Source organism: Mustela lutreola, chromosome 6, assembly GCF_030435805.1.
Source record: "Mustela lutreola isolate mMusLut2 chromosome 6, mMusLut2.pri, whole genome shotgun sequence".
Taxonomy (NCBI): domain Eukaryota; kingdom Metazoa; phylum Chordata; class Mammalia; order Carnivora; family Mustelidae; genus Mustela; species Mustela lutreola.
Genome location: NC_081295.1, coordinates 156,646,920 through 156,768,815, shown reverse-complemented (window position 1 = coordinate 156,768,815; position 121,896 = coordinate 156,646,920). Strand labels below are relative to the sequence as shown.

General features: G+C 45.6%; 1 protein-coding gene and 13 non-coding genes across 17 annotated transcripts; 7 read left to right on the top strand and 7 right to left on the bottom strand.

Moving 5' to 3' along the window:
* Positions 1-3,463: 3,463 nt before the first annotated feature.
* On the bottom strand, positions 3,464-3,552 carry TRNAR-UCU (transfer RNA arginine (anticodon UCU)). Its single transcript is given in 2 exon segments — positions 3,464-3,499; positions 3,516-3,552. It is a non-coding gene; the product is annotated as a tRNA-Arg (tRNA).
* Positions 3,553-9,510: 5,958 nt separating this feature from the next.
* On the top strand, positions 9,511-9,592 carry TRNAS-AGA (transfer RNA serine (anticodon AGA)). The gene has a single exon. It is a non-coding gene; the product is annotated as a tRNA-Ser (tRNA).
* Positions 9,593-16,102: 6,510 nt separating this feature from the next.
* TRNAQ-CUG (transfer RNA glutamine (anticodon CUG)) lies at positions 16,103-16,174 on the top strand. The gene has a single exon. It is a non-coding gene; the product is annotated as a tRNA-Gln (tRNA).
* A 6,687-nt stretch (positions 16,175-22,861) lies between these two features.
* TRNAS-UGA (transfer RNA serine (anticodon UGA)) lies at positions 22,862-22,943 on the bottom strand. Its single transcript has one exon. It is a non-coding gene; the product is annotated as a tRNA-Ser (tRNA).
* A 1,754-nt stretch (positions 22,944-24,697) lies between these two features.
* On the top strand, positions 24,698-24,779 carry TRNAS-AGA (transfer RNA serine (anticodon AGA)). The gene has a single exon. It is a non-coding gene; the product is annotated as a tRNA-Ser (tRNA).
* A 4,328-nt stretch (positions 24,780-29,107) lies between these two features.
* On the top strand, positions 29,108-29,189 carry TRNAS-AGA (transfer RNA serine (anticodon AGA)). Its single transcript has one exon. It is a non-coding gene; the product is annotated as a tRNA-Ser (tRNA).
* A 5,398-nt stretch (positions 29,190-34,587) lies between these two features.
* TRNAM-CAU (transfer RNA methionine (anticodon CAU)) lies at positions 34,588-34,659 on the top strand. Its single transcript has one exon. It is a non-coding gene; the product is annotated as a tRNA-Met (tRNA).
* A 1,629-nt stretch (positions 34,660-36,288) lies between these two features.
* Positions 36,289-36,370, bottom strand: TRNAS-AGA (transfer RNA serine (anticodon AGA)). Its single transcript has one exon. It is a non-coding gene; the product is annotated as a tRNA-Ser (tRNA).
* A 7,428-nt stretch (positions 36,371-43,798) lies between these two features.
* TRNAQ-CUG (transfer RNA glutamine (anticodon CUG)) lies at positions 43,799-43,870 on the bottom strand. The gene has a single exon. It is a non-coding gene; the product is annotated as a tRNA-Gln (tRNA).
* Positions 43,871-51,110: 7,240 nt separating this feature from the next.
* TRNAS-UGA (transfer RNA serine (anticodon UGA)) lies at positions 51,111-51,192 on the top strand. Its single transcript has one exon. It is a non-coding gene; the product is annotated as a tRNA-Ser (tRNA).
* Positions 51,193-54,783: 3,591 nt separating this feature from the next.
* TRNAD-GUC (transfer RNA aspartic acid (anticodon GUC)) lies at positions 54,784-54,855 on the bottom strand. Its single transcript has one exon. It is a non-coding gene; the product is annotated as a tRNA-Asp (tRNA).
* Positions 54,856-55,262: 407 nt separating this feature from the next.
* On the bottom strand, positions 55,263-55,344 carry TRNAS-AGA (transfer RNA serine (anticodon AGA)). The gene has a single exon. It is a non-coding gene; the product is annotated as a tRNA-Ser (tRNA).
* Positions 55,345-83,720: 28,376 nt separating this feature from the next.
* TRNAS-AGA (transfer RNA serine (anticodon AGA)) lies at positions 83,721-83,802 on the bottom strand. Its single transcript has one exon. It is a non-coding gene; the product is annotated as a tRNA-Ser (tRNA).
* Positions 83,803-87,304: 3,502 nt separating this feature from the next.
* Positions 87,305-110,525, top strand: ZNF184 (zinc finger protein 184). Of its 4 annotated transcripts, none has more exons than XM_059176150.1 (6): positions 87,305-87,623; positions 88,079-88,281; positions 97,477-97,544; positions 104,641-104,767; positions 105,079-105,174; positions 108,143-110,525. In XM_059176150.1, the coding sequence occupies exons 2-6, from the start codon at positions 88,275-88,277 to the stop codon at positions 110,080-110,082; spliced, it is 2,238 nt and encodes a 745-aa protein (XP_059032133.1). In that variant the 5' UTR covers positions 87,305-87,623; positions 88,079-88,274; the 3' UTR covers positions 110,083-110,525. The 4 variants fall into 4 exon arrangements, with proteins under 4 accessions (XP_059032133.1, XP_059032131.1, XP_059032132.1 ...); XM_059176148.1 differs by having other exon boundaries at positions 87,306-87,623; positions 88,155-88,281; XM_059176149.1 differs by lacking the exon at positions 87,305-87,623 and adding an exon at positions 87,671-87,867 and having other exon boundaries at positions 88,155-88,281.
* The last annotated feature ends 11,371 nt before the right edge of the window (positions 110,526-121,896 follow it).

Here is a 121,896-nt window from a genome sequence, read left to right as displayed (position 1 = left end):
AAGAGCGGACTATGTGTTGCTATCCTAGTGCAGAAGCCAGGCCATCCCACTGCATGGGAGTGGGCTCCCATGCACTTACCTCACCCTCTCCTGCAGGGAAGTATCACCAACCCCTTCTGGCCATCCTCACTTTTCCTCATAATTTCAGCTTTCAACAGTGTGCACGGAAGTGGTGTATAAAGTTAGGGCCCAGAACTGTGGCATTAATGGGACCAACTCCCCCAAACGAAGCCAAGCCATTTTTTCTCTCTGTGTGACAGAGCAGGTTTCTTACGGCTGTCGGCTGTCGGCTCTGTGGCTGCGTATCTTTAGACCCGATGTGCAGGGCGCTTCCATGTCCACCTTGTGAGGGCATTCTTGTGAGCACCAGCTTGCCCTGTCTAGCCACCGACCCATCTGCAACTGCTTAAAAGCTCTGAGCCAGAAGTCCGGAGTCCAGTAGCAGCTCTGTGTACATAATGGAGGGCTGAGGGTGACAGCTTCCAACCTGGAGAGTGAGAATCGACTTCTACCCCCACAGGTTTCCAAGGATAATTTAAGTCCCAATTCTCCCTGATATCTGGCTTTCTGATTCTCCTTCACCTGCTACCATCTAAAGAGTCAAGGTACTCGTCCTACAGAGAAACCCCAAGCCTTCTTTTGTCGGTCTAACTGCTTGGCAAAGCCAAGAAGGTGGCCATGTTTGCTCCATGGTGGTTTGTGGAATGGAGTTTATCTACACACATTAACCTAGACTGGTCAAAATTGGATTTCATTCCAGTAAGGTCAGGGAAATTGGACTGAAAAGCAACTTGAGGAAAGAGTTTTTCCCATCCCCTGCATTATTTCCTCCACTCTTTCACACATGAACCCTGGAAGGACTCTCCCCATTTGTCAAGCGGAGAGCTGCCTGTCAGGGGCCTTTCAGAGGAAGGCAGTTCTCAGCAAGTGCGCAGCACTGAGCTGGGGACCTTCTGGACAGATCTTCTGTAGTAATTTATAAGTTCAAAGGGCCAATGTTCTTGCATTAAAAAGGTAATAGAGATGGTAAGGAAACACAGAGAGACATGATGACAGAAAGGTGGATTTCCTCTCTCTTTCTGTGAAAGAAAGAAAGGAAGATGAATTTCCAGCTGTGCATCTAGGCAGTGGCTTTGGGTCTAGTTTCTGTCACAACTAAGAAGTTGTCTTATTTTGATGTTAGCAGTTGAACATGAGCAAAGTAGCCTTTGGTACTCTTATCAGGTCTGAAAATAAAAAATGCTATCACTAAATCACAGGGCAATTATTTGAGACTGATAAGGTATCCATGCATAGAATGGCCTGTAAACCTTCAATTAAAAACAGCAGATGCAATTAGAGAGCAGGCAGTCAAGGTTAACAGTTTACAGGAAAGAATTAACAACCTTGGAACCAGGAAGAGCTCAGAGTCAATGATTATACAAGAGATTCAAACTCGATGGGGCATCACTTTACAACTTAGACTGTGAGGCAGTATTAATGCCGCAGATAGGTTTTTGTGGCTACTCAGTTTTGTTGAAAAGGCTGGATCCGTCCGAGATAGCAATCTGGCACCAATCAGCGCAATCAAAATACAGGCATAACAGGTTCTCTAACCTCTGTGCCTCCCCGGGGTATGTCCAAATCCATAAAGGGATGTGTATGAGGGTGTTTGGGCAGAGTTACCTGTAGTGTCAGGAGCTAAGAGGGCCCCTTCTTGGAAGCAATAAAAAAGATAAATTATGGTAGATGCGTTGGTAATGATCAGCATTTAAATGACATATAAATAAGATAAGATAATGACGGTTATGGAAAAAGAAGTAGAAAGCTATGTATACAAAGTATAATTTCTGTAATATAAAAAGGATGTGCACGAAATACTATGACATATTCTGTAAGAAAGCATGTCATGTTTTAATATAACAAAAATGTAGACACTTAATACATTAAAATGGTTCCCTATGAAGAAAAATACAGGTAATAGAATATGTAGATAAAAAGTCAACAATCATTTGATTAAGAGTGTACTTAAACAGACCCATGGATTGATCAGATAATCTAAAAATATAACAAAAGTACTATGGAATGTTGAAAATAATCTGTGGTCCCTTATTTTTATTAATGAAATTTCTACTTCCACCCATCAAGGATTAACAGCTAGGAGAGTTGTCCTCTGGCTATACAAAAATTAGAAAACCAGAAAAAAAGGGTATGAAATAACCATTAGAAAACAGAGTTTAGGAAACAGGCAGTGCAGGATTGTGATCCTGGAGGGAAGATAATCAGAAAAGGTGAGTCTGGGATTGCACCAGTCAGGAGAATTTCGAAGAAGAAAAAGATAGTTGTATTTATCATACTAGGTGTCAAGCCTTACTAGAAAACTCACCTAAAGAAGAACATGCATTGGTGCAGGTGTAAACAAAACATGCAAGGGCATAGAGAGTTCAGAAATCATGCACACGTGTGTAAATTTAGTATTAGACAAAAGTGGCATTGCAGCTATAGTGAGACATTGTAATTTCCTGAGAAATCTATGCAGGAATAAATAGGGGTCCCTTTGCCTGACCTGCTAGACATGGGATGTGCATGGTAGGAGGAGTAGGAGGAGTGTGTAGTGGGCGATATTCTACAGAAGGTTAGTCATTACACTAGCGGATCACAGGGAAGGGGTGCATCATTGCCAGATTGTGGTACCAGTCCAGGAGGAGAAAACCCACCATACCACGTGATAGGGTTTAAGAAGAAGGCTTTATTGAAACATTCATAAACCCATGCTCCACATGCAAAGGTCAAGCAATTCTCCCTTTAGGGAACGGTGCCAGATGCAGGCGCTGCTGGAAATACACTGGGTCTGTCGTCCTTCTGTTTCTTTCCCTCATGGGGAACGCATCTATACATACAGAATTTCTGAAAGGATACTTGAAACTAGGCACCAGCGGACAGAATTAAGGAAGTGGTGTTCTTTAAGTGGGAATAATCTTTACTGATCTCATCCACCATTCATTTAAAAACAAATTAAACTTTAGTTAAGTTTGCGGAGCAAACCTCTGCACCACCCGTGAGCGCTTGCAGGGCGGAGCGGGGAGGGTCTGAGCAGACTTGGGCTGAGCAGCACGTGCGGGAAGACCTTGGGGGTTTCCAGTGGCCGCTGCACCATGGGGTTTCCAGTGGCCGCTGCACCGTGTGGAACGCCTGACTGCGGGCCTCCAGCCAAGACCAGGAAAATAGCGAGCTGGAAATTGTTTCTCATGACGAAGAAATAAGTACTAGTATTTATTTCCACACTTCACCTTCGCTGGGCGCGTCCACTTCTCTCCCTCTATTTGGTCATTGACCGCCCCGCCCCCCCCACCAAGACACAGGTGGAATTGTTTATGAAGCCGAAATACACTGAAGTGAGAAAGCTGACTGTGGGCAAAACGTCCAGATCTTACAGGAACCGAGAAATGTTTGGGAGGGAATCCACTCGATGACAAAATGCTTGTGACTCTGGCGGGACTCGAACCCGCAACCTTTGAATCTCTTTCTATCAACGCTAGAAGTCCAATGCGCTATCCATTGCGCCACAGAGCCTGTGGATTGCAGCGTTAGCGCCGGAGCCCTAAGGTCGTTGATTATTTATTTGGCTCTCACTATAATACATTTCTGGAAACACTCTGCTGCAGTCACCGCTAAAGTTCAAGAAGCACAGAAACAAGGCAATGCAAGGGACACACAATACCCGACGCAGGGAGTTTCTGATCCTTCCAGCGACCATTGTCATTTGTCTCTGCAAGATAAGGAAGAGTTTGATCAAGGATCAAAAACCATATCTCATTGCATCCGGCCAATGCACCGACACGCTGGGGGCCGTGGGCTTCGCGAAAATGGAATCTGGGGGAGCTCCCAGTAAGCGGCCTTGGAAGATGTTCCTAACAGGTCGCCGGGTCCCCCTCCCTCCACTCCGGCTCTGTGCGGGGTTCTCCCTCGCGGAAGGGAGGCCCTTCCCGTTCCCACCCGTGTTGTTTTTGGAAAGGGGGCTTCCTTGTGTGCTTTGCTCAGAGCAAACGACGACTCTGCGACCCACGGATTTTTGGATGCGTCCAAGCATCTTTGGAAATATTCCAGGTTTCCCAGCTCGGGCGTTTTCTTTGCGACCTCTCTTCTGTGGGACCGTGCGCTCCAGCCACCCGGCTCCTTCAGCGGCCATCGGTCGAGGTCCTGTGGACAGAGAGGGCCAGGTGGCAGGGGCGGTCACTGAGGAGGGACTCCCTAGGACGCAGAGTCCTGGATCTGCCCACGGCTTGCAAACCTGCAGTGCAGAAAGGACACATGTTTACCGGAGCCGAAGCCTGAGCTGGCTGAGAAGTTCTCGAAGCCCCAGAGCCCCGGGGCCAGAGGCGAGCGCGGCTTTGTCCTATTTCCTGGATGTCACGTCTACGCCCACGTATCCGCTTTCCAGATGGAAGTCTTCCTCCCTCCCTCCCTCCTTTCTTTCCTTCCTTCCTTCCGACGAGGTGTCTGAGATCCTCACAAAGCACAAGTCAGAGGGGCAGATCAGATCGCAATCCACAGAAATAACTAAGGATACTATAAACTACTTTACTGAGATAATTACGCCCACATATTGTTTTCGGAGGATTCGGAAAGCTTTCAAGGGAAAGGAAGTCGTTTGGGGCCGACAGTGGTAAAACGTATTTCTCATTAGTTTATGTCTGCAATTTTAAAAAGTTCACTTGAAAGGGGTCCTTAGCAAAAAATAAGATGCCTTAGACTATAGAGTAGTTAATTATTTCAAGCACTTGTTACTGTATCTGTAACAAACCCCCGAATTAGTGTCCTTGGAATGAAATCTTCCTCTGTTCCTTATTCCCTCTTCTCTCACTAATATTAAAAACTCATCTGAGAACATGTTTTCCAATAAAGAATTTGATGCAGAGATGATACATAAACATTTTTATTCTACAGTCCTCGGGACCATTTCTCCATCGTGGGCTACTCTAACGATGCAGCCACATTCTCAAAATACTGTGTAGACTTTTCTAGTACAGAGCATGTGAATCCAAAGTTTGCTGTAGCATTTGTTTATCCACACTGCTGTGACTCTCTGTCCCCACATCTTCTAGACTGTGCTGTCCAACTAACTGGATTAACTGCTTTGGTTTCCTGAGAACCCAGATCTCTCAGACCATAGACTTGTGGGAAAGCATAGTTTGCTTTTTTTCCAACAATCCCCTCTCTTCCGGTTCCTGAGGCTCTAAATTGTGCCTGTTGGCCCACCTCTGTGTCGCTGATAACACGTTTCACACTGAGGAGGGTCCTGGGTCTGGACCAGCACCACATCCCTAGTCATCCTCGTTCACAGGAAAGGATATTCTTTTTTGGTGGCTCAGAAAATTGGGTTGCTGTTTCCCGACTGCTATGACAACTGACTGAATGACGATGGACATCTTTAAGAGTGAAGTTTGTCCCCCCCACCCTTGGTATACACACACTTTATGGGCACCTCTGTTCTTGTAGACATTATCAGCAATCAGTGTCCACCCTCTCCAATCTGAGCTTCTCGAAGGGCTGATGCCATTGGTCATATGGATGGTACACCTTTATTTGCTACACCTTTATTCGAAGACCTTCCTGACAGCAGATCATGTATTAACTTTCCTAAATAATTGATTCTTCTCTCTAAATAAACATCTTTGATTAAACTAAATGTCTCCTTGGCTTGCCCCTTAGCAACAAGTCAGCAGGGCTGGGACCTCTGCAGGCAAACCCCAGAGAATTTCTAATCCTTTAACCACCCTACAGGCCCCTCCCACCGAATGTTCACTCACTAGTGGTGGGGAGGAGGAGACGGAGAGAAAGACTCTTAAGCAGGCTCCTTGCCGAGTGAGCTCCATGCGAGCTTAATCCCCCAATCCTGAGATCATGACCTCAAAACCCCGAGATCATGAGCCAAAATCAAGAGCTGGATGCTTAAGCGACTGAGCACAGCCCCACCCCCGCCATTCTCGCTCCCCCAGAATGTTAACTCTTGATGAAAGGGTGGGGTGGGCGAGCCGCGGTCCACGTGGGCTAACGTGAGATACTAGTGAGTGTGACAGGTGGCTGGTGTGTGGAGCGTCTGCACACATTTAGTTTTGCAAGAAAGAATTTCATGGCTTTTCCAAGGGTTCTTGGATTCAAGAACGAACCCCTAGTAAATCCAGAGCCGAATGAGGATGGTGAGCTTCGAGCTTCCTTGACCTTAGTCCATTCTCCAGGCACTGATCTGCGAGGACATGTGCGTTCAGCTCTAAGTCCAGGGAACCCCAGAAAGGCGGGCTGGAACCCAGCGGCGCCTCGGGCAGCCCCTGACTTGCAAAAGCTGGTGGGAGAGGAGCCGGCCTGAAGGGCGCTCACCGGCGTTCCTTCCACCGGGGCATTCGCAGCTGGGACTCGTTAGCTGGCGTTCAACGGGGTTGCTCCGCCCCGACCTCGGGCCCCCCGCCCCGCGCCCCAAGGACATCCCAGAGAACGAATTTTCCAGAGCCGGACCTAGCGACCTTCTGTCTCTCACGTAGCGGAAAGGACAAGTAGAAACGGTTAAGTACCAGGCAAAGTTGAGCCGTTTTGTAAATAGGGTTGCTTCTGGGCTTAGCGAGCCCGCGCTTCCGAGCGGGAGGACGGGTGCCGTGCCGAGCCGGCTTCCTCCGAAGGGCTGAAAACACAAGCCCCTCTAAGGGAACACAAAGAGATCCGTCAAATGTTCAGTTTACAAGGGAAACGTTTCCTCAAGCCGTTGTCCGCAAAACTCTCTCGTTTGCAATTAAATGTCACCGCCTTCCTCGTGGGAACAGGAATAATATTTCCTTCTTCACATTCTCACAAGAAGTTCTTTGTTCCTGCAACCTTTGCACCTCACACACAGCTCATATGGAGCTTGAAAACAGTCAAATCGGTAATTCATTTTGCAAAACACTGTCTTACGGAATTAATCCTAACTACAGAAAAGCGTTTTGTGCACAAAGCAGTTACAGTATTTAAAAAAGGGTAAGAAGAGCAGAGCACAAATAACATAGAAGTCCAGCAGGGGGAACTATTTGCTTGATTCCGACTTCACCTGAGTATGGGAACATTAGAAAGCCACTAAAATGACACTTGAGAAGTGCCTAGGGAAAAAAAGTGTTGGTGATATAACACGCAATTAAATTAGTAAAATACAAAATTGAGACAGAGAAAAGCAGCTTCCGCCACATGGGGGCTGACCTGGTGTTCTCAGCAAGACCTTGATGTTCTTTTGTTTAACATAAGCAATTTCACAGACCCCAGATGTCAGGCCAGGCCCTTCAAGTGACCATCTATGGATTAAGATGGAAATAAGATCACACTGCTATCCTGTCTGAACACAAACACAAACGTGAAACACACACAGAACAGACCCAGAGACACCAGTATTGTCAAGCCACAAAAATGACCCAGCGTCTCCTCTTCTTGTCCAATATGAGGGATGACAGCTTCTTGACCAATCCTAGTTTTAGCACTGCTCTGGTCTTCTTTCCTTCAGGATAGGATTTATTAAGCTATCCAATCCTAGAATGGCTCCCCCCTTCCATACAGCATCCGGTCCAGAGAAGCCCTGATTCTTTAAACCCCCCAAATCACCTAACACAAGATTAAACCCTCTTACTAAGATGCACCCATCAACCTCTTCTGTATTCCTGATGGTTTTTGTCTGGAAGATATTGGCACAATTTATGTTTTGTGTGACTTCAACCACCCCCCACTTTTTTTGCACTCAAAATACGGGGGCAAGGGGGAGGAGAGAAAAAAAAGATACACCCAAGTGCTGGAATTGCTAGCTTCCAGGAGGTAGGAGTGTGGGTTGTTTTTTCCACCCCCCTTCATCCCAGTATGAGACAGTCCTCATTACCCAAGATTCTTCTAGTCATGAAGGAGAAACATCTATTTCATTCGGCACAAGAAAAATGAATTCTCCACTTGTGGACACCAGGACTTTGATGTTGAGTGTTCCTCAATAGCCCTTGCTGATCAACTGTCTTTCTCAGTACCCTTCACAAATACATGGCTCTTGAGTTTGTTTCCTGACTAGTGGATGCCAGTTAGAGGTTTGCAGAATTCCTGGAGTCTTCTCTGCGTCTCTAACCTCCTGACATTTAATTAGACCTTAAGAATTATTTTGCATGCATACTTTGATGAAGAACTCTTATGCGGTTATTATGTTAATATCAAAAAGTTACAACTTAAAAAAATGTTTTAGGAAGGCTCAAGACAAATGTCTGCCCCCAATATTCCAATGGAGAGAGGCAGAAAATAAAGATTTAAAACAATTTTTAAAGCAAAGAGTGGGGAATTTTCCAAAGATTCCCAGTGAGACATCCTTACTTTCCATAAACACATTCCTTCTCTTCATAAGTGATGGTGTGATTTATCTTTTCCCTACCTAAATAAAAGGAAAATACTTTATCTTTAATGAGATCTAGCCCCTCCCTCCCCATTCCCAGTGATGTCTGAATTGAATAGAGCTCTATTTAAAGGACACTTTGTTACTTCTGGCTAAATATAATGTAACAAATCCAAGCAGTTACCTCTATTTCCTCAAGAGACATCATATCCATCAGCTCTCACCTCTTGCCCGTTGACACTTTGCTGGGCATGAAATGTTCTCCAGCATCCACACTCAACCATTTTGCTCTGAGTGGTTCCGGATCCCGTAGAGCCTCTGGAAATTCTGCCAAAGGAAGCTGAGTTACAAACGTTAAAAAGGAGAACAGGAAACGTGCTGTGTTGGTGACAATTGAAGGAAAATGGGCTCTTGCATTGACAAAAACAAAACAAACCCAAACCAGGTAATCCATTTTTTCAGGAAGCAGCTAAGAACTCAGGGGAAATGAAACTTCTGGACCATCTCTACCTACAGGTTTCTTCTAACCCATATGGAAAGCGAAAACGCGTTGGTGTTTGGCAAGCACTTTTCCAAATGCAATGAGATGAATATTCGGGGTGTGAGCTTTGGAGCCTGGGGACACGAAGAAGGGAGGGGACCCAGAGCGGTTCTCAGCAAATTGTCGCTCTCCCCGCACCGGGGACACAAATCAGCGACAGTATCTCCTTCCCTCCTTCCCTGCAACTATCTCTCTCCGAGTGTCATCCAGAGCACCCGGCCTTCGAGTTCTGGAAGAAGGTTGCTCCCTTCCAGGTCTAAAACTGTGCTTACCCTGACCCCGCCCCCCGCCCCTCCGGGCCGAGGAAATTTGCTCCCAGTTTCGGAGACTCCAGCACCAACACTCTCCCAGGTTCCCCGCAAGGGAAGCAGGCGGTAGTTTATGAATCGACTTCAACTTCATTGGAAACGAAGATGCTTGTAGGGAGCAGCCTCGTCCTCTTGCTCCTAAACGTCGGGGGCCACCGGGGGCGTTCGACTTCCTCCCCAGGGCTTCGTTGAATCAGCGGGTCTTTGTCCGTCTCACTGAACACACTTTTGTCCGCCCCAGAATCTTGCCGCTAACTCGCCTACATTTCCTTCTGTACTTCTGGGAAGCCCAGTGTGCGCCAGTAGTCGTGGCCGAGTGGTTAAGGCGATGGACTAGAAATCCATTGGGGTTTCCCCGCGCAGGTTCGAATCCTGCCGACTACGTCACTTTTACCCAGTTTGTCTCGAGGAGAGGACCCCTTTAGGTCTCCCCGCAACCTGATCCTGTCACAGCGGTATAGGGGGAGGGGCTTGTGTCTGGGGTCTCCCTGTGTTTCCCAGAAAAAAACGGAGTGAGTACAATCCTGCTCTCAAGAAGGAGTAGAGCTGCGCCCAGCGTTGTGCAGAATTTAAGGATGTCTCTGTCTGTTTTCTCTCCCCAAAACCCCGCTCTAAGGAAGCTATTTCCAAAACGGACAATTTGGTGAAAATGTCCCTCAGATAAATTGTAGAGGGTATTTCTGCCACAAAATGAAAGCTATTTTTATTTTAATTTAGAAGATAATAGTACAGTAAAATTAACTTTTTGAAAGAAGATGCATATTTTTGTATAACCGCCTGCCTTAATCAGGACAAGAACAGTTTTGTCAGTCCTAAACCTGAGTTACCCTTCATAGCCACTTCCCAACCCCACGAGCAACTGCTGGTGGCCACCTATGTTTCCCGTCCCTACAGTCTGACCTTTTTTGAAACTGTTCTTGAAATGGAATACAATCGTTCTATGGGTGGGAATGGAAAATGGCACAGCCTTTCTGGAAAATAGTTTGGCCATCTCTTACAAAATAAAACATGAAAATACTGTATGATTCATGGGCTGCACTCTTCATTTCCAGCAAAATGCAAACTTATGCGTATGCAAAAGCCTGGATATGATCGTTCATAGCAGCCTTACTTGTGATAGCCCAGACTGAACACAGCCCAAATGTCCTTCAGCAGGTGAGTGAGGACACAGACAGCAGCATGTCTTCGGGAGCTCTAGTCAGCATGAAAGAGGACACTGAGGATGAATCAGCAGTTTGGAAGCACATCAAGGGCACTAATGCTGAGAGGAGGAAGTCAATCTCGTGGGTCACATACTGTATATTCTAATTACATGAGCTTATCAGAATGACACAATTATAGAGATTGGAACAAATGAGCAGTTGCCAGGCATTTAGGGATGGTGGGCAGAGGGTGTGGGCATGACCCTAAGGGGAGGCGGTGGGAGACTGCTGCCGTGATGTTCTGTTACTGGTTACATGAACCTGCATAGTAGGTGACCTTTGGGGATTAGCTTCTTTCACTTGAGATAGAATTATACACGAACACAGAGCCAACATTAATTTCCTGCTTTTGATATTGTGCTCTGGTTATGTAAGAAGTAACCCACCGGGGAAGTGCGTGAAGGGTACATGAAACCCCTCTGCACTATTTTTGCAACTTGCTATGAATCTGTAACTATTAAAAACAAGTTTTTCTGTTTTAATTTTTTATTTAAATTCAATTAAATTAACATGTAGCATTTTATTAGTCCAGTGATTCATCAATTGTGTATAACACCCGGTTCTCATTATTTTTCATGTCCTCTTTAGGGCCCATCCCCAGTTACCCCATCTCCCCCGCCCCCCCACCAGCAACCATGTTTGTTTCCTAGAGTTAAGAGTCTCTTATGGTTTGTCTCCCTCTCTGTTTTCCTCTTATTTTTCCTTCCCTTCCCCTATGTCATCGGTTTTGTTTCTTGAATCCCACAAAGGAATGAGATTATATGGTATTTGTCTTTCTCTGACTGACGTATTTCACTTAGCATAATACCCTCCAGTTCCATCCACGGTGTTGTAAATGGCAAGATTTTGTTCTTTTTGATAGCTGAGTAATATTTCATTATATGCCTATACTTAATCTTTAGCCATGCATCCCTCAGTGTACATCTGGGCTCTTTCCCTAGTTGGCTATTGTAGACATTGCTGCTGTAAACATTGGTGTGCATGTGCCCCCTTGGAATCACTATTTTTGTATCCTTTGGGTAAATACCTAGAAAACAGAAGTCTTTTTAAGTTAAAAATATGAATAGAAAATTTCATTTATTTATTTATTTGAGAGAGAGAGAAACAGAGCACAAGCAGGGAAGAGAAGGAGAAACAGGCTCTCTCTGTGTGTCTGTGGTTGGCATGATTTTGTCTTACGGCTATTTTCCCATTTACATAAATGTAAATTTAGTTTTTACTATTAGTTTTTCAGAGAAGTATGTTGGGTGAAAATGTCCCACTATGGTTGTGGTTTTATCTGTGTCTCTTCTTACTTCCGTCACTACCTGGAATTTTTTTCTCCATTTCTTAGTCTTCCAGAAGCAAGAAATTCTGAATAAAACATGGTAGCTGAGCAGCTCCCCGCTGGGCTTGATCCCAGGATGACCTGAGCCAGAGGTGGATGCTTAACTCACTGACCCACCCAGATGCCCTTGGAAACTGTATTTTACCAAATATTTTCTATATGCGTATTTTGATTATCACATAATTATTCTTTTACTTATTAATGTTATACATTAAAAAGGTGTATTTTGATGGATTGAGTTTTGAATGTTAAATCACATTGCATTTCTGGAATAGACCACGCACACACACAAAATTGAAACTATGTGATAAGGATATGGTAACTAAACCTACTGTGGTAATACCTTAAACTCACACAATGCTAGATGTCAATTATATCTCAATGAGGCTGGAAAAAATTAAAAATCGAATTGCCATAGGACTGAACAATTTCACTTCTGTGTATATACCCAAAAGAATTAAAAGCATTATTTCAAACAGATATTTGGGGTTTGGGGTTTTAAGATTTTATTTATTTGACAGAAATACAGTGAGACAAGGAACACAACACAAGGAGTGGGAGAGCCTGATGCGGGGTTTGATCTCAGGACCCCAGGATCATGACCTGAGCTAAAGGCAGATGCCCAACAACTGAGCCACCCAGGCACTCCTCAAACAGGTATTTATTTGTGCATTCGTGTTGATAGCAGCATTATTCACAACAGCCAAAAAGTAGAAACAACCCAAATGTCCATCCACGGATGGGTGGCTAAACAAAATGTGGTTAATTCCTAATTTCATGTAATGAATGTTTAGATCATTACTCTTTGGTATTTATTTTATTAATATATTTGTACATAAAGGTGTCCCTCTAAGTACACTTCTAGCTGCACAGTACGGGTATAGTTCTGATATGTACTATTTTTCTCATTTATTTCAAAAACAGTTCTTAATTTCAATTGCGACCTCTCCTTGAACCATAAATTATTTAGAAGCATATTTATTTATTTTGTAAAAAAAAGATTTTCATTTTCGTGTTTTGATTTCTGGCATAATTTTATTGCTGTGAAATAATAGCATGTATCCAACCCGGTTACGTTTTTGGAGCCTTGCCTTGTGGCCTAGTAAAATGTCAAATTTGAGATCACTTCATCTGTGTCTGCAAAAGGTTTGAGTCCCGAAGTTGGTATGTGCACTGTTCGCTCTGTGTGTCTGTGGATGGCATTATTTTGTCTTACGGCTATTTTTCCATTCATGTTTCCTATTAGTTTTTCAGAGAGGTATATTGTGTGAAAATGTCACTATGGTTGTGGTTTTTTCTGTGTATCTTTTTACTTCTGTCATTACCTGGAATTTTTTTCTCCATTTCTTAGTCTTCCAGAAACAAGAAATTCTGGATAAAGCATGGTTTATGTAACAGCTTTGATTTGGAGCTACTAGGTGTTGGACAATTATCACAAGAAAACCCCTAGACAAAAATGTGTTTCTTACACAAGCTGTAGCAGATCTATTGAGACTTAAGAGAAGTATTGTTACTTAGAAACACTTCTGCATGTTTCCTTCCCCCAAAAGAATGAGGACAATGTAATTAAAAAACAATTATTCTCTGGGAAACTCAAGATTAAGGTTGAAGAGAAGTTGGCAGAATTTCAGATCTTTCTCCATTTAAAAATGAGCCTGGTTCTACCCCCAGGGCATGACCCAGATTTGTCTAACTGGGTAGGAGGCAGAAGATCAGAACCGGTTGGGCTTGAATCTCAGCTTCAAGCATGGCTCGAGTGCAGTGTTCAGCTTAGTGAGTCATGCAGCCTGAACTTAAAGAGGTTGTTTCCTTAGCTGCTTTATCTTTGATCTTTCTTGAGGAATTTCATTTAATGGTTACGATTAGGCTACATGGTATAAAGGAAGAACCTAAATGCAGGGAAGCATTAGTCTGGGGGCACTGTGAATTCCTTGTGAATTCCTTGGAATGGTTTGCCTCTCAATGGTCATGAGAACTAACAAATTCTTTTTGACTCGTCCAAGCAGCTTCTCTAGATGGACTGAACACCTCTTTCCCCCAGGATAACGAGTGCTCACCAATATATTATAGAGGGAAGCACATTTGCAAGCTCTTATGCTCACTGGATGTCCCCTTGTTGGTGTGTGTGCCCCATTCACAGCCCAGTGCTGGAGCAGCCAGTACAACTAAGTAAGCGAGGAGGCTGTTGGAGCCCTAATTCTAAGTCTGTTATGGAACTCAACTCTTCCCATTTTCATTTTGCTGTCTTGTTGCTGTCTAAGATAAACCACTCCATTTTTTAAAAGATTTTATTTATTTATTTGAGAGAGAGCATAAGCCAGGGGGAGAGGCAAAGGGAGAAGCAGACTCCTGGCCAAGGATCCTGGGATCATGACCTGAATGGAAGGCAGGTATTTAACTCCTGAGCCACCCAGGCATCCCACTGCTCCCCCTTTTATAATCAGGATCATATGCTGAACTCATATTTTCCATTTTTCTCTCTGCAGAGTAGCATTATCCATTCTTGTGTAAGTCAACATGTCCTGATTTTATTTGCTTTTTAGCTTTGCATCTTACCATGCCATTAGACAGCCAGTTACAAGCACTCGGTCCTACCTATCCCTGCGTGAGCTGTGTTTCCTGTTGGTGTTTAGGGAGCTTCCTTCCTGGCAGATGCTTATCTCCATGAAGACAGGGATTATGCCTTTGTCTTGTTTACTTTTACAGTGTCTAGGACTTTGCATAGCACCCAGCCTTCCCTAGAAATTCAGTAAAACTAGTTAAATGATTGTGTAGAAGGCACTAACCTAATTACTTTTTTCTACAATAAGAACTTTAAAATATATATTTCTCCATTTAAATCATTTTTTGGTTTCAGTTATAATTTCCTCGTTATCCAGTTCCTTATTCCTGCTTTCCAGATATATACATATGTAGCCTCAGACCAAGAAGTGACTGTTCAGGGCAAACGGGCTATCCCCAAGCCTGAGATGATAATGACTTATTTCCTGAAGTAAGAGAGAAAGGTCAGCTCGGGATTTTGCGAGCTCTGGTTCTGCAGTCCCTTTAAAATTATGTTTTATGGCAATGTTTTTGCACTTGCTCTCTTGAGTTACAAGGTAACAACTTCTTGCCTCATTGGAAATCACATGCACTTGTGTGGTTGAGCAGAATCAAGTTTCTGAAACAAGGTCTGGGTCCTGTAAAGGCTTTGCATGGGATTTGTGTCTTGCCTGGAGTTGACTTTTGCAAGTTCCTTGTGTTTTTTTGGTTTGGGGTGTTTGTTTGACTTTGGTTTTTTTGCAAGTTCCTTGTGTTTTGTTTGTTTGTTTTTATCACTGAGACCACTGGAAAGAGAGGTGGACCGCCTTTGTGATCTGGTTCCGCCCAGTTCTTGGGGGACACTCGTGTGGCCGCTGTCCTCTGGATGGCCAGTGCAGCCGGTGCGGGACCCGGAGATCAGGTTGCTGATCCCACAGGAACCCAGTCCTCAGCGCGGGTAGGTAGTCACCACGCGGCTTTGCAGGGGCACAGACTGCTGCCCTTAGAACTCGTCCTGCAGTCCTGGGACGCGCTGGGAAGGGAGCCTGCACCCTGGGAGTCCCGCCAACACAGTGCTGCGCCCAGAAACCTGTTCTTTAGCCAGAGCACTCGAGGGAGAAAAAGTGTCTGTGAAGCAGCAGTAAAGAACATTTGGGGTACAATTTGGCAGACTTCCCTGACCTTCTTTGTGAAGAAGGCGAATCTGACCAGGGGTCTAGATGGTGAAACACAGCATCTCCCGCACGCTCCTTAACCCACCGCGACCCATGGCAGTTCCGTCTTTCTCTGCAGCGCACCTGCTTTGTTTCCTCAAAACGCAGCCCCTCTCCAGGGTTTCCCTCCATGAATGTGCCAGACAGGGACACATTAAAGTTTGTTTTCCTCGAAACAATATACCTGATAGTTAGATATAGTACGTGGAAAAAATACATGGCTGAAACTGGGAAGAATTGCAGATCACAGATAGGAAATTTCCAAGCCTGTTCCCCTGTTTTAATAGGGACTAACCGTATCTTCACCCACTGTTTGAGCATTAAATCATACAATGAATATAGGACGTTCAGTCCAGTAATGCTATGTATAACAAGTGCTCACTCTTTCTTAATGAGGAAGAAAGAGAGGATTAGGACCACTAAGTGCCTGAGCTGGGAGTGGGGGACTTTATGGGTTTGTGTAGGTGGCAGAAGATAAGCTAAAAATAAAATAAAATCTCCCAGTTCTTATCCAAGGACTGTCATGGGTGGACATGAACTAAGAATTCTGACTCATAAATTCAAGTAAGTGCTTTCAGTAGAATCTCTGAAGCTCATCATAGGGGATTATGCCAACAGCCACCTGGTGTGGGGTTCCATGGTGTAATGGTTAGCACTCTGGACTCTGAATCCAGCGATCCGAGTTCAAGTCTCGGTGGAACCTGCCTTGTATTTTGGTCCCGTTTTTGTTCTTTCCCGGGAGAGAACCATTCACCTAAATGACCAAAGTCAATTTTGTCCCTGGTGTCTCCTATGAGTTTCTGCAAGTCCTGAGGGGTCTGCGTCTAGGTGAGGAAGAAGGAATAAATTTTATCCTGGCTTAATGGAGTTGATTTTACAAGAAAGAAAAGAAGCATCAAAAGTAAATACAGGAGGAAAACAGCAAATGCCCCGCACTCTGCTGTGACTGGAAAATCAACTCTAATAAAAAGCAACAATCCACTTATAGGACATTCATTTTCTGTGCACATTAGAATGAATGTTTTAGATACTTCCGACATGGGAAATAAGTAATTCTAATAGTATTGGAGAATATACAGACAATGAATAGCAATTTTCTCTTCTATCGTGGTGTCTAGCTGTAATTTCTGGCCCCTCCTCGCCCCCTGTAGTCACTGAGCCCAGTTTATATATAATAACATATGGACAGACTTTCCACCTGCACACGCACAAACCAAATGTGGGAAATCTTAAGTTGGGTGATTCTACATACAGCAGCGTATGAGATGCATTCTTGCATTTTAAAATATCTATAGATTTCAGATATTTTAAAGTAAAAATTTAGGGGGCATCCATAATAATATTTTCATTGCAATGTTCATCTGGTCATTGTGTCACCAAAAGAATACCAAACAACCCTCTTTCTCGGAACCCTCCCACACCATTGGTGGGAATGCAAGCTGGTGCAGCCACTCTGGAAAACAGTATGGACATTCCTTGAAAAGTTGAGAATAGAGCTACCCTATGACCCTATGACCACCTGCACCCCAATGTTCATAGCAGCAATGTCCACAATAGCCAAACTATGGAAAGAGCCCAGGTGTCCTTCAACAGTTGAATGGATAAAGAAAATGTGAGATATAGATATATATATAGATATCGATATAGATATCGATATCTATATATAGATCGATATCTATATCTATATCGATATCTATATATATATCCATACATACATACATACAATTCAATACTATGCAGCCATCAAAAATGAAATCTTGCCAGTTGCAATGACATGGATGGAACTAGAGGGTGTTATCCGAAGCGAAATCAGTCAATCAGAGAAAGACAATGATCATATGATCTCACTGATACGAGGAATTTGAGAAGCAAGACAGAGGGTCATAGGTGAAGGGTGGCGAACAATGAAACAAGAGGAAACCAGGGAGGGAGACAAACTATAAAAGACTCTTAATCCCAGGAAGCAAACTGAGGGTTGCTGGAGGGGAGAAGGGTGGGAGGGCCTGGGTGGCTGGGGATGGACACTGGGGATGGTGTGTGCTGTGGTGAGCGCTGTGAATTGTGTAAACCCGATGATTCACAGACCTGTACCCCTGAAACAAATAATACGTTATATGTTCATAAAAAATAAAATAAATCCCTCTTTGTCATAAAAAATGAGTAACAACTCCTGTTTCTTTGCTAATTACATTATTTATAGAAGTTCCCTTTTTTCATTTGCTCTTGTACTATTTTGCACTGGGGAAATACTGGTTAGGGTCTTACCGTTACAGGATTTTTGTTCTTGGTTATGCTTCAAGGAATGAAGAGGTAGACCAGATGGAGATGAAGAGGGGAGGACAGTGTATTGAGCCGTAGTACAGCCGTAGTACAGCCGTAGTACAGCCGTAGTACAAAGCTCCCAGAAAGGGAGGGGGCCTGAGAGGGCTGCCATTTGGGGGTTTGAATCTAGGGGTTTTTATAAGCTGTTTTGCAGAACTATCTTGAGCACCCTGAGTGTGGGTCCCCTGTGGGCTGGCTGCTAAAGGTGTCCCAATCAGGGCTTGGACCATGCACCTGTCTGCCTGTCCAGTTAGTGCTCAGGGATTGATGGTCTTTTGGGCTGACATGTGGAGACTAACTGCTCAATTTGTGATAGTGACTGATGTATCAGAGTTCATTGTGGTTTCAGGATGTTTTGCAGAACTCACCTCTGCAAAGGTTGCTAGACAGAATGCTATAGTGGTCTCATCTAAGTTGTAAAGCAGGACGCTAGTGCAGTTTTGTCTTAGCTGTTCTGAATTTGTTGCTTTCTTGTTGGAGACCCTGGCCCTGATTTCCTAAGTGTCCAATTAACTTCTAACATCATCATGCTCCTTTGACTTTCAGAGTATGTGCAATCTACTCTTCCACTCCTCATCCCTGTATAGAGATTGCTTTTCATTTGGTCAAAATTGAAGTTTCTTTATTCTCTTTTATAGTTCAAGATGTGTATGTTTTCTTTTACAGACAAAAATGTAGAAAATGTATGAAGGAGGGCACATATTGCATGGGACACTGGGTGTGGTGCATAAACCATGAATCTTGGAACATAAAAAAATAAAATTATATTAAGATGTTTAAAAAATGCAGAAAATGTCTCAACTCTGCAATGGTAAAACCCTGACTTTATTGCACACATTTTGTTATCCGAAAATTATACCCGACTCAAAATCAGAACATTTATTTTAATTTTTTAAAAGATTTTATTTATTTGTCAGAGAGGGAAAGAGAGCACAAGCGGGGGGAGCAGCAGGTTCCTTTGATGAACAAAGAGCTGAATGCAGGACTCAATCCCAGGACCCTGGGATCATGAACTGAGCTGAAGGCAGTTACTTAACTGGTTGAGCCACCCAGGCGTTCCCCAGACCAGAACATTTAAAGAAGATATGGTCAGCAGATATTTTCTCTACACCAAAAACTGGCCACTATACTTGATTAAAACCCATAGCCATATGGACTAGTCTGATTATTATAGAAAAGGGGAGGAAGGATTGTGAAGGTTCTTTTCCTTTCTGTTTTTTCTGATTAAGCATGAGAAGACCCAGCCTAACTTAAGCCTCCTTTTTTTTTTTTTTAAAGATTTTATTATTTATCTGACAGAGAGAGATCACAAGTAGGCAGAGAGGCAGGCAGAGAGAGGGGGAAGCAGGCTCCCCGCTGAGCAGAGAGCTGGATGCGGGACTCGATCCCAGGACCCTGAGATCATGACCTGAGCTGAAGGCAGCGGCTTAACCCACTGAGCCACCCAGGCGCCCTTAAGCCTCCTTCTTAAGCCTAACTTAAGAAGGAGGAAGGCATGAATGAAGTAGATGAGTACATGTCCAAAGGAAGTAGAGATGTAGTTTGCCCACCGTTGATATCCATCACTCATTGTATATTGCTGATGAAGTTTTCAAGTGTGATCAGCGTCTTGTAATGCTCTCCCATCAAGAGTGTTGCCATCTACAAAGACACCCTTGTAATGTCTGTTTCCTAGGACATTCTATGAATAGATCACTTTATTGTCTGCAAACTAAATAGGCCCTCCTACTAGGTGACGGGACAGGCCTGGTACAGGGGTTTCTGGTATATGAGTTGTCCTTCAATAGAATTAATCATGCCAGTAATCTTTGATCCTCTCAAAGTCTGTTCATCTCACACCATGCACAAAGCCCTATTTGAGATTGTTTTAATGTCCTTCATTACCCACATCTGTTGTGAGATGGAGTTCAAAGACCTTGGTCAAAATCAATATTCCTCATTCCTATCCCAAAAGAACTTCAATATGTTGAATTTCAATTTTGAAATTAAGAGGTAAACAAGAATTTAATACAAGAAAAGCATTGCCATAGGGGAAGGAAGAAAGGGGAAGAAAGCAACTTATAGCATCCAGAAGCTGGTCTGGCATTTAAGCCATGCCATATTATTCTCCTACTGGGCATAATCTCACCGAATATCAACATCAGACATGGTTCCTCTGAGACCATGGCAAAGTGAGACCAACAGGTGACGTCACAACTTTGTCTAAGCTAAGCCAAACCAAGGGCATTGTGGCCACCCACAAAATACCAGACCTCCCTCTGCCTAAAACAAATGATTGCTACTCCTTACCAATCATGGCTTTACCTTCACTCTAGTCTACCTCCTTATACACAAGATCAGTTGAGATACTCAGTTATAGATTTGCTCCTGCTTTCTGACAGTTTCTAATCTACATTAGAACCCTGCTACTTTGGACCCTCACCCAAAGCACCCAACGGAATCCTGAAATAGGTTCTAACATCCTTCTCCATAGACCCCTCTAGTGTGTGTGCTCACTGCAGTGGATAACAAGCCCAGCCTGCTCAGCCACAGGGATGTTCCTGGTAGCCTGGCTGGAGGTCATCGACAGGATCCACATAATGTTAAGAGCTGCAATCTGTTTTTTGGAATTCAGAGCAGGCATTTGAATTAATTATGTTTCCCAGTTCAAAGCATGTTACCATTATTGGTCCATATACAGCTTTTTGTTTTCATTTGATTGATTGATATTTCCCTTTCACAATAGAACGTTCTATGCCTTCTAACTCCAGTAGCGAGTATTCTGTTTACTATGTAACTTCCCCCTGACCTTCCACCCCTGACTATTTAACTTCCTTTTGAATGTTTTCTTGTGAAATATGTAGTTCTGTTTGCATGTGTTTTGTTATTTTATATGAGCAGTCCAGTGGGGCCCATACAATTTTTACATTTAATTTGTAACTTCTTCTCGCTGTTTAGTAATTCAGTAGGTGCATCCACCCAGTTTGATCAACTCACCAAGTCTTAGAACAAAGAGGTTGATTAAAAATCCCACAGGTACAAACACCACTACATAGATGAGTATCTTCCCATAGAATTGTGGGATATATAGCACAAGACAGAAAGAAAAGTTGGGTCACGTGGTATGTTTGTCCTACTCTTAATTAAATGGTGCCAGATTTGTTTCCAAAATAACTCCATAGTTTCCAATAATCAGTTCACAAGCATTGATATCCCTAGACTATCGACACTTAGAAATTTCAGTCATTCTAATGATATATATATAGATTCTTTGATTATGTCTTTGAAGATGTTCCATCAGATTTTTAGACGATCCCAGATGGAAATTAGTATCTGTAAAAACAATAATTTTAATTGATTGATTTTTTTTTTACCTCCATAATGATCTCCCTCTAATTTCACCCACAAAGTTAACTTTAAAATTATCTAACATAGGGTGCCTGGGTGGCTCAGTCAGTTAAGAATCATTATCTTAGGGTTCTGGGATGGACCCCCATGTCCCTATGTCATTGGGCTCCCTGCTTAGGGGCAGTCCACTTCTCCCTCTGCCCTCAAGCCACCACTCGTATTCTCTCTTTCTCTCTCAAGTAAATAAGATCTTTTTTTTTTTTTAAGTATCTAACATAAAAAAGTATCTAATGTTTAGCTTTTTACTGGAATTTCTTTCTGCAAAGCAGATGTCAATATTTTTGTGTATTTAATTTTATATTCCATGTGATATTTTACTAAATATCTCATTCTGCTCCTGAAATTTTCCCAATTCTTTTTTAGATTCCTCCATATAGTTCTATGTGAATCTACTCCTTTTGAATGCTGCCTAATACTTTCTGCGGTAAATACAACTTCTTTGACGTAAAATACATCTGAGCTGGATGTGGTCTTAGACTTACATTATGTTTCCCAAGTATCTTGTAGGTGTTTTTCCCACTTCCTCACACCATTGAATATTATTCTAGAGAATGCTGTTTCCAGTATGATTTTTCCCCTTGAAATAAGGAGAATTATTTCTTTATCTTCAAAATCACATAACTTTACAAGGAAATAGCCGGTGTTTTCCTCTGTTTGTGGTCGCCTTTTCCCCACTGCCCCATTCTTGCCGTCTCTCCTTCCTCACTGGTAAGTTTGCTCCCATCTTTCTTCCTTCTGGACAAGAACTCATAAGCCTCTTAATCTACTATTTGTTTCCTCCAATCATTTGTGAAGTCCTCAGAAATACTTTAATCCCCTGAAAGTGCTATAGGAGGTAGGTAGTGGGGACAAAAGAATCAGCTCTGGGGTCTCCATGCAGCAGAACTGAAGCATTAATCCTTTCCAACAAATATGTGGATTGAGACTTTGTAGAGTTTTCAAAATCTCACTCCTTTCCAGCATATGGAGCTTTATTCCAATTTCTCTCCATCTCTGGGGCCAAAATAGCTCTTCCCTTTCTCTCAAATCAGTCCTCAGTCATTTATGGCTGGAGCTCTGTGGACCTTGTAGTCTGCAAAATAGATCTGTTGTAAAGGTCTACAAATAATGACACATATAAAGTCTTTGGAGTGGTGTGTGTAGTAAGGGCTTGAAAAAAAAAAGGACCTGCTATCTATTATTTTGGGGTAGTAACACATCTACCCCTGAGTCTGCAAACAACTTGACACTATTAGGAGTGTCTCCTAAGGAACTCAAGAGAACCTCGGTCCTCAGTCAGTACATCTCATTGGGCAGCATTGGGCTGTTTCTTCATGGGTTAAATGGAAATACACCATTATGGGGCTCCCGCTTACCTCCTATCTTCTTGGCACAAGGTGTTCCATAAAGTTACCTGTTAGCGTCACTACTTTTCATGAATCCTAATGTCGCTCTGCGTGGAGAGTGGTTCAGGGGAGTGCCAGCGCGCTTTCAGAGCCCAGGGCTCTGAGGCTCCACTCAGCTCACAGGCTCCACTGTGAGCGGAGGCAGATGAACCTTGTCTGGAGGGTGACGCTTGCACTTGAGAAGGTGTCTCCGAGCAGGGTAAGGCGTGCGCTCTCCTTATCGGCAGGTGCAGGTGGAGGATACGCGTTGGGGAACAATCTGGATTGTGGGAACGTGGTTCGGTTCCTGGTAAAACCGTAGTCGGCAGGATTCGAACCTGCGCGGGGAGACCCCAATGGATTTCAAGTCCATCGCCTTAACCACTCGGCCACGACTACTTGCCTGGTGCCAGTGTAAAGAGCTGGGGTGAACCACTGGGGGCCGCGGGGAGTGTCGCCCATGGTAGGTGTGGTCTCTCCCTGGAGAACGAAGGAGCCCACCCCCAGCACATCAAGAGCCAGCCGGGTCGTCGCGGGGGCCACTACAGGCTCCGGGACTGAAGACTGGGAAGTCAAGTGCCCGGGGCGCGGGGGCTGGTCCCCTGGCTACGGCCACCCGCGGCCACCACGGTCACACCTCGTGCTCGGGATCCTGAGGATGGCCAGCCGGACTGAAAGGGAGCCCTGAACAACGTCAAGTTCGCAAACGCAGGCGGGAAAGGAATGGAAAAAAAGGGTTGTGGGAGGCGTGGAATGTCTTGTTGGCTTCGGGGCTAAAATGGAAATCAGGACTCTATTCGGTGGCATTCGACTGGTTCTTCCAAAAGAACCATTAAGCCGTTCTGGGGCGGAGAGGGAGGCGGGGGCCTAGTTTCTGTCCTGACCTCAAAAGTCCCGGCGGGGAGGTCTGCGATCCCTCAGGGACAGGAGGGGCCGCACGGTGGTTCCGCGCAGGGGAAAGGGGCGCTCTGAGCGCACTCGGTCTCCCAGGCCCTGCGCTCCGCCCTGCGCAGCACCGAGAGGCGCAAAAAGGAAATGAAAACACACAAATGTTGCAATAGATCGAGCCAAATTATAGAGATGATTCTGGGGTCAGAGACTCTCTGGTTTACCAGACTGGGATAAGGAGGGTGCCGCTCGGACCCATCCCGTTTTATGGAAATGTCAGAAACCCTAAAACCACGGACCTCTCTCCGGATCCTAGGCATGGAAGCATGTTCCCAGGGCATAAACTCGTAGATTTAGACAGACTCTCACATACAAAAGGAATGTGACCCCCAGGATTGAGGCCGGATATACTCCTCTGAGAGTTAAAGATCTTTCACATCTGTTTTCCTTTAGGGTTCCGTAACGATGATGTTCCCCTCACTGTATTCTAGTCCGTTTTCTATGGCATTTGCTATAGACTTCCATTAGGCTCAGAAAGGGTTTATAATGTTTAACCCAGTAAATTTATTTTGAACTTTATTGTCCTTTATTCGGGGTCTGTTCCCTATTTATGCCTGCATACGGATGAAGAAAAAGGAAGTTTTAAAAGGTGGGACAATCCTTTAAATCAAATGATTGTGAGTTTTCTAAAAGACTGCTACAAGATCTTCCATTATATGGATAACCCAAAACTTATTTTTTTCTTTTTTTAAGCAAAGAATCTTATTTAAGTTAATTTCATTAACATTCAGTATCTTACTAGTCTCCGAGGTAGAGTTTTGTGATTCCTCAGTCGCATAGAACACCCAGCGTTCATCGCGCCATGTGCCCTCCCTCCTTAATCCCCATCACCCAGTTACCTCATCCCCTTACCCAACCCAAAACTTTTTTAAAAAATCGATGTTCATTTGGAGGTGTTCAAATCGGGGCTACCCTCACAATTCCCCAGCGAACGCTAGAGCCTGTCTGTGCTGGGGTCTCCTGGGCCTCATCAGAAGCTGGGCTCCCGGGAGGTCTCCTGCTCCATCTCCTCCCAGCGGGGCCATGAGAGGAAGGCGGCCTTCCAGGAGGAGGAGGCAGGGCAACTGGGCCTCGTTGTCACAACCGCAGGCCACTCCCCGGAATCACAGCCATCAGTAAGAGCCACCAACAGCAAATGCACTTTGTGCTGGCAAATGGGACCTTCGGAAGAGGCTACTTATGCTAATGAGGCGGACGGCTCACACGTAGTCGTGGCCGAGTGGTTAAGGCGATGGACTAGAAATCCATTGGGGTCTCCCCGCGCAGGTTCGAATCCTGCCGACTACGGCCGCTCCCCTCTTTGGGGACGCCACTTCTTGTCTCATCACCCCTGAGAGATGTGGCCTTTGCCCAGCCTTGCTCTTTACAGGGTGGCTCAAAGACTCTGCAGTTTCCCCAAACAGCCACACATCCGCGCGCTTTTTCCAGTAGTTTTTTCCAGAAGGAACTCCGCCCCAGCCCCCACAGGGCTGGCTTTCCGCAAAGTAGAGCCCAGGCTTTCTGATGCTTTCCTGTTTGCTGCCATCCAGGCAGCCCTTCTTAAAGGAGATGCCGCAGCAGTGCTGCCTTCTGGAATCGGACCTGTTATCTGGGATCTTCAGCCCTGTATGTCCTTGCCACCTAGAAAAGGAAATTCCAGCAACTTCTGGATCAAATGCAGATGAAAACCACAACTCATAGCCACGGTCCTCAAGCCACAAATCCACATGGTATTGATAGCAAACGACGACACAGCTAAAGAAATTAGGTAAAGGTTTTTTCTTTGTGGAATAAAGTTGAAGATGTCTCACTGGGGTGGCTTGTCCTGGGGTCCAGGACAGTGGTGATGAGAGGTACTAAAAACTTATGTACTTTAAGAAACTTTTCTATTCTCTTTGCTACATCTGTTACTCCTTCAGAAGCAACAAAGCATCCTAAATAAAATGTTACTTATGGAATATCTATGACCTCCAAGTGGAAAGGGCCACTTCTAAGTGGCAATTGCAGTAAACAGGAAACACAGAACCCAGAAAATTCATTAAGTTTTAAGAGACCAGATGTTGCCTAGCATCTGTTTCTCTCTTCCATGCCTCTTTCTTCTAAAGGAAAGGCCGAGTATTACAGATTAAGGGCTTCTTCTCAGCAGACACCATAGAGTCAGGGTTGAGAAGGGGTGGAAGTAAAGGGGACAGAATTCCATTCCACTCCACGGACCTACCTGTGCCTTATTGTGTGTGTGTGTGTGTGTGTGTGTGTGTGTGTGTGTACACGCGCACCTTATTTTAGTGTTCCAGACCTGTGCGCTGAGGAACTCACACCCACGAGTCCTCTGAAAAGGTTGAGAGAATTCCGAGAACTGGTTTGACTAGAATTTTGGCTTCAGGCATGGGTGTGCTTTGGCCTCGTAATTCATAAAGTTGAGGTTGATGACTCACATAGACCTATTAGACACATGACACTTCTTCAGCAACTTTGTCTTTAATTACAGTTTGCTGGTGGTGAAGCTTAGTTGTTAAAACTAGGTTGTGTGACATGTGGAGATTCTGAAATGCACATGATTCTCAGCCTGGTGTCTGCGATCTCCAGCAGAATCTGTGAATTCCCTGACGTGGTCTCTACCATTGTCGGTTTTGTGTCAGGAACCTCTCTCTGTGAGAGATTAAGTATTATTTTACATACCATGGGAGTTCGAAACAAAAATAATGAATAATTTCTTTCTTAATATTTTCATGACCAGGGACGCCTGGGTGGCTCAGTTGGTTAAGCAGCTGCCTTCAGCTCAGGTCATGATCCCAGCGTCCTGGGATCCTTCCCACATCAGGCTCCTTGCTCGGCAGGGAGCCTGCTTCTCCCTCTGCTTCTGCCTGCCTCTCTGTCTGCCTGTGCTCACTCTCTCTCCCTCTCTCTCTGACAAATAAATAAATAAAATATTTTAAAAATAATAATAATTTCATGACAACTGAATGAGAAGAGTTTGCTCACTCTGTTTTGGAAAACACGTAAAATGACTACGAGGAGATACGTTAGCTCTAAACAAATTCCGTCTAACATGAGTCCAACACCTGTCTTCCCGATGACAAAGTCATGCTCACAGCCACACCAGGGAAGAGAGCTTTATTGGAAATCACAAGGCTCACTGCCAAGCCCACGTATCCTTCCAGTGTTCACAGACCAAAACAGGCCCAAGTCCACCTAAAGCAAATGACTTTCCAGGACCTGCCTGGTCCATGTTGCTAAGAACATTGGCAAACGTTCTCTCTTTTTTTTCTCTTATATCACACCATCATGTCGAGACAAACAGGCTCTAATTTAAGGATCGAGTCCCACAGGCTGCCTCTTGTCTATAAAACACACGGAGCAACAGTTTCTTCCAAGCAGCATCTTCAAATCCCATTCACCTAAAAATGAGAGGTTTGAGTTGTATTTTCACCTTCTGCTTCAACTCTGCCATTATACTTTCAGGGTTTTTTTTAAAATTAAGATTTTATTTTTAAGTCACTCTACACCCAGTGTGGGGCTCAAACTCACAACCCTGAGATTCATAGTCACAGAGTCTACTGACCAACCCAGCGGGGCAGGCACTCCAATGCTTCCAGTCTTTAGCAATTTACTCACACCCTTCCTGGGTTGGCTTTCTTAATTGTGTGCGTACAGAGCAGCCCTCCTGGTGGACACAAATCACAGGAGCAGGGACATGTTCTTTGTCTTAACTTTGGGTTACTATACCCCAGTCAATGAGATTAAATCCATTCAGAAATGGAGTTTTATGACATTGTGAATTGAATGACAGAGACTCTTTAACCAAAACTGTTCCCTGGTGTAATGGTGAGCACTCTGCCCTCTGAAGCCAGCCATCTGAGTTCAAAGACTTGCGGGTTATTTCAGTTTGTTTTTCTGTTGGTGGGGTTTGTTTGTTTGTTTGTTTTTGTCTACAGAGGCCATACTAGGCAATTTCATCCCTGACATCTCTTAGCACTTAATATGCACATCTGGGAATCTTTAGACAGACTCATCGTGTTTCATAGAACGCTGTTGAAAGAGGCGAAGATAGATAAAGACGTGTCATGTCGTGGACTGCACGTTCACATGGTTATGATGGCACTTCTCCCTCAACTGATCTGCGCGATCAGAACGCTAGCTGACTTCTCTGTAGAAACTGACGAGGTGATCCTAAAATTCCCACGGAATTTCAAGGGACCCAGAATATCCAGAACAATCTTGAAAAAGAAGAAAAAGAAGGACTCACTTCCCACCCTCAAAACTAACCACAAGATCATGACAATCGAGACAGTGAGATCAATGAGATAGAATCAAGAGTCCAGAAATAAAGCTATAGGTCTATGGCCAACTGGTAAGAAGTGCCAAGACTCTTCAGTGGGGATAGAATATCTCATCAACAAATCGTCTGGGGAAAACTAGATAACCACGTGCAAAAGAATGGAATTAGACCCTTACCTCACACAATGCACACAGATTAACTAAAATGGGTCAAAGACATAAGGTGTAATATCATAAAACTTTTAGAAGGGAACACTGGGAAAATCATGACCTCAGATTGGGCAGTGATTCTTAGATCTGACACCACAGGCACAAGCAACAAAAGAGGGCAGCTAAAGCAGACTTCATCAAAATGAAAAGCCTTTGTGCCTCAAAAAACACTATCAAGAAAATAAAAGACAATCAAAAGAATAGGAGAAAATATTTGCAAAACACTATCTGATAAGGGGCTTGCTTCTAGAGTTTATTAAGAACTTTTACAATTCAAGGGAGAGACAAAGAACCCATTAAAAATGAGCAAAGGAAAAAAATGAGCAAAGGACAGAAATAGACGGTTCTCTAAGAAAGGTGTAAAAATTGGCGATAAGCACAGGAGAAAATGCTTGCCATCATTAGTCATTTGGGAGATGCAAATCAAAACCACAATGAGATACCACTTCACGCCCATTAGGATAGTTTTAATGAAAATGCCATACAATAACAAGTGTTGGCGAGGATATGGGTAAATCAGAACCATCATACATTCCTGGTGGAAATGACAATGGAGCATTCAGGTTGGAAAACAGTCTGGCAGTTCTGCAAAAGATTAAACATAGACTTACCATTTGATCATCAATTCCAGGTATATAAACAGGATAAAGGAAAATCCATAAATAATAATGATAGTAAAAATCAAGTTATTTTGATGAATATATAGGGAAAACTAAAACCTCCCTGCAACCCACAAGCTCAGCTATTTCATTTCCATCCACACCAGCAACCTGAAGCCAGGTCTGATAAAACCTTCCAGAGTTAAAATATACGCATGTACATAACCTTTTCACTCCAGTTTTTAAAAATCATAACCATTGCATGTAATCCTGCAGGGAATGTTCAAGCTCGTTCCAGCTGTGGGATGTGTCTCATGACTCTTCCTCAGAAGCTGATCTCATTCCAACCATCTGTCAGAATAAGGAGTCCTTCCAGTTCTGAGGAAAGGGTGTTAGTTGCTAATGTGGTGCAACAGCCTGATTGTCATTCAGATGATGTTAAAGGATAGGGAAGATCAACCACAAATACACTTTACGGTGTGCAGTTTGATCCTACAGAGAGCTGAGGTACGTATGGCTATTTATTTGATCAGGAGAAGGATTCGTTGGGTAGTCGTGGCCGAGTGGTTAAGGCGATGGACTAGAAATCCATTGGGGTTTCCCCGCGCAGGTTCGAATCCTGCCGACTACGGGCATTTTGACATCTTGCAGGTTGCTTTGAAATGCCTCGTTGCTTTGAAATGCCTCATTGCTTCAAGTCCGAAGAAACATGAATTGTACCTGAACTATAAGCGATGTATGCTCATTTACTAAACTTCGCTGTTTTGGTCTTGGGATTAACTGGCCTAGGATGGACTCTCTCAATCTGGAAGAAAAAAGAAATCATAATTACTGTATCATTTAGTAGGTTTGAACGGAGTCCTAATGTTTTCTTTTCTCCCAAAAAGAGTCCAAATTTCAGAGATACTGTGGTGTTTCAGGCTATCAAAATCCTGCTTGAAGGCAACTCTTTCAAAAAGAAAGAAAGTGGGAATGCTTGCTTCTCCACCAGACTGTGACTTTAAAAAAATAATAATTATTTATTTTACAGAGAGAGGCACAGTGAGGGGGGAACACAGCAGGGGGAGTGGGAGAAGGAGGAAACAGGCTTCCCGCCAAGCAAGGACCTTGAGCGCAGGACCTGAACTGAAGGCAAATGCTTAAGGATTGAGCCACTCAGATGCCCTAGACTGTCACCTTTTCAACGATTTCCTTTCTCGCATCCCAACTGTTTCCTTGCTATCTCCCAATCCGCTCATAGTTCCATGTATCTGTGTGAGGCTGATCTGGAATCCTGTGCCTGTTTAACACAACCCCAGCCTGTTTATGGGACAAGTAAGTAAAGAAGGGCCAGAAATAATGCTATCCAACGATAGTAAAATCATTTGCTTCCATGTAACTGGAAATCAAGGTTCAAAATAAAGCTGTAATCAACTGGCATAAAGTGTATTTTCATTGCCTGTTAAGAATTTTGATATTTAAACTATTTTAAACATAATAGTCATGATATGAAGCTCAAATGATCTTGGGATACATGCAGAGGGGAAAAATGTCCTTTCTATCTATGTACTCTAGCTGCTCAATTTCCCTCCACAGTGAAATGAGTTTTTGTACAACTATCCAGAGTTATGTGTGCATAATATTCAGTCCACTCTGTATTTTTATTTTTTAAAGATTTTATTTATTTATTTGAGAGAGCATGAGTGGGGGAGGGGCAGAGGGAGAGGGAGAGGCAGACTCCCCGTTGAGCAGGGAGCCTGAGCTCCCCTCATCTCCGAGGACCCCGGAATGAGGACCTGAGCAGAAGACAGACCCTTCTTTCAAAAAAAACAAAGGGGGGCGGTGCTGCGCCTGGGTGGCTGGGTGGGTCAAGCCTCTGCCTTCAGCTCCGGTCATGATCTCAGGGTCTGGATTGGAAGCATAGGGCTCTTTGCTCAGCTGGGAACCTGCTTCCCCCGCCTCCCCACCTGTCTCTGCATACTTGTGATCTCTGTCTGTCAAATAAATAAATAAAATTCTTAAAAAAAAAAAAAGAACCTTAATATCTAAGACACCCTTTTAAATGAATAGTACAAGCACATACACAGTGTTCATCTTGTTTTTTTCTTTCCCTTAAAAATATACACTAACCCATAGAAATGTGTCCAACTGACTTTTCACAATAGACCAGAAGAAAATTTCAACAGAGGAGGAATTGTCTTTTCGACAACGTCCGTAGGTAAAAACAGAAACAAAAACAAAACAAAACCCAGCAATGAAACACAACAAAAATAAAACCCACACTGACATATGCCTCATTCTGTGCACAAAAATTAAAATGAATCACAGACCGAACAGTACAATTATAAAATTTTAGAAAATAACATAGCAGATCTTCAGGACCCGGGGTCAGGCAGATTCCGTTGACCTGACACCTGAAGCTCAACGCTTAAAAGGAAAAGAGTTAAATCAGATCCCTTCAAAATGAAAACCTTTTTCTCTGCAAAAGATACTATGAAGCCGTTGAAAAAAACAAGCTACAAGTTGGGAAAAGACATTTGTAAATCACATAGGTAACAACAGTCAGCACACACGATTCCCAAAACTGAACAGATTTAAAAAGAAAGCCAACACTCAGTCAGAAAATGGATAAAAGCCATGAAGAGACATTTCAACATTTCACCCAGGATGGCACACAGATGGCAAATAAGCGCGTGAGAAAATGTTCAACACCGTTAGCCGTTAGGGAAGTAGAAACTAAAACCACAGTAAGATATCACCCTACACCCATCAGAATGGACAAAACAGAAGTCATGACAACACCCCTTCTCGAGAGGATGCGGGAAACTCAGTCACTAGTACACCGACGACGGGGGGGGGGGGGCGGGGGGGGAATGTAAAATGGTACAGGGAGTCAGGAAAATGGCTTGGCAATTTCTTACAAAACTAAACAGGAAATTATCAGATAATCCAGTAATAAATACCACTCTTGGATATTTAATCTAAAAACACAGAAACTTCTGTTCCCACTAAGATCTACATGTCATTTTCCCCCAACATCTTTACCCAGCATAGCCCTAAACTGGAAACAATGTGTATGGTGGGGTGAGTGGCTCAGCACGTCGGAATTCTCCTCAGCAGCGCAGAGGGGTGAGCTAAGCTACATGTGGCAGCTTGGATGCCTTTCTGGGGAATTACACTGAAAAGAAGCCAGCCTCAAAATGTTATAGTTCGTGTAATTCCACTGCTACAACATTCTGGAAATGACTAAATTCGAGAAATGAAGACTCAGTTTCTGCTCTCCTGGTGTTCCGGAGGGAGTGCTGGGATAAGGGGCTGGAGTTACTAAAAGGCGACAGGAGGGATTCGTGCCGTAAGGAGGTGCACTTTCCCAGTGAGGGATGTGGGAACTGCACCTGGCATAAAACCACCCAGAAATAACTCCCCCCACCACACTCAAAAATCAGTACGGAGGGGGTGGGGTGAAGGGGGTGGGGGGGATCACAATAAGACTGAAGGACCCCGTATCAGTGTCAGTATCCCACCGTGATAGTGTAAGGAGCCAAGATGTGACCATTGGGGGAGCCGCGGTAAAGCGTTCTCTCTTTATCATTTCTTGCAGCTGCACGCGAGTCTGCAGTTATAGCGAGGACACGCGTCTACACGTACCACAGATGTGATCCACATCAATACAGAGAAACACGCCTCGCTCCTATTCTCCGCTGCAGAATATTCCATTATGTTCCACAGTTGATTCAAAGAATCGAGAACTATGGGTCATTTAGAGTTTGGAAATCTTTTTACACCATCTCACAGCAGGACTACATGTCCATATTCTCCACCATCTCTCAGGGTTGTGGAGTGTTTATTTTTTTGGTGCAGCCTATCTCCCCACTTCTCTCAGAGTTTGTCCTAGTTTGCAGTTTGGAGTGTAGCACACCGATGACCGACCGATGACTGTCAGAGGCCGACAAGGTAGGAGGCTGGAAATCAGGTCAAATTAAGGAGTCTTGCCAATTCTGGGACCAAGTACAACATGCCAGTTTGTTTTAGCAGCATGATGGAAATCTATATGACCAATTACGTAAAAGAGTAAGAAATTTTGGCTTCCAATATATGTTTTAATGTGTTATTTCACCTCATTGGGAGAGAGCGAAGGTTCGAGACAATTACTTTGTTCCACTGAGTTATCATGCTGGATCGAATTCAACAGTTGTTGTTGTTTTTAATTTAACTCTACTTATTTAAATACAGGAATTTCCATCTCCTGTGTCTCATATATAATATGTATATAATATATAAACTAAATATATATAAAATATATGTATTACATATAAAATATATGTATTATATATATATATATATATATAATAAAAAAAGCAGTCCTCTAAAACCCGATTTTCTCTGGATCAAGTGATGACTCTAAGTTTTTGCACCTGGAAAGATAAGATAAAGACCAAGGCAGAGGATCACTGAGTCCAAGATAAACTCACCTCCCTGCCAAAAGTGATAACGGGGCGGGGGTGGGGGGAATAAAATCTGAATAGGAAGCAGGCTGGAGTGAGGCAGAAGAGCAAAGTTCAATGCCTTGGCTGTGGAACTGGAGGGCCTGAACTCTTCGGTGCCCAGGGAAAAAAACTGGGCTCTCCAGCTATAAACCTGTAGGTTGTAGCCCTTCTCGTGCATTCCAGCTCTAGTGCCACCGTCAGGAGAAAAAGCAGGCTTCTAAATTCGAAGCCAAAAAGCCAAAAAATGGGTCGTCAGTCAAGCTAAGAACGGGTGCTGGGCTTAGCTTCATAGAATTGATGGGCAATGGCAAAGTCTCTGGTTGAATTTCCACAAAGCCTTTTCAGAAGGTCTCGGCTTGAAACGTTTCGTTTCCAGGGAGGAGCTTTTGGGAGTCCCGGTGACTGGCGCTCAGGGCCATGGGCCAAGGGCTCCTCTTCTAAAAGGAGTCTGGGGCGCTCTCCTACTGCTTGAGAGAGAACTTGGGGAGAACTTGGGAGATGAGTCCCCGCTACTCGAGTGAGGACCTTCTCCCCCTGCACCCCCCACCCCCAACATTCTGTCTTGGGCTGTCAGCACTAGATCTGCAGCTTCTGGGGCAGGCCATGGGGAAACAGCAGAAAGTAGAGAATCTACCAGAGAAGGCGAGAAACCTGCAGAATTTGGAAGGGCATCAAAAGGGGGTGAAGGAGGAAAGCATCAGCTGCAACCTCAGAGGTTGGAAGGTGGGACAAACCGAGCCTGCATCAGGGGAAACTTGCCCCAAGTTTGGGTAAAATCGTCTTGTGATGGGCCTGTCTCTCCCCCCGGAGCTGTCATTTCCAGTTTCTTAAATCCCCAGGAGCCTTGGCTGCCTGTGGAGTCACTAGGGCCTCCCGTCTTCATGCTGGAGTTTCTCGGTGTCCGAGTGACAAGTGACGAGTGGAGGCAGGCGCGAAGCCTCCTGCCCTATGACCAGAGGTCTGGAAGCGGGGAGCAGAGCGGTGGCCTGCACCAGGTCTGGGTGCAGGCAACGGCAGGTGGCTCTGGACCCCGCGAGGGGGCCTTGGAAGTAGGGGGTTTACTTTGGGATCTGCAGTCATCGAGAGCAGCAAAGCGAAGGACACCCGCGCCAGCTGGGGGTGTGGATCAGTAAAGGTCTCACGCACACAGTCCGCTTTTACTGATAAACCGGAGTGCGGGCTCAGGAGGAGGGAAACGAGAAAGGCGAGCGGTTGGAGGACCAAGAAGGAATTCCAGAGAAAGGGCTTTGGTTCAGAGCGAAGGCGACTCCGGAGTGGTTTTGGAAGGTTGGCCCGGTTCTCGTCTGGAAAGTTGACGTCCTGGGCATCGCTATTCCAGGCCCCAGAAAGAGGCCAAGAAAGGACTGTTGATGTGTGCGGCCCGGAGCTGGAGCTTGTGTGACAGTAACGCGGACTGTGACGCTGGGATGAGGCACGCCTGGAGGATCTTGACGGAAGGAAAGAGTGGAGAGAAGACGGGAAAGCAACCGTAGAGACGTAGTAAGGGGTGCGGCAAGAGGCTGAGAATTAAACCGGATAAGGAGGAAGGCTGTCTCTGTCGCGAGCAGAGTGGCGCAGCGGAAGCGTGCTGGGCCCATAACCCAGAGGTCGATGGATCGAAACCATCCTCTGCTAGCTTCCCTTATTGTTGCCGGGGGAGTTCGGACTCTCCTTCCTCCCCCACAACCTCCCTCACGTCCCCAGAACGAGTCCTCCGGCGAAGTCAAGCCTTCTCAGCCCCCTGCGACGGGATGACCTGGTTTTCGCCCTACGGCGTTCCAAGCTCCCAGAACCACAGGAAAGAGGCTCCCGCTGTTTTACTGGTCTTGCATCTCGCCTGCCCCCTCCCGCGCTGCCTGCCCGACTCGGGCTCCAACATCATGATGAATCAAAGAACCCTAGGGGGAGCAGGATGGCGCCAGGGGCTTGCACCCCTGGAGAGGGATGAAGTCACGGTCACCCGCGGAGGGGAGCATTGGGGGCCGACGTGGAGAGGCGGGAGTCTCCGCGTGGGGTCTCTCGGAAGGGAGACGGAGGAGCAGGTGGCCAGCGCGGGGGAAAAGGGGGACCCGAGAGGAGGGGTCCGAATGGCAGGCGAGAGCCGCACCTGCGAGCGCGCGGACCCAGGGAACCCCGGAGACAGAATGGGGGTTCGGGGGCGCAAGCAAAAGGTCCAGGATTTGGATTTAAGGGAGGTGGTCCTTGCCGACTGGAACAGCCCACAGAAGGAGCTTCGACCTCTTTTCTCTGATTCAGATAAGGGACCAAGAGGGACCCGGTGAGGAGCCCGGGACTTCTGATCCGCCGCCCCAGGCCAAAAAGGCATCAGGCGGACTCCTGATCCTGTGTCTTCCTACCCGCGGGGCGCTGCTCCTTCCTCCCAGGACCTCGTGCTCCCTGCGCAAATGTTTGCCTGCTTCGGACCTGTGCTTTCCTCACGACTCCGCCGTGGTGAAACGCCCCCTTCCTGCAATCACTAATTCCAGGAATAAACTCCCCGGATCAGTGTCACCCTCCTTAACCCAGCCCGACTTGGATCTCTTCTGTCCCCGCACTGGCGCTCACCTACCGCCAGTAATGCTACCCAACCGACGACCTGCTGGGCTCCGAGGCCCGGGATGGAATTAGAATTACCGAGACTCGGAAAAGACCCCTCTAACCCCTCCCGTCAGGGACTGCTCCGTCCATAGAGGGGCAGACTTTGAATCTGAAGGTCTAGGGTTCAAATTCCTATTTCTCTCCTTTTGATTTCTGGCTCACCAGAGAGGGCCGGCCCGGCGGAGGATGGCTGCCCAGTGGAGAATGTCTGGGGACCCAGTAAGTAGGGAGTAAGAAAAAGTACAACGTGCCTATCTAGCTAGGACCTTGACATCCTTCCTTGCTTCGGGGCTTAAGTGATTTTCATTTCGTACCCCCTAGAGGGAATGTCAAGGAATCAACCCGCCTTCCATTGCCTGTGAAGCCCATCATTGGAAAACTGCTGCGGCATCTCCTATAGGAGCGGCGGCCTGGAAAGCCAGGCTCTGATGGCAGCAAACAGGAAAGTATCAGAAAGCCTGGGCTCTACTTTGCGGAAAGCCAGCCCTGTGGGGGCTGGGGCGGAGTTCCTTCTGGAAAAAACTACTGGAAAAAGCGCGCGGATGTGTGGCTGTTTGGGGAAACTGCGGAGTCTTTGAGCCGCCCTGTAAAGGGCAAGGCTGGGCAAGGGCCACATCTCTCAGGGGTGATGAGACAAGAAGTGGCGTCCCCAAAGAGGGGAGCGGCCGTAGTCGGCAGGATTCGAACCTGCGCGGGGAGACCCCAATGGATTTCTAGTCCATCGCCTTAACCACTCGGCCACGACTACGTGTGAGCCGTCCGCCTCATTAGCATAAGTAGCCTCTTCCGAAGGTCCCATTTGCCAGCACAAAGTGCGTTTGCTGTTGGTGGCTCTTACTGATGGCTGTGATTTCGGGGAGTGGCCTGCGGTTGTGGCAACGCGGCCCAGTCGCCCTGCCTCCTCCTCCTGGAAGGCCGCCTTCCTCTCATGGCCCCGCTGGGAGGAGATGGAGCAGGAGACCTCCCGGGAGCCCAGCTTCTGATGAGGACCCAGGAGATCCCCCAACACAGGCTCTAGCATTCACTGGGAATTTGAGGGTCGCCCCGATTTGAACACCTCCAAATGAACATCCAATTTCAAAATAACTTTGAGGACAAGCACATAGTGGAAGCCTCTGCCGCTGGTGAAAGGAAGAAGGCACACTTCGTTTTCTCCAGGAGGCACACTGTCCTATCTGTTGTGTTCTCGTGCCTTAAGATGAGAGACCAAGGTTCCATTCACAAACATTGTTAGTAGGGAGTCAAACTTACTTTAAAAGAAAACAAGCCAAAAAAACAAAAAAAAAAAAAACAAAAAAAAACCACACCAAAAACAAAAAGCCCTCGCTTTTAGGAATTTTGACTTTAAGGAATGTAAGTTGGCCATAGTAGCCACTTCCAGAGCCAGGCAAGACTTTTTCCCCCAAGTTCATTATCATCTTCAGGCTTGGATTTACTAATTTTATGAAAGACTCACCTTCAAAGCTCCGATTTTCCTCTTATAGAGATGGAAAATTTCAAACCCAAACTCTGCTGCCAGACCCCCAGGGTTTTCCGGCAGGATCAGTCCCTTACTCCCATGTGATTTCAAGTCGGTTACTTCAGAACCCTGTGTCAGTTTTCATGCTGTGAAGTGAGAATGTCACTTCACTAATATGTTGCTATGTGCTGAGAAAAATCCTTAACACACAACCACCTTCGGGATGAACGCTGGCTTTCATTCCTGTTGCTAACCAGGTATCTCAATCAAGGCAAACATTTGTGCTTCCTGAAGCAAAACACAGAAATAATGCACAACTCCGAAGTATAAGGATTTATGACTTTTCACAGTCCACATGCCAGTCTGAGCCACTGGAAGTGGGTCACAGCCAACACCCCAGAAGCTCCCCCAGGACCAGACACTTCTTACCAAGAGAGCCAACACTGTTCAGCAAGGCCATCAGAAGTGTGCTGGTGAGAAGGGTGCTAGAGTTATTGAGAGGCTTGGGGGTAGCTCTGCGTGCAACCCAGGCTCACCACAGGGGTTAGGCTTGTTAATGGCAATGGGAATGCTAGGACTCCAGAGCACCAGATGTCTGCTGGAAAACTCAGGAAGCCAGAGGTGTGCAATTAGCATAACGACTAGCTAAGCCGAGGGTCAGTTGGGGGGAGTGGTCTTCTGTGAGCTGCTGTGTCCCGAAGAGTCAGACAGACAGTTGGTATGTGTACTGCGTAATCTGTGTAATCAAGGATGAATGGGAGACTGAGACCACTTCCCCTGGAGGAAGTCATGATATTTGGACAAGTTCCTGGACCTAAGATTGCCTCTTTTTTTCTAAAAGCTGTGTATTTTAAAAGTTGTGTGTTTAGCCTAAGGATTGATGATCCTTGAGTTCACTTTGTGCATTCAGTGAGGCCAGACATTCCAGTTTAGAGACACTCACCCGCAAGAAGATGGAATAAAAACAAACTGTAGCCTCACCCCTGCCTATGAGCAGCAAAGAGAGCGGGGAGCCAGAGTCCCTGGCAAGCACCCTTGCCAGCTTGCGGCAACGTGCTCCCCTCCACCGGGTATCGGAGAAAGCAGAGGAAGAGACCGAGACTTTCATTGCTCCAGGCTTTAAAGGGCTTTTCCTAAACCCTGTCAGTAGAGAGCCTATAATGTGCCCACATAACCACCTCCCACTTGGCAGTAAAGACGTCTTACCCTCCCCACTGGGGTGGCATCAGAAGAGGTCTAAGGAGAGAGAAGATTTTCATCATTGCTTAGCTGGAAGGGCCATACACACTCCCTGTTCGTGGAGCTTGTGTGGCAATGACAATGCTCCGCTACTCCTCCAACCAGGGAAAACCCATGGGAGCCTAGTGGGGAGCCAGGACTCGTTCTCCTGCACAACACTAGGGCACTGACATCTTGGGTCTCAAGAGGACTGAATGAGGAACCTGGAATTCCATTCCTTCCCCATAGTAGCCAGGAAGTTTGCGCCTTCCCCTGTCAGAGCAGTGTTAGATGTTTGAAGGAACCAACTAAAACAAGGCTTAAATAAGATCCAAAGTCTCATAGCGTAATACCCAAAATGTCTGGGAATCATCTGAAAATCACTTGTCATGCCAAGAACTAGGAAAATCTTAAACTGAAAGAAAAAAGACACTCAGTAGATGCTGTGATGGGCAGAATATTGGTATCCCCAGATGTCCATGTCCTCATTCCTAATACTTGAGAAGATGTTGCCTTATGTGGCAAAAGGGATTTTTGCAAACATGATTAAGGGTAAAAATCTTGAGATGAGGGGATTACCTGAATTATCTGGGAAGACTCAATCTAATCACAAAAGTGCTTAAGAGTGGAAAAGGGAGGCAAAACAGTAGGCCATAGAGATGGGACATGAGAAGGATTCAACCCATCACTGCCAACATTCAAGATGGAGGAAGGGGGTCTACAGAACAAGGAATGTGAAGGCCTCTAAATGCTGGAAACCATTTTAAGCTTTCAGCGAGCAAGTAAACCTTGGTGTTACACCCATAAGGAACTGAATTCTGACCCAACTGAGTAAGGCAACGGATTCTACCCCAGAGCCTCGAGAAGGAATGCACATCTGCTGATGCCTTGATTTTAGCTAAGTGCATCAGAGAGCACTGTCAAGAGAAGAGAAAGACAACCTGCAGAACTGGAGAAAATATTCGTAAATTATTTATCTGATAAGGGTTTAATGCCTAGACTATATAAAATAATTCCCATAACTCCACAACTCAAAGAAAACCCAGTTTCAAAAATGGACAAAGTACTCCAATAGACATTTCTCCAAAAAAGATATATAAATGGCTGATAAGCACACAAAAAGATGCTCAACATTACTGGTCTTCACTGGTCATTAAAAGATAATGCAAATAAAAATCTCAGTTTGAAACAATTACAGTGGCTGAAAAAAGTTCACCTCAATGTACTATATACTATGTGACTCCAGAGGAAGAACGAGTCGGGGCAGGACAGAGAGAGAAGCAGGTTCTCCACTGAGCAGAGAGCCATGGGCAGAGCTCGATCCCAGGACCCAGGATCATGACCTGAGCTGAAGGCAGACACTCACCTGACTGGTCCACCCAGGTGGCCCTACAACACATTGTTTAGATGAGAACACATGAAGACGAGAACCAATCAGTGCCAGAGATGGAGGACAGAGTGGGTGGACAGGAGGAGAGCAAGTGTGAAAGAACAGAGATCCTGGTGGCAATGGAAATGTTTCATCTTCACTGTATTTGTGTCAATATTCTGGTTGTTACGTTGTAGGACAATTTGCAAGGTGTCTCTATTGGGGGAAACTGGGTAAAGGGTACAGGAGATCTCTCTGTATTATTTCTTAGAAATGCATTTGGAGGTACCTGGGTGGCTCAGTGAGTTAAAGCCTCTGCCTTCAGCTCAGGTCATGATCCCAGGGTCCTGGGATCAAGCCCCGTGTGGGGCTCTCTGCTCCACAAGGGAGCCTGCTTCCTCCCCTCTCTCTTTCTGCGTGCCTCTCTGCCTACTTGAAAAAAAAAAAAAAGAAGTGCATTTGAATTTACAATAATCTCAAAATTTAAAAATTAAGTTAAATATGCCATTTTTATTATTATAGTTTCACTGAAGGTCTGAATATACATAATTAACAAATCTAAATGTAATCAACATTAGATGTAATGAGATGTGATTTCAGCCTTGAACTCGACACTCTGCTGACTGATGTTGCTTTATCCTTTGCTTTTATTATGCCAAATAGCCAGGTGCCTATTTCCACATCATTTTTGGCACCCTTAAACCTAAGTTTAATGAACAGTCATGAGATTGAATTGTTTGTCATCATATCTAATCAGCTTAAGAGAACTAGTGATATGAATAAGGCATATCATCCAGGTTTACTGTGACTATGGGAAAAGTTATTTTAAAACAAGAATAATAATTCTAGCTATTGAGAATAAATGAGTGGGGCACCTGGGTGGCTCAGTCGTTAAGCATCTACCTTCGGCTCAGGTCATGATCCCAGGGTCCTGGATCTAGCTCCCTGCTCTGTTGGGAAGCCTGCTTCTCCCTCTCCCACTCCCCCTGCTTATGTTCCCCCTCTTGCTGTGTCTCTTTCTTCAAATAAATAAATAAATAAACTCTTTAAAAGAATAAATGAAAATCTCCTTATGTGCTTTATATATTAAAATAATACCAACTTGTTGAAATATGAATGGATTTTCACTATTTCTGGGGAAAAATGTTTCAATGAATAGTTTGTGAAAATGGCTAATTTTGTTTATTTTATGTAATATTAAGAATTAATAAAAATTAAATATAAAAAGATAATATAAATATTGAGACTCTTTAGCTAGAGAACATCTCACAATTTTATTCCCAACAGGTGTTTATAAATATTTGCCCAGCATGAAGCCCAGTGCAGGGCTTGAACTTGACACTCTGAGGTCAAGACCTCAATAAGGCCAAGAATCAGTGACTTAACCAACTGAGTCACCCAGGCACCCCTAGCTTTGAGTCTTTAAAGAAAACGTCCTGTCTGAGAATTCCTCCCATCTGGTCAAGACAATTTAAAAGTAGAATGTTTACTTTGCTGTATTAAACTTTCACAAGGAAGAAAAACTCTAAAGTTATGTGTTATATCATGATAAATCTCCATTGATTGAAATATAATAAAGTATATGAAGAAAAAGAGAAATGGTGAGAAACAAATGAAGCCCATCTAAGTTAAGAGAGGAGAGAGGACTCTTCTGGGACTCAACTCTGCAGTGCAGTAACTGCAGAAGAATTTAGGAAATGACAGTGAAGCACAATATTATCAATATTTTAACTTCTGACTGCTAAAATCTTAATTACAGTATAATTATAATTGCCATATATTCATATGTTATATAATACATTAAAGTATAATGCTAATAATTTATTTTTTCAATAAAATTTCTTGGTTATTTTTATATCCTGGAATTTTATATTCCTCTTTGTCAATGGTGATTGTGTGGCTTTGGCCATGAACTCAGACAAAGAGTGATTTTACAATCATTCATCATTTACATGAATTATGACTTCATTGAACTTTTTAAATCTTTTCTCCTCATAAATAACTCTAACATAATTTGACCCTGATCACAATATTCATTTCTTATACTACTGTTGTCTATTATTTTAGTTCCATTTTGTTTCTACATCTTAAAAGTTAGTAATTGCTAATGATATTGTCTTATGCATTCATTGTTTATGTAGATGTTCTGGTGTGTTTCTGAACGTTCCTGTTCTTCATAATTTTTGTATACCATTTGGTCATTAGTTCCAATTTCTTGTTCCTTAATCTGTTCATCATTTCTGCTTATCTACTATTCAGACCACTGAGTTGAGCTTTTAATGTCAATGAATAAATTTCCCCTTTATGATTTTATTTCTTTTTATGGTTATTATTTTTTAAAAGTGATCTTTTGCATAATTTACTTCTTAATGACAGAATTCTTTAGTTTGGTGTGTTTAATAACTTTCTGTGGATGAATCATAATGCATGAGACAAATACTGGAAACAGAAATGTCTGGGAAGTTAAGAAAATGGGGTTGTAGTTCATTATCGCATTGACGAACATAGTGGACTACTGTGGCTCAGACTTCATATATTAGGAAGAAGTTGCCTAGCTATGAACTGCACATGCTGAGGACAGAACTTAATTCCATAGCCTTCTGTGCAGCTAGAATGCAGGCATGTGCCCCAAGCTTTGCCCATCAGATGTACGAAAGCAAGATTTCTTCCTTCAGAAGAAAGAAATAGGTGGCATAGATCTTCTGCAGAATTACTTCTTGGTAAGGCTAAGTTCCAGTAAACTACGTAAGCTGCTAGAAGTGGTGGTGAAATAGGGCCTAGCAATGGCATGCATGTGGGGGGACATAGAGAGCTACAGAGAACTGCTGACAGTTAACTCTAGGAATTGAAGGATTAGGAGTAATTTGGAGATTTGGGTAGTATAATATAGAGGGTGAGTGATTATTACTGTGCCCAAGCATTTGAAGGGAGAACAAGATAGCTCAAAGTTACAATTCTCAGCTAACTGTGTGGTTACTGCAGCCCAGATTTCCTCTGCCCTAAAACAATTTCAATTTCCCTGACCCTGGCGCTGACGTAATTCAAAACCAAATTCATATCACGTAAAATATGTGAGTTTCCCATTGACAAAAAGGTGGATGAATGAACCGCAGTATATTGACACAGTAGAGCATTATTCATGAATGAAGGAGTAATGAATGGCAGCTATTGCAACAAAAGTAACAATTAATTTTAGCAATGTATTGCTAAGTGAAAAAGACACAGAAGATAAAGTATAGTCTGACACTTTGAATCTTGGAATAAAAATATACAATTTTTAGACATATGATAGTTGAAATAAAACTAAGGAAAGCACTTTGGAATTACTTTTTGAGGATCTCAGTACCTTGTCCTGCCTTAAGTTGTGACACATGCAGACATTTACCAGAAAATGAATTAACTTGCAATTGGAACATTCAGTTATGAAAATGAAATGATCACAGAGATAACCTAGGACACAATTTGAAAGCTCTGATTTCTGTGGGACGTATTCTTCATGGACAACAATTCCGTGTGGTGGCTCCGTGTCACAGAAATGACCAAAGTAACAGTGGAAACATTTAGAAAATGTATCTGGATCTTTATTTACTCCATCCACAAGTGCTGCGAGTTTACATGTGGGCATTCAGTAGTGTTCAAATATCTGAGACAGTTCAAGAAATTCTTCATTTAAAGTATGAATAGATTTTCACAAGTCTCCGTTTGTCAGTGGAAAATGAAAATTTCCCATAAATTCAGGTCATTGTACCTAATGGACATTATGAAGCCTCACTCTCTCTGAGCAGCAAAGTATTGTATTCATGAGAACTTTTCTTCTCCCTCATTTTGTGGCATCCGTCTGCACGAAGGGAGCTCACTACATTCTGTAAGGCAATAAATCAGGAGAAGTTCAACTTAACTCAAAATTGTGTCACAGAATATCTGTTAGGTGGGAGAGGAAAACGGTGGGGGCGGGGAGGGGAGGGGGATGGTCCTCTACTCTGAACAACGCAGCGGGCAGTCGGTGGGGTCCACCCAGAGCCCGGGGTATCCTGCTCTTCAGGATCACACTCTGGGTTCCTGGGAACTGGGGGTCTCCCGTCAACCATCCCTAAAAGGGAAACTTAACAATAAGAAAAAGGAAAACGCTCAGGTTCCACCGAGATTTGAACTCGGATCGCTGGATTCAGAGTCCAGAGTGCTAACCATTACACCATGGAACCCCACGGTGACAGCCGGCGACAGCACTCCTTCCTGACAGGATGCATCTCCACTGCTGAACTCCAGGAGTTCTTAGAAAAGCTGAAATTCGCGGCCCAGTTTCTGGTATCTGCCTCCGTGACACACTGGCCTTTCCCCGCGTGCACAGGGCCCTTCGGGCGACGTCCCAAAGCAAATCGGTTTCTAGGGACAGATGACCCGGGTCCGTGCTTGTGGGCGCCGTCCGGCCTCCGTGCGCCCCCCGCCCCCGGGCCCAGACGCAGGTGCGGCGGCTCCTCCCGCGCGGGCGGCCGGGGCTGCACCTGCGCGCGGCCGCGGTCTCCACCCGCCGGGCGCTGCGGGACCCACCGGCTCGCGGCCTCCCGAGAGCGGGCCTCGCGCTCCCTCCGCCCCCGCAGGTTAGTCCGGGACCCGCAGGCGCCGGAGGTCGTCGTTTGACGCCCGCTGCCGGGCGGCCCCGGCCCGTGCGGCTCCGCCGGGGACAGAGACGCCTTCTGCTCCCGCGCCGCCGCGGGGGAGAGCAGGATCCGAACACGCGACCTTCCCGCAGGGCTGTCCCCGGAGGCTTCGACCCCGCTCTTCCCGGCCGCAGCCGCGAGCCTCCCCCGGGCGGCCCGGCAGTAACGACTCCCTGCGTCGCGAGGGGACAGAAGCGATGCCCGACGGTCCCCCGAAGGGCTGAGGACAGAAGCAAATCATCTCCACCGAGAGTGACACTCGCGGGTGTCAGGGTTCGAAGCTTCCCGGCGAGACCCCCGGAGGGGCCGCGGCGTCCAGCCGAGCTCATTTCGGTGCCGAGAGACGTCTGGAAGGGGAGGAAACGCTTCCGGAAGAGGCGCAGGTGACAGCCCGCGGCGAGGACCCGGAGCCCGGGTCCAGGCGTGTCCGCCGCTCGGTGACCTCGCGGTCCCCGAGGCCCCGGGGACGGAGTGACCCTCTCCTGCCAGGTGGGTCAGGGACGTGCTTTCCGGAAGCCCGAGGAACGGAGACCCCAGACCCGGGAGTGCTTGCAGCGCGACGCAGCTTCAGGTCCCGGCAACACGTTCACCGTGAGCCTCTGCAGGGGCGAGGGCTGGGACCAGATTCCGGGCTCTCTGCCCGAAAAGGAAAAAGAGAAAAACAAAAATAGATATAAATAACTGAATAACTAAATGGGGGAGAAGCGACATCTGGGAAGTGAATCGTAATGAGTGAGCGTGAACACCACCTCCCAGTTCCCACCGCCTGGTTCCAGCCCCTTTGATGTGGAGCTCGCCCCGGTCCCCCGCGCAGGAGAATCCCCATCGCCGGACTCCGCACGCCCTAACCGCCAGCGCCGCGCAGTGCTGCTTTCTAGAGAGCACAGCACCGGACGGGGGAAGACAGGCTGAGCCGCGAAGGAACCCGACACTCACAGTTTGAGCCAGGGCCCAGGGTCAACTTGGGGAGCGATGAGCCATTTTGGATAGTATATACCCTTGACATGGTATAAATGATGAACACGAAAATGCACTTTTCTTCTGTGATCTCTCTCCCCCAAGCCCATAACTCCTGTTTAATTATGAGAAAAACATCGGGGAAATGAGGGGCTTCCTACAAAATACCTGAGCACCCCCGCAAACCGTCGGGATTGTTCAAAAACAAGGAAAATCTGAGAAACTGCCACAGCCGAGGTGAGGCTAAGGAGAAAACGATGAGTAAATACACCGTAACATTCTGAATCAGATCCAGGAACCAAAAGGGACATGAGGTAGAAACCAGGGAGATCGGAATAATTTTTGAACTTTGGTTAATAATAATGTATAAATATTTGTTCATTGATTGTAATAAATGTGCCACACTCAGGTAAGATTTTAATCCTAGGAGAAACTGGGTGTGGGGGATATAGGCGCTCTCTCTTCTATCTTCCCAAGTAAGTAGAAACTATTGCTTTAGGGAGTAAGAACAAGAAAGTGGCCAAATGAAATTATTTCTTCAAAGGGAATTCAGAACTCTGGTTTGCAATGTGCACCAGCACAGTGCCCTCCCCCTTTAACCAATGAGCCCCATTATCAGACCCAGTACTAAGGCCTGCAGAACCCACTTGGCCTCAGAGCACAGAGAGTTGTAGGAATTTGGAAGGAGGAGTTCCTATGCCGGCCCCCTGCTCTACTCTGCTGTGGGCCCAGCAGTTAGCAGGACACCAAGCCCTGGCTCTGCCCTTGGAGATTTGGGGCTAATTGTCATGGGATAGACTAAAATTATGAATCCATGAGTCCAGGAAACCAGCAGGTGGGGTCTTGGCTCCCACTTCTTCACAGAGAAGATGCAAGATAGGGACACAGTGTACGGACTGGTTGTCTGGGCAGCAATCCACGATGAAAGTGAAATAGGAGATTTGATGGTTTGTTGGTAGACTGAGACCTTGGTTCAGGCCAGAGCTCCAAGGTTGCTTTAGGCCTCGAGGGCCCACTCCGAACCAGGCACATCAGGGAGCATCACAGATGACTTCAGGGAGCAGCGGAGAATCAGCCTCAGTGGCATGGTAAGTTCCCTGCTAGACTGAGGTCAGTCCTGCATCAGTCTCTGGGAATTGCTTTAAAGTATTCGTGCTCATTCATAGGCATCTTGTTTATTTCCCCCAAACAAAACATAGCTGAAAAATTCCTCTCCTCTTCCCCAAGATAAAGAAGTCATTAGAACAGAGATTCATGGTACATTATTTTGGCTCTGAATTCCAGATCATATGGAATAAAATCTGTGAAACCCCTTTCCCACGAAGGTACCCCTAGACACACATACATATCATTTTGCAAACTAGTTCAGAGTGTTTGTGGAACACATAAAGTCCATAGACCCCAGGCTATGAACCTTCTGCATTTGGAGATTGTCCTTTGTCACCTAACCTAATTTTTAACTAACCAAAACCAAATTCTTTAAGTAGAAATTAAGCATCATACTGCTAAAGTAAATTCACCTTTTAATCGTGGCTAAGTTTTTCATTAATATTCATCTTGTAAATTACGTCAAAGTTGTGTCCATGACTGAATGGAAAATACTAGTCAGATTAGTTCTCAGAGGGCTGTTGGGATGCACATTCCTGATAATAAAGTTTGGGGAGACTTGACTCAGACATCAGCAGGTCAAAGAGAAGGGAGAGGACTAGGCTTATTTTTATCACAGGGTAACTAGACCTTGCTGCAGCTTCTCCTGGGCCCCACTGGGAGGAACCCCTTAAATTCTGATCTTCACATGCTGCTGAAGCACTGGCCACATGGATGGAGGGCAGAGGCCAGACAGCCCTTTCCTCTCATGACTCTCAGTAAGTTTTCCAAATCCTGTGTCATTTAAACCTAATTTCCTTGTTTTTTTTTTTTTTTCCTGTTACCCCCAAGTCACAAGTATCTCATAAATTATGTTCCAGCCAGAAGGCTTTGCTGCTCCTGAAAATCGAGACAGGCAGTAGAAAAAACCTCAGAGGAAGACATGGAAAATCTGAGTAACAAAGGTACGTGAGAGTCAGATCTGAGTAAATATTGGCTGCATAAAACAATGTGAATGTCTTCTAGAGGAGAAAATGAACAAAGAATTCATATGGATGCAAACAAAGAATTTAGACGTCCCTCCAGACAGAGATGAATAAAATCCCATTTTTCTAATGTTAAGTCCTTTGTATTGTCTGGGAAAATGCTAAAATATCGGTATAAGAATTGTTTGGTCAGGACTATATGCGGTGATCTCTCGGCTCCCCATCAAAAGAAAATCAAAAAAATAACGTAGAACTATTCAATCAATACACAAGCAGACAAGACACAAAAGGGAAGCATAAGAGGACAGAATGATAAACACAGTGGGGTATACCAGAAGGGATGGAAAACCACACATCGTAGGATGTTCATTTTAACCTAAAACATACTCAGCAATCTGTGGATGGGGAGTGGGGCAGGAGGAAGCTTCTGGGGCGTGGTCGCAGCTCTATTTCCTGATCACACCGCGTGTTCCCCATGTGAGGAATCATTGCAGTGTGTGTTTAACTTCCACTTACCTCTTTGCATCCAGTTCATGAGAAAGACACAAGGAGAGAGTTAAAAAAACAAAAAAATTGGGGCGCCTGGGTGGCTAAGTTGCTTAAGCATCTGACTCTTATCCTGGCTCAGGTCATGATCTCTGGGTTGTGGGATAGGACCCCGTGTGGGGCTCCGTGCTGGGTGTGGAGCCTGCTTAAGATCCTCTCTCTCCTTCTGCCCACCGACCCCCTCCCTGCCCCCTGCCCCCCCCCCCATTTGTCTGGTGGTACTCTCTCTTTCTCTCTCTCTCTCTGGGGAAAAACCCCACAAAAGCCCTTCTAGTAACCAACTGGCCATATTTTTCCATTGGTTTCATTGTGAGCATATGTGTAGATGAGTAAAAATTGTGGCCTTTGTGGTGTCTGAGCAGCTCATTCAGGGCTGGCTTCCTGGGCAGGAGATGGGTTTTTCTAATCCTTTTTACCACTCCGAGCTCAAGTTTGGTTCCCATCCTGACCATTTGGATGATTCTCGCTCCAGGCCTTCAGGGATCACTTTCGGTGTCTGAGTGATGCCTGGGGCCCAGGAGCAGAGCCTCTGACAAGTCCCTTCTGGTCTGGTGCCACTCTCCTGCCACATTAAAAAACAAACCAAAACAAAACTGGCCTATTTTAATTTGTAAGAAAAAGCTTTTCCTAAATTAACAAGGCCAAGAGCAGAAGACCTTGCTCTGAAAAATACTATAACTGAGATCACCCATTATAGAGCATTTTAAGGGTTTTTGTTTGGTGCTGCCTGTCTTGTGCATCTGAGGAAAGTGTACACACACACACACACACACACACACTGCAACCTATACTGTCATTTGCTGAGGACTCTTTCTCAAAATCTGAATATCTGAAAGGCAGTTTCTTCCAGCCACGACCTCACCTTTGTAGCTGGCTTTGGACTTCAGTCTTCCAAATTATTTCTCAAATTATTATGATTATCATCATCATCATTATAAATTACACAATATTTAGTTTTAAAAGCAAAATGAATTGACAGAACTGATTAAAACAACAACAACAACAAAAGTCAAAATGAGTGCGGCATTTTTCTGCCCTAAACCCTCCCTACGCTGAATTCAGATGTCCCAGCTGCAACCCTCCCCTCGCTTTCAGGGGCCAGCTCTGTGACCTTGGCCCTGCACTCAATCTCTCCGTAAAACTTGGCCTCTCCAAGATATTTAACAAGTAGTGTCTTTGCATGATGGCCACTCGAGCACATGTGTGGCTACTGAATAATGCTGAAGTCTCATGTGTAGAGAATCCCTTCTTCTCAGTCCAGCAATAGTCATTATTTCTGCTTCTTCATTTTAAAGACTTTAGTAATGACATATGCTTCAATCATAGCAAAACGCAGGGGGAAAAAACCCCACAACCCTCAAACCTAATACTTTGGCATATCCACCCCCCCCCCGGACTTCCAAATATCCATAAAGCAAAACTGTACATAATCAAGGTCATATATTACATACAGTTTTAATCTGGCTCTTTTCCGTTAACATTCTATCATGCGCTTCTTCCCTGAGCTATCACAACCTCTTCCAAAATATTGTTTTCAATAGCCTTACAACATTCTTCCAGCCATAGATAACGTAAGTTATATACCCACCCCCTCCATTGTTGGAGATGTTTTAATTATGGTATTATTATAACTAAAAGTATCACAGAAGATTTTGCACACAAATAATTTCCTTTAGTTTGCATTATTTCCCTAGAAGAGTTCTCTCCGAAGTAAGTTTGCCGTGTGCAGGAAGTAGCCATTTGTGTGAGCTTCCTTGGTGGAATTGAGAAGCAGGACGAGAACAGGGACCTTGTTCCAAGCACAAGAGGAAGGAGATTTATTAGCGTCCTAGGGCTGCCCCAACAAATTACCATAGAGGGAGTGGCCTAAAACAACAGAAATTTCTCCTCTCACAGATCCAGACACCAGAAACCCGAATTCAAGGGGTCTGCAAGGTTAGCTGTTTCTAGAAGGTCTGAGGGAGGCTGTGTCAAGGCTTCCTCCCTGGCCTGCCTGGTGTTTGCGCCTGCCCTGCTCCCATCCCTGCGACCTTCTGCCATGGCCTTTGTCCCCGGCTGTCTGTTCGTGTGTCTCCAAATCTCCCCCCCTTATGAGGATACAGTCATTGGATTTAGGGCCCAACCCAATCCAGAATGACCTCGCTTTATCTTGATTGCATCAGCAAAGAGTGTTTTCAAGTCAAGTCTCATTCACAGGTGGGAGGGGGTAGGATTGCAGCGTTTCTTCCCGGGCGACCCACTTGAACCCACCAGGGGCGCAGCCCTCTTTACCGGCCCTCGATGAAAACATTGTGGGAGAGTTACCTGCTGGAGACACCGAGGGCCTCAGGCCTGGAAGGTGTCTCCGATTGTACCCGGAGGTCTGTCCGAGCCGGCTGTGACGGTGTTGCCATCAAGTACTTCAATTCCCAAGGCTCAACCCTGTGGCCCCTAAATCCTCCATTCAAAGAAGAACCCGGTTCTGTAGGGCGCCCCTGCATCAGGACGACGGGCGGGAAGGATCGGGTCAATGGGGTAGATTGAGTTGGCGGCGTTCACACCCCGCTGTGTGTGAGGCGCGGACAGTGTCCCGAGGCCGGAAACCCCGGGGTCGAGCTGCTTCGCCCCCATGCGCCGGGCTCGGGCTTCCCTCTCTGGGGAGGCGACCAGCGGGGACCTCCCCAGCGTCGCCTTCTGCTCCTCGACCCTCCCTGCCCCCGCCCAGCCCGCACCCCCGTCCCCGCCCGGCTTCAGCCCGCTCTTCCGCGGCGGGGCGGGTGCAGCCAGCCGAGATACCTGGGTCTTGGCGTTGAGCGCGGAAAGCGGACGCGGACCACTCCGGGTCCTTCCAGGCCGCTTCCAGGCACCGTCGGCATCCGCAGGTCCGAGGTCGCTGGGGACGCCACCTGCTCCGAGGTCCCTGCCTGCGGGCGGGCAGTCGGCGGTGACGGGGGCGGGAGTTCTGGGCACAGACGGTCCCCCGCGGCTCCCAGGGCTTCTCCGAATTCCACGCGCCCCGCCGAATTTGGATTTGCTTGTGCGCCACGCGTTTCACCCAGGACTGTCCCCTGAGTGGACGCAGGGGATTCCTCGCTCGCAGACTTAACAGTGACACGAACCGTCTCTCCGTCCTCCCGTTACAGCGTGATGTCGCGCCGCGGGGAGAGGTGCGCGCGTGCCTCTGAGGTGGCGCACCTTCTAAGTCGCTGACAAGGGGCACCTGCTAGCAGGTAGTCGTGGCCGAGTGGTTAAGGCGATGGACTTGAAATCCATTGGGGTCTCCCCGCGCAGGTTCGAATCCTGCCGGCTACGGTTTTACAAAGGCTCCTTCCTACCTTCTAGTCCCTGCTGGTCTCCCTCGGCGTTGCCAGTGACCTGTTTCTCTGGGTCAGGTTGGATCTGTTCCTCCAATTCCAAACACCGCAGTATCTCACTCAGGCTTTGACCCTCAGTGTTAAGTGGATGAGTGCCTCTGCGAGGGTGGGGAGGGCACCGAATATGATACCTGATTTGAGGAAGGCTGTTCCTTTTCCTCAATTATGGGTCACAGCCAACTTGGGTTCTTAGCATCAGCCAGGTCCCCATCCTCTCTGGGACTGGAGGTGTTTTCCTTGCTTCTATCTAGAACTCACGATGTATAACGCGGCATTTATTCTAACAACTATCTTTTTTTTTTTTTTTTTTTTTTTTTTTTGAATCCTCACTAGGTCCCAAGCACGGAGTTGGCATTATATGCATGACATCATTTAATTTAATCTCCAATATAACCCCATAGCAGAGGTGATATCAGTCCCATTTTACAGAATAAGAAACCGAAACTTGACTTGACCAACACTGCCCAGTAAAATGCTATGTAGACCAAAGAGCTTCTTAGGTGTGGTTGTGAGGTCACTTGTCACAGATACTGCAGGGAACACACTTCTTAAAAACCAGTGGTTAGTGACACAGTCCTGCTGTAGTTTATACACAGGAATGACTTTCATATCAGTTCCTACTTATCAGACATTACAGACGTATTTCCAAGTGCTTTATGTGTGTTAGCTTGTGTGATCACATTCATAAGAAATGAATACTATTATTACCCTTACTTTATAAATCTGGAAACTGACACCCACTGGAGGAAAATAACATGGCCAAGTTCACCCAGCTAGTAAGAGGACGGGGTGGGCTTGAACTCTCAGTTTGGGTCTATACCAGGGAACCAAAAGGTGGGGCGGGTGTAGGGTCAGACCAGGGGGGCTTTCATTGCTACTGTCTACAGCTGGAAATTAATGTTACTGCCTAACTCTTATTGAGATTTTTGCCTCCATAGATAAGTCTAAGTGGTCGGTCTGGAGTATGGGGTTGTTACCCCTTGTGTACTGAGTGTTCTGCTAGCCCAAGTTTGCAGAATGTCATTGGACAGCAATGAGGTGTTACCTGTTTTTGAGTGACAAGAAGTGATTGTTATTGTCACTTCATATGAATGATTAGTTTATAAAGAAGAGCAACACATCTATTCTGTCTTCTCAGCCTGAAAACTCCAGAGCCCAGGAGTGGGAACGCTTTGTTAAACCCAGGAAGTGGATTTAAGGCTGCCAAGCCCAGCAGTACTTCTGGTTTGAGACTAAAAGCAAAATCCTTGCATAGCCCCATACAAAACCCATCAGGGAAGCCTGCTGATTCTGGTAAACAGGGTGTATCAGACTTACTCAGCAAGAGAGGATCTTAGTCGGAGTCTCAGTGTCTCAAAGAGGGGGCTTTTGAGGCCAGGATTAGTCACAAGAGAATTTTAGAGCAGAAATTTCAGAAGGACATCTGTGGCAATGGTGATCAGAATATATAAACTTAGTAAATGACTGGGACAACCAGTGGTCTTATCTTCAGAACGTGAGTCCATGTGGAATTCCTCCATGATATTGCCATAAAAAAGCTACAAATAGAGGGGAATGCAAAGGAGGTGGGCTCAGGGAGCTTGTTTCGCCCATGGCGGCCAGTAGGCTTCATCCGCTGTGTGCTATCACACATGGTATCACGTCTGTTAAGTTTTGGTTTCGTTTCATTACTTGTCTGTTTTGGTCCAAAGATAGCTAGAAATGAGAGTCAAACAACACAGAATGTAAAGAAGTAGGATTTTAAAATAAAAAAATGAAAGTTCAGTTCGAGAAAACCTCCCAAATTGAATAGCACAGTTTCCTGCCAATAGTCACCGTGTTCGAGGTCTCCCTCTAGTACAACCTGGAAACTCCAGGGGAAGGTTCTCTGGTCCCTGCCCTCTCTTCATACGTTCTCCTGAAACATTAGGGACCAAGAACATTAATCTGGGGTTTTCTTTTTAATTGATTTTGGGGAAAAAATTTAAATTCAGAGTCTCAGTACTCTAATTTACATGCAAACGAAAGTGGAAAGAAAAGTTCCAGATAGGAACAGAGCTTTTGTTTATAGGAAAACAAAACAACACACATCCTTGAGAACACTTGGTATATTGCCTGCCTTTTGTTAGTGTAACCTTTCAAATAGGAAAATAGTTGTGACGGTTAGTTTTATGTGCCAGCCTGGTGGGCCACAGTGCCCAGATAAGTGGTCAGTTGTCTTTCTGTGTTTCTGTGATGTTTCCGTGAGGGTGTTTTGGGAGATTATGAAATTTGGATTGATGGACTTTGAGTCAAGGAGACTGCCTTCCACAATCTGGGTGGGCATCAATAAAACAAAAGGCTGATAACCCCCCAACCCAGCAGGGGGGAATTCTGTCCACAGGTGGTTTTCAGGCTTGAATTACAGTGCTGGCTCTTCCTGGGTCCCTGGCCTGCTGCCCCCTGGGCGATTTTGGACTTACTACAACTCCCATAATCTTGTGAGCCAATTCTTTAAGATAAAGCTCCATACACACCCACATCCCACTGGTTCTCTCTCTGGAGAACTGAGGAATACAGTAGTGGAATCAAATTGTTTTACTTTTCACTTTTTCTGGTGACTGATGAAGATCACCTTTCTTATGTTTATTGGTTCTTTTGATATCCTTTTTTCTGAAAGACATGTTGAACTTTTCTGCCCATTTTTCTCTTGGATTGTCTATTTCATACTCATTTTCCTTATTCACATCCAGGTGGACCTGTACAGGTCGAGAGGCTAGCTAAGCTACTCCAGGTGTGGCTGCCGTGGCATCCACTTTCCGTGGCCTGCAGGGAGCATCAGGAACGCCTGGACCTCCTATAAGGGCCATGTGGAACAGCCCACAGAGTCACCAGCAAATGTCAGGTCCTGTTAGGACTTCCCCAACCCCCCTGTGATCAGCAGTGTTCCCTGTCTCCCAGGACCATGACCTTGTGCTGTCCTTAGATTAGACCCCCGTGAAGCTCCCCCAAACCCCTCTTGTGGTCCGGATTGACTAATCCAGCCTTAGCCCCGGAGCTGCCCAAGCTCTTCGCCCATGCACCCCAATGACGGCAGATTCCAGGGTCTCATTGCTCTGTTCCCTGCCTTGACCTCCCCCTGCGCCGCCTTAAAGACTGCTGTGCACTTCCTCCAAGACCCGTGAGTCATGAACTTCTCTAGTGTGATCTCTCCCGTGGTCTGCTGTTTTGTTATTTTAACTCACTATCCGCCATCTCCTGCTCTACCTAACAAACGTTAACGTAACAGTGTCCTGATGACGTCTGCACAGCTCCCTGAATCCTGGAGCCAGCCTTCGGTGGGGCAAGTGTCACGGGAGGGGAGAGGTGGGCGGAAGCCGGGAAGGGCGCCCTGGGGTCCCGGTCGCCTGCGCCTCAGCACCCCAGACCCACCGCTCACGGTCCCCACCAGCGCGCGCCCCGCAGCTGTCAGATGAAGGGGCGAAGGAGGACAGTATTTGATCCGAAGCCGTGCGGCCCTGATGGTCAGGAATTCTAAAATGATCGCGAGGACACAAAAGCGACAAGCGTGCTCCCCGTCGGGGAATCGAACCCCGGTCTCCCGCGTGACAGGCGGGGATACTCACCACTATACTAACGAGGAGAACGTGGTGGCTACGTCTTAAAGACGCCTCATAAAGGGAACTGCAGGGCGCCCTCCCGTGCTCTGCTCGCGCTGAGGCCCGCTCACCCGCGTGTGCGCCCCCGGGGCTGCCCGTCCTCACCCCACGGCTCCCGCCTCCCCGCAGGGTGTCTCGGCCAGATCGGCGTCCGGCGCGCGCAGGCCACCGAGGCCGGGGAACCAGCGCCTCCGAGCGCTCTGCTCCCGGGCCTTGCCGCGCAGGAAAACCCCCGCAGATCTCCCCGCCGGGCGTCCCCCAGGCCCCTGCCCCCGGCCGCGTTCTCCGCTCCTTCGAGTTGGTAAAAGTGACGCCCCCTGGCGGTGCAGCTCTGGCCCGCCGGCCCCCCATCTCCCCCGGGGGCATTTAATCCAGCCCAAAAAGAGAGCTCCGTAGTCGGCAGGATTCGAACCTGCGCGGGGAGACCCCAATGGATTTCTAGTCCATCGCCTTAACCACTCGGCCACGACTACGCGGCGCTCGGGCGCTTTTTCCAGTGGCGGATGACAAAGAACGCAGGCAGGAGCCCTGCCCGCCGCGCCGGAAAGCAAACCGAGAACGGGACACGGACCTCCAGTAAGACGGGGTTTGTGGTTCTCATTTTAAAAGTCCAACCTCTCGCGCCGCCGGCGCAGTCGGGAGCCCGGGGACGCGAGTCCTCACCGCGTGAGCACCCGCGTTTCAAGCCAGCAGGTCAGTCCCGCAAAGCCTGCGCCCGCGCGGGGCCGCCCTGGGGCTGCGCGCGGGTCTGAGCCGGGCTCCCGCGTGTGCGCTCCAAGAACCACTTGGCTTTCTCCCCCGAGCCGGCCCTCGCTTCCAGCCCCCGCGGGCCCATGCGAGTGGGAGGTGAGGCAGCTCGTGTGAGGTCACCACTTTGACCGAGGTCCCGGCAGGGGCAGCTAGTGATGCTCCTGGTTAGAGGGTCCGCTGCAGCGCGCTCTGCAACGCGGGGAGAGAGAGGCGGTAACGTGCTCATCATTAAGGCGTTAGTAAGATGCTATTCCCATCACAGGGTACCACGGAGCCCTGGAAGAGTTAGATCTTCATCGTTTTACTCGGAAAATGTGCGTGAACCTTAATGCACAAAACAACAAATACAAATAGTCCCTTTTATATAAAATGAAACTCCAAATTACACAAGCCCATTTTAAAAAAATCTGATGGGATACTCACCAAGCTAACAGGAACGCAAACAAGTGGAATGGAAGCGACGGATAAAAATATCTCATGCAATTACTTTTGAATTCTTTAAAATTTTCATAATAGTTCTTGCTTTCTGCATCGTTTATATAATTGGAAAATATAAAAATGGAAAAGCAGGGTTAAATCAATATGCCACTACATACCCTTACATTAGAAAACTGGATGTGTCAACAAAAAGCTGAAAACTAACTTCCCGTGGGTGTTGGAATCATAGCTACTTCTTGTTTACTTTCTTCAGCTTTTCTCTTTCAAATTTGGAGGAAAAGTATAGTATTTCTTTGTATTTGGACATAAGGTGCCTCACAATTCCTTTTAAGTTATAGGATGGTTCTACACAACTTGTCATCTGTTTGAAGAAACAAGGAGTGCTGTGGCATGGAAATTGATCTCGTAAAAAAAAAATTATCTGGTATCTACCAACTCTGTATTTCACATTTTAGAAAGTGACTTTTGATTCATAACCTCATTAAACCCTCAGAACAGTTCCATGAAGTGCCACGAACCTCGTTTACAAACAGAAACATGTGCAGAGAAGTTCATCAATTCACAGGGCTACTGAGTGTTGGAAGAAAGGGCCTTAGTTCCCATGTTTCCTTAGGGACAGGGAAAATGACTCCCTCGAGAACTGAAAAGCAATAGACACTTTTTGCTACCCATGGATAAGCCCACTTGGTCATGGCTCATCATCTTTTTTGGAAATTACTTGATTTGATTTGCTAAAATTTGTTAAGAATACTTGCAACTCTTTTCATGGGGAACATGGGTCTGTGATTTTTTTTTTCCTCAACTCTTATTTGATTTTGTTATCAGGGTAGTGTTGACCTCCCAAAATGAATAGGAAAGTGTTCCCTCTTAGTTTTTGGAAAAGTTGATGTAGATCTGGTGTTCTTCCTTCTTTAAAGGTTTGGTAGAATTCACCAATAAAGCCATCTTTATTGGCCTGGATTTTCCTTTTCTTTCAAGGTTTTATTTATTTGAGAGAGAGAGCGTGTGAGCATGAGAGCGGGAAGGTCAGAGGAAGAAGCACACCTGACCTCCGCCGGATGTGGGACTCAATCCTGGGACTCCAGGATCGTGACCTGAGCCATCCAGGTGCCCTGGCCTGGACTTTTCTTTGTGAGAAGGTTTTAAATTACAAATTCTGTTTTCCTTGTTTGTGTATTTATTTAGTTTTAAAGATTTTATTTATTTATTTAAAGCCCGCCCGAACCGGTAGAGGGGTAGAGGAAGAGGGAGATGGAGAATCTCAAGCAGATTCCACACTCTGCGGACAGAGCCCAAATCCAGGCTCATCCCAGGACCCTGAAACCATGACCTGAGCTGAAACCAAAAGTTGGATGCTTAACTATTTTAAGTAGATATATGACAATTTAGATTCTCTATTTTTTCATGAGTGAGCTGTAGTCTGTGTTTTTTGAGAAATGGATCCATTTCATCTAATTTGTCACATTAATGGACATAATATTATTCATTATTCTTTGATTGTAGAATCTGGGCACGTGCTCCCTCTTCTTTGCTGATATTGGTAATATGTGACTCTTTTTTTCCTGATCAGTCTGACCAGAGATTTGTCAATATCATTCAACTTATAAAATAACCACACTTTGGGTTTCATTGATTTTTGTCTTTTTTCTGTTTTCTTTAATTAATTATTACTTTTCTGTTTAGTATTTCTTTTCTTCTGCTTATTTCATGTTTAACTTGCTGTGCTTTTTTTTCTACTTTCCTTTTTTCATTAGGTATTTTCATTCCAGTATTGTTAACACACAATGTTATATTAGTTTCAGGTATTATTAGATATTAGATATTATTAAAAAATAATATCTTAAGGTGGAAGTATAATTAATTTATTCATGAACTTTGTTCTTTTATAATATAAATATTTCTTGCTATAAATTGCTTTCTATTCAGAACTTCAGCTGCAGACACTTTGTTATATTTTACCTTTATTTTCTTAATAAAAAACATATTTTCCTTGTGATATATTATTTGGCTTGTGGGTTTTTAGAAGTATTTTCTTTAACTTCTGGTATTGATTTGTGGTTTAATTCCATCGTGGTCAGAGAATATATTTTCTATTATTTCATTCCTTTTAAACTTAAGATTTGTTATCTTAGTAAGTATTCAATGTTACTTGAAACTTGAAAATAATGTATTCTGCTGTTGTTGGGTAGAGTGTTGTATAAATATTAACTAGGTCAAGTTCATTGATAATGTTGTTTAAATCTTGTATATTCTTACTGATTTTACTGACTAGTTGTTCTATCAGTTACTGAAAGAGAAGTGTTAAAATCTCCAACTGGGGGTCCCTGGGTGGCTCAGTGGGTTAAGCCTCTGCCTTCACTCGGGTCATGATCTCTGGGGGTCCCTGGGTGGCTCAGTGGGTTAAGCCTCTTCCTTCACTCGGGTCATGATCTCAGGGTCCTGGGATTGAGCCCCACGTCGGGCTCTCTGCTCAGCGGGGAGCCTGCTTCCCCCTTCTCTCTATGCCTGTCTCTCTGCCTATCTATGATCTCTGTCTGTCAAATAAATAAAAAAAATATTAAAAAAATAAAATAAAATCTCCAACTGTATTTGAATAATTTTTCTATTTCTCTTAGTTTATCACATTTTGCTACATGTATTTTGAAACTCTGTGATAAAGTGCATACATAGGTAGGATTATTATGTCTTTTTGACGTATTCATTCCTGTATCATTATGAAATGTCCCTCTTGATCTGTTTTCAGGCCTTAAGGTGGCTTGATTCTTTTCTCATTTGTTTTCCTTCTCCTGGGTATCAGAGTTAGTCACTGTCTGAGGATGTCTACTGTCGGAAGAGCATGACTCTGCTATACTTTATTCAGTTTTTTAGTCTAAGGTGGAAGAGTAAGTCTGGTCCCAGTTGTTTCACTGTGGTGAAAAACAAATCCTGGCACTCGTCATTTTAAATCCACCAATCTGACTTTATTTTTAAAGATTTATTTATTTATTTTAGAGAGAGTGGCAGGAGGGGTAGAGGAGAGGGAGAGAGAGAATCTCAAGCAGACTCCATGCTGAGCACAGAGCCCCATGCAGGGCTTCACCCCCTGACCCCAAGATCATGAGCTGAGCCGAAACCAAACCAAGAGTCGCGGCCCAACTGACTGAGCCACCCAGGTACCCCCCAGCCCCCACCACCAAACTGACTTTAAATCTTGGTGGGACATCATCCTTTCCTTTTTATTCATCCTTTTCTTCCACGACTGTCTTCTTGAATACAGACATTTCTGTAGCTACTTTTATTCCTGGTCAACCCTGTGAGAAGTAACACTTGGAACAAGTCCATGAACGAGGAATTGCAGTCAGCGTTCAAGGACAGAAGCAGAACCGCGAAGATGGTTACATACATTCACATATATACATATATATATATATATATATATATATATATATATTCATATACATATTTGAGAGATTTATGGAAGTTGGCTAAGTAGTCTACATATACATGCTGACATGTCGTGGCTCAGACTCCAGGGGGCAGTGTGATCCGGAAGGGGAGAAGGACATAAAGTGGGGAAGATTAGAGCAAGCGGGAACCCACAGGCATGAAGGGGAGCCCCACAGGAGGACTGAAATCTGTGTCACTTCGGTGCACGTGTCCTCCAGAAGCCAGGGCCTTTCATTTAGAGCTAAACACACACATTTATCAGGGTAAGAGGAGGCCGAAGGAGGATCCAGGGGAGGTGGGGCAGTGGCAAGGCCAAGTGCCACCTCCTGAGGAGGTCAGTCAGCAGAGGAATTGGAATGAGCTGCTACTTGACTTCTCCCCCCTCCAAGAATGTCTCTTGGGGACCGTCCAGTCAGAAACATCTAAAAAAGGGAATTCTGGGGAACATAGTTCAACCTGGCCAAGTTGCTATAGATATCAAGATAATGTTTTGGTATTTACCTATATAATAATCAATATTCTGTCTTGATTACTGTAGATTTATAAGTAACTACATATATCTTGATATATCTATCTTGTACCAGTCTTCAAACTTTGCTATCTTTTTCAATAGCTTCTTGTTTTTTTAAGTTGCTACACATTTTCATATGTATGAGACAGTGAGTTAATTTCCATAAGATACATATTTGGAGGATGATAAGGATTTTATTGAATCTATCGATCAATTTGGAAATAGTTGCCATCTTGATAAAATTGAGTCTTTCAAAAAAAATTGAGTCTTTCAAAACATAAACATAGTATTTCCCTCCATTTAATTTCTACCAGCAATATTTTGTGGTTTTTAATGCAGATTCTTGCACATCTTTTGTTAGCTTTATTCCTAGATGTTTAAGGTTTGGCTGCAAATGAAATATTTGAATTTTAATTTCCACTTGTTTTACATGTATGCATTTTATATATGCTCTATAATGAAGGAAGAAACAGAAACAAATAATGTTTAATCTTAGCTGAAAGTGGGATCTTCATGTTACTTCAAATGTGAACCAGAGGGATTGAAGAAATAATTGAATGCATACCCCTGCTGCACAAGAACATTCATTCACACTTTACCCACTAACATCTAAATAACATAATTTTAATAATGTTCAAATTAAAGGGTTGATTAAAATTTCAGGTTTATTTTTGTCCTAGAATGTGTTTCTTGATTATGAACTTGGATGGTGAACTCATTGAAAGGCTGATGTTGGGGCACCTGGGTGGCTCAGTCGGTTAGGTGTCTGCTTTCAGCTCAGGTTATGATCCCAGGACGGAGTCCCTTTGCAGGCTCCCTGCTCATCAGTGAGCCTGCTTCTCCTTCCACCCCTCCCTCTGTTCAAGCTCTCGCTCTGGCTCTTAAATAAATAAATAAAATCTTAGGGGAAAAGAAAAAAAAAAAAGCTGATGTAACACTCAGTCATTCAATGCACTTCTCATTTTTTTCCTGATACAAAATCATGGGACCCCAGAATGATTTGATTATATTCGCCCTTCAATCATGCAAGAAACTGCTGTGTGATACTTCTTTCTTGTGCCTTTATCCTGAATATCAGTCATTATTAAAAGTAATGTGTATGTTTCTTTGTTTACTATAGAATTCTGCATACTATTCTTTCATCAGGTATAAATTCATGTTTAATAATGTCCTCAACACCTATGTTACATCTAATGTTCAAATTGTGCTTGGGTTTTTATCTCAGTGAGCGTTATTTTTTAAATTAAGTGATCTATTGGTTTTTCTTCTTTCAACTTTTTATTTTGACCTAATTTCTAATTTATGGAGCAGTTGCAGGAATAGTACAAAGACGTTTCATAAAGCGTTCACCTGTATTCACCAAATGTTGACAATTTACGACATGTGCCTTAATTTTTCAACGGCTATATTGAAATTTACATCCATATAATTTTTTTCCTTAGGTATTGAAATTGAGTTTCAGACAAGATGTCCCTTTAGCCTTATTACTTCAGTGTTTTCTGAAAACAGGAACTTCTCTTTCCTAACCACAGAGCAATTATGAGACCAGGATTAAAATTCTTACTAAATCTACAGATCTTGTTAATGTTTTGCTAATTGTACAGCAATTTTATCTCAGGAAAAACTGGATTGCATCCAGTTGTCCTGTCTCTTTAGTCCTTGAATCTGGAAGAGCTCCCCATTCTTTGTCTCCTGTTATATTTATTTTTTGTTTGCTTGTTTGTTAACCTACTTGACAGGGAGAGAGCACTGGTAGGGGATGACGGAGAAGCGGGGGTGGGGATGGGGGGCTCAGTCAGTCAGGTGACCCTGAGATCACGACCTGAACCAAAGGCAGACGCCCAACTGACTGAGCCACCCAGGCGCCACTGCTTCGCCATGGAAAAAACAATTTGGTCACGTATTTTGGAGAATGCACCTCAAACTTGAATTTGTCTTATGTTTCCTGAGAGTCTAATTCAGATTATGGGCTTTTAGCAGAAGGCCACACAAATGAGGCGGTACCGTCGCAGACCATCCTTGGGAGGTGCGCGATGTTGATTGTTGATACTGGAGAAGCTGACTGTGGTCAGTCGACGCACGTGGTGCGAGGCTCTCCACCGTCAGACCACGATTCTGCTTTTGTAGTGCTCATCATGATTTATGGATTTCGCTTCTTTTTCGTTACATTTGATTGTCTAGAAAGAAAATAAGGTCAAGGAAGAAGAAAGGGAATATCTGACTGGGAGAACAAGCACGGTTTGTCGGAGCCACGAGATTGCACGGAAGCGCCATCAGGCCCCCCGGGAAGGGACGTGGGCGCCCGGGGGCCGCGAGGCGGGGCCGTGTCCCGGGCGGTGTGGCCTGACCGCGGGGTGGCTCTGTGGCTGGAGGTTAGCCCCCGCACCTCGGCGGGGACTCCTGCACACTCAGCCCCACGTGGGGGCTCGCGGAGCTGACGTTTCAAGTGACAGCCGTGTGCTCGCCACAGGGCGCGCGTGGGGAAGAAAATCCGGGTGGGCTTTCAAGGGCAGCGGGGAGGCGGCATCGCCGAGCCCCGCGTTTCGCTCGAAGAAAAACTGGGTTGCTGGGCTTTCTTCTTTAGTTTCGTGTTTCGTTTTTGGCCCATGAAGGTAATTGCTAAAACAAACAAACAAAAAACACGGCAGGACAGGCGATTCGGGGCCGCAAAGTTACAAGTGAGGGACCGAGCAGGGCCCTCGGTCACCGGCATCCCCCTGCCGGGGCGGGAGCGGCCGGCGAGCTCCCCCCGGGGCAGCCTCAGGGCGGTGGGAGAAAAACACGTGCCTCAGTCGGCAGGACTTGAACCTGCGCGCGGAGCCCCCAGGGGATCTCGAGCCCGCGCCCTTAACCGCTCGGCCACGACCACCCGCAGGTGGGAGCCGCGCACACCCGCTGCCGGAGCTCCCGGCCCGCGCCGCGCCCGTCTCTGTGGGGGGGAAAGCGCCGGCCCCCGGCACCCCCGGGACTCCTGGCACCCCCGGCACACGAGAGCACCGACGCCACCAGCAGTCCCGGGTGAGTTCAGGCGTCCCCTGCGCGCTCTGGGGCCGGCCCCGCGCGCCGCCTTCCGAGCGCAATTCCCCGGCGGCCCCAGGGCCCTGAGGTCTCCTTCGGCGCCAACACCCCTTTCTGGCTGACCCCGCGCGCGGCGGGCTCCGTGGGGCGACCGGGGGTGACTCCGACCGGGTTTCCGGTTGGGGACGGCTCGGGAGGGCTCCGGGCGGGCCCCAGTGGGGCTTCCGGCGGGGGAGGGGGCGGGCGGGCTCCGGGCGGGCTCCGGGCGGGCTCCGGGCGGGCGGTGGGGTGGGGGTGGGGGCTCCGGACCGGCACTAGGTGGGGCACTGCTTCCGCCGCTTTGCGTCCGGGACGGGGGGGGGACACCCCCCTCCCCTGCATATTGCTACGCCTCATTTTTTGTCTTTGTTTTCTTTGAATGTCAGTTTTTGAGGCAAAGATAAATAGGAGGTGGGGGACAGAGGTGTAGAGCAGGGTGAAGGGGGTGGGAGGGAAATGAAGAGCGAGCCCTCGCCTACTGACGTGAAATCAACTCTGAGGTGCCCCCAGTTTAATGGAGGGGAGTCTGGCCCGACGGGAGTATTAAGCCGAGTTTGGGGTAAAGGAGCTGAGCAGTTTATTGTTCCAACGTTTGCTCTCGAACTGCGTATCAATCACATAATCACTCTTTAAAAAGCAGGACTGAGTGCAACTTAAAACAGAAGTTGGGAGAGAGATGTTGCCAGAGTAAGTTAGATCGTGACTCTGCTGCTGGGTCTGTGGCGTCCGTCGGATGCGGTGGGGGCCCCCAGATGTGGGGGACGATCAGGTGGAAGTCGGTGGCCGGGCAAGCGGGGAAAGGATTCACCTGAGGCAGAACAAGGGGAATAGAAATTTACTGATAACATGGCGGGGGAGCGGGGGGCGCGGAGCCTGGCTGCACGGAGGCGGTGGGGGCTCGTAATTCACGGTGCACCAGTGAGGGGTGCCTGGCTGGCTCAGTTAAGCTCACTGGGCTCTTGATCTCAGCTCAGGTCATGATCTCAGGGTCTTGAGATGGAAAGGGGGCTCCGAGAGAGGATCTGCCCCCTGCCCCCCACCACCCTCGTGTGCACTCGCTCGCTCGCTCTCTTAAGTTAAATTTTAAAAATGGGAACGTGAGGAGGTATGGGGATATATGGAATTTTCCCTTGTTGAAACGTCCTGGGTTGTAAGTAGCGCATTGGTCAGCTGGGGCTTATGGGAATTTCTAAGCGGGTCACGGGATGGGCGGCTCCGCACAGGTGATGGCCGTGGGCACTTGTGCCTTCATCAAGTTCCCATTGCTCAAACCTGTTGTCTACGGTCTGCACGTTTGTAACAAGCCTACAGCATTTTAAGTAAATTCCTTTAGAACTCTAGTTTGAAGGAAGTTCAATGCCTAAGAAATAACAGAAAAGAAACATTTCAAGCTTTCAGAAACCACAGGGGGAGAAAACATGGCTGCAATCAATATGTACTGAATTTGTTGAATTGATTGTTTTTGTTTTTTGTTTTCTTTTTGTTTTGTTTTGTTTTTACTTAGACTGAAGTAACATCATTGACAGTTTCACCTTTTTTATTTTTCTCCTCATTAACATGTCTGGACTGGAAAGAAGGGCGGCATGGGACTATAGATTCAGACAAAAGTGAATTGGAGTTCAGCTGCAGGAAACAAAATCATTCTAGCCATTTTAGTCCCAAACTGGAAACAATCCAAAGTCCATTAACAAGAGAAAGGGTAAATAATTGGTTTTCATACTAAACGTGGGTAGAGCACTGAAATTAAGTGAATTTCAACAGTACACAAACTGGAAAATCTCACCTTGTATTAAAGTGATACCACACTTAAAGACATGCATACCTCTGAAAGACCCCTCTCCCCTTGATTAAGGGGAGGCTTGATTAAGTAACCTATTGTCCCCATAGCCCGATGGCAACCCATACCAGGATGTCTATAGTCACCTGGCCTGTCAAAAGGGAAGACAAATGAGGAACAGAGTGACCTCTGAGACTTTCCAGAGTGCTGAGCCAAGGCCCGTCAGAACAAACCATTGTGTCCTTGTCTTAAACCCAGTGCCTGACAATGCTTGATTTAAATTTATCAATCAGACTCCTGTAACCATGCATATCTGCTTCTGTAAGACCGCTTCCCGCCACCCCAACCTTACCCTATATAATCTGCTCCCCAGCCTAGCCGGGCATGCTCAGTCCACAAAGGCTGATGCGTCCGCAGGCGCCTGTGTAACCAATAAACCTCTTGCAACGTGCATCCAGTGGAGGCTTGGTGTCTGCTTCTTGGGTGAGGATCGAGGGTCTTTCATTTGGAGGTTCCACCGAGATCTCTTGGAATCCCACCCAAGACCCCGGCCAATCCCCACCGGGAGGTAAGCTGGCCAGCATCTGTGTCCCTGTCTCTCTGTTTGTCTGTTTTTATGTTTTATGTTCTGTACAACAACGTTGTTGCTCTGTGTTTGTGGGCAGCTGGAGAAGGAGTTGACTTACTCAGACTTCTCCCCTGCCACCCCGGGGGACGCCTCCGGGGTCTAGGAAGGTCCATTATCTTGGGCCGTCTGTGAGTCAGGAGGGGACCTCTGTGCTCCTCCTGACCATCTGTGAGTCAGGAGGGGACCTCTGTGCTCCTCCTGACCATCTGTGAGTCAGGAGGGGACCTCTGTGCTCCTCCTGACCGTCTGTGAGTCAGGAGGGGACCTCTGTGCTCCTCCTGACCGTCTGTGAGTCAGGAGGGAACCTCTGTGATCCTCCTGACCGTCTGAATCAGTTCTTTCGGTTTTGAGCCGAGGCTGCGCAGCGATATCTGTTTTTGTCTCCTATGTCTAATGTCTAAATTGTCCTATTAATGTCTTTAAATGTGGTTATATGTTCCTTGTACTGGTCATGAAGGTTACATTTTGTTTAAGGGAAGAATGTCTAACCCGTTTGAATCTGAGGAATGTCTGACTGTATGAATGTGTTTATGTGGCTCCACCGCCTTCGGCTATGGAGTCTGAGTGGGCTGCACCCTGAGTCTCGGGGAGCGTCGTACGGCATAACGGTCATCTACTCCATGGAGTAGCCTGGTTCGGGGTTTATACGGATAGACCTCAGCTAAGATGCTCCTAAGTTCCCGCGAGGGACGCGAGCAGGACAGCACCTTGTCTGCAACATCATACATATCGGAAGGAAATATAAGAGATAGGTATTAAGAGCTAAAACCAGATTCAATGAGTCAGCTAGTATTTCCTCCTGACATATTGGATAATAATTATGTAAATAAGCCTTCTTCTAGTAAACCCAGGTTGCTGGGCCATCCCTAGCAAAGGGGACTCTAACTTTATTTCCCTCTGTTTCTCCTAATAGATGTGGGAGCTTCTCCCTTACTCACTTCCTGTGTTGATGGCTATAACTGGAGCCAACTGGGGTTGGTCTGACTCGGGACAGAGACTAGAGGGAATATTCCCAAGCAGCTGCCGAAACTCTTTGTTTCGGGGAGGTTTCCCTGTGTTCTCTGGCCTGACTTAGACTGCCTAACCCCTCCCCCTTGGCTAGTGGGAAAGCATGATGTCTGCTCCTCTGTTGGGCCTTATTGATGAGGGAGCAGGAGGCTGGCTGAGGACAGAGCAAAAGCTGGCGCCTTGCACCCCCTCTTCACCCGCTCCCCTCCATATGTGTAGCATTCCTCAGGCACCCCTGACTGCCATAAGAGGATAAATAGTTAACTTGCAGGGATCGCAATCTTGCAGAACAGGAATCTCCCTTGCCCTACAAGATGTCCTAGAGACCTAAACAGGGAGGTTACCTTATCAATAGCACAAATTTTCAGAGGCAAATAACTCTCGGTTCCTGAAGCCCTAATGTCTCCCTCCCACCATAAACTGGAGGAGACTGAGGTAGAAGGGAATGTAAATGATAGCCAGATCATAATGCCCCACCAAGAATCCCCCATTATCTTGATGTTAGTGCCTGACCTAAAGACGACATTGATCAAGCCATAAGGGCAAAGACTCCCCCCGGCACCTTGTAGGCCCTCCCTAACATGTGAGAACTCTGTTGAAATCTCCCATCCCTTCACCACCACACCCCCCCCCAACCGCGGGGTATATAACATGCCCACCTTCACAACCCAGGGCAGCAGCTCTTCCTGCCCACGGGTCCTGTCCCCGTGCTTTAATAAACCACCATTTTGCACCAACGACGTCTTAAGAATTCTTTCTTTAGTCGTCGGCTCCGAACCTCCTCACCCCACCGAACCTGACTTAGGTTCTGGGACTTCATCATTTTGAGATCTAAAACTGGGAATCTTTTCTCTGCCTCCTGGCAGCGCTTTGTTTCTTCTGTTTCCCCCTTACGTGTTTCTGTACCAACGTGTGTGCAGCCTGCATGACTGGCCTCTAGATCATGCACCACGGCTCCTTCTCTCTTCACTGTCAAGGAGCAAGAAGAGCACCCCCTGGACCTAACACTCCCCCCACTGCAGATCTTCCCAACCATGTCTCAGGTAAACATTCAAAGTGGAGTGGGTCCAGGTGGAACATAAATCAGTGTTGGAACTAAGTTAAGTTTGTTGGTTTAATTAAGATAAGACCTGTCTTTTAAGTTATCAGAAGTAAATGTAAAACTTCAAAGTTTACTGAAGATCAAATAAGCTTATGTTATTTATTAAAATTTGTTAGCAAAGAAATGACTAAACTGATGGTTAATTGTCTGTCTCAAAGTTCTAATGGGTATTTGCTGAAGTAGCTTTCAAAGTCTTTGGTAACCTGAAAGCTTTAAAGTTTTGCTTGGATGACAAATGGAATTAAATTGTGGACATCTAGGTCTTAACCAAACAGGATAAAATGCTAAGTCGTTAATTACTGGTTGTAGGTTTGTGCTTTTGACTTCTTACTGCAAAGAAACTAAGAGTATTTAAATCTGCTGATAAAGTTGTTTGCCACTTAACTGATTCATAAATTTGCCACCTGAAGAATTCTGTTGTAACAGTTCACAATTAGTTAATAACTAAAGGTGTTTCTAAGAGTATCAAATTCTGCTTAGTGTAACTAAGACTGATGGAAACAAGGGAAACTCTATAGAAAAATAGATAAGTAAAAAAAAAAAATTTAAGAAATGGGAATACATTTTGTTGAAGGGAAGGGAAGGTAATTTTATCCTAAATGAGATGGTTGCTTGGAAAGAAATGGCTTAGGACAAGACCTGAATGCAAAGAAAAGTTATAAAAGGTTTATGAAGGGTCTTTCTGAAATTCTCTGTTCAAAGGATAAAGTTTTCTTAGATTAATTGATCTCCTGTTACGAAAATGTAAGTGATTTTCTCTTTGCCTGCCCAGAAAAACCAGTTTCTATGTTTTGTTTTATCAGGTGTTTAACATCCCTAATTATATTTAGGCATGTGCTTCAAAACTTTCTAAGATCTTAGCAAATGTTGACAAGATTTAAATTGTAAAATCTCTTTAACTCAGGCTTTTCCTTGATATATGAAGTTGCTCATAAAATACTACTGAATCGATGATAAACCTTGGATTACATTTGGTTAAATACTATAACTATTCTAGAGATTCTACGCACTTCCTAAAGTTTTAATATCTTGAGAGTCATCGCTTGATACTGTAATTATGGAAATGTTATGTATCACAAAAATAACCTGATTTCCTTGCAGTTAAATTGTAAACTCCCATGTCTCTTTAGCTTTAACCATATCCATTCTGAGTTTTTGTCATTTATAGTTGTTTTAATTCTCTTGTAAAATAAGTTTTATTTCAAGGAGATTCCTATAAAGGACTTTCAGGACAAATACAGATATTTGATATACTTGAAAATCCTAAAACTGAAATGGGTAAAAATTTCCAAAACTGACTAAAGCTGCATTCACCAGATTTAGTAACATGGGACTAAATAAACTAAAAAAATATATATAATGTTATATCTCTTAATGTTTTGTCTTACTTTAAACACTGCTGGTTCTCTCTAATGTTTGCTCTTCCAGACTAGGAATACTTCCTCCTAGTTATCTGTAACTTATAGAGATGTAAAAGTGCTCATTTATAAAGGAGCTCAAAGCATTCAAGCTTTTCTCTCTATCTGAACCCTCTGAAACCAAAAGGTCTCAGTAAGTAAGCATTCTTCCATGGCAATCAGTCATTTGCATAAGTCCAATAAGAATCTGTTCTCCTTGTAACAGGAAAGAATTGGAAACACGGGTTATTTTACCAAGGCTTTGACTGGAATGTCATATTTGAAAAGACTCGGATATGACCAGACAGTTTAAAGGAACTAAGGTTGACTTTATAAAACCTGGAGCCATAAAGCCCCTTGGGACTGTTGGCCTGATACCTTGCTTACAGAGTTCCCAGCAGCCTCACCAGGTGAGTAAAGAATGTCACTCCTTGGTAGGTGCGGTCTCAGAAGAGGAATTCGCCCACTGTGGAATTCGCCCAAATCTACAGGTATTGCAAGCATGCCTGATGGCAAGTACAGGGTTTGGCTTCTGGCCCGGAGAGGCTACTAAAAGTTCAACCTAGATATTCCTTATTACAAGTTCCAGCAAAGCAGATGCTAAAAGATCTATTGATCACACTCATTGTTCTTGCTGAGCTTATGTAAATAATAGGCCAAGTTTGTTAAAACTGAACTTGTTTCACAAGTGAATTAGCCCTGGTTTGGCTATCTCTGTAAATGAGGGTTATTTTAGAGAGAAAAATTCTGTTTTAGTAACACACCTTTATGGATGTTAAATTCTAGATTTGATTGTCTTTAAATGTTTACCTAAGCTAAACAATTTGAGGTAAACTTCAGAGAAGTTGTACAATAGCTTCTTTAGTCAATCTTATTATTTTGTGGGATATTAGCAGACCCCACGGCACATGATTAAACAACTGGAATAATAAAATTGCCTAAAAGCCAGCATACTGCACTCTTCTCCCACTTGACAATGATCCTCTGTAATCAGGATATTGTTAAGGTTGGGGACCACTCAAACGTCTTCTTATTGGTTTCATCCCTTAGTCATATTTATCTAGAGGCCACCTCCATTGAGGTGCAATTGCAAACAGATGCTTTAGCAAAACCTAAAACAGCCCTCATAAGAGAGCCTCAAAGCTCACTATGGGACAGTCCCTAACTGTAATAATGTCACATCAGGCCCAGATTTGTCTTAGTAGCCAAAGGCACCAATGGATGATGGAGGCCGACTTATTAAATACTGGGCTACACTAACAGAGATGCCAGAAATAAAACTTAAAATTTGTCAAACTTTAAACCTAGTTACCTGTATGCCTGAACCTGACCACTGTACTTCTTTCTCTGTGGAGCGGAGGTGTTCAAAGGTTGTTGATCTTGCTTATCCTATAATCAATAACCTCTGAACATTTTTGCTCTATAGACATTCCTACAAAATAGGATGGCCTTAAATGTCCTGACAGCAGCCCAGGGTAGCACATGTGCAATTATCAAGACAGAATGTTGTGTGTACATCCCAGACTATCACAAAAATGTCACAGGACTAATAAAAGATATGAATACCCAAATTAAGGCCCTACAAGATCTCTCTCTCTCTCTCTCAGTGGTTAAGTTCCTGGTTTGAAGGAGGACTATGGCCGAATCTCCTTTTCGGGCTTCTCATTCTTATCGCCTTATTAACCTTAATATGTTGCTTTGTTCCATGTTTCTCGACTTGGTGCCGAGACTCCATTGCTACAATGACTACACCACGACAGATGATCCTTGCGCGCAAGGACACCTCTTCACTGTCAGCGCTGGATTCAGCTGCCTCCACCTTTCGAAATTCCCTTATACATTCCTACCCTGATCAATATTGACCCCGTAAGTAGGGACAGCTCTACGCCCCTATTCAGCACAAAGAAGTTATAGAAGATGAGACCTTCCACCTTCAACCACCTTAAAAATTTAAGGGTCAAGATTGTTCAGGGGGGAATGGAGAAGCAGGAGGCTGGCTGAGGACAAAGCAAAAGCTGGCGCCTTGCAACCTCCCTTCATCCGCTCCCCTCCATATGTGTAGCATTCCTCAGGCACCCCTGACTGCCATAAAACGATAAATAGTTGACTTGCTGAGATCACAATCCTGCAAGACAGGAGCCTCCCTTGGTTTGCAAATGTCCTTGAGATTACAACAAAGAAGTTACCTTATCAATAGCCCAATTTTCAATCGGCCCTTGTATCTTAAATAAACTCATACAGTTCATGAAAGATCGCTTGTGAGTAATCCAGACAATGGTGCTGACACAGCAATATCAACTAATTAAACAGACCGGCTCTCAAACTGACTTACTTCATGAACAAAGTGAATGGATATAAGATTCTATCCATGATAAAGAAAAAGGGGGGAATGAAAGACCCCTCTCCCCTTGCTGAAGGCTTGATTAAGTAACCTATTGTCCCCATAGCCCGATGGCAACCCATACCAGGATGTCTATAGTCACCTGGCCTGTCAAAAGGGAAGACAAATGAGGAACAGAGTGACCTCTGAGACTTTCCAGAGTGCTGAGCCAAGGCCCGTCAGAACAAACCGTTGTGTCCTTGTCTTAAACCCAGTGCCTGACAATGCTTGATTTAAATTTATCAATCAGACTCCTGTAACCATGCATATCTGCTTCTGTAAGACCGCTTCCCGCCACCCCAACCTTACCCTATATAATCTGCTCCCCAACCTAGCCCGGCACGCTCAGTCCACAAAGGCTGATGCGTCCGCAGGCGCCTGTGTAACCAATAAACCTCTTGCAACGTGCATCCAGTGGAGGCTTGGTGTCTGCTTCTTGGGTGTGGATCGAGGGTCTTTCACCTCATGATTCTATTTATATGTAGTTCAAAATAGACAAAGCAAATTTATGGTATTAGAAATCAAAGGTGATTGTTGAAGGTAGTTATGACTGAGAAAGTCTGTGAGGGGACCTGCTGGAGAGGCCGAAAATGGTGGTTTCTTGTTCTGGAGTGCTGGACACATCGGTGTGTTCACGCTCTGAAAATTTCTTGGGCTGTGAAGTTAGTTTATCGACTTTTCTTCATTGATACTATATTGTCTGTCAATAAAAATTTACTTAACAGAAAGCTATTTTAAGCAAAAGGGAATTTTAAAAGAATACAGAAACTTAAAAAGTTTTTGGAACAGAGGGATGGAGGCAGGTGGCAGCTCTCATCCAACCTTGAGGGAATGGTCTCCCCAGAGAGGCTGCTGTTGTCTCCACCATCAAGATAGTAGCAGATTGGGGTGCCTAGGTGGCTCAGCCGGTTAAGCATCCAACTGTTGGTTTCTTGGTCTTGGCTAGGGTCCTGATCTCAGGGTCATGATCTCAGTGTCTGGAGATGGAACCCCGCCTTCATTAGGCTCCCCACTCAGCGGGGAGTCTGCGTCTTCTCTCCCTCTGCCCCTTCTTCCACTTGTGCACACTTTTTCTCAAATAAATACATAAATCTTTAAAGAAAAAGTAAGAAATGAAGATGCTCCCATTGAAATGGTTGATTTCAGGCATCTGGAGGCTTCTTCAATACGAGTGTTCTTTCTAGGGCAGTGGTTCTCAAAATGTGGCAGGAATGTGATTTGTCATGACAGAAGCAAGTCAGTCAGTGATTTTGTGCCCTGAGGTGACTGAGTGATGAGGGATCACTCAAGAGAGGGGAGGTCAACACAGAAAGAAGAATTTAATGTTACTCACAGTTCTCCCAGAAATGGTTTTGAGTTCTCTTAGAAACAGTCCTCCTGAAAACTAGAAACAACCCATGGTGGGAAGCACCGGTGTTCATCAGGAAGCAGAAAAGAGGAAGGGGAAAGCATGAGCCATACTCTTTGTTGGGATTTCCAGAGGAAAGGCAAGGCAGGTCAGGGTAGACAGTTTAGGATGGACCAAATTGAATCATCCAAGTGAGCTTTCGGGGTGTCAGGGTACTCCCTAGTTCTCTGGTACCTGGCCCTGGACTGATTTGGGGCAGGGACACATTGGCCTGGTTTGTGAGCATTAGATAAAGAAGATGGTTCAGGTAATGGGCTCTGGATGGCAGGAGACATTAAAAGAAAAAGAAAAACCCCACAAACTCTGGGGTTAATTTGGCCCTCTATGAGTGGGTACCAAACAGGCAAACACAGAATCTAAGACAACACAGAAGAGTCAGAAAGTAATTTAATTTCAAAACAAGCTGCCTTATGTCCACACTTGAAAACTCTGGGGCAAACAGAAATCACACCCAGAACCCTAGCTGCAAGGGAACTCAGGAAACGTATTTTTAACCTTCTTGCCTCTGTAGCACAGGAGGGTTCAGAAGATGGAACTAGATGGTTGCTGTGCAGACGTTGAAGCTGACATGTTCTGCCTTCCCAGACAATTAAAAATAATGTGCTAGTATCACACTGAGGGGAAGGTCACTCCACCTTGAAAGGGGCCCCCGTTGTTAGTGACCAGCTTTTCAGCCGTTGGCCTGAGAGATTCTACTCAGATTCCCACCATCGGACTGATTGCCTGTAGTCTTTTTTTCTTACTGCTTTTAAGGAGTTCTTTTTTTTTTTTTTTTAAAGATTTTATTTATTTGACAGACAGAGATCACAAGCAGGCAGAGAGGCAGGCAGAGAGAGAGGGGGAAGCAGGCTCCCCGATGAGCAGAGAACCCGATGCGTGGCTCCATCTGAGGACCCTGAGATCATGACCTGAGCTGAAGGCAGTCACCTAATCGACTGAGCCACCACCCAGGCACACCTAAGGAGTTCTTATGTCTCTAAACATAAATTTTTTAGCCAAATATGTGTATGACAAATATCTCCTCCCACTCTGTGCCTTTTCATACTGCTGATGGTGCCTTTGGATGTGTTGAAGTTCTTAAGTTTAAAGAAGTCCAATTTATCAATTTTTTATGGTTTTTGCTTTTTCTGCTTGTTAAACCAGAAATCTTTGCTAATCCAAAGCCCATGAAGATCGTCTCCTGTATAACTCTGTAGCATTTGTTGTTTTAACTCTCATAGTTCCATCTCTAACACATCTGGCATTACTTTAGGGGGTAGTTCCACCTTTAACACCTTTAACCTCTGACACTAGTTTGGGGGATAGTTTGCAGAAGAGCTGGATGTCCACACTGTTTCCCTTCGTATGTCCGCCGACTCGTGTCTGCTTTGTGAAAAATCATCATTTGCCCCACTGAATGGCAGGGACACTTTGCTGTGTGTCTTTGTTTTTGTGTAAGCATATGTCTACTTTGTTCCATTGATCTTTTTATCTGTCTTTATGCCAGTAACATCTGTCCTCTTTTTTAAAATTTAAATTCAGTTAATTAACATATAAATATAATTCAAAATTTAAATTCAGTTAATTAACATAGTTTCAGAGGTAGAGGCCAGTGAGTCATCAGTCTTATGTAACACCCCGTGCTCAGTACATCACGTGCCCTCCTTAATGTCCATTCCCCTGTTACCCCATCCCCAGGCCTCTCCCCATCCACAACCCTCAGTGTGACTGAGTCTCTTGTGGTTTGTTTCCCTCTCTGATTTCATCTTATTTTTTCCTCTCTTCCCCTATGTTTCTTAAATTCCACATATGAGTGGAATTTTCTGTTCTGTTTCTTTCTTCTTTTAAAAAATTATTTATTTGACACAGAGAGAGAGAGATCACAAGTAGGCAGAGAGGCAGGCATAGAGAGAGGAAGGGAAGCAGGCTCCCCGCTGAGCAGAGAGTGTGATGCGGGACTTGATCCCAGGACCTGAGCCAAAGGCAGCGGCTTAACCCACTGAGCCACCCAGGCGCCCTTCTGTTCTGTTTCTTAAATTGCACATATGACTGAGATCATATAATTGTCTTTCTCAGATTGACTTATTTCACTTAGCATAATGCCCTGTAGTTCCATCCATGTCATTGCAAATGGCAAGATTTCTCTTAATTTAAATTCAATTAATTAACACATATTATTTGTTTCAGGGGTACAGGTCTGTGATTCACCTGTCTCATGGAATACCCAGTGCTCATCACAACACACACGTTCCCCAACGTCCATCACCCAGTTACCCCATCCCTCCACCACCCTCTCCTCAAGCAACCCTCAGTTTGTTTTCTCTGATTAAGAGTCTCTTGTGGTGTGTCTCCCCCTCTGGTTTCATCTTTTCCTCTCTTTCCCTGTGATCCTTTGCCTTGTTTCTCAGACTCCACATACCATTGAGATTACATGATAATTATTTTTCTCTGATTGACTTATTTTGCTCAGCATAATACCTTCTAGGTCTATCCACATTGTTGCAAATGGCGAGTTTTCATTTTTGATGGCTGCATAGTATTCCACAGCATAATATTCAATATATATACCATATCTTCTTTATATAATCATCTGTTGATGGGTATCTGAGCTCTTTCCACATTTTGGCTATTATGGACATTGCTGCTGTAAATATTGGGGTGCATGTGCCCCTTCAGTTCACTGCATTTGTATCTTTCAGGTAAATCCCTAGTAGTTCGACTGCTGGGTTGTAGGGCAGCTCTGTTTTTTTGAGGAACCTCCATGCTGTTTCCCAGAGTGCCTGCACCAGCTTGCATTCCCACCAACAGTGCAGGAGGGTTCCCCTTTCTCCATATCCTCGCCGGCATCTGTCATTTCCTGACTTGTTAATTAGCCATTCTGACTGGTGTGCAGTGGGATGTTATTGTGGTTTTGATTTGTATTTGCCCGATGGTTGATGATGTTGAGCATTTTTTCATGTTGTCTGTTGGCCATTTGTATGTCTTCTTTGGAGAAGTGTCTGTTCATGTCTTCTGCTGATAGTAACACTAGCTACCATGTTATTCACCTATTAAGTGTAATTTTCAGATTTTAAAATTTTTCTTTGGCCTTAAGAATACCCTTATTATGTCTTGTAATGCACATCTTCTAATGAAGAATTCTCTCTGCTTTTGCTTGAGTTAAATCATCCTTATTTTGCCTTAATTTTCCTCATTTTCTAAATTTTGGTATAATTTATATACTATAAAGAGCACAGATCTGAATAATGTAGTTTGATCAGTTTTCACTTATACCTGTATGACAATCACCATGATCAAGATGTGAAATATGTTTGGGCCATCTGGGTGGCTCCGTGGGTTAAAGCCTCTGCCTTTGACCTGCTTCCCCCCCTCTCTCTGCCTCCCTCTCTGCCTACTTGTGATCTCTGTCTGTCAAATAAATCTTTTTTTAAAGATTATTTATTTATTTATTGGACAGACAGAGATCACAAGTAGGCAGAGAGGCAGGGAGAGAGAGAGCAAGGGAAGCAGGCTCCCTGCTGAGCAGAGAGCCTGACATGGGGCTCCATCCCGGGACCCTAAGATCATGACCTGAGCCGAAGTCAGAGGCTTTAACCCACTGAGCCACCCAGGCGCCCCCAAATAAATAAATCTTAAAAAAAAAAAAAAGATATGGAGTATTTTCAGCAGTATGAAAGCCTCTCATTATTCTCATTGCAATCCGTGCATGTGCTCCCTCCAAAGACAAGCTCTCGATCATCATAAATTAATTTTTCTGTTTTGTACTTCTTCTTAGTGGGTATTCTTCTGTGTTTTTTTTGAGTGACATTATATCTGTGAGACTTAGCCATGTTGTTGTGTTAATATCAGTATTTATCCTTTATGCTGATTTTATTTTTTTACTTTATTATTATTTTTTAAATATCCATTTCCATTTTTTAATTTTATTTTTTACTTTATTTATTTATTTATTTTAATCTCCATTTCCATTCTGCCACAGACACTTACATGGTTTCAGATTTTGACTATTACAAATGAAGTGTTATGCTATTTATGTTGGTTATATACTCAAGTAGTGTAATGTCTGGGTTATAAGAACATTATGTTTAACTTTTGTAGATATGGTGAAACATTTTTCCAAGCGGTTATACTAATGTATACAGAGAGAGAGAGAGAGAGCACAAGCAGGAGCAGGGGCAGAGGGAGGAGCAGATTTCCTTCCAAGCAGGGAGCCAGATGCAGAACTTGATCCCAGGTCCCTGGGATCATGACCTGAGCTGAAGGCAGACACTTGACCGACTGAGGCACCCAGGCATCCTCTGATTTATACTCCTACTAACAATGTGAAAAATGCTCCTACCACCAATTTGTATTGTCAGAGTTTTACATTTTATCCATTGTGATTGGTGTGCAGTGCTATCTAATTTTGGTTTTGGTTTGCATTCCTCTCATGACTAATAATGTTGAGTATATTTTCGTATGTTTATTGACCATTTTTATAAAGTGTCAAGTCTTTGGCCCATTTTCAAATTGGGTTGTCTATTTTTATTGATTTGTAGATTGTCTTTGTATACCTGAATATTAGTCCTATATATATATTTATATATTACATATATACCACAAATACCTCCTCCCATTCCATGGCTTGTGTTTTCCCTTTTTAAATGGTGTCTTTTGCAACCAATACATCCTTCATTTAAAGTATCTAGCTCATCAACCTCTCATTTTATGATTTAGGTTCTTTATGTTTTGTTTGAGAAATCTTTGTCTAGCCCAAACCTATGAAGATATTCTTCACTTTTTCTCCTAGAAACTGGGTTGATTTTTCTTTCACATGATGGTTTTAGGTTTGTCATGAAATAGTTTTGTTTAGAATGTGATTGTACTGTGAAGTAGGAAGGCTTATTTTATTCTATCGAAATGTTGTATCATCATTTATTAAAAAGACCACCTTTGCTTGACTAAATTTACCTAAGGCCTGTTTTGTAAATTGGCAGCATAAGTCTTCTAATCTAGTTTGTCTTCTTCAATATTGACTTGAATTTTCAAGTTCCTTTGCATTTCCCAATATAATATTTTAGAATTAGTTTCTACAAAAATACTTTCTGAGATTTTGATTGGGATTTCATTGACTCTATTGATCAATTTAAGAAGAACTGACCCAACACTATTGAGTCATCCCATGTAAAACCTGGCATAGCATTCTTTAGGTCTTCTTTAATTTATCCCAGTAATGTTTTGTTGGTTTTGTTTGTTTGTTTGTTTTTTCCTTTTTTTTTTTCCAAAGATTTTATTTATTTTTTTGACAGAGAGAGATCACAAGTAGGCAGAGAGGCAGGCAGAGAGAGAGGGGGAAGCAGGCTCCCCACCGAGCAGAGAGCCCAATGTGGGGCTCGATCCCAGGACCCTGGGATCATGACCTGAGCCGAAAGCAGAGGCCTTAACCCACTGGGCCACCCAGGCACCCCTTTTGTTGGTTTTTAATGTATTCTTCTTGCACTCATTTTTCAGACTTACTTCTAGGTAATGTTTATAATGTTTGGAAATGGAATTTAGAAAATTTTATTTTTCACTTGCTTATTGCTAAAATGTACTCATACATTTGATATTTTATATATTGACCACAAAGGCAATAACCTTCTAAATGGTAGCTAATAGTAAGTACCTAGATTCAGTTAACTAATTCCAATAGTTTTTAGATTCTTCTTAGTTTGGTACATTCATAATCAAGTTACCTTCTAATAACAAAGGCTTTATTCCCAATATTAATATCAATTATTCTTGTTTTATTGTGCAAGATTTTACTTTTAGCACCATGTTGAGTAGAAGAAATGATATAGTCATAGTCCCAAACTTGGGTTCATTGTAGGTTTTTTGGTTTTTTTTTTTTTGCTTTTAGTTAGACTAACACAATTCCCCTCTATTCAGCATTTTTTGAGTTTTTATCATGAATTGATGTTGAGTTTTATCAAATGTTTTTTTATATCTACTAAGATGATCATTTTGGTTCTTATATTCTATTGATGTGGTAAATTACATTTAAAAATGTTAGATCAGTCTTGACTTTCCAGAATAAATTCCGTTTGGTCATGATGTTTTAGATTTTTAAAAAAATATTTTATTTATTTATTTGACAGATGGAGATTACAAGTAGGCAGAGAGGCAAGCAGGGAGAGAGGGGGAAGCAGACTCCTCGCTGAGCAGAGAGCCCGATGTGGGGCTCGATGTGGGGCTTGATCCCAGGACCCTGAGATCATCACCCCAGCCGAAGGCAGAGGCTTTAACCCACTGAGCCACCCAGGCGCCCCTAGATTTTTTTTTTTTAATGCTTGTTTTGATTTGCTAATATTTTAGTTAATGGTTTTGAGCTTATGTTTATAAGAGATATTGGCAAGTAATTTTCTGTTCTCGTAGTCTCTTTTCAGGTTTTATGTTGGTCTCATAAAATGAGTTGAAAGATGTTTTTCCATTCTCTGAAAGGGTTTCTGTAAGATTGATTTTATCTTTCTTTGCATAGGAGAAATCACAAGTGAATCTGTCTATGCTTTGAGAGGTTTATATGAGTGACTTTTTAAATTGTGGATTGAATTTCTTAAGCATAGGACAATTGGGACTTCCTACTGCTTTTTGTGTCGGCTGTCGACTTTGTGCCGACTGAGTTTTTCGAGGAATGTACCCATTTCATTGAATGCTTCACATATACTGACATACAGGTATTCATAATAATGCGTTCTTGTTTTTAAAATATATTTACTTCATTGATTTTTCTCTGGCGTATGTTTGCTTTCCATTGATTAATTTTGGCACTTATTTTTGTATAGGCTTCTACTTTTTGCATTTAAATTCTCAGCATTTTAGGACTTCCTGAGCCATTAAGTTAAAAAATTAAATCGCTTATTTTCAACCTTTCTCTTGTTCTAGTGCTTGCAGTTAAATGTAAAAATTTCCCTCTAAAAACAGCTTTATCTACATAAGACAAATGAGAATATACTGTACTTCATTACTAACCAACTCAAAAATGTTTAAATTTCCAATGTATTCTCTTCTTTTACCCGTGGATTATATAGATGCTTTCTTTTCAAACATTCAGGGTTTACTGGTAGTCTTTCTGAAATATATAAGATTAAACCTTTGTTATAGTTGGTTTATGTTAATTTTTCTTTACTCTAAAGACCTAGCCATTACTCCTTTTGTGTGGTTCTTATGACCAGGGTTTGTCACTTACTGCTTAGCCTCTAAGTCCCAAATGACAGCCGATAATGCTTATCCAGTTCCCTCTGACTGGGAAAGGCGTGAGCTTTAAGGGTTTCCCCACAACTGTGCAGCTGCTGAATCCCTACAGCGTGTTATCAGTCTTAGAACTGCTCTTTCCTGCAGAGCTTTGGAATATCTTTTTGTATATGTGTAATTTAGGAATTAATCAGTGATGTTAGAAGAGTTTATACACAGAAGTTTGAGCTTCTCTGTGGTTCCCTCATCACTGGAGCGTGGTCCCTCAGGGTCCATGGACGTTGGTAGCCCCAGACTCTGAGGGTCTCCTCAGCCCAGTGTGTCTACTTCTTTGCACTATTCCAAAATGCTGCAAAATAGAACATGTCCTCAAGGGGAAGCCCTTGTGCACCTCATATCGTTTCCTTTCTCTCAAGAATTGTAGCCCTTTAAACTCTGCCTGCATTCATTGCTTATCAGTGCCTTCACAGTTCCTATCCATAAATATGATGAATCGTATTTCCTCCATAAAGTAAGAATATTTTGTCTATGAGAAAAAGAAGTAAGAGACAAAGAAAATTCAGTGCTAGGTGAAAAGAAGGGGGTACCCTCCTCTGCAAACTAATGGCTGACATTGCTGTAGAGTAATACTACTATTTACTTATTTATTTATTATCAGAGAAAGCACATGCTGGGGGGAGTGGCAGGCAGAGCAGAGGGAGAAGCAGTCTCCCCACTGCGAGGAGCCTGGGATCATGATCTGAGTTGAAGGCAGACACTTCACCAACTGGGCCACCTATTCATCCCTTAATAGTACTTTTTAAACTTCACTACCAAAAATTCATGACAGAATGCTAATTAATTTTAAAATAAAATTTCAGATTTATTCTTTTTTTAAAAAGATTTTATTTATTTATTTGACAGACAAAGATTACAAGTAGGCAGAGAGGCAGGCAGAGAGAGAGAGGAGAAAGCAGGCTCCCCACTGAGCAGAGAGCCTGACGAGAGGCTTGATCCCAGGACCCTGAGATCATGACCTGAGCTGAAAGCAGAGGATTTAACCCACTGAGCCACCCAGGCACCCCCAGATTTATTCTTTCATAATGGAAGGGTGTTCCTTCTTTCAAAAAACAGTGCTGTTTGGGTTTAACATGGTTCACAGAAATACAGACTTTAACATTTGTCCATTTGGCAGTTGGTCCCAGTACTGAGTGTCTGTCTAATTCAAACCTTATTCATCATTATAAAGGAGCAAAGAATGATTCAGATTTGGTCACATCTTTCCATGTTACAATTGTTGTTGTGGATTTTAGCACCATTTTGTTTTCATATATTAAAGGTAGTCAGTTATTATAAGATAATAATAACCTGATATTATTTTGTTTCATTTTTTTAATTAACATATAATGTATTATTAGCCCCAGGGATACAGGTCTGTGAATCATCAGACTTACACACTTCACAGCACTCAGCATAGCACATACCCTCCCCAATATCCATATCCCAACCACCCTCTCCCTACCCCCTCCCCTGCAACAACCCTCAATTTGTTTTGTGAGATTAAGAGTCTCTTATGGTTTGTCTCCCTCCCAATCCCATCTTGTTTCATTTTTTCCCTCCCTATCCCCCCGACAACCCCTTCCCTACCTCTCAAATTCCTCATATCAGAGAAATCATATGATAATTGTCTTTCTCTGATTGACTGATTTCACTTAGCATAATGTCCTCTAGTTCCATCCACATCATTGCAAATGGCAAGATTTCAGGTTTTTTCTTGGCTGCATAGTATTCTGTTGCGTGTGTGTGTGTGTGTGTGTGTGTGTGTGTACCACATCTTTCTTATCTATTCATCTGTTGATAGACATATGGGTTTTCCCCATAGTTTGGCTATTGTGGACATTGCTGCTATAAACATTTGGGTGCACGTGCCCCTTCGGCTCCCTACATTTGTATCTTTATGGTAAATACCCAGCAGTGCAATTGCTGGGTTGTAGGGTAGCTCTATTTTCAGCTTTTTGAGGAACCTCCATACTGTGTTCTAGAGTGGCTGCAACAGCTTGCATTCCCACCAACAGTGTAGGAGGGTTTCCCTTTCTCTGCATCCTGGCCAACATCTGTGGTCTCTTGTTAATTTTAGCCATTCTGACTGGTGTGAGGTGGGATCTCACTGTGGTTTTGGTTTGTATTTTCCTGGTGGTTGATGATGTTGAGCATTTTTTCATGTGTTTGTTGGCCATTTGTATGTTTTCTTTGCAGAAATGTCTGTTCATGTCTTCTGCCCATTTCTTGATTGGATTATTTGTTCTTTGGGTGTTGAGTTTGGTAAGTTCTTTACAGGTTTTGGATACTAGCCCTTTTTCTGATATGTCATTTGTGAGTATCTTCTCCCATTCTGTCAGTTGTCTTGGTTTTGTTGACCATTTCTAAAGATAGTCAATTATTAAACAATGTTGTTTTAGGCATGTACTGTTTAGGTTTTTCATGTGTGTTACGAATTTCTTTGCTCACTCTAGCACTTTGCACCCATTCCTTCATCAATCCTAAATTCATCTTCCATAATTTACTCATTGCCCCTTTCATATCAGTGGTGCAAACTGTATATTTATGCTTTTAAATTTGAATGCATATAGTCTTTATTTGTGGTTTTATTCTTTTTTCTTTTAACTTTATTTTAAAATAATTTTGAAATAACTTCAGACTGACAGTGAAGTTACAAGAATATAAAGAATGTCTGATTACCTTCCATTCCCCAAATTTAGCATATTTAGCACCATTACTGTATTTTCTTTTTCTTTGTCCTATAAGAAAGTGTCCTATACACTTTTTTGGAAACCATAGGAGACTAAGTTTTAAAGGCATTCTTTTACATAACCAAAGAACAATTAATACATTCAGGAATTACCACTGATAAAAAAAAAATTATTTAATGTATGTGCTTTATTCAGATTTCACCAATTGTTCCAATAATGCCCTACAGCAAAAGAAAATCCCGGATCGTGTGTTGCGTTAAGATGTCTTTTTAAAATCTAAATATTTATTCTTTCCTTGTGTTTTCTAAAAGTGCTATTTTTAAAAAAGATTTTTATTTATTTATTTGACACAGAGAATGAGAGATCATAAGTAGAGAGGCAGGCAGAGAGAGAGGGGGAAGCAGGCTCTCTGCTGAGCAGGGAGCCCGATGTGGGGCTCGACCCCAGGACCCTGAGACCATGACCTGAGCCGAAGGCAGATGCTTAACGAACTGAGCCACCCATGCGCCCCTAAAAGTGCTATTTTTGAGGAGTATAATTTAGTTATTTTGGAGAAAGCGCCTTTGTTTGAGTTTGTCTGAGGTTTCCTCGGATCAGATTCGGTGGACAAATTTTTGAGCCCTACTGATACGTCACATCCGGAGGTAATTCTGATTGGCCGCTCCTGCCCACCACGTGGTCAGTGGCGTCTAGCTGGCACCGCCCCTGCGGGGAAGCCATTTTTTCCTTGGATTCTTGTCCACTCCGCGCTCACTGTGTATTCCGGGCCTGAACGCCAGGGGGCGCCACCCCTGTCCGGCTGGGGACCTCGGACCCTGCGGCTGCAGGGGGATGTCCCAGGGCCGAGCGCGGGCCTCTCCCCATCTCGCGAGGATGGCTGGGACTAATAGAAGGGGAGTGGCCGACCTTTAAAGCTTCAGGCGGGTCTCCGAGGAAAAGAGGCCGTCGCGCGGGGGAGGGAGTCCCGTGCTCTCAGGTACCCAACTCCAAGCGGCGCGCCAAGGTCCGTCTCGGAGAGGACTTCCAGGCGCCGGGCAGAGAAAAACACGCCGTAGTCGGCAGGATTCGAACCTGCGCGGGGAGACCCCAATGGATTTCTAGTCCATCGCCTTAACCACTCGGCCACGACTACTCAGCGATGGGCCGGTTTCTTAAAGTCCCTCCTAGAAACGGGCGTCGCTGGAGCCGCAGGCGGGGCGATCGCGGCCGCCCGCGCAGGACGCCGCGGTCTGAGACCGTAACGGGAACCCTACGAGGAGGGCGGCCGGCGGCACGAAGGTCCCCTCCCGCAGCGGGGGACCGCGGCCCTGCAGGGGGTTCTCCCAGCGGCGGCTGCGCGGACTCCCGAGGCCCCCGCTCCGGACCACCCCTGTCGCCTTTGTGCGCCGCAGCCGCGCTGCCGGGTGCTTCCTGGGGAGGCCAGGGCGCTGCCGCCCAGGGTCCCGGGGTCCCGGCTTTCCGGGCAGAGGGCAGGCCCGCGGCGGGGCTCGCGCAGCGGAGCCGCTCAGAAGCCGAGCTTGTCCACACTTGGCGCGTCCTCCGCCCTGGAGCCCGGCCACTTTCCAGGAGGAAGACGCCCGGCTGACTTGGGGCCCAGGCAGCAGCTCCGCAGGCGAGCCCGTGGTCTTTGCCCCCGTCCGGGGTTCCGATCTCCCAGTCGCAGGCTGCGGGTGAGGGCGCTCCCCCGAGCCCTGCGCGCGAGCCTGGGTTTCTGTCTACCGCTCGGTTGGCGGTGCCAGTTTGAGAGAAGGGGAAACGCTGGCGAGGGGAGAAAGCACGCGGTGCACGGGGAGGGGAGGAACGGGCGGGCAAGCGCTTAGTGGGACAGCCTGCTCCGAAGGGATAGATGTGAGCTAGTTATTATCCATAATTTACACAGATCGCATACTCTTTATTGGGTGTACACATACACAATTACGCATTTTTCATGAATTTTCATCCCTTTCTGTTTTGTACTTGGCACCCTAAGTTGATTAAATGAGTTAATTCAGGTAAAGTATTCAGAGTTTGGTATCCAGTAAAAACTCAGTAAACCTTGGTTTTTATTTACTAAATTATGCCTTCTTTGTATATAGTGTTTTTTATTGGTGTGTCACACTTGATAGGATCAGTTACTATTTTACCTGTGGAGCTTCTGTATTGGCTTCCTGTGGTGCTTACATTTCATGTGCAGACCCAGTCACTAAAACTAATATAAAGGTACACACGCACATTTTTCTTATCCTCAATATATATTGAAAGCCTCATTAGTATAAGGTATGGCTAAAAAAAATTCCAAATCATCAAATATTGCTTGTCTTTTGCTAAATAGTTCTTTTCTCAATTTCTTTTTAAAAATTTTTAAAAATTATTTTTTAACTTTTATTTTTACTACAGGCAGCAAGGAGAAATCAGGCTGCACCTTCTACACTTTGCTTGGCAACTTCATCACTAAATATTCAAGTTCATTTTTTATAAATTCTGTTTTCCACCCAACTATAGAGTACAATTCGGCCATGTTTCTTTCACTTTGCAACGGCAGTCACTTTTCTTCCCGTTTCTAGTTCCATGTCTCTCATTTCCTTCTGAAAACTTACCAGAGCACCTTTAACAATCCTGTTTTTTAATAACATACTTTTAAAAAGTGTTTTAGGTTTATAGATAAATTGAGCAGAAAGTATAAAGTTCCCATACATTCTGACTTCCCCCTTCCCCCACCACTTTTCCCTATTAACATCTTGCATTACTGTGGTACTTTTGTTACAATTGATGAGCCAATGTTGATAAATTATTAACTGAGGACCCCTAGTTTACATTAGGGGTTCACTCTGTGTCTTGTATATTCTATGGGTTTTAACAAATACATAGTGACGTATATCTAACATGACATTATCATGCAGAAATAGTTTCACTGCCCTAAAAACCCCTTTGTTCTGTCTGTTCATCCCCTCCTCCCCTCCTCCCACACCTTGCAACCATTGATCTTTGCTGTCTCCATAGTTTTGCCTTTTCCAGACTGTTATATGACTGGAATCATACAAAGTTTTTCAAATTCTTTCGCTCAGCAATATGCATTTAATGTTCTCTAGGGTGTTTTGGTAGCTCAATAGTTTATTTCTTTTCATTGCAGAATAATATTCCATTGTCCAGATGTACCATTGTTTATCCTTTCACCTATTGAAGGACATTTTGGTTGCTTTCAAGTTTTGGAAATCAGGTTTTTGTATGGACATAAGTTTTCAGCTCATTTGGGTACATGCCAAGGAGTGAGATTGCTAGATCATATTGTAAGAGTATGTTTAGTTTTATGAGAAACTGCGAACTGTCTCCCAAAGTACTCCCACCAGCAATGAATGAGAGATGCATTCTTAAACTCAGGAAATTGTTCATGCCTTTACTTAGGATACTAGTGTTACGGAGGTAAAAGTGAGAGTTTGGGACCAAATTACTAAATTCAAGTCCCAGCTTCCCCATATAGTGGCTATGTGATCGTGGGCAAGGCATTCAACTTATTTGTGCCTCAGCTTCCTTTATTGTAAAGCAGGAATTATAATACAGAAATAACTTTATTAGGTTGTTTTAGGAATTAAAAAAAAAAAAAAGTTGAAAGGCAAAAAGCACTTGAAATAGTGCCTGGCATATAGAATGTTAAATCATAGCTGATTTCCTATGGTCGCGTTCCTGATGGTTGGTTATCCCTGTGCCGGCTCGCCTTCATATCTCTTGCTTCTTCACTCATCTTTTTCTTTTGAATCATGGAAGAGCTTTATAAGGATATTCTATACATAATGGACTCACTTTTCACAGCATCAATTCAGTTCTTGTTCAGTATGACTTTAATTATGGTGCTTCCTTTTAAATATGCTCGTTATATATTTTTATCCTTTTTCATCTAGAATGTCTTACTAGTATTTTGTTTTGTTTTCTCCAGCTTGTTCTCACATCTTTTTACCTGTTTCATTCAGGCCATGTCTTCTTGCAGCCTACTGAGAATACCAACTTGTTTCCTGAAATTTTCTAGTGCCTACCTTAGATCTTTTCTGAAATCTGCTCTCAAACACTTCTAATTTATAGTCCCCTTTCCTTTGACTGTGAATGTTTTTCATATACTCAGTGTTAGCATTTCCGAATTTAGTGTTGGAGTGACCTGATCTTCCGCCCTCTACCCAAAAGCTGGGGACGCACAGCACAGTGAAGTGTGTGCGCCAACCACACGTGGAAAGTATCAAAACCTACGACTTCTGTTGGGTTCTTTTTTGCCAGGAATATGCTGACCAGCGTCGGACTCCACTGGCAGCCGGCTGACGCAGGCAAAACCATGCACTGCTGTAGGGCTGTAGAGCAAAATACAATAACAACACCTCCCGGTTTCCCTTAGCATTTAAAAAAAAAAAAAAAAAGTGGGTCGTGACCCATTTGAGAGTGCTGAAAGCAACAGGATGGGTCACGACCAGAATTCTTTAAATGACAAAGGAATAGAGCCCTAAATAGAATGCAGGACAAGTAATGAGGCAAGTAATGCACCGAGAAGTACCTGTGTTTTAAAACTATATGCGCGTGTAAATGCATATTTACACTGTTCGGTCACACAAACTTGGAAGTCCCCGCTTCCCGCAACTCCCACCTGCGACGCTGAGAAGCCAGTGACTGGAGGGGAGAGCTCCCGCCCGGTGCGATGGGAAACCGTACACGTTGGCTTTGGCCTCTGGGAAATGGAGTTCTGTGTCATGGAGCATTCTGGGAATCGTAGTTCTGCGAGCCCTCCCGGCACGGTGGAAAGCCTGCGACGTGCGGGGGCGGGGTTCTCTTCGCGCGACCGGAAGTGGCCGTTGAAGCCGGCAGTGGGCGTGAACAGAGGTTGGCGTTGGGGAAGTGCAGCCTCCTCGACTCCCTCCGCTAGGTCTGGTGATTGTCCTGGCGCTTCCGGACGCGGGATCCGAGCGTGTGGATCGCCCTAGAGGGAGGGAAGCCCAGGTATCACCATGGCAACCGCCAGCCTTGCAGCCGTGTGACGTCACCCTTCTCCCTGGGCTGGAAGCGGCCCCTGCGGGAGGGAGCTGGGGAGTCCTCGAGGGGGGCGCCCCTCGCCTCCCTCTGTGCGGGGCGGTCCCGCCCCGATCCCTTGGAGGGCTTTGTTCTTTTGTTCCGGTCTAGGAGGGAGGACTGGAGCGGGCCCCGCCCTGCTTGTCCGCCTTCCAGCTTTGCCACCCTGCAACAGGTGTGCCTTCCCGTCCCCGCGCCGGGGTGGGAGCCCGCAAGTGTGCGTGGAGGTGATGGGCCGGGTCTGGGGGCGCCTCTGGCCGGATTTGACGGTCCGCACCAAGGCTCTCCTTGCCTCTGGAGCTGAACCTGCGTCCTCGAGCTCCGCTCTCTTTTTGTTCAGCGCGAGTGACTGTTCGGTGGCTCTCGCGGGCACTTCTCTTTTCCAGGGATCTCTCAGCCGCCGTGCAAAACTCTGAAGTAGGATTGTGACGCATGCAGCTGACCCCGGGCTGTGTCTTTTAGGGCCGCCAGTCGCAGCGTGTGCAAGGGCTCATCTGAGCCCCAGACCGAGGCCCCAGCTGCAAGGGCGCTGCGTGGGAAACCCGGTGTGCACGTTCCAGAGGAGCGGAATGAGCTGCTGAGATGGAAGGTAGTGGGCATCACAGGGGGAGAGCGGCGTGATGGGCCAGAAGAGCAAATATCTGACAGCTGGCAGAGATGGGAGGAGGGAGCCTTCTCGCAAGGATAGAGAAAAACTGAATTACATTAAGGTGTGAGATTCTTACTTAGGTTTATATGAGGAGACATGCAGGATGAGTTAATTCTCCCCGGCTTCGGGATGGGGAATGAAAAGGAGCGATGATTCAGAATATCTGTGATCCTCGCATGACTTTTATTTCTTAAATATTAGAATGATAATCTTGTAGTCAGAAAAAATCTTGATAATCAACCCTTCAGTATACTTTTACTTCAGAATAAAAGTAACCCTGACAGATGGCCGTTTGTTAAACCTATGCCTGGAGTGTGGCATTAAACTCTCTATTTTGGGTGTAGACTATTCTCTTGGTGGCTCTTTCTTTTTTTCTTTCTTTCTTTCTTTTTTTTTTTAAGTTCATCATGTTAGGCAGAAGTGCCTTTCCCCTTAATCTATGCTGGATCTTAGTTCTTAGTCTCCAAAAGCAAGAGACTGTTCTCTCTCTCACGTTATTGCCCTTCAGAATGTGAATTCAGCTGTTATAACTCCTACTCAGATTCTTTTCTTTTCTAAGCAAAACAGCCACAGTTCCTCTCACGGATCTTCATATCTATTTGGACCTCTTTTCCCAAGACTCTCCCAACTGAGAGCATGCTTCTTAAAATGCATTGCCTAAAATGAAAGATTTTAGATATGTTTATGATAAGTTCTATATACTTTTAGTACCTGTAAGTACTTTTTCCGGTTTGGATTATACTTTTGCTGTTTAGCATCAGATTATGTTTGCTTTGGAAACAATCAGTGATATTATGCTGTAAACTCTACATAAACCACTGTACATACACTACAGTGACCTAGATTTCTGCCTGCCTTGTGTAAGAGAATTGCTTTTTTATCCCTAATATCACGATTTACATATATGATTGTTCAGTTTTTTTGTCCAAGTTTTCCAGCTTGTCAGAATAATGATGAATCTTCACTAACTCAGTGTTTGAACTGTCCTTTCCAGCTTCGTGTCACTGGCATATTTAGTGAGCGTTCCTTCTATTTCTTCCTTCTTGTCCTTGAACAGATCAGTGTTAGGACAGAGCCAGGTGACATGTCACTATAGACTTTCCTCTGCATTGTCAGTGTTTTTACATTCTCTAGGTATCAGTATGCACTCAAGTTTGGTTTTACCTGTTCTCATACAATTTTTTTAAATTTAATATCATTAGAAATCTTAACATTACTTATTTACATAGGTTTGAGCCATACCTCATATTAATCCTCAATTCTTTTTTTGCAAGAGTGCAGAGAATCTTCTTACAACTGCAAGTGTATTTAAAATTTATCTCAAAACAAAGAGTTAATTGTGAGAATAAACTCTTTCATTATTAGCAGTAACAATTGTAAATTATAATAAAAATAACAATTCTGCTTTCAATAGCATCAAAAATATGAAACAGGAATATAATTAGTATGTGTGAGATCTGTACACCGAAACTACAAAACGTTGCTGAGAAAAATTTTTCCAGCTATACTGAGATATAGTTGTTGTGTAAGCATTGTGTAAGTTTAAGTTTTTCAGTGCGGTGACTTGAAACACTTGGATGTTGGGAAGTGAACACCACAGTGAGGTTAGTTACCCCATCTTTCACCTCACGTATTTGCCTTCTGGCGTGTGCGTGGTGAGAACCTTTAAAATGGACTCTCTTCAGCGGATTGCAGCTGTGTAATACGCTGTTAGTAACCACAGTCACCATGCTGTACAGAGATCCCTGGAACTCATTTATCTTAGAGCCGGGAGCTCGTGCTCTTTGACCAGCATCTCCTGTTTCCCCCCCACCTCGACCCCTGGAAATTCTTCATGTCAGCTGTTTTAGATTCCACGTGTAAGTGAGAGCATGCGGTGTTTGTCTTCCGTTGTCTTACTTCACATAGCACAATGTCCTCAAGGTCCACGCATGTTGTTGCAAATGGCAGGATCTCCTTCCTTTCTTTATGACTGAATAGTATGTCTCTGTGTGTGTGTGTGTGTGTGTGTGACACACACACATATCATCAGAGCTGATAGGAATGTAAATTGATATGACCTCTTTGGAAAACAGTACAGAGGTTCCTCAAGAAATTAAAAATAGGGGATGCCTGGGTGGCCCAGTCAGTTAAGCGGCTGCCTTTGGCTCAGGTCGTGATTTCAGGGTCTGGGAACAAGCTCCGCACTGGGCTCCTGCTCAGCAGGGAGCCTGCTTCTCCGTCTCCCTCTGGGGCTCCTCCTGCTTGTGTTCTCTCTCTGTCAAATACATAAAATTTTTAAAAAATTAAAAATAGAACTACCATATGACCCAGCAACCCCACTTCTGGATACATATCCAAAGTCTCCTTGGAGAAGTACCTGCACCCCTGTATTTACTGCATTACTAATCACAACAGCCAAGACACAAGAACAAAACTATTTCCATCAGCAGATGAACAGATAAAGAATAAGTGATCTCTGCATTTCCATAGTGGCTATATCAATTTACATTCCCATTAATAGCACACAAAGGTTCCTTTTCTCCACATCCTCACCAATACTTGTTATCTTTTGTCTTTTGGATAGTACTCCTACTGACAGGGGGGAGGTGGGATCTCATTGTGGTTTTGATTTGCATTTTCCCTGATGCGGAGTGATGTCAAGCACCTTTTTATGTACCTGCTGGCCATCCACGTCTCTTCTTTGGAAAAATGTTTATTCAGGTCCTCTGCCCATTTTTAAGTTGTATTATTTGTTTTTATGCTATTGAGTTGTATGAGTTCCTTATACATATTTCATATAACCTATATCAAATACATGGTTTGCAAATCTTTTCTCCCATACCATAGGTTGCCTTTTCATTTTGTTGATTATTTCCTTTGCTATACAGATTTTTTTTTTTTAGTTTTGTTTACCTTTGCTCATGTTGCTTGTGCTTTTGATTGAAAAGGTTGCCAAGACCAATGGCAAGGAGCTTTCCTCCTAACTTTTCTTCCAGGAGTTTTAGGATTTTAGGTTTTAAGTTTGTAATCTATTTCAAGTTAATTTTCATGATTGGTGTACAGTAGGGGTTCATTTTCATTATTCTGCATGTGATTATCACATGGTGGTATTCCTTTTTTTTTTTTTTTTTTAAGATTGTATTTATTTTTCAGAGAGAGAGAGGGAGCAAGAGCAAGCACAGGCAGACAGAATGGGAGGCAGAGAGAGAGGAGGAAGCAGGCTCCCTGCCGAGCAAGGAGCCCGATGTGGGACTCGATCCCAGGACGCTGGGATCATGACCTGAGCTGAAGGCAGCTGCTCAACCAGCTGAGCTACCCAGGCGTCCCGACATGGTGGTATTTCTTACCACCATTTTTTGAAGACTGTTCTTCCTCCATTTTTCCCCCATTGAGTGTTCTTGGCTCTCCTGTCCAATATTAATGGGCCAAATATGCTGTTATGAGTTTGAGAAGTACTGGTATTAATTCTTGCACTGTTAGATCGAGTTCACCGGTGAAACTGTCTTATACTAGGCTTGTTTGTTGTGGGGGGTTTTACTGGTTCAATCTCCTTACTCCTTATTTTTCTGTTCAGATTTTCTGTTTCTTCATGATTCCCGTTTTATTAGGCTATATGATTCTAAGAGTTCATTTTTTATAGGTTATCCAATCTGTTGGCATAGTAGTTTTGTCGGATCCTTTGTATTTCTGGAGTATCAGTTGTAATGTCTCCTCTTTCATTTCTGATTTTATTTAAGTCTTTTCTCCTTTTTTCTTAGTTTAGCTGAAAGTTTTTCTATTTTGTCTGCCTTTTCAAAAAACCAACTCCTAGGTTCATTGATCTTTTAAATTATTTTTCTGGTCTTTATTTCATTTACTTCTGCCCTCATCTTTATTTCCTCTTTTTCTACTAACTTGTGGGCTTAGTTTGTTCTTTTTCTGGTTTCTTGAGGTATAACGCAGGTTGTGTATTTGAGATCTTTTTTCTAAATGCAGACATTTAGCACCTCTCAGAGTTTTTGCTACATCCCATAGGTTTTAATATTTTGTTTCCATTTTCATTTGTTTCAAAAATATCTTTTGATTTCCCTTTTGAGTTCTTCTTTGACCCTTTTGGTTGTCCCGAGGGTGCTGTTTAATGTCTACATATTTGTGGCTTTTCCAGTTTTTGATCTCTGGTTTCATTCTAATATTGTTGGAATAGACAGTGGGTGTGATTTTAGTCTTCTTAAATTTGCTAAGACTTGTTTTGTGATCTAACCTGGAGAACGCTTCTGTGTCCTTGAGAAGGATGCGTATTCTGGTGGTGTTGGATAGAATGTTCTGTAGATGTCTGTTAGGTCCAGTTGGTTTAAGGTAGGTTCAAGCCCAGTTTCCTTGTTAATTTTGTCTGGATGATCTATTTGTTGCTGGAAATGTATCCGAAGTCTTGTTGTCTATTTCTCTGTTAGTATTTGCTGAGCAGATTTAGGAGCTTTGGGGTTAGGTGCATGTGTATTTATAATTATATTCTCTCAGTGAATTGACTGTCGTTACATAATGACCCTTTTTGTGTCTTTACAGCTTGTGACTTTTAAGTCTGTTTTATTTGATACATACATAACTAGCTCTGTTCTCTTTTGCTTTCCATTTGGGTGGAATATCTTTTTCCATCCATTTACTTTGAGTCTAGTGTGCCCTTAAAACTGAGGGAGTCTTTTCTAAGGATACAGTTGGGTCTTACTTTCTTTATCCATTCAGCTACTCTGTTCCTTTAATTGGAGAATTTAGTACATTTATGTTTAATAATTAGTAAATAAGGACATACTGATGCCTTACCAGTAATTTTCTGGCTGCTTTCTACTTCCCCAGTTCTTTTCCTCCTCTTTTGCGGACTTCCTTTGTGAACTGATCATTTTCCAGAGAGGTATGCTCGGATTTCCTTTTCTTTATCTTTTGTGTGTCTACTATAGGTTTTGCTTTGCGGTTATCCTGGGGCTTACAGAAAACATCTTACAGATAAAACAGTCTGTTTCGGGCTGATTACTAACCTAACTTCAGTGGCATACAAAAACTTTTTCCTTTTTACTGCTCCTCCCATTTTAATGTCTTTGATATCACAACTTACATCTTTTTATATTTTGTATTCATAAGTTATTGTAGCTATAGTTATTTTTAACATTCTTGTCCTTTAACTCTTACTGTTGAACACGCAACTGTATTTCAGTATTAGAGTGTTTTGAATTTGACTGTACACTTATTTCTACCAGTGTGTTCTGTAATTTCATGTTTTCATTTCATTAATCAGCATCCTCTCATTTCATATTGAAAGATGCCTTTTGGCATTTCTTGTAAAGCAGATCTAGTGCTGATAACTCCTTCAACTTCTGTTGCACAGGAATATCTTCCTCCATTTCTGAAGCACAGCTTTGCTGGGTAAAGTATTTTTGGTTGGTAGTTTTTTTCTTTCAGCACGTTGAATATATTATCCCACTCTGTCCTGGCTGCACGGTGTTTTCTGAGCGCTCTGCCAATAGCCTTACAGGGCTTCTTCCCCTTAAATGTGAGAGATTTTTTTTCCCCTCTTTCTGCTTTTATAATTTTGTCTTTGATTGTAGACAGTTTTATCATAATGTTTTATTTATTTACTTTTAAAAAGATTTTATTTATTTGACAGACACAGCAAGAGAGGGAACACAAGCAGGGGGAGTGGGAGAGGGAGAAGCAGGCTTCCCACAGAGCAGGGAGCCCAATGTGGGGCATGATCCTGGAATCCTGGGATCATGACTTGAGCCGGAGGCAGATGCTTAATGACTGAGCCACCCAGGCGCCCCCATAATATGTTGCATTTTATTTTTTAAAGATTTATTTATTTGTCAGAGCGAGAGTGCGCACAGCAAGGGGAGCTGCAGGCAGCGGGAAAAGCAGACTCCCTGCTAAGTAGGGAGCCCAGTGTGCAGCTCAATCCCAGGACTCCAGGATCATGACCTGAGCCAAAGACCGATGCTTAACCTACTGAGCCACCCGGGCACCCCATCATAATGTGTTTTAGAGAAGATATTTTTCAGTGGAAATTATTTGGAGACCTGTGAGCGTCATGGACTTGGAGGTCCTAGTTTCAGCCAAGATTTGGGAAATTCTTAGCTATTATTTCTTTACATAAGCTTTCTGTCTCTTTTTCCCTTTATTCTTCTGGGACTCCAGTAATGTGTGGATTGTTTAATGGTATTCTATTGTTTACGTAGAGTTCCTCATCTTTTTCTCCTGCATTCTCCTCTGAGTGGACAATTTCAAACTTACCTCAAGGGTTCTTTCCTGTGTGTGGTTCAGTTAGAATAGGTGTCTTCCATTGCATTTTTCATTTCATTGTGTCCTTTGGCTCTAGAATTTTTGTTTTGCTTTTTTTTTTATGATTTATATCTATTAAACTTCAAATTTTGTGTATGGTTTTCTTAATTTCATTTAAGTGTTTTCTTGTATTTTCTTAGAGCTCACTGAGCATCTTTAAAACAACTATTTTGAATTTTTTTACTCGTGTAAGTCCTAAAGCTCCCTTTCTTTAGCATTAGTTATAGGAAAATTACTCTGTTCTCTTGGTGGTGTCATGTTTTCTTTCATGTTTCTTGAAGTCTGGTGTGATATCTTTGCATTCGAAGAGGCAGTCCCCTCTTCTCTCACTGGCTTCCGGAGAAAAATACCTTCTGTCAGCCCTGTTGGGGATTCTGAGGTGTTCTCAGACCTTCTGTGGATCTGTTTCGCCCACTCTTCTTGTTTCCTCGTGGGGAGGCTTTCTTAAAATTGTACGCCTTCTCTCGGTCCTGCAGCGCTAGGCCGGGTGCGGACAGACATGCATTTGCTCTCCTCTGGTACTGAATGCTCAGGCTTTAGTGCCTTTTTCCCAATCCTGCAGAGTCAGGCTGGCTTGTTTGCTCGCTAGCGGTCTCCCAAGTCTTGCCCTCACTGCCATCAGGGATGTATGTACCGGGGGCGTCCGCCATGGGGGGTGTGTGTGTGTGCAGGTGCAGCAGGCAGAGCGCTCGGGGCTGCCGGTAGGCTGGCGGGGCGGATCTTCAGCTGAAGCATCCCCAGTGGCCCTGTGGCAGGCTTCCTGGGGGTCCACGAAGTGGCTCGTAGGATCTGTGGTCCTTTGTTACCCTCCGAGACATGGACTGCCGTTCCCCCAGCTGCTCCCTGTCCTCCAGTCACTTGGGACACTTCAGTGCTCTGGATGGATGAGAGGGAGGTGGGTCTTTCTGGTTGCAAACCGCACAGCTAGGGGAGCTGAGGGCTCCCACATGCTCTTTCCTCTGTGGCAGGAATGATGGGCCAAGAAGGTCTCTCTTGGCCCGGGATGTGACATAGACCAAACAAAACCGCCTCTTACATCTTCAGTGCGTCCAGTCCTGGGTGTTTTAGTTTTTTTCGTTCTTTTGTTACTATTTTGTTTTGTTTTGTTGTTGTTGTTTTGCTTCCATCATGTGTTGAAACTTCCCCTGTTGGACTTCTGGACTTCCACAGAGACATTCTCTTCTGTGGGTGATGGTCTAATCCATGTTTGGATCCGTCCATCCGTCTTCGCAGGAAAGAGGATAGAAAACTCTCATTATGCCACCTTGTCACTCCTCCTCAATGTGCGCCCGTTACGTCTTTTATAAATGTGAATCAGCCAAAATGGTTTTAAGTCCTTGCTTTTTTTTTTTCTTCTTCTTGGGATTTTTCACAGTTATAGTTTTCATGTGTCTCTGTCCTTTATAGTCATAATATTCATAACGTTTACCGAGCATCTGTTGTTGCCATTTACTGGAACCAACATAGTTGGTCTCCACAGGTCTCGCTCTTGTTGGTTCTGTTGGTTTCTGTTACTTGAAATCAAAAGCATCTTCCCTGAGACATTTGTCTTGATTCTGTTTTCCTAAAGTCTAGGTTACATATCTGTACATACACAACATTTCCTTCTGCTAAAAACTCTAAAATCACACCATTTTTTTCCTCAAAATGTCTATTGCAAATCAATTTTCCCTTAGCGAGCAAATGTAAGTCAAGAAAAATACATAGTTCCTTTTAGTGCTTCCTCTGCTTTCTGAGAATTGGTCTTTCCTGTGAGCCATTACTCTGAATAGAACTCTCCAAGAACATAGTTTGTTTCTGTTTTCTGGACATGTAAGTTACATACATTAAGTGCTCAACTCTCAAGTTCATTGCCGGATTAATTTAGGTGTCATACACGAGTGGAATCACCACCCACAGTAAAATGTAGGATGTTTCTGATGCCCCAAGTTTCTCTTTTGCTTCTGCCCAGTTACTACCATCCCGCCCGGCAGGGGTGACCACTGTTCTGACTTGCATTGCCATCGCTCGAGTCTCTGTTTATGTGAGTGCAGGTATCCAGTTGTGTTCTTCCACATCTGCTCAGCATTGTAAGGTACATGCGTGTTCCTGAGTACATCAGTAGCTCATTCTTTTATGTTGTTGAATAACATTCTGCTGTGTGAAAATGTGGTTTGCTCATCCATTCACCTGTTGAAAGACATTTGGGTGGTTTCCAGTTTGGGGACATTTTGAACAAATGTGCTCTAAACAATCTTGTACAAGTCTCAGCGGTCACGAGCCTGGCACACCAGTGGAACTGCTGAGTTCAGAACAAGTGTATGTTTAACTTGGGTTTCTAACTGCCCAGCAGTTTTTCTCTGTGGTTGGTACCTTTCCTGCCCCAGCACTACGCCGAAGCCCCCGTTGCTCTGTACGCTTGCCAGCAGTTGGTACTGACTATGTGAGTTTAAGCTTTAGAAATTCTGGTGGGTAGGCAGTATAAGTAATCGTGCCATTGTGATATATAATTTATATTAACAGCAGCACTTTAAAGGGCCTATGAGGACTTTTGGGAAGTAATCATATTGTTTATTCAGATGTTCATAGCAGAGAAGGCAGCAGAAATACTTGGCTTTACTTAATAGGGAACAGACTGAACTGAAGGATACTGTACGTGTCCGGGGACAGACGTGTGAACGTTGACACTTTATGCCCTGAGTCTACCGAGGAGGGTACCAGTTACGTTCTTTGTGTTTTTAGATTCAGAGAAGTCAAGGAAACCGCATAGTTCTTGCTATTTTCACATGGGAAGATAGCTGGATTTAACAGATTGCTGGGAACAGCTAATCTGGACAGGATTCATTGTGGTTCCTTCTCCTTCTCCAGATCGGTCCTCTTTGGGGTCTGCCCTTCTCCAAGGCGAACGGACTCTCCTCGCTTCAGCCAGTTTCCAGGTAAGTGGGAATTCCCGAAAAGCAGTTTAGTCCGCAGAGTAGACTGTGTGTTTCCTGCGGGGGGGGGGGGGGGGGGTATCCATTTAAAAACCAGCACCAGGAATTTGCTCCGGGCTCCCAGCTGCCCAGTGGCGCCCGACCTCTGCCTCTCCAGCCTCACTAGCACACTAACACGCTCCTGCTTAGTGTCTGGTCATGCTCCAACAGTGACAGAGCAAAGGACGTACAAAACGGAGTCCTTTACTGGCATAGACCAGATGACTGCTAAAACCAGAACAGGTGAATATAAACAAAGCTAAGCGAGTACCATGGAGAACAGAGAATGCAGGTATGTGCGGTCTGGAGGGCTCAGTTTCGAGGGGTATGGGTTTGGCACAGCCTCTCACAGGATGGCGGCCATTTGGATACTTAGACAAGTAATGAGGGGGGATGGGGTGATTTTAGCTTGGAGAAGATGTTGAGCAAAGGTTCACAATTAACAACATGTTAAACAGGAATCAGAAAACTTGGGAGAGCCCGTTTATTTTTGGCAGAGGGTAAACAAATGATTAAATAAGTTGGAATGTGGCAGGCCTCAGATGTCTCGATGAGAAGTTGGAAGGCTTTCTTCTGTAAGCCATCCATTAATGGTTTTTGAGGAAGAAAGGGACAGGATACTCTTTTAGGAAAAACCAGGAACTGACTGAGAAGTCATACAAAAAAAGGTAACCCGTGTTGCACCGGGTATAATTCATCTCAAGGCTTGCTTAATCAGCCTCCTTGTTCTTAGACTTTCCCCCTACTTCCTTCCCACAATGTAATCAAAGAAATGATCCCAGTTCTTCCCACTTTCAGCTCATGTACTTCTGGTGTCACTTTTTTATTGAGGTATAATGTGATGATAAACTACATCTATTTGAAGTGTGTAACTCAGTAAGTTGTGACATACCTGTGCACCCATGAAACTGTCACCACAATCAAGACAGTGAATGTATCCAGAGAACACACATTGTGTGACTGGAGTCTCTCTGGATTTGAGACGTCTGTTGCTGTGACTGGTCTCCTTGAGTAAGTGAGCAGTGAGCCCTTGAATAGAATGTATGTTTTGCTGTTGTCGGGTAGAGGATTCTAAGAATGGATTAGCTTCCTTTTACCAGCTTAATGACTGAAAACAACACATTAACTCTACAGTTACAGAGGTCAGAAGTCCAAAATGAGCTGGCTGGGCTGCATTCCTCTGAAGGCTGTGGGGCAGCATCTGTCCCCTCACCTTCCAGCTTCTAGAGGTGGCCTGGGTTCTTGCCTGGAGTCTTGTTCCTCCGTCCTCAGAGCTACTGGTGTGGCATCCTTAAACCTCAATTCTTCACGACTCCTGCTCTGTGACCTTCTTATTAGGCCTCTTGGTGACACTGGCCCTGCCTATCATCTGGGATAATTTGCCCATTTTAAAGTCCTCAACACCATCCCGCCTGCAGTGCCTCTCGTTTTCAATAATTTCAATAATTTCGTAGTTTGGAGGATATGGATGTGGCCATCTGTGGGGGACTGAGGTCAGGTCACATCGGTGGAATGTTGTTCAAATGTTTTACATCCTTACGGATTTTGTCTACTTGTTGATTCATCAACTGTCGCGAGGGGGGTACTGAAATTCGGGGCTGTCATGATGGAGATTTGTGCGTTTCTCCCTGCAGTTCTCTGGTTTTCCTGCCTGGATGTTGAAGCTGCTCCCGGGCGCATAGGCATGTGGGATGATTACGTCCTCTTCGTCGTTTTCACTGAGAAATGAACTTTCCGTTGTTGGCCCTGAAGCTTGCTTTGCTGTTTCATTAGTGTCAGTGTTGCATATCCTTTTTCATCCTTCTGTTTTAATTTATTTGTGTCTTTATATATATTTATAGGTAACACATAGTTCATTGAGTTTTGCTTATTTCAGTCCAGTCTGGCAATCTGCCTTTTAATTGGGGTATTCATTTATTTATTTATTTTTTAAAAGATTTTATTTATTTGACAGAGATAGAGAGCAGGACAGGGAGAGAGGGAGAAGCAGGCTCCCCACTGAGCAGGGGACCCCCCCACCAACGTGGGGCTCCATCCCAGGACCCTGAGATCATGACCCGAGCTGAAGGCAGACACTCAGCTGACTGAGCCACCCAGGCGCCCTCAGTGTGATTACTGATGTGAATATCATTCAGTTTTGTTTTTTTTCCTGTTCATACTGCCTTTGTTCACTTTTTCTATTCTTACCTTCCTTTGGAAACTGAATATTGCTTCGGATTCCAGTTCTTCACTAGCTTACTAGCTATAAACCTTTGCTATTCTATTTTATAATTTTACGTTTAAAGATTTATTTATTTGAGAGAGCGAGCACTGGAGAGAGAGAGAGCAAGCGCCAGGGGGGTTGCTGAGGGAGAAGCAGACTCCCTGCTGAGGAGGGGCCCGAGGCGGGACTCAATCCTGTCCTGGGATCTTAACCTGAGCCCAAGGCAGACATTTAACCGACTGAGCCACCCAGGCTTGTTGCTTAGGGTCTACATGTTTATCTCCACTTACTTTCCAGTGATACTCCCACTGAACAGAAGAACGTTCAGTAGTGTTCCTCCATTTCTCTCTCCTCCCAGTATTTAATGCAATTTGTGGCACATGCTTTCCTTGTACATGTGCTGTAAACCCCACAATATTTATTTTTGTTTAAGCAATTATCTTTCAAAGGGGTGTAAGATAGTAAGAAAGGAATTTCTGGTGTTTTTCATCTTTATGATGTATATCAGTGACTGACAGTTTGGGGGATTTTAGCCCCTGGGACGTTCGGAAATGGGAGGAGACATTTTGGTTGTTACAGCTTGCTGGGACCTGCTCCCCGCTCCTGGAGGGGTGATGCTGGCCATGCTGCCCCCACGATGATTTAAAAGAATGATTTGGGGGCGCCTAGGTGGCTCAGTGGGTTAAGCCTCTGCCTTCAGCTCAGATCATGGTCTCAGGATCTTGGGATCGGGCTCTCTGCTCAGTGGGGAGCCTGCTTTCCCCCACCCCCGCCCCGCCGCCAGCCTATAATCTCTAATAAATAAATAAAATCTTTTAAAAAAATTATTTGGTCCAAAACATCAGTAACAGTGAGGTTGAGAAACGTCGGTGCTAGATCCTCATTCTCATCTGGTATCGTTTTTCCTTCTGCACGAGGGGCTTCTGCAAGGTTTCTTACAGGGTGGTTCGCTGGTCATGAACTCTTTCAAATTTGTAATGTCCGAAGAAGGCTTCATTTTGCCATTGTTTTAAAGTTCTAATTGGGGGACTCCTGGGTGGCTCAGTTGGTTAAGCAGCTGCCTTTGGCTCAGGTCATGATCCCAGCGTCCTGGGATCGAGTCCCACTGTGCCTCTGCCTGCCATTATGTCTGCCTGTGCTCGCTCTCTCCCTCTCTCTCTCTGATAAATAAATAAAATCTTAAAAAAAAAAATTTAATTGGACCATTTTTCTTCTTTCTAGTATATAATGTTCCATTTTCTTGTTTGCATTGCTTCCAGCGAAAAAGTCACTGTCGTATTTTATCTTTGTTCCTTCACATTTATGTGTCTTTTTTCCTCTGGATGCTGGTAGGACCTCCGCTGACACTGGTTTGAGCTCGTTACTAAGGTGTGTCCGAGCATCGATTTCTCTGGGTCTCGTGTGCCTCTGGTTTCTCGAGTTTCTTGGGTCTGTGAACTTTCAAGTTCAGCAAACAATGAGCTGTTGTTTCTTCAGACGGTTCTCTGCTCCGCTCCCCTCCTTCTGTTTTCATGGACTCCAGGTGCACACGTTGGGTCCCCTGAAGTCACCCACAGCTCCCCAAGGCCATCTTTTTATAAACGGTTTTCTCCTGTTTCACTTTTGATATTTTCTATTTTGTTGTCTTTGAATTTACTTTCCTTCTTCAATGCCGAACTGCCGGGGAGACAGTCGGGCGTGCTGTTCATCTCCCAGCATTCTCACTTTCAGCTCTAGATGTTCCATTAAGGTCTTTTTTAAAAAGTCTTCTGTGACTCTGTTAACTTTTTGGACATCTAGAATACAGTCCTAATAATTTTTAATGTTCTCCTCTCTTAATTTTAGCATCTTTGTTAGTTCTGGGTTGGCTTTAATGGGTTAATTTTTTTCCTCATTAAGGATGTATTTTCCTGCTTCCCTCAGACGTGATAATCTCTGACTGGACGGCAGACACTGTAAGTTGTACTTTACTGGGTTCTGCATACTTCTGTGTTCCTGTAAAATATTCTTAAGCCTCACTCTGGGGTTAAATTACTCGAAACTGTGTTTCTTTCAAATCTGGCTTCTAAGACACATTAGGTGACGCAGATGGTGTGCAGTGTAGGGTCGCCTGGTGCTTCGAGTGTTTTACCCAGCATCTACGAACCGTGTAATTCGCCCATTTGACTGGTGGGAACAGAAACTCTATTTCCGCCCTTTATGAGCACCGGTGCTGCTCCCTCGAATCCTGGGTGATTGCTCCCCTGCCGTGGGGGTCTCACCACGCCTGCACCCTGAGGGGTACTGTGCTGGGTACTCGAGAGAGAACCTCCGTAGCTCTCGTGGCTTCTCTCCTGGTGCAGCTTTCCTCTGTCGGGCTCTGTCCTTAGACCTCAGTGCCCAGATGTCTGCCGAGACTCCGCATCCTTCTCCCCACCCCGTCCCTGGTCTGAACCCTCGCCTGGAAACTCGGGCAATGAGCGGGAGCGATTGTGGGACTCCTCTTGTTGCCTTACTGGTTCTTAGGGATCACTGGCCTTTGTTGTAGGAGAGTCACCGTCTTGGAAACTTGTTTCCTGTGTTTTGTCTGGAATTTTTTGGTTAGTTTCATACAGGAATGCAGATCCAGTCTTGTTAGTCTCATATTGACCATAGCTTGATCCTTTTTATGTTGTTGTCTTTGAATTTATTAAAAACCATAAGCTTTATTAGGGTGAATCTAGCCCAGCCTCACTCCGGGACAGTTTCTCAGTGGCCCCAGGACCACTCTATAAACCAGTGACTTGCTAGAAGCACTCACCCAACGCTGGACCATGACTTAGGGCCAAAAACGATTACAGCAAAGGATACAAAACAGGATCAGAAGGAAAAAGGTCCTTGTGCATGGAAGCCAGAGAAATCAGGTGCAGGTCCTCCCTTTGTGAGCCCGGCACGCAGGGCCTCTGTTTCTGGCTGTAAGCCACAGAGATGTGCGGATGGCTCTCCCTGGGGGAGCCTGGGAGGCCAGAGTTCTTAAAAGGAGGCCACCCTGGGGCACACACCCGCTGTTAAGAGCTCTGGGTGCCGAGGGGCTTTCAGGCTCAGGTCATGGTCTCCCTTCTCTTGGGGTTGCTGTTCTGTCCTGCCTGCTGTTCAGATACAGAAACGTTTCTTCGAGATCCGTCGCTGTGGACACTGGCAGACCTAGTCCACCTGCTCCCTTGTGGTTAGAAATCTCATGAGCTGACTTAGCCATTTTAAAACAAAATTCACTCACCCAGTTTCAGATACAGACTAAAGAATAAGTAGGACGTCCCGGGACCGCCTCCAGCTCCCAGACACACTCCCTCCGGTAACACCGCTACTGTCGTCTTTCAGATCTTCTCTGTCATTTACATACAAACCTTCATAGTCATAAACATACACAGGATCGTGCTGTGCAGACTGGTCTTGGTATCACGCGTGTTTCCTAATCCGTGCACAGAGACAGACTTCATTTTTAAAATGGCCACTAAAATCTTTAAAAAAAAAAAAAAAAAGAGGGGGAGCACCTTGCTGACTCATTGGGTTAAGCCTTTGCCTTCGGCTCGGGTCATGATCTCAGGGTCCTGGAATCGAGCCCCGCATCGGGCTCTCTGCTCAGCAGGGAGCCTGCTTCCCTTCCTCTCTCTCTGCCTGCCTTTCTGCCTGCTTGTGATCTGTCTGTCAAATAAATAAATAAAATCTTTAAAATAAAATAGCCACATAAGGCGCTTTAGTATGGATGTGCCGTATGTCCCACGTCCTCCAACCGCGCTCCTACAACGGACACGCACGTTTGCTTTTCATCCTCTGGAGCATGGCAAGGGTGCTTGAGCGCGTCTTTGCCCTCTGAGGGCTTCTGAAGACCAAATTCCTACATGTGACAGAACGGGACTGGATGATGGGTGCATCTGAAGTCTGGGTGGATCCTGTCATGTTGCGCCCCGGGCAAGACTGACTCAGCACCCTGGTCCGCGGGTGGGCGGCCCAGCCGGCCTCTCTAGGCCCATGGTGGTCGCTGACGGGAACGCATTCTCCTGCTTTTGTGGCATCGTCATGGGTGCGCCGCTTGTTTGCGATGTTGGCTTGTGGGTTCATCTCTTTTGCTACTTATGGAAATTCAGAATATTGCTTTTTGTTTCTAGTTTTAGAAGTTTTATATTTTTATGTGGTTATATCTGTCAGTCTCTGAGGATTTTTTCTTTTTATATTTAAGCTTTTAAACCCTTTTATTCTATTTTTGCCTTTTCTTTAAAATTCTGCTCCAACAGAAATTTTCGTGTGTGCCGTGAAGAGACTCACCTTAATTTTTTTCTCAAATAGTCATTTGTTATGATACTATTTAGTGACTAATTCAGCTTATTTTAGCTAATTTGAAAGTTGCTTAATCCTCTTCAGTTCTTAGAACCCTGGATCTGTTTCACTGAGTTTTAGTCCATACTAGGCCACTGTTTTACTTTCTCTCTTGCTATACCTACTTTATTTATATATATATATATATATAGGGCAAGTCTCCTCCCCAAATTCTTTCACAACTGTTTTTGGTTATTCTCAGACACTGGAGGTAGGTAGGACGTCTACTGTTGTTGGTAGGAACACTGTAATACTTCATGTACTTAGAACACAGAGATGATGGTGGTCAGCGTGGCCGACACTAACCTAGGCCAGTATGCCGGACCCTAAATGATGAACTTTCTGTTGAACATTCCTTATTAATTTCTCACAGTAACCCTATGAATGAGGTACTGTTTTTTTATTCATTTCACAAAGAGGAAACATCAAAGCCATTTCTCAGATCGCCCTGTAGCCGTCTTGCCTTCCTTCTGTCTGTACTGCAAACTCCACCCCTTTCCTAGGTGGTGGCTTTATGGCTAAGGAGAAATCTGTTTGGTATTTCAGGAGTCCGTGACCTTCAAGGATGTGACAGTGGATTTTACCCAGGAGGAATGGAAACAGCTGGATCCTGTCCAGAGAGAACTGTTCAGAGATGTGACACTGGAGAACTACACGCACCTGGTCGCCATAGGTGAGGGGGGTCCCTGGGCTGCTGGTCCAGGGTGTGCAGCAGGAGGGGTCTCTTGGGCTTCGGTGAGTTTTGGCCTTTAATGAAGTTAAGGAACCCAAGATTCCTAAATTCTGAAAGGCTGTGAAAAGGTGTCTCCTCTCCTAGCAAGTAGAAGTACAAACAAGTTAATTTTTCTGAGTCCACATCGGTTCCCATGTTTTAACCATATCTGGGGATGTATGACGTCGAGCTTTATGTGCTCTTCCTCCTGTCGGACGTGTCTCTTGTAGCACTTTGCTCCTGTAATCAGGCACCTTTTCCCCCATGGACAGGACTCCAAATTTCCAAACCTGACGTGATTTCTCAGCTAGAGCAAGGGACGGAGCCGTGGACCGTAGAGCCTGGCATCCCAGGAGGTGCTTTCGGAGGTGAGTAATGGGCGCCTGCTGGACAGGTGTCATGGACTCTGACCATTAGCCTGACGAGAGGGTTTTCTGTCCAAAATGCAGACGGACTTGCTTCTCTTTAGCATCTCCTGTGGAGATAGGAGAACCCATCTGGATTCTCAGGGCTTTGTCAGAACACTAACCGTCTCTACATGTACTCTGTTTGTATACTCCTCCCAGAGGTGGTTTCCTTCCTGCTCTTTTCTGAAGGCAGCCCCTTGACCTGCACTCTGGATTCCACCTTTCCCCACCTCCTTTGGGACCCTGGTCTTCTAATTCAGCCCTTACCATGTGTTCCGGCCTGTAGGCTCGATGACTAGGACCTCCCGACAGAAACAGTGCCCGACACCCACATGCTTTTACTCTCCATCCTTTCGGCCGCCATGCAGTCCGCCTCCCTGCTTTCCCAGCCACACTCTCCCGCAAGTGAGCCCCATTCCCGCAGTCTCATTTATCACTTGTTCCTTAAGCTTCTGACTCTACCCTTGAAGTGAATAGTTTTCCTGTAAACCATGAATTCCTAAACTGCACAGAGAGGCACTTGAAAGATCTGAGCCTGAAAAAATACACTGACCTTTCATGCTAGGTGAGGGACAGAGCTCCAGTGTCAGTGAGGGGGGAGTACGGGCTCTTTTTGTGGGGAGAAAAGAAAGCACTCCATGTTCAAATGTGAGAAGTGCTGGATCATCAAAATTCTAGCAGGTTTCTTAACTGAAAGGCCACTCAGATTTCTTAAATACATAACAGGCCAGATGAACTTCCCACAGGATTGCATAGAATGCAACCTTCCTCCCCCACCCCCCAACCAAAAAGGCTTTTCACACTGCGCCCTTTAAAATCTTCCTCTTAGAAGATGGTTTCAAGGAACACAGTTTAGAAAAGTGACTTTACAAAAATTAAGAGCTTTATTAAACCACGTTTAACTTTTGAAAAGTCATTTTATTACAAATGAAAGTTTTAAAAAGCCCCAGCTTGAGCAGATAGAAAGCAATTTAAAAATATTTAACTGTGTACCAAAAATTCTTAGACTTTTCACAAAACGCTTCAGCCATCACCAGAGATATTTAGGTAAAAATCGCATTAGACACCTCACATTGCGTGGATAACGTCCATGGTCCCAGTGAGCCAATCGGTAGGCAGGAGACGGTCACTTGAAATCCTTGGCCCCGTTCCTTGGTGGACTTCTGGTTACTGGAATGGGACCCCACGATGGCGGTCCTGGTAAGCCAGCCGCTGGCCTGCGCTTCGCAGCATTCTGAGCGGATGTCATTGCTGGCTTGGCTGCTTCTATCTCTGGAAGAAGAACGCACAGCTTTACAGACACGTACAGGTACCTGGAAGTTGTAAGTGTCCCTAAAGGGCGGTGGCTGCTTGGTCCTGGGGCCTTGTCTGCATTCTTCTTACCCTCCTCATGCCATCATCTCTGGACCCGTAGAGACCCAGCCCCCACAGAATCCTGACATGCATCTTACCTCATGGCTCCACCTTGGTCTCCTGCGGCCTGGCTGTGAGCCCCCCAACAGCTGCCCCACGCGCAGAGGTGTGGCAGTACTGGGGCCAAGGCCCACAGCTTTGCAGCAGTAAAATGAGAATTCCTCTTCGCCCTAGAAATGGTGGTGTTCGGTCTGGCCTTCTGGAACGCTCTGGAATCCTTCATTCTTTGCCCTACACAGATCTAAGACAGGCCGGCGTGGGTAACGTCGGTCACATGCTCGTTACTTTCAGCAGCAACTCCAGCCATGGCTGGACGCCCTTTTCCCCTTTCACAGCCTCAGACCCATGGTCTCCGTATTCCTCACTGTGAACTACTTGCAGAACGTATTTTTTATGGCCAGCTGCTGTACAAATAGGTCTTTCTGGTGTCATTCTGCTAATGGAAATACACCCATTCCTTGTACTGCACAACCGGCCATTCCGCCAAACTGCGAGTCTGCGCTGAAGGGGTCCGGCTATTTCGGGTCGGCCTGGGCTTCCAGATGCCCTGCCTGTAGCCAGGGCACCCGGAGCAGAGTGGGTGGAGGGCTGTCCTGTGTCTCTGCCTCACAGCACACTCTTGCAGTGACGATGGTGGTAACTGTGGTCCTCTCCTGTCACCAGTAGAACCGAAGAAACGTGTTATTACACAGCTCTGTTTCCGTACTCTGAATCTGCCAGCACAGATTCCCTTGCTGCTTCAGTTGTCCTATCCCTGGCCTTAAGCAACATTCCACCTCCTGGTTATGTGTCTGTCTGTTATTTGTGTGCGGAAAAACTGCTCTCATTAGTCCGTTTTAGTCCGTGCGTTACCCTATCTTCAAGGGACTTTGCCTGCTCTGTTCTTTTCTCACAGACTTCACTATTGCTTTTCCTGTTCTTTTGGTGCTGTTCGCGCTGATCCTCCGTGTATCTGAACATCTGGGTGGTTCTACTTCTGGCATCTTCCGCCCCCACAAACACTATAGTCTGGTCCCTCAGTTCTCTTCCTAATTCTCTGAATGCCTAGAGTGGAAGTAAGCCCTCTGTCTGCGCCGCTCCCATTCCCCGCAGAGATGCAGCTGTGGGCTCAGGTCGGCGGTTGACAGCAGGGCCTAGCGGGCCGGGTCTTCCCCGGTTGTCCTCACTTGAAATCTTCCTTCACAGACTTCTGTTTGCTGCTCATTGGCAATCAATCCCAGCTCAGACTTGCTTTAGTCTCCTCTCCGCCATCTCTCATCTCTGTGGTCAGTTCTAATTTACTGTTACCTTCCTGGTTCCTCGAAATTACCTATGAAACTGAGTGTGAGACATTCCCTTGCCACTTTCATATTTGTTGTTATGCTTTGCTCTTTCCAGCTTTACCCCTAATGGCTATACCGGGACATCCTTCAGATTTCCTAAGGGCTTCAGTTTTAGCTTCATGAGGTCCTTCCCACAACAGCAATGATTTTTCCCCTTTAATATAGAGAATATAGACATTTTCTTTCTCTTTCAGACTGTGAGACAAGACCAGAAAAGAGCAGATCAGCCCCAGAGCCAAACATCCCTGAAGAACAGCCATCTCAGGAGGCAGTCGTGGAGAAGCAGCGAAGGGATGATCCCGGTAGTCCTAACTTTTCGGAGAGTTGGGAGTATGAAAGCAGTGTAGGGAAGCACCAGGCAAGCCGACAGACGCCAGCAGGAGAACGGAAAGTCACGGAAAAGACAATGCCCGCCTGGGAGAGAGGCCCTGTGACGACCGACTTTGCAAAAAGCATCAATGTGAGTTCAAGCCTTGTAACACAAGAAAAAGCGTCAGAAGAGACCTCAACTAAAACGAGTGCCAAACAGAATGCAAACCCAGTTAAGAAAGAGAAATCGTGTAAGTGCATCGAATGCGGGAAAGCTTTTAGTTACTGTTCGGCTCTTATTCGCCATCAGAGAACACATACAGGCGAAAAGCCCTACAAATGTAACGAATGTGAGAAAGCCTTCAGCCGGAGTGAGAACCTTATAAACCACCAAAGGATTCACACCGGAGATAAACCGTATAAATGTGATCAGTGCGGAAAAGGCTTCATTGAGGGTCCATCTCTTACTCAACATCAGAGAATTCACACTGGAGAGAAACCCTATAAATGTGACGAATGTGGGAAAGCCTTTAGTCAGAGGACCCACCTGGTGCAGCACCAGAGAATTCACACTGGGGAGAAACCATACACTTGCAATGAGTGCGGAAAAGCCTTTAGCCAGAGGGGCCACTTCATGGAACATCAGAAAATTCACACCGGAGAGAAACCCTTTAAGTGTGACGAATGTGACAAAACCTTTACCCGGAGCACACACCTTACTCAGCACCAGAAGATCCACACGGGCGAGAAAACCTACAAATGCAACGAGTGCGGGAAGGCGTTCAATGGGCCCTCGACGTTCATCCGCCACCACATGATCCACACCGGGGAGAAGCCGTACGAGTGCAACGAGTGCGGCAAGGCCTTCAGCCAGCACTCGAACCTCACGCAGCACCAGAAGACGCACACGGGGGAGAAGCCCTACGACTGCGCCGAGTGCGGGAAGTCCTTCAGCTACTGGTCGTCCCTGGCGCAGCACCTGAAGATCCACACGGGGGAGAAGCCGTACAAGTGCGCCGAGTGCGGCAAGGCCTTCAGCTACTGCTCGTCGCTCATGCAGCACCGGCGGATCCACACCCGCGAGAAGCCCTTCGCGTGCAGCGAGTGCGGGAAGGCCTTCAGCTACTTGTCCAACCTCAACCAGCACCAGAAGACCCACACGCAGGAGAAGGCGTACGAGTGCAAGGAGTGCGGCAAGGCCTTCATCCGCAGCTCGTCGCTGGCCAAGCACGAGCGGATCCACACCGGCGAGAAGCCCTACCAGTGTCACGAGTGCGGCAAGACCTTCAGCTACGGCTCGTCGCTCATCCAGCACCGTAAGATCCACACGGGGGAGCGGCCGTACAAGTGCGGCGAGTGCGGGCGCGCCTTCAACCAGAACATCCACCTGACGCAGCACCAGCGCATCCACACGGGGGCCAAGCCCTACGCGTGCGCCGCGTGCGGCAAGGCCTTCCGCCACTGCTCGTCGCTGGCGCAGCACCAGAAGACGCACGCGGAGGAGAAGCCCCACCAGTGCGGCCAGTGCGACAAGGCCTTCAGCCAGAGCTCCCACCTGGCGCAGCACCGGCGCGTCCACACGGGCGAGAAGCCCCACCAGTGCGGTGAGCGCGACAAGGACTTCAGCCGCGACGCGCACCTGACCGAGCACCAGACGGCGCACGCAGCCCAAAAGCCCTGCGACGGCCGCGAGTGCCGCAAGGCCCTCAGCCAGCGCCCACGCGCACGCTCCGGGGACAGACCTTTCGGCTGCGGCGACTGCGGGAAAGCCTTCCGGTACCGCTCGGCCCTCAGCAAGCACCAGAGGCTGCACCCGGGCATCTGACGCAAGCCGGTCTGCTCAGTCCCTGGCCGCGTCCCCAAGGAGTGGAGCGATGGGAGAAGTGGGGCGGGCCCGGGGGCCTCTCCTCCGTGCGCTGGGGCGTGGAGAGGACATGGGCTGGGCTGACCGGCTGTGACGTCTGGCAGCTCGGGGACACTGCAGAATGGCACCATTTGATGCTTCGGTTTGCTCTGTGAATGAGGGAGTTGGATAGAGGGTTTCAGGGGCTGTTCGGAGTTTTCTATCCCAATTTTGTATATTCACAATCTCTTTGTGATTAGGATTACTCTGCGTCAGCGCTGGGCTCTGTCGCCTCTAGAGTGTGTCTGTCTCTGCATGTTTGGCTAATAGAAAGCATTTGTGCTTCAGCAACTAGACGGGGACCTGTGAGGCTCCTGTTCTCATGCATTAAATAACTGGTTCCTAATAAAAACAATTATAAAGCATTCTTAAGTAATTCAGATTGTATACTGGCTCACCTCGGGGTGAGGATTCAACCTTCCCGTTCAAATTTCTTGGAGTATGTCTTAGCATCTTAGGAGTCGGTCACCACCATGGAGACGGTTGGCAGCTAAACCAGCACTACTCCCCTTCATTGAACAGTGGACTCGCTGCAGGGCCTTTAGGAAATTCTGCTGCCAAGGCCCCACCCTTGGAGAGGGACCTTGGGAGGGATCAGGATTCGGTGTCTTTTTAAATTCCTAATGTGCAGCCCAGAAGGAGCTAGCGCAGATCCCCCACCCCTGTGGTCAGTAGCCTCTGGGGGGCCCTCCCAGAAGCAGCCATCATTTGCACACATAATTTCGACTGCCCCCTTGTTTTCTAAGTTGGGTTCTCACATGCTCTGGGAGGTAAGGTTAATTTATTTCCTCACCAGAGTACAGAAATTAAACAGCTGCGTAAAGGTCATTTTATCGGCTTTTCCTTGGCCCCAGACACCAAAGGCAGATGGCAGTGCTAATGACATGCGTGGCTGTGGGCAGCTGCCAGCCTGCACGGCCACTGAGGCAAACCCGGTCAGGATAATATGTGAGCTGAGCAGTACTGGAAGAGACAGGCCCGTTTGATTTCCTCCAGATCTAGTCTGATTACTGGGCAGCTCTTTTCAGGGCAACTGAGGATTTTCCATCCTGGCCTTGAGAATAGAGAGCTCTGAGAAGAGAGGGTAGCACAGAAAAGCTCTACTCTTCTACGGGCGAGGTTTGGGGAGAGTGGGCACTGCAGATTCTCACAAGTGGAAAAAAAAAAATCAATGCAGTCTTTATATAAATGCCAATGACCTACCCTGGAATCCTGCCCCTCCTTAAGTGGAGGTGCCTGACAGTGAAAAGCAGATTGAATTCAGGAAATTATGTAGCCATTTTAAATCTCAGGACCTTTCTCTGTTGTAACTTGAAACATCTATAAAGGAATGTCACCTTGGTATTTCTTAGTTTCTCAAGGCTTCCATTATGTAGGAATTCCAGTCCTCCCAGCACAGAGGTGGAAATGAGCAGGATCCAGGGTACGCTTGGGGTACAATCAGAACCCCCCCCCCCCCCAGCCACGGGATAAGGAAATGAAAGTTCAGTACCTGCGTGAAGGGTCCTCTCATGTCAAAGGAGATATGAGAATGGAACACACCAGAGTCCGCCTGGAATGGGAAGACTCCTGTCCTGGGGCCACCGATTCCTAAATGGAAGAGATCTGATGAGATAACGTGTCACTCGCCCGGAAAGGTCCCACTTTGTTCTGTTCTCCACAGATGCCATCAGATTCAGATCCCGAGCCCCCAGAGCGGAGATCACTGCCGGACTCCGTTCTCTTCTGCCTCCCTCTGCCTGCCTGTCCCCCATCCGCCCACGTCCCTCCCAGGTCATACCAGCCTGCAGAGGGGAGAAGCAGGGGGCCTCCAGAAGTTAACAGGACCTAAGTTTCCATATCTTCTTTCTGAATAGCTCGAAAAGTCCTACTAGTTTGTCCCAGGACACATGCCACGTTCCCAAGGAGCAGTTTGCAAGTCCTGCTCCTACTCTGACACGGCCACCAAATCTGCCACAGTCGTGAGTGAAGGTGTTCATCACCTGACTTGTCCCCTCGCCACACGTTCCTCCCCACCCCCCTGACCCCGATTTTAAGAGCTGAGAGAGGAAGTTCCTTTAAGTGCTTCCTTGGTCCTTTTTTCTTAATTTAGTCACTCACATGCCACAAACACCTGTAACGTAACTGTGGAGAGTAACATGCTCTCTCCTATGGTGTCCTACTAGGCAGCAGAGTGAAACTAAAACCTAAAGGGGAGAACTGGAAGTTAGAAATTCAGCCTTTTCTTTGAACTTGTAATCAGCCCAGAAAACTAGGAGCTCAGTGCACATGAGAGGTGGACCATCACTGAGAAGCTGCCCAGGAATAAAAAGGTCTCAGAAATAACCCACGAGCCCAGACAATACTTTTAAGAGAAATTCTCCACCATTCACAAGAAATCCTATGGCTTCATACATAGTTTCTTCCCGTCCATGTGCTTTAATAAAAACACCTTTCTGCACTGATGACATCAAGAATTCTTTGGCCAACCTCCCTCTGCTCTCAGGGCCTCGAGTAGCGTGAAGCGAGCAGCCGCCACGGCCGGAGAAAAGACGGACCGGAGAGGGACCAGGATCACAGCCGGGGTGAGGAACCTGAATTTGGTTTTGGAACTTGTGAAGCATGGGAAAGCCCCACAAAATACAAGTGGATAAAGAACACATCTATCCGGTGTCAAGACAAGACAGAAGAGCATCGTCGGCCTCCCAGTACCCCCAACTCCATCCCCTTCCAACCACAGCTGTCGTCGCTGCCCCGGGGAACCACCATCCCAATAATACCGGAGACTGATTTCACCTGTGCTGGATCTCTGCCCACACGACAGGCTTGTGCGACCAGCTTTTTAGACTCAGACTGTGTGTGCAGGGCTCGTCCACGCCGTCACAAGGAGCCGTGACTGTCGCACAATTTATCCGTTCTACTACGGGTGTACCAACTGGATCATTTCCTCTTCGAGGCAGCTGGGACTAACACCACCGTGGGCAGCCCTGCCGTCTCGTGTCACCTCGCACCCGCCTGCGTCGCGTACACGGGATGAAGTTAGGGTGTCGGGTATGCGGGGAAGACACACGCTCGACTTCACTGCCGCTCCCCGACCACCACCGCCCGGACTGGAGGCTTTCCCCGGCTCCCTGTCTTTGCCAACATTTTCGTGGGTTTTTACTTCACTCTCTGGGCCGAGGGCTGCTTCAGGACCTCGGACACGCAGGGCAGAGATCGCGTGTGTGCAAGACGTGCAAGCCTGGGGGAGGCGGCCGGAGAGTCCGCCCTGCGGCTTTACAGCCCACTGAGGCACCCAAGGGTGTGGCTGTGGCCGGGTGACAGATGAGGAAGAGTTACAAGGACTGAGCTCTCAAAGTGCCACTGGCAGAAATCGGAGGAGGGGATCCCCGTGAGAGGCAGGCGGCCTGGGAGGCGGGAACATGAGCGGTTGAAGAACGAGAAGACGACAGACGCGGACTCCTGGGAGACCGCACCGCGTGAAGGCTGAGCCCTGCCCTTCAGATCTGGCAGGGACAAGACCAGGGTCACCCTGAAGAGCAGCCCTGCGGGACTGCGGACCGGAAACCTGACGGGAGGGCGTAAATGTGAGAATAGAAGGAAACAAGAGCAGGAGGCAAGTTTGGGCACTTGGGTCTCGCTAGAATGAGAAAAAATTGGGATAGTTGCTACAAGAGGATGATGAGTGGATGACTTTTTTTTTTTTTTTTTTAGATTTTATTTATTTGGCAGAGACAGACACAGCAAGAGAGGGAACACAGCAGAGGGAGCAGGAGAGGGAGAAGCATGAGCAGGGAGCCTGACGTGGGGCGCTATCCCAGGACCCCGAGATCCGACCCGAGCCACAGGCAGCCGCCTCGCTGTCAGAGCGAGCTGCTGACCCCAGCAGGAGCCCGGCCCGCGTGCTGGAGCGCGCTCAAGCCTGGCCGCGGAGAGGGAAGCACCGCCCAGCCAGAGAGCTGGGAAGACACCGGGACGTCTGGAGCGGAGGGGATGCAGGAGCTCCGGGCCCACGAGGGCGGGACAGGCGGTAGCGCGGGCTCACTGGGGGAGGAAAGATGTGGAAGTTCCCCTTCCACTGCTGCTGTTGATCTGCGGAAACAAGTCGTGAGCGGAGGTGGAAGAGCGGGGGACGCACCGTCGGAGGCTGCAGGAGAGGACACACGGCGCGGAACAGGGACCTCTGACAGAGCAGGAGAGTGACGATGGGAAGGCGACAGGCCCTTCGAGGAATCAGGTGGAGGATTTCCAAGGAGACCTGTCACTGTCTGTGCTTCTCTGGGGATGTTCCGCTACACCGGGGAAGGGATAGGATAAGCTGAAAACTGGGTTTATCTGGGATTTTTCTAGGCGACTGTGGCCCAAGAGAGGTTGGAGAGAGCAAAGCTGCGTGGAAGCGACAGAGGACAGTGATGAGCTGTGGCATTTACGTGGGGAGTGGACGGACGCAAACAAATCCATGGGTCTCGCTGTTTCAGGTTCTGCTGAGGTTGAAAACAAATCCTCGCACCCGAGGGAGGAAGTAGAAAAGGTGGAAGGTGGTCAGCAAGCAGGCGGCTCACAGCGGAGGGCGGCTGCGGAGGTGGAGGGGAGGATGTGGGGACTCAGGCTGGGCAGTTCGGGGACTGACTACTTGAGTATTAAAATCACCACGAACACTGGCCTAAGCAGCAAGGGAAGAGTGAGCTCTGATCTCCAGGGGGCAAGGCAGTGACTTGGTATCAGCAGACACTTCAAGAAGGGGTGGTGTGTCGTCTGGCTTGACGGTGGATGTCTTAGGGGGGCCGGGGGTTCCAAGGAGCCAGAAACAGTGCCCTATAAGTGGCAATGAGGAGCAGGGACACCCACCTCTTCTCCAAGCCCTGTTAAGTCAGAAATGCGCGAGGGAGGAAGAGCTGGAAGGCGGAGGAGATATTGTAAAGGAAGTGTCAGAATGACCTGAAGACTGGTTGGCATTTTCCTCCGAATCCTCTCACTGTGACAAATGCACGTAAGACAGTGACTGGTGATCTGGGAACACCTGAATCAAGACCGAGCAGGGACCACAGGAGGGAGGAAGGAGAGAGGCCCTGGGAGCAGGTACCCGCCCCGGGCCCACCTCGTCAGAGGGGGTTACTCAGTTCCTATCTATAACTCGGGAACTGGTGGAAAGTCAAGTAGGGCAAATGCATTACAAGCGAGGAGAGGGGTCAGTATTCATCACAATGATCGTATTTTTGGAGGGAAAGTACCCATGGGCCAAGTCCCTAGGTCGGTCAGAGCCTCCAGGCTGGAGAGAACTGGAAGTGTAACTGGGAAAGGCCCTAGGAAGGAAACAAAGGGACAAGGGGCCCCCGAAGGTGTTGGGCTGGCAGGAAGGGCTACTAAAGATGGCGAAAGTTCCCGCCACAAGACCTGAGCTCGGACAGGAGAACAAAGGCCCAAGCAGGAATCTGAGACCCCCGCCCCGGGCTCCCGTGGACCAATGGGATCCCGATGAGCAGGCGGGATATCCAAATAAGGGAAACTTGCCAAAAGACCCCTGAGCTCCCCTCGAGACCCCTTAAAAGCCCCCTCCTCCCTACCTTGGGCGCGACTTCTGTCACTCTGCTTTCCAGAGTTGCGGAACCTCGCCCGAGGGTGCCCACCTCCTCCCGGCGCAACTTTCCTGGCTCGCCTTCTCCTGAGCCCTGAAACTGCGCCGGAGAGCGTTTTTAATAAATCTTGCCTTGCACCCACTTTGCCTGGTGTTGTGTTTATCTCGCCGGAAAAAACTTTACAGAAGGAAAGGCACGTAGGGATGTTGGGAGGACCTGGGAGGGCCAGAGGCTGATGCGACAGTGCGGGGTGATCGGTGTTCTCCAGGAGCCGCAGGTGACAGATCTGGGGTGCACTGGCCCATGTGCAGATGCCCCTACATTCTGGCCATGCCCGGCCCCAAATTCTGGGGACCACAGCAACAGTTAGTACCGTCAGTACCGTGGATCAGAAAGCAGCATTCCAGGCCACGTAACATGCATTATCCCCTTTCTTTAAAAGGACGAGACCCTAGTGTGTGTTGCTAAATCTGCCTTTACAGGTGATAAAACTGTACCTGAACTGGTAACTAACATTTCTGTCAATCGCACAGTGAGGGAATGAGCCTCGGAATTCTATCCCGGCTTGCTTCCGGGTCCTTATCTCCCCACCTCCTCACGATGCCTGCCAGTAGTCACCAAAGGGAAGCCCTCCCGGAGTGCTGAGCCCAGCAGTTTCTTCCAGTCAGAGGCAGAGCCGTGCACCTCTTTCAGTCTCCACTGTAGTCTTATGGACTCAGCGTTCCAGCTCCGTGACATTCTCCCTGTCAAACGCTTCCCCAAACACAGGAGTCGTCTTTAAAAAATAAATAACAACCATAGCACCTAGGGGGCTCTGCTGGTGAAGTATCTGCCTTCAGCTAGATCATGACCCGGGGGTCCTGGGATGGAGCCCTGCATCGGGTTCCCAGAGGGGGGCCTGCTTCTCTGCCCCTCTTCTGCTTGTACTCTAATAAATAAATAAAATCAATAAATAAAATTTAAAAAATTTAAAAAGCTTTGATGAAGCTCCTTGTCAAAAGCTTTTGAAAATCTAAATCACAACATCATCAAGGCAAACTTCACTGCCTTGGTGTACCAGAGGACTGCCAGGCTACCCTCAATTAAAAAAAAAGATCAATACTTTTTAAATGAATGTCCATACTGTAGTGATCATGAAGCAATGGACAGAAAATACCGCTACCATTTGGCCCAGAAATTAAATATCATAACCAAACACAGAACTACAGGTTTTTAACCCGTCTACACATCAGAGAGCAACAGCATTATGAAGTGGGTACCATTTGGGTGCCTGAGTCACTTCTCACCACCCTTCACCAGAGCTTTCCTCCTGCGGAATCAGGCCAATTCATTCGAAATCAGTTTGTCATAAGTGAATTAGACAGAAATCAATGTGTGACCAATTTGGTGAAAAATCAATTAATCTATTTTACAAAAAATATATATATATAAAGTTGCAGTTGGATCAAGTGGGAAAAGAACTAGGCCATGATGAAAGTCAAAATGTTGGATACATGAGTTCTAGTATTTTTTAAGATTCCTGTAAAATTTTAGCTGGGCAATTCTCATTTTTCTAGCATACAAAAATGAAATGAAATGAAAAAAATCAATCAGCTTGGAGAAATAAAGATTATAAAGTAGTCATATCTTCTAATTGGTTATGCAAGAAAAACTAGACTCCGAAACCCAAACCCTCAGCGAGGATTGGTAGTACTCTGACAGACGTCGATCATGGATTTTCAGAAGAGCCAGCGAGGGCTGGGCTTCTCAGACTTTAAAGTACAGGAATCACTGGGGAGCTTCTTACTCCTCCAGGAGGTCGGGGAAAGGTGTCTGAGTTTCCCAAGAGCTGCTGACCCATGCAGTCCATTCTAAGTTCTAAATTCTACGGTGCTCTCTTCAGTATGAAACAGCCACACTCCTGCTATGAACTAGAAAAACAAACTGAGAGCTACTCTGCCATTTGCAGCATGGAGGGACCAACGGCAACATTTTCTAGAGATCAACTTTCAAAAACACAGAAGAACTCAAAAGTAGCCTCCCAGATCCCATCACCCACAGACTGTTAAAATGTATCAATCTGGTTGCTACAAATATGAAATCCGAGGAAGGGAGTGACTGCTGCAAGTGAGTGAGGGAGAGGGGTCCTTGTGGCTTCTGCTTGGCAAGCCCTATGTCGCCGAGCAGTCTTTCCCTGGTTGCAAACACTATTTTCCAAAAATGGCCATAGCAGTACTTCAGGTCCTACACATTCTTCCAGAAGGCCTCTCCTCCCAACTCAACCTCCCCACCTGGGTGGGACGGTCACTGCCTCCTTGAGCAGCATCAGCAGAAGTGACTTGGCTTCCAGCTCTAGGTCGTGAAAGGTGAGAAGGCCCCTCACGGCCCAGCTTCTCCTTCCACCCCAGAAACTGCCTCTTCATCCCCACCCGATCCTTTGTAACACGCACTGCAAGCATGGACGTCCCCTTCCCCTTCCAGAATACGGAGGTTTGGAGAAGAGTTCTTTGACAAATTATACTGGATCTTCATTACTGTTTTCTCTCTACAATCCAAGCGACTGAGAAAGAGGATTGTCTAAACACCAGACAGCAAGTGGAGCTCAGAATCCTCCCCTAATCAGCTCCTGACCCTCTGCCTCCCCATTGGATCATACACTCTCACCCCACTGAGCGTGAGCTCTGTCCTGGAAGGTTCTCGACCCTTCATGCAGAAACCACCAGCAATTAAGGGTCTTTTGTTTTTGATTACTGGCTTTGGGCAGCTTTCAAGCCCCCCACCCCCCGGCCTGCCCCGCTGTCTGCCCGGTGTTTGGCCCAGTCCTGGTTCTTCCTCCTTGGACGTCCTAGGTGGGCACCGTCCAGCCCACACAATCACGGCTCACATGTGGGAATTCTCATCCCAGCCCCCCATCCACCATAAAACCCCATGCTAGGAACCCCTCCACACTGCTCTCTGACCACACGGGCAGCTCACTGGGCTCTCCCCAGAAAGTCTCACTTTCACACTGTCTTGGGGCCCGTGTGGGGTCATCAGTCTTGACCTCTGACCAACCGAGCCGCCACCTCTGCCTGCGTCCTTGCATGGACATGGCTCGGGTCTGAGCAGGCGAACTGCACGCCTCAGTGTTAGGAATCAAACCGCCTGTCTGCGAAAATCCCGGCTCTACAGTGAAGTCACGAAAACGAAGAGCATGCCTGTCTGCCGGGCAGGAACATGACAGGTGTCAAACCACGTGTGGCTCCTGTGTTCCCTGTGCTCCCATACGGCAGTCTGTCAGCTCTGAGAGCGCTGGCAGTTGCTGCAGGATGCAAAAATACGGCAGAACGAATCAGTGTTGAGGGAGAAAAAACCCCAACAGTCCATTACCTTTTCCCTCTGTGAACTGCCATCATTCAATTTCAGGGGTGCTCAAGGGGAGGGCCGGGTTCCACTGTTTGCACGGAGTCAAAGCGTCAATAAACATCTTTCAGGGGCACCTGGGTGGCTCAGTGAGTTGGGCCTCTGCCTTCAGCTCAGGTCATGATGGCTCGGGTCATGATCTCAGGGTCCTCGGATGGAACCCCACATCAGGCTCTTTGCTTGGCGGGGAGTCTGCTCCCCCCCCACGCCTCTCTGCCTACTTGTGATCTCTCTCTCTCCCTCTCTCTAATAAATAAATAAAAATCTTTTGAAAAAGCCAACCAAACAAAATAAAACATCTTTCAAGCTACTACAGGACCTCACTGCGGCAGCTGTCTGTCCCGGGGATCAGACAGGACAAAACAGGTGACAGCTTAGCACAGCGCCTGCTTGGAGCACGGACGCCTGTGCCGGCTGACTTACCGGCTCAGACACCGGCCCCCGGCCTGCGGTTCTGCCTCCCATGGTGCCGGTTCCCAGGACTCAACCCCTGTCCAGAGCAGATGGCCTTCCTTCAGGGAAACCAGCAGGTCAGTAGGAGCCTATGGCCACGTCACAATGCCTATGTCCTTCTCGTCACATCCTCTCATCCAGGACAGTCCCTCATCCCTCACCACCACAAGAAGGGGGAGTGTGGCCCATTAAGATACTTGGAGAGAACTATCTTTTAGTTCCATACAACTGTTAAGTAAGGTAGTATCTGGTCTCCTCTAATCCTTGGGTCAGGCAGGCTTCACAGCAGCGTCTCCTGCTAAGCAGTGCAGTCTGAGTCAGATGGGGGCGGCTGCAGAGATCCAGAATGTGGGCCTTGTGACTTTTCATCCACCAGCTCTTGATCTCTGTCCTTGGTCCAACCCTAAGTCCTAGGAGGTAGACTTTTATCTTTGTACAGAAAGGGAGATTCCAAGAAACAGGTGGATAGTGGTTTTTTGTTTTTGCTTTTTTAAGAGAGCGTGCCTGGGACAGAGAGGGGAGGTCGGCGGGGGGGGGGGGGGGGGGCAGAAAGACAATCTCAAGGAGCCAGATGGACGCCTGACCATCTGAGCCACCCAGGTGCCCCAGGATGGTGATTTCTTTGCATGGGACTCCTAGGAGCTGCTGAATCAGATATTTGACCTTCTGGGGAGCACAGAGGAGGTGGAAAGGAATGCTTTGACCCACACAGGTCAGGAGTGGAGAGAAAGCTGGCAAAGCGGGCTCTCAGTCTGGGGTGTTTTCCTTACTGACCGGTACCAGGATCAGATACATATTGGGGGAAGATAACAGCAAATTCGAAGAGTAGGAAATGAAGATCAGAGGCAGAGGCGGGTTTAGGAAGCCCTTTGCAAAGCTATAGCTGAGGGCTTGTATGTGAACTAAGCCAGTGAGAGCAGCAAAAGTAGGATCAACAGGGCTGGGCTAAATACAGGACAAGAGAAGAGCGGTAGATGTCACCATACTCTGAACCAAGATGCTGGGTTGGAAAGTGAGGTCATCACCCTAGTGGCCTTTGGAGGGGAACGCTTCCGCTGTGCCAGATTGCCGCAAGCGTTGTATGATGTTTCTCATCACGGACTCCTGCCCACTAAACTCAAGGAATACCCCCCAGTCACTGTGACCATGAAGGTGCCCTCTAACGGGCTGGGGACACCACTTGGCCCAGGAATCAGTCCAACAAGCAGGGTTGAAAATGCACACACATTGATCTTGAGCGCCAACACAAGAGTGGTCTGCAGACCCCCAAGAAACAGGCAGAAATGCAGGTCTTCCACTCGGGAGGAAGGCTGTGAGCTGAGATGCAGCCGCGACCTCCGAGTTAATGGTTTAAGCTGCACAGAAAGACGAGAGCCAGAGGAAAGATGCTGAAGACAGAACTTTGGAGAATGTGCAAAGTGAAGAAACAGAAGAGCCAGAGAAACAGAGAAAGCAAGTCCGAGTACTAGGAGGGGGACAAAGCTCTGACAAGTGAAATGAGGAAATTCCAGGGTAAGACTGTGTATGGCAATTAGGAGCTCATGAAATCCACAGAAAATGCAGGTTTTTGAGTAGCTAAAAATAGTCACATGGCTCAAAAATCACAAAGGTATTAAAAAAATACATTAAACTTGTCTGTCACTCCTACCTCTGCCCTGCACCTGTCCAGAAGTCCCCTTCAAGGAGCCACTTTAATTAATTTGTGTGCCCTTCCAGAATTGTGGTGCAGATAAAAGCAAATATAAATTCATATTCTTGTTTTAATTCTTTAACACCAGATATGTCGCAGAAAATGTTATTCACCTGTTTTTTTTTTCACTCATAAATATATTCTGGAGCTCTTTCTACAACACAGTATCTTTGCTTTGTTTTTATAGGGGTATATAGTGTGTCACTATAGAGAAACAGAACCTATACAGATGACATGCAGATTCTGATACAGAAAGATGGAAATTAATTATTAAAAATTGGCTCATGCAAACGTGGGAGCCAACAAGTCCCAAATTCCCAGGGCAAGCCAGCAGGCTGGACGGGGCAGGATCTCCGCATCACGATCTTAACCCACTGAGCCACCCAGGCGCCCCTCCGCATCACGATCTTGAGGCGGGATTCCTTCTGCTCTGGGCAACCTCAGTTTTTGTCTTAAAGCCTACAAGTGACTGAATGAGGCTCACCCACATTACAGAGGGTTCTCAACTTTACTCAATGGTCAACATCTACAAAATACCTTCACAAAAACATCTAGGGTTTTGACCAAACAACTCAGCACATAGCCCAGCCAAACTGACACACCAAATTAACCATCACAAGATGCACAGTGTTTCACAGGATGGATGGGCAGAATTTA

Excerpts from the sequence above, each read along its gene's own strand:
- ZNF184 (XM_059176150.1), top strand. Across the intron at positions 97,545-104,640 it reads TCGCTTCAGCCAGTTTCCAG|GAGTCCGTGACCTTCAAGGA; the intron begins GTAAGTGGGAAT and ends TTGGTATTTCAG. Across the intron at positions 104,768-105,078 it reads CACGCACCTGGTCGCCATAG|GACTCCAAATTTCCAAACCT; the intron begins GTGAGGGGGGTC and ends CCCCATGGACAG.